Source organism: Callorhinus ursinus, unplaced genomic scaffold (assembly GCF_003265705.2).
Source record: "Callorhinus ursinus isolate GAN/ISIS: 27379988/994484 unplaced genomic scaffold, GSC_fseal_2.0 scaffold36, whole genome shotgun sequence".
Taxonomy (NCBI): domain Eukaryota; kingdom Metazoa; phylum Chordata; class Mammalia; order Carnivora; family Otariidae; genus Callorhinus; species Callorhinus ursinus.
The window spans coordinates 15,452,435-15,596,613 of record NW_027397098.1 but is presented as its reverse complement, the minus strand read 5'-3'; the positions used below and the strand labels follow the sequence as shown (position 1 = coordinate 15,596,613).

Here is a 144,179-nt window from a genome sequence, read left to right as displayed (position 1 = left end):
TGGAAGAGGGACATCCAGCTCAACAGAGAGAGCGATTCTCCCTTCCTCTGCCTTTTTGTTCTATTTGAGCCTTCAAAGCATTGGATGATGCTCCCCATTGGCAATCTTTACTCAGCCCACCAATTCAGAGGCCAGAAAGGCACGCATAGGCACATCCAGAAGTAACGTTTCACTACCCGTCTGGGAGCCCTGGGCCCTGCCAAAGTGACACATCACATTAACCTTCACACTTGACAAGGATAAGTTCTCTCCCGGACCCCCCCTCGGCCATCATTGCCCGACCCTTCCCGGAGTCCGGCCGCCGCACACAGTGGGTCCAGGGGCCGCCCTACACCCGCACCGCTGTCTCGGCAGCTGCCGGCTCACGCCCTGCGGGCACGCTCCTGGAGCGCAGCTCGCGTGGGTCGCGCGCGTCCTCTGGCTCCTGGTGCAGAGCGCACACGTGGGAGAGCTGTAGAGGTCACGTTGTGACCCCTGACAGCAGTTTCCTGTTCCTTCTGTCCTGGGGCTGGGGAGAAACCTGTTGTCCTAAAGGGTGCATGGGCGGCAGGGGGAAGGGCACATGGCGGAGAAAGGGGCGGAGGAGGGGGAAGGGGAGGCCGAGGAAAGGCCCCGCCCAGACCCCAAGTGGAGGGACAGCTCGGTACTCCCGGGGGCAACCACGTGGAAAGGCAAGGGGCCCAAAGCAAAGGTGGTGAAACCATCAGGGAGATGAGGCTGGTCATGTGGGGCCGGCAGGGTTCCCACACCGCCCAGCGCACACCGCCGTGAAGAAAGCCATGGCGCTGTCACGGTTACCGAGCGGACCCAGGGGATTCCCTCAACGCTGCGTTCCGGTTCCACACGTTTGGAGAGCACCCAGGAGAAGAGAGAGCACACAGCATTCTCTTGTGAAGGACGCAGTAGGCGTCATTTCCACAAGCAACCCTGTCCGGGCGCCCCTCTGGCCTGTCCCGGCGCCCCACCAGTGCTGAGAGGTGCACAGCCCTCTGTGAATCACTGGCCTTCTGTCCACACTGCTCTTGAGCCCCTGGCGACAGACACCGACGGAGGATGGATGTCGCCGCTCCTCACCGGGCTACAGGGCAGAGCTTCCAAGACTGATATATCAAGTCAATTATGAAATACCAGACTTTAAACCCACATGGGAAAAACTTAATCACTTTTAAAAGAAAGAGCAGATGTTTGTCCTGGGGCAGAGTCATAAGTAAATAATTGATACTGGAGTCTAAGTTTGCTGGGCGGTATTCAGAGCAAGGCCGTGCACAGCTCAGAGGTGCTGGCGTTTAATAACTGAAATAGGAGCACATTAAAAGCCCTGCAGTGCCGAGGGCGGACACCGGGCACGTGGACTGAACCCGAGATACCTGCTACGGCTTCTCAACAGGAAACACTTTTGAGGCTTTTGTCTGTTGCTTCAGGACGGGCCCCTGATCCTGAACGGTCAGAGCTGGGAAGAAGCAGCAGTGTAGACCAAAGGCCATTCCTTCACACAGGCAAAGTGGGGCAGGTACTAAGGCAGAAAGCCATCTTTTGGATCTGCCACCAGCTTGCCCCAAAGGCCCCCAAGAAGTTGGCTGGAGCGCACATCTGCTCACTGAAGCCACGTCATAAACGGGCCGTAGGTTAGGGGCCCAGCACAGAGACCCATCGTCCGCACCACACATTCTGCTATGTGGCCAAGGTGTAGACTGCACGTTGCTCAGCGAGCCTCCCGCAGCCCGCCCAGGAGGCCCACCTAGCCACGGCTGGCCGCAGGGGCCCTGGTGCCCTGTTCAGCTCCCCCTCCCCAGTCCCGCTTCCCTCGCCCCGAGAGCGCTCTCCAGCACACATCCCTCCCGAGCACATCTCAGGGTCAGCCGCACACTCCACAGGTGGTGGCTGCCACGGTGTCATGTGAGCAGTGTTAAGAACGAGACCAAGGAAGAGTGAAACCCAGCGGCGGGCAGGGCAGCAATTTCGGGGAACCTGAGCCATCGTGGTCCCTGCAGAGGCAAGAGGAAGAAGAGAGAGAAGCAAAGAGAGAGAGTGAAGGCCTCCTGCCGGCTCCTGGCCCACTGGATCTCCTGCCGTCTCCCCCGGGGCTGCCGAGCGAAGCCAGCAGCCAGGCGGTGAAGGGGCGGGTCGGCCCGTGCGCTGCCCAGAGGCATGGCTTCTGCATGGCGTGGGTGGACAATGACCAGCGCGGCGATGTGTGCCCTGATTCTGAAAGGGGTGAAAATAATCTGGGAAGCACAACCTTACCCGTGACAAATCTGGACACCTGAGAACACTTGAAGAAGGCTCCGGGGGATCCTCCTGGGGGCCCTGTTGCTGTCAATTGCCTGGAAAGGGGGAGGCAGAGGGAGAGAGGAGGACCTCGGTGTGGGGAGGAGGGAAGACAACGCCCCAGGTGTGCCAGGACCAGGGCTTCCCGGTCTTCACAGGTGCGTAGGGGACGTTCCCCACTGCACGGCAGCTTCTACATCATCCCAGGACCTCAGAGCCCTTCAGAAGGAATTGATACCATCCACCGTTAATAGAGAAAGAGGAGAAAAATGGAAACATAGCCATTTCCCCAAAGGTGAAAACCTCATCACTGCCCAGACCTAGGACAGGATGAGGGCCCAGATTTTAGGTCACAGGTATCACTTCTCTCTTACTATCCACAGATCAACAAAAGGAGACCTTCAGGGGTACCTAAGGGAAATAGCACAGCGAAGCCTTACAAATCAGATATGAACTTTACCTCCACAACCTAAATGTGGTGGAGGTGAGCCATGCATTTTAAGGGAATACTTTTACATTAAGCTCTTTAGAAAAGTTTTTTAAAAAGTAACTGAAATACATCAGGGTTTTAATCTTGACCCCAGGATACATTTGGCATTACAGTTTGGATTGTGTGATTTGTAAATAATAATTAACATAGAGGTATTTTGAAGCACTTATCATCATCAACATTTTGTTTATTCATTCAGCTTCCCATGCTGTCTGCTGTATGCCAGGCACCATTCTAGGCTCTTAGAAGGTGTTTACAAGTTGGTGGCACTTTGTGATGGAAACCTTATGAGAGACTTGTTGAAGAAATACTTGTAAATGACAGCTAGGCTGAGACAGAAATACCTGTCGTATGTTATGTAAAAATAAATTGGTAGAATAATAGGTAATGAAATTTCATTTTTGTAAAACAGAAAGGTTACTGTCTTTTTATTTTATTTTATAAGAATTTATTTATTTATTTGACAGACAGAGAGCACAAGCAGGGGGAGCTGCAGAGGGAGAGGGAGAAGCAGACTCCCCGCTGAGCAGGGAGCCCAATGCGGGGCTTGATCACAGGACCCTGAGATCATGACCTGAGCCGAAGGCAGAAGCTTCACCCACTGAGCCACCCAGGTACCCCTACTGTGGCTTTTTTAAATAATAGCCATCCACTTGAGTGTATGATATCTATTACTTTTAAATTATTAAATTTATTATAATTTTAAAAGTCTACACATCAAGTAACTAGAAAAAGAACAAACTAAGCCCAAAGTTAGCAGAAGGAAGGAAATAATAAAGATTAGAGAAGACGTAAATAAAATAGAGAACAGGAAACAATTGGAAAGATGAACAAAACCAAAAGTTGGTTCTTTGAAAAGATATACATAATTGACAAACATTTAGCTAGACTAATCATTAAAAGAAAAGAACCAAATCAACTAAATTATGAATGAAAGAGGAGACAACTGATACCACAGAAATACAAAGGATGAAAAGAGACTACCCAGAACAGTTATATGTCAAGTAATTGGGCATCCTAGAGAAAAATGGATAAATTCCAGAAACATACAACCTACCAAAACTGAATCAAGAAGAAGTAGAGAGTCTGAACAAATTATGGGCAAGAACATTGAATTAGTAATCAGAAACATCCCAAGAAACAAAAGTCCAGGACCAGATGGCTTCACTGGTGAATTCTACCACACATTTAACAAAGAATTAATACCAATCCCTCTCACACTTTCCCAAAAGTTAGAATAGGAGGAAACACTCCCAAACTCACTTTATAAAGCCAGCATTACCCTGATACCAAAGTCAGATAAGGGCAGTTCAAGAAAAAAACAACAGGCCACTATCCCTGTTTATAGATGCAAAAACATCTCAACGAAATGGTAGTAAACCAAATTCAATAGTGCATCGTAAAAATCATATACCAGGGGTATCTGGCTGGCTCAGTCAGTAGAGCATGCAATTCTTGATCTTGTTGTCATAAGTTTGAGCCCCATGTTGGGTGCAGAAATTACTTTTTAAAAATATTTTTTAAAAAATAGTTCAGCATTATTAAAAAAAAAAAAAAGAATCATGCACCGTGATCAAGTGGTATTTATCCCTGGGATGCAAGGATGGTTCCATGTATGCAAATCAATAACAATACACCACATTAACACAACAAAGGATAAAAATCATATGAACATCTCAATAGATGCAAAAAAAGCATTTGACAAAATTTAACATCTGTTCATGATAAAAACTGTTAACAAATTAGCTATAGAAGGAACATACCTCCACATAATAAAGGCAACATATGACAAGCCCACCAGTGACATCATCCTCTGTGGGGAAAGGCTGAAAGCTCTTCCTCTGAGTTCAGGAAGAAGACAAGGGCTCCCACTCTCACCACTCCTATTCAACAGGGTACTGGAAGTCCTAGACAGAATGATCAGACAAGGAAAAGAAATAAAAGGCATCCAAATAGGAAAGGAAGAAGTAAAACTGTCTCAATTTGAAGATGACATGATATTATGTATAGAAAATCCTAAAGTCTTCACACACACACACACAAATGTTAAATCCAATCAACAAATTCAGTAAAGTTACAGAATATAAAATCAGCATACAAAAATCAGTTGTATCTCTATACATTGAAATATCTGAAAAATAAAGAAAGAAAATGATCCCATTTGCAATAGCATGAGAAACAATAAAATACTTAGGAATAAATTTAGCCAAGTTGGTGAAAGATGTATACACTAAAAACTATAAGACATTGATGAAAGAAACTGAAGAAGACACAAATAAATGGAAAGACATACCATGATCATGGGTTGGAAGAATGAATATGGCTAAAATGTTTATCCTATCTAAAACCATCTATAGATTCAATGAAATCCCTATAAAGGGGTGCCTGAGTGGCTCAGTTGGTCGAGCATCTGTCTGCTCTTGGCTCGGGTCATGATCCCAGTGTTCTGGGATCGAGCCTTGAGTCAGGCTCCCCGCTCAGTGAGGAACCCGCTTCTCCCTCTCCCTCTGCTGCTCCCCCTGCTTGTGCTCTCTAGCTCTCTCTCTCTCAAATAAATAAATAAAATCTTTTTTAAAAAATCCCTATAAGATTCCAATGGCATTTTTTAAAAGATGAAAATAAATCCTAAAATTCATATGGAACCACAAAAGACCTTGAATAGTCAAAGCAATCCTGGGAAAGAAGAACAAAGCAGGAGACATCATACTTTCTGATTACAAACTGTATTACAAAGCTAAGTAATCAAAACAGTATGGCATTAGCACAACAACAGACAAATAGGTAAATAGGACTGACTGAAGAGCCCAGAAAGAAACCCAAGCATATACTGTCCACTACTATTGGACAAGAAAGTCAAGAATACTCAATTGAAGAAAACATAGTCTCTTCAATAAATGATGCTGAGAAAACTGGATATTCACATACAAAGGGATGAAACTAGACTCCTATCTTACAACACTCACAAAAAGTAACTTGAAATGGATTAAAGGCTTAAAGGTAAGGCCTGAAACCATAAAAGTCCTAGAAAAACTCACTGGAAAAAAAAACTCCTTGACAGGATCTTGAGTAATGATTTTTTGGAAATGACACCTAAAAAAACAAGCAATAAAAAAAAAAAAAGGGGGACTACATCAAACTAAAAGCTTCTGCACAGAAAAAAGAAACCATCAACAAAGTGAAAAGGTAACATTGGGAGAAAATATTTGTAGACCATATGTGATAAGGGGTTAATATCCAAAATGTGTAAAGAACTCATACAACTCAATAGCAAAAAAAAATCAGTAATCCAACTAAAAATGGGCAAACAACCTGAAAAGACATTTTTCCAAAGAAGATATTCAAGTGGTCAACAGGTACATGAAAAGATGCTCATTGTCACTAATCATCAGGGAAATAGAAATCAAAACCACAATAAGATATCACCTCATATCTGTTAAAATGGCTAATATCAAAAAGATAAGAAATAACAAGTGTCGATGAGGATGTGGAGGAAAGGGAATGCGCTGCTGGTGGGAATGTAAATTAGTGCAGCCACTGTGGAAGACAAGGTGGAGGTTCCTCAAAAAATTAAAATCATAAATCCCATATGATCCAGCAATCCCACTACTGGGCATATATCCAAAGGAAATAAAATCAGTATCTCAAAGAGATGTCTGCACCCCCATATTCATTGCAGTATTATTCACAGTAGCCAAGACATGGACAGAACCTCAGTATCCATGGATGGATGAATAGAGAAAATGTGATATATATATATCACACTATATATTATATATATAATATTTGAATACCATTCAGCCATAAAAAGAAGGAAATCCTGTCGTTTTGAGAATATGGATGGACATTGAGGGCATAATAATAAGTCAGATAGAGAAAGACAAATACTATATTGTGTCATTTGTATGTGGAAGTAAAAATAAAGACAAGTAAATTCACAGAAACAGAGATCAGATGTGTGGTTACCAGAGGTGGAGGGTGGGGGTGGGGGTGTTGGATAAGGTGATGAAAAAACACCAACTTCCAGTTATAAGGTAAGTAAGCACCAAGGGTCTAACGTACTATATGAGGGGTATAGTTAACACTGCTGTGGGTATAGGGAAAAGTTGTTTAGAGAGAAGATTCTAAAAGTTCCCATCACAAGGGGAAAAAAAAAAACTCTTTTGTAACTATACAAGATGGATGTTAACTAAATTTATTGTGAAAATCATTTCATGATATATATAGGTCAGGTCTTTCTGCCGTACACCTTAACTTATACATGTTGTATGTCAACTGTATCTCAGGAGGACTGAAAAACAGAATAAGATAAAAAATAAAAACCAACTGAGAAAAATCCAATAGTTATTTCTCTCATGTGTTTTGAATTACAATAGTAATTCATGGTCATTATAAAGACACTAACTGTACACACAGTTAAAGTCACTCCCCTAAATGTGATTTCTCAGGAGTTACAAATGGTGGGGTTTTTTTTTTTTTCTGTCCAGATCTTTTTCTATGCTTTTACATAAGTAATTTTTAAAAACAAAATGCTATTGTATTATGCCTACTGCTTGATAACATTTTTATTTAAGATATTATAAACACTTCTCCATATCAGTTTAATATAAATCTACTTTATTCTTTTGAATCATTATATAATATTCTCTTATTCAGTTATATCCTAATTTATTTAATTCTTCTCTAGTGATAGAAATTTAAAAATATTTTAACAATTTTTCTATAATAAGTAATGCTTCCATGGGCATCTTGCAAGCCTGTCAGTTCATCTACATTTCTGCCTTTCCCTGGAAATATGATTGCCAGGGTTATGCACTTAAAAAATCGTGCTGGAGTAGCATATTGCCTTCTGATTCAGTTACCTTCTTCCCAAGTAATGCCATGTAACAAATTACCACAAAGCTGGCTTCTCCTGCTCATGTGTCTGGGTGCCTGGCTTGCCTGTGTGTCGCAGATAGACTGGGTGGGTGATCTTGGCTGGCCCGGGCTGGGAGGTCTGGGTCACTCTGCTTACATGTATATAGCCCTCCAGCAGGGCGGCCCTGGCACCTTCTCCACGTAAAGGGAGAGGTGCACAGGGAGAAGGCAACTTCAATCGCATACCCCTCAAGTTCCTGTTTGCACTTTGCCAACATCCCACGGACTGCCATAAATCACACGCTTGAGCCTACACTTACATGTACCACCAAGTCATGAGGTATGGGGCACTGATTTAGGGAAGAATATGGAATTAAGGACATTTGTGCTACATTCCATACCCTCCAGATAGTGTGAGGAAATTTACAGTCCCCCAGTATCAAACAATAATGATCATGTATTCCACCACAGGCTTATTAACTTGGGATATTGTCAACTTTTAAAATTTTTGCTAGTCTAGTAGGCAAAGAAAATCATACTAATTGTTACTTTAATTTTTATTTCCCACATTACTAGTAAGGTATATTTTATTTCTATATGCATACTGGCTATTTATATTTCTTCCGTGAATTGTCTCTTCATATACTTTTTCTATTTATTGTTTTTTTATGATTTTTTTCAGAAAAGCAAGGACCCAATTTTCCTTCCCTAGACCACAGTTTTATTTATAAAGGTGAAATGGAGAATAAAACAACTTTTCAGGTAATTCAAGCAAATAATATCTGCACAATGCACTCAATTATCTTGATATTCCAAGGACAAATTTTGAAATGAATTACCTCTGTAATTTCTTTAGTTCTCTGCTTTACTTTGCAGTTTTATCCAAGAGAAGTTAGGTTATTTCCATCATACTTAGACCAAAGAATGTAAAAATAAAACATTGCTCCATTTTGTCCTTAATAAAACCAAAATCTAACACTAGAAATTAATTCCACCTCTTCTATTTTCAGTATGTGTGTCTAACAAAGCCTTTACTAATTTTACCTAAAATCTTCCAAGACTTTGTATTTGGACATGTACTTTTTGGCTATTTTGACTGAACTAATGAGTCAAGTTGGAAAGAAAAATAGGTCTCAAATCACCTGTGTCCTGGATAGCGTCCTCGAAACTATCGTCTCTTCCTTTGGCAGGTCAGGCATGACCCTCCGAGAGAAATATGTGGCCAGGAGTGGAGGCACGGCCCAGATGTCAGAGAAGGGTAAAAAGCAAAAAGATAGGCTATTCCAATAAGGGGGGAAATAAAAATAATAGAAGATGCAATCATTTACAGAGGTTATCTTCCCCTCTAGAAATGAAAAAAAAAATCAAATTGAAATAATTAAAATAAATTTAGGGGGAGGGTGAATGAATGTAAATCAACTTTTAAAATTCAATAGCATGCCTATATACTAGCAACAATGACCAAGTAGAAAATATGGAAAGAGAGAAAAGAGAGAGAGCATGCATTAGTGTGCTACACTTCTTGACAGGATCTAAAAATATAGAACATCTTTAGAAGTTTTACAGGAAAAGGTGAATAGCTTATGTGACAAAAACTCCAAGGCATCTTTATGAGATTAGGAAGTCCTTCTGTTTCTAAGAATGACTAATAAGATCCAACATGCTCACAGGAACAACTACAGCATTCAGAGATCTACAAAAGCGCCTGCCTGAGGGACCGGAGATAAGAAGCATGCAGTGTGGGGAAGTCCACACCAGAGGACACTGTGTTAGTCAGTGCCTGTTTCTGCAAGCTTTACGGAGGGCCAGTGTGATGAACAGGGTGCACAGCCCCCAATGATGTGGGTGGGAAAACCCCACTTTTATGGCTTGGAGTACTAGGCAAGAATCCAGTGAAACCATGAGAGAGAGAGAAAGAGAATCTCAGAAGGGGAATCCAGAGAGGGGATCCTCAAATCTTGTCTGTCTGTCTCTGAACTACACATGTGTGGGGAGACTCTAAGAATCTTTGCTAAAGAGAGGAAGTCTGAATAAAGACTGGTTTGCAGCCTAACAAGATGATTGCCTGTCAAAACCAAGAAACAGCACTCCCCAGAGAAAATGAACAGAATCTTAAGGCAGCACATCTTCATATTTTGAATTTCCAGAATTTCCAAAATCACCTTACAAACAAACCCCCAGGGGAATGGAATCCATCCTCCAGAGAAGAGAAAATTAACTGATATAAAACCCAAGATAACGCAGGTGCTGGAACTAACAGACCAAGATTTTAAAATGACTTTTATAACTATCCTCAGTAAAGTAGAATACGTTCACAGAAAAATAGGAATAAAAAAAGAAAATTTCTAGAACTGAAAAAACCTAATGTCTAAAATAAAAACATCAGTAGACAGACTTCATGGCCAAATGGAGATGACAGAAGAAAGAATAAGTAACCCTGAAAATCAATAAATACAAATGGCATAGTAAGGAAAACAAAGCCTAAGAATTGATTAAAAAAAAAAAAAAAGATTGTGGCCCAAAGGACCTAGTAGGTGGCATCAAACGATCTTATGCATGCATAAGTGAATAATGGGACAGACCAAGTATTTCAAGAAATAATGGCCGAAATTTTCCATCTTATAAAAGACATAAGTTTACGGATTCAAGATGCTCAATAAGCACCTAGCCGGATACATAGAAACAAGGCTGTGCTGAGACACAGTCAAATGGTTGAAGCCAAATATGAAGACTAGATCTTGAAATAACAAGAGAAATGCAACATGTTAAATATAGGGGAACCACAATTCAATTAGTGGTTGACGTTTCATGGATATGAATGGGGCCAGGAAAAGTGCCGAAAGGAAAAAGCTGTCATCCCAGAGTTCTCTCTAGTGAAAATATCTTTGAAGGCAAAATTGGGTCTATTTTTGCAAAAAGGCAGCTGGGAAATTCCAGTTTCCAGTTCCACTTCCAATTCACCACTCTGTCCTAACATCAAGTAAAAAGCTGAGCAAGCTGAAAATTCAACAACTCATCTTGGATCCTTTGGGGTAGGAGGAACAGGACAAACCACTGTCCCCAAGATTGGAGAGACAGACATACAACACAGAGAATAACAACTTATCAGGGCAGAGGCACACAAGCAGAAACCACCTTGGAACCCGCACCAGGCTAGGAAACCTGAACTGCGATTAAGTGCATGCAGCTCAGTGTGGACAACCCTGAGAACTAAAGACTCCAGAGCGACCCAGTCATGGGTGGGGGAAGGGCAGGGGGAGACACAATATTGTGAGTTTTACCTCCAGGAGCTCGACCATGTCCTTACAGTAAATATTAGAGAAAAATCCACTCATGCTTCCAGTAGGAGGAGGGAAAAAGGGAGCCTGAGTACTCTGTTCTGAACAAGGTTTTCCTCAGGAAACTAGTTAAACTGCCAGGGTTTTATCAGAGCCTAAATGACCTAAGAAAGGGAAATAGCCAAGTCCAGCCACTCTAGCCATCCTGAGAAAAAATCTGAGAAGCACTGTGTAGGTCACAGTCCAGGGGCACAATGTCACTGAAAGACTGAGCTCTAGTCATGGGACTGTGGAACACTTTTCCTCCCACACATGATGTATTTACCCAGTACATCATGTCCAGCTTTCAATAAAAAATTACAAGGCACATCAAAAGACAAAAAACAAAACAAAATAAAAAACACACAGAGACAGGGCAAACATCAGAACCCAACATGTCAGGGATGTTGGAACTATCAGGAAGGGAATTTAAAACAACTATGATTAAGGTGCTAAGCATTCTAATGGATAAAGTAGACAGCATGCAAGAACAGATGGGCAATGTAAATAGAGAGGTGGAAATCCTAAAACCAAAAAAGAAATGCTAGAGATTAAAAAAAAAAAAACACTATAATAGATAGGAAGACTACATTTGATGGGCTTATTGATATATATTATGATATATAGATCATGTAAAAATTCTCAACAAAATGTTAGAAAATTGAATTTTAAAAATATGCAAAAAGAAATATATATCATAACCATGTGGGATTTATCCCAGGTATGCAAGGCTGGCTCAACATCCAAAAATTAAATGTTATAATCCATCACATAATCAGACTGAAAAAGAAAACTCACATGAGCCTATCACTAAAAGCTAGAAAAGAATTTGCAAAATCCAATACCTATTCCTGATAAAAATTCTCAGTAAACTAAGAACAAAAGGGGACTTTCTCAATCTGATAAAGACTATCTACAAGAAATCTAGAACAAACATCATACAATATGGTGATAAAATCAAAGCTTTTTCCACTAAGACCAGGAACAAGGCAAGGAAGTTCCCTCACCATTCTTTTTCAACATCATACTGGATGTCCTAGCTAATGCAATAAGGCAAGAAAATGAAATAAAACATGTCTGGTTATAAAATTGTCTTTGTTTGCAGATGACATGATTATCTATGTAGAAAATCGGAAAGAATCAACAACAAAAAACCTGAAACTAATAAGGGATGATAGCAAGGTTGCAGGATACATGATTAATAGACAAAAGTCAATTGCCTTCCTGTATGAACAAGTAGAAATTGAAATTAAAAATGCAACACCATTTACATTAGCACTCCCCAAAATGAAATACTGAAATATATATCAAAATACATACAAGATCTATATGAGGAAAACTACAAAACTCTGATGAACGAAATTAAAGAAGAACTAAATAAATGGAGACATATTCCGTGTTCATGGACAGGAAAACCCAATATTGCCAAGATGTCAGTTTTTCCCAACTGGATCTATAGATTCGATGCAATACCAATGAAAACACCAGCAAGTTATTTTGTGGATATCTACACACTAATTCTAAAGCTTGTATGGAGAGACAAAAGATCCAGAATAGCCAACACAGTATGAAAGGAGAACAAAATTCTTCTAATGCAACCTGATTTCAAGACTTACTATAAAGCTACAGTAATCAAGACAGGGTGGTATTGATGGAAGAATAGACAAATAGATCAGGGGAACAAAACAGAGAACCAGGAATAGACCACATAAATATAGTCAACTGATTTTTGACAATGGAGCAAAAACAATACAATGGAGCAAAGATAGTCTTTTCAACAAGTGATGCTGGAACAACTGGAAATACACAAGCCAAAAAATGAATCTATACACAGATCGTACATTCTTCACTACAAATGACAACGTGGATCATAGACCTAAATGTAAAACACAAACTATAAAATTCCTGGAAGGTAACAGGGAAGAAAACCTATATGATCCTCGGTATTGGTCTTGCCTTTTTAGACACAACACCAAAGACATGATCCATCAAAGAAATAATTGAAAAACTGGACTTCATTAAAATTTAAAATTTCTGCTCTGCAAAAGACAATATCAAGAGAGTTAGAAGACAATCCACAACTGGGAGAAAATATTTGCAAAAGATACATTTGATAAAGTACTATTATCAAAAATATATACCAAAAGAACTCTTAAAACTCAACAGTAAGACCCAATTAAAAATCAAAGACCTGAACAAAAACGTCACCAAAGAAGATATGCAGATGGCAAATAAGGGTATGAAAATATGCTCCACATCTTATGTCATCAAGGACATGGAAATTAAAACAGCAATGAGATAGAACTATGTGCCTATTAGAATAACCAAAATCTGGAATACTTGACAACACCAAATGCTAGCAAGGATGTGGAGCAATAGAAACTCTCATACATTGGTAATGGTAATACAAAGTGGCCCAGCCACTTTGGGACGGTTTGGCAGTTTCTTATAAAACGAAACATATACCCTTACTATACAATCCAGCAATCATGCTCCTTTATACTTAGCCAAAGAACACGAAAACTTATGTCCACACAGAAACCTGTACTCAGGCATTAATTGCAGCTTTATTTATAATTGCCAAAACTTGGAAGCAACCGAGATGTCCTCTAATAGGTGAATGCATAAATAAACTATGGTGCATCCAGACATTGAAATATTTTTCAGCACACACAAAAAAAAAGGGCTACTAAGCTATGACAAGACCTGGAGAAATCTTTAAATGCATATTACTAAGTGAAAGAAGTGTATCTGAGAAGGTTACATACTGTATGATTTGAATTATATGATGTTTTGGAAAAGGTAAAACTATGAGGACAACGAAAAGATCACTGGGTGCCGGGGGTGGAAGTGGGGGGGATAATTATCCAAAGTAGAGAGGATTTTTAAGGCAGTGAAACTCCTCTGTATGACATAATGAAAGATTTGTCATATCTTTGCCCAAACCCACTGGACTGACAGCACCAAGAGCGGGCCCTTGGGTAAACTATGGACTCTGGATGGTTATGATGTGTCAATGTAGGTTTGTCTCTGGTAAAAAATGTACCATCCCGGCAGTGATGTTGATAGTAATGGAGTCTGTGCATGTGTGGAGACACGGAGTGTATGGGAAATCTCTCTACCTCCCTCTCAATTTTATTGTAAACCTAAAACTACTCTAAAAAAAAATTAGGTCTAAAAAAAAAGAATCTAGGCAAAATACCTTCTCATATAACAGAAATGAATTTACCACCAGAAAACTAACACTACAGGAAATGAGAAAGTCAGTTCTCCACAATAAAAGGAGTTGGCATCAGATGTGCATTGTCAGAAGTAAAGAGCATAAGAAAGGGTAAATATCTGGCTAAATATAAGTCTTTTTTTGCTCTATTTGCCTCTAATTTCTATATACTACAAGTGACTATTTAAAGCAAATACCATAAACAGTACCTTTGGAGTTCATAATATATTGGATAAAATATATCTAACAGCTATAACATAAAGGATGTGGGGTGGAAGAAATACAGACTAATTACAAGGCTTGTGCATTTTATGTGATATATTAAAATACTGAGTGTAATTGGAGCATGAAAAGTTAAGGACATGGTATACAGGTTCTTGTTCTAATGGAACGTGCTCCACCTTGTCTTTCCCACTAAATGCAGCTATTTAAAACAACAACCAACAATACCATGCATGGAGCAGCGAATTGAAGTCCTTGTAAACAGTAGCAGGCAGACTGAGAAGAGCGGGATTTGAATTATCCCCAAACTAGCAGTGACTTTACCAGTTTTCTTTCAGTATTGCCCAGCCTGGACTCTGTGTAGCCTACAATTCAGAGGAGAGAGTGCAGATAGAGAAGTCTCCAGAAGAAGCTGTCTTACTCTGGCTTGAGGAATGAAAAGGGAGTGTCCTAGTGCTCAGAAATCTATTTTTTATTTTATCTATTTACTCATATCTCAATCTCTAAGCAATTCTGGGGTGGCAGCAGTGGCAACAGCAGCAGTAAGGCCCCGCCCGCAGGAGCTTAACTGAGCTTAACCTCTCCATTTGGAGATGGTGTGATAGACAAAAGCAAACATTATTGCTTTTTCTTGTTCTTCTCTGGATGATCAGCGCTGGACACATGATTAGTTGCATGAATGTACAGCAGAGGAAGGCAATTAAAGCCCCCATTTTCTGGTTGGAAGATTGAAATGGGGAGTTCTGGGAAATTTAAAAGGTACCAGGGAAATTGTGGAGAAGGAGAATCTCAGGAAAGTGGATCCATGCAGTTCTTTAAGAACATCTGGATTCACCTCTGAAGTATGCATGCATATGACCTTAAATATATATACAATTTCCATAGGATTTAAACAAGACCTAGAGTCCCATGATAGAATATTCAAATTGTCCAGGACGCAATCCAAAATTGCTGGACATAAGAAGAACCAGTATTTACCCCAAGGACACAGATGTAGTGAAAAGAAGGGCCATATGCACCCCAATGTTCATAGCAGCCATGTCTGCAATAGCCAAACTGTGGAAAGAGCCGAGATGTCCAACGACAGATGAATGGATAAAGAAGATGTGGTCCATATATACAAGGGAAGATGACTCAGCCATCAGAAAGGATGAACACCCAGCTTTTACATCAACATGGATGGGACTGGAGGAGATGATGCTACGTGGAATAAGTCAAGGAGAGAAAGTCAATTATCATATGGTTTCACTTATCTGTGGAACATAAGGAACAGCATGGAGGACATTAGGAGAAGGAAGGGAAAAATGAAGGGGGGAAATTGGAGGGGGAGACGAACCATGAGAGACTCTGGACTCTGGGAAACAAACTGAGGGTTTTAGAGGGGAGAAGCGTGGAGGAATGGGTTAGCCCGGCGATGGGTATTAAGGAGGGCACGTACTGCATGGAGCACTGGGTGTTATACGCAAACAATGGATCGTGGATCGCTACATCAAAAACTAATGATGTAATGTATGGTGACTAACATAACATAATAAAAATAAATAAATAAAGTTATATTCTAAAGTACGGAGGGGGTGAAGAAGAACCAGTAAAATCTCAAATTGCATGGGAAAAGACAATCCATAGATAATAATGCCAAAATGACACAGATGTCAGAATTACCTGAGATTTTTAAGTCAGCTATTATAAAAATGCTCCAAGAAGTGAAGGTGAAAAAATTTGAAAACAGGTGTTCAAATAAAAACTTGTACATAAATATTCATAGTAAAACTATTCATAATAGCCAAAATGTAGAAACAATCCAAATTTCTGTCAATGAAAAAATGAATAAACAAAACATGACATAATCATACAATGGTATATTTATTCAGCCATAAAATGGAATGAAGTCTTTATACTTGCTATAACATGAATGAACCTTGAAAACATTATGCCAAGTGAAAGAAGTTAGACAAAAGAGGCCATATATTGCATGATCTATTTTTACAAAATGTCCAAAATAGGCAAATCCACAGAAACAGAAAGTAGATTAGTGGTTGACAGGGACTAGAAGTATGGGAAATGAGTACTAATAGTATGGATTTATTTTGTGTTTAACTATCTGAGGAACTTCCAAAGGATTTTCCAAGGTGGCTACACCATTTTATATTTTCATCAACAGTGTAGGAGGGTTCTAATTTCTCCACATCTTTGTTAACAACTGTTACTGTCTTTTTTATTACAGCCACCTTAGTGGGTGTGAGGGGGTATCTCATGGTTTTGATCTGCATTTTCCTGAGGTAGAATGGTGTTGTGCATCTTTTCATGTGCTTATTGTCCATTTGCATGTCTTCCAGGAAGAAAAGTCTATTCAAATCCTTTGGCCATATTTTTAAAAAAAAAAAGAAGAAGAAGTGAAGTTGAATGCCCTTGAAATGAATGGAAAGATAGAAAGTCACAGCAAAGAAATAGAAATCATAAATAAAAACTAAATGGAAAATTTATAAATTAAAAATACAGTCATGGAAAAATTTAAAACTCAGTGGACATTCAGACATTCTCAATAGTAGAATGGAGTAAGAGAGGAAAGAGACAGTGAACTTAAACAAGCATTAGTAGAAATTTTCCAACCTGAACAATAGAAAGATTTAAAAAAAAAGAGAGAGACAGCTTCAGGGACTGTAGGATAACATCAGACTGTCTAACATTCATGCCACCAGAGTCCCAGAAGGAGAGAAGAAAGAATATGGTCCAGAAAAAAAAGCATTTAAAGAATAATGGCTGGAAAATTCCCACATTTGACAAAAGATATAAACCCCAGTGTTTTCAGTTTTATGAAACTCAGAAAATCACAAATATGATAAACCTAAAGAAATGTACACTCAAACACATCATAATTACACAGATGAAAACTAACGACAAAGAAAAAACTTTGAAAGCAATGAGAATAAAATGACAGGTTATTTATGGGGAACAAGGATTCACGACTGCAGATTTCACATCAGAAAAGGCAGAGGCCAGAATGAAGTGACACACTTTTTAAGTGCTGGAAAGAAAGGGCTGTCAACCCGGAACCATATATCCAGTGAAAAATATCCTTCAAGAATTAAGATGAAATAAAGACATTCCCAGATGAAGCAAACCAAAGAGAATCCTTTGCCAACAGGCCTGCTACAAAAGAAATGCTAACGGGATTCTTTGGACAGAAGGGAATGATACCAGAGAGAAACTTAAAACATCTGGGTAAATATAATAGACCTTTTTTTCCAGATCTTGAAAATATGTTTGGCAGTTGAAAGCAAAAATTACAACACTGATCGGTTTTCTAGTGTATGTAGATGTAATATATATATATATATATATATATACCCACACATATATATATACATACATATGCATATATATATATGACAAATGAAACATAAAGTGGGGGTGGTGAGGAGACCTATGTGGTGATGAGGCTTCTGTGTCCCATTTGAAGCAGCAAAGTGGACTGTGAAAACTTATCTTTATTCTATTCCCTATAACATTCCATTAAAAAACTATACAGAGATGTGGTATGGTGAGCGCTGTGAATTGTGTAAGACTGTTGAATCACAGATCTGTACTTCTGAAACAAATAACGCAACATATTTTAAGAAAAAAGAAAAAGAAGAAGATAGCAGGAGAGGAAGAATGAAGGGGAGTAAGTCAGAGGGGGAGACAAACCATGAGAGACGATGGACTCTGAAAAACAAACTGAGGTTTCTAGAGGGGAGGAGGGTAGGGGGATGGGTTAGCCTGGTGATGGGTATTAAAGTGGGCACATTCTGCATGGAGCACTGGGTGTTATGCACAAACAATGAATCATGGAACACTACACCAAAACAAATGATGTAATATATGGTGATTAACATAACAATAAAAAAGTGCTCAATTAAAAAAAAAACTATACAGAGAGATAGAATAAAAAACCAGAATAGATAAGTTAAATATTTAAAATATTCAAATAACAAAAAATAAAGCAAAAAAGGGGAAACTGGAATAAAAACCAGAGGGAACAAGAAAACAACTACTAAAATCATGGATCTCAATCTAAGCACATCAATAATTACATTAAATATAAGTCATCTAAACACACCAATTAAAAGACAGAGACTTCAGAATATAGGGGGGAAATATATGTAGGTATATATGCTGTAGACAAGAAATTAACTTCAAATATAGTGATATAGACAGTTCAAGGTAAATGGATGCAAAAAGTATGCTATGAAAATTCTCATCAAAATAAAGTTTGAAAGTGACATCAGAAAGTGGTGAAGTAGGCAGCTCTAAGTGCTCATCCCCCTAAAGAAACATTGAGAAACCAGCAGAAACTGTAAGAATCATTTTTCTGAGAACCCTGGAAAACAGTGAAAGTTGACAGCAGCTAAGTGAGCACTGTACCAAGAAAGAGACACTTCAAATGGCAGGAAAGTTCTGTGGAGATTTCCTTGTCCTGGTCCCACCCTGCCTGGCATGGTGGCCATGTTCCCGTTGTGCAGTCACTTCCCTGGTCCTGGAGGGAGCAGAGCAGACCTTATTAGCAAATTATGTAGGTCTATTGTCACTGGTCTGGGGTCTACCTGAAGGATCAATTCAAGGCGCTCAAGTCAGTTGCACCTAACTTGGAACACAGGCTAGAAAAGTGATGAGAATTGCATGAAAATACCACAAGCCAAACCAACAGCCCTCAGACTCTTGGAGCAAAATTTGCAGTATAAAGTATATGATAACCTGCCTAAGGCATAAGCTGGGAGAGTTTCTTAGGGAAACTAGGACATGCAAAATAAACTGTATATACTGGGAAATTTAGAAAGCAAAACATAGGCCCAGGCACAATACATGCTCAGAAAAAGCCTGAGAAGACCCTAAAATTTCACCTGGGACTTATTGAGTGCAAGTCTGGCTAACAGTTAAAGGATGTTCCTGGCACAGCACCAGCGTGCAAAGATTGGGAGAGGTCATGCTCGCTCGCACCGTAGCTCTGTGTCTCTCCTCCCTCTATCTCTCTTGCTCTCTGCCTCTCTGTCTCCCTCTGTATCTCTCTAACATTCTATCTCTCGGTCTCGGTCTCCCTCTCTCTGTTTCCTCTGTCTCTGTCTCTCCCTCTATCTCTTTGTCTCTGTCACTCTTTTTCTCTGTTTTTTGTTTGTTTGTTTGTTTGTTTCTTGTCTTAATTCCCAGCATTCTAGAAAATCTCAACAAGACACTAGCTGAACATGATGCTGAGGATCAAAGACTTCAGGGAGCATATCAACAGGGAATACAATGCCTCTGAAATACCAGTTTGGGAAAGTCTCAAATCAATTAGTATAATCTTCAATAACCCAAACAACAGCAAGCAGAGAGTCTCATTTCCAGAGGTACCACTTTATACTATTCAAATGTCATCCTTAGCAGAAGCAACAATAAAAGGCATACAAAGAAACAGGAGAGCATGGCCCATTCAAAGGAACAAAATAACGGACAGAAATCATTTTGTGGAAGTCCAGACTTCAGACTTATTAAACATTAAAATAACAGTTTTAAACATTCTCAATGACCTAAAGGAAAACATAGACAAAGAACCATAGCAAATCAGGAGAATGATGTACAAACAAGACAAGAATATCAACAAAGAGGTAGAAACAATAAAAAAGGAACCAAAAAGAAATTCTGGAGCAGAATACAACAAACAAAATAAAAATTCACCAGAGAGTTTCAACAGCAGGTTTGAGCAGGCAGAAGAATCAGCAAACCTAAAATAGGACAATGAAAAAATTATTGAGTCTGAAGAAGCAGAAAAAAGAATGGGGGAGCACCTGGGTGGCTCAGATGATTAAGTGTCTGCCTTCGGCTCAAGTTATGATCCCAGGGTCCTGGGATCGAGCCCCACATCGGGCTCCCAGATCAGTGGGGAGTCTGCTTCTCCCTCTCCCTCTGCCTCTCTCCCTGCTCATGCTCTCTCTCTGTATCAAATGAATAAATTTAAAAAAATTTTTTCAATTAAAAAAATGGAAAAAAGTGAAAAAGAACAGATCCCAAGGGACTTGGTGGAACACCAATATATGTATATTCTATATGTATATGAACCAACATATACATATAGAAGTCCCAGAAAGAGAGAAATACAGAGAGGGGCAGGAAGAATATTTGAAGAAATAATAATCAAAATGTCCCCAAGTTTGATTTCAAAAAAAACCCTATAAACCTACAAATCCAGGACGTTCAATAAACTCCATGTAGGTTGAACTCAAAGAGACCTACATGAAATTCATTATAATTAAACCATGGAAAGACAAAGACAAAGAGAGAATGTTGACAGCAAGAGAATGTTGACAGAGGAGTGACTCATCATGTGTAAGGGATCCTCATAAGATTAATGGCCAGTTTCTCACCAGGAACCTTGGCAGCCAAAAGACAGTGGGTTGACATATGTAAAGAGCTGAAAGAAACTGTCAAAAGAGAATCCTATATCTGGCAAAACTGTCTATTAAAAATGAAGGAGAAATAAATTTAAAAAATATTTTTCAATTAAAAAAAATGGAAAAAAGTGAAAAATGAAGGAGAAATAAGAAAGTCCCAGAACAACAAAATCTGAGGGAGTCTACTACCACTAGAATTGTCCTAGAAATGGAAGGACAGAAGACAGCAACTCATAGCTGTCTAAAGAAGTGACGACTTTCAGCAAAGGTAAATACATGTACAAATATAGAAGTGAGTATACTGTATTCTGGTTTGTATTTCCACTTTTTATGTCCTATAGGATTTTAAAAAATTTATGAACCTGTATTATTGGGCACATCTGTATAAAGATATATCTTGTGACAACAACATAAACAGGAGAGGGCAGAATTGTACAGGAGTAGTTTTGTGTGCTTTTGAATATGAATTGGTAACAACTCAAAAAATGTTTTAAATTTAGGATGTTAAACATAGTCTCTATGGTAACCAAAAGAAAATATCTTTAAATACATATACACAAAAGGAAATGAAACGACAATCAAATGATTCACTATTTTTAAAAAAAAAAAGATCAACTAAACACAAAAGAAGGCAGTAATTGAGGAAATAAGGAACACAAAAGGATGTAAGACACAAAGAAAAGAGCAAAATGGCAGAAGTTATTTCTTATCAGTACCTTAAACTCCCTAATCAAAAGGCAGAGATAGGTAGAATGGATTAAAATTAAGAAAAAAAAAAAAACATGATCCAACTATATGTTCACAAGAGACTCACCTGAGATTCAAAGACAATCTTTTCAATCTTGAAAAGATTGAAAAGATATTCCATAGAAATAGTAGCCAGAAGGGACCTGGGTGGGTATACTAATATCTGACAAAATAGACTTTAAATTAAAAAACTATTGGGGTGCCTGGCTGGTTCAGTTGGTGGAGCATGTGACTCTTGATCTCTGGGTCATGAGTTTAAGCCCCATGTTGGGTATAGAGATTACTTAATAAATAAAAGTTAAAAAAATAAAAATGTTTCCATATTAAGAATTGTTTTAAATAAATTTAAAAACTATTAAAAGAGATAAAGACATTATATATTAATATATGCACCAAACAACAGAGATCCAAAATATACAAAGCAAGCACTGAGAGAAAGGAGAGAGAAATGGTTACACAGTAAAATGCAATCATGGATAGACAATGCAGACAGTCCACTGAAGAGAGAGAGGTCTTGAACAACATGTTAACTGTATGCAACAGACATCTGCAGAACACTCCACACAACAACGACAGAGTGCACACATTTCTCGAGCACACACAGAACATGCTCCAGGATAAAGCATACATTAGGCCACAAAACAATTCTCAATAAATAGAACAATTGAAATCATGCAAAGTATCTTTTTTGATGACAACAAAATGAAGCTAGAAAAAATAATGAAAGGAAAACTGGAAAATTCACAAATATGTGGTAGACAACACAATCTTAAACACCAATGGGCCAAAGAAGAAATCAAAGAGGAAATGAAGAAATACTTGAGATAAAAAACAACACAACATACCAAAACTTACAGGTGTAAGTTGTAAATGCCTAAATTTTAAAAGAAGACCTCAGAGACATAACATATCAAAACCACTGATAAAGGGTTAGTATCCGAAATATATAAAGAACTTATACAACTCAACACCCAAAAAACAAATAATCCAATTAAAAAAATGGGCCAAAGACATGAATAGACATTTTTCCAAAGAAGATATCCAGATGGCTAACAGACACATGAAAAGATGCTCAGCATCACTCGTCATCAGGGAAATACAAATCAAAACCACAGGGAGATACCACCTCACACCTGTCAGAATGGCTAAAATCAACAACACAAGAAACAACAGGTGTTGGTGGGGATGTGGAGAAAGGGGAACCCTCGTGCACTGTCAGTGGGAATGCAAGCTGGTGCAACCACTCTGGAAAACAGTATGGATGTTCCTCAAGAAGTTAAAAATAGAACTACCCTACAATCCAGCAATCACACTACTGGGTATTTACCCAAAGAATCCAAAAATACTAATTCAAAGGGATACATGCACCCCGATGTTTATAGCAGCATTATAAACAATAGCCAAACTAGGGAAACAGCCCAGGTGTCCATCGGCTGATGAATGGATAAAAAAGATGTGGTGTACACACACATTGGAATATTATTCAAACACAAAAAAGGAATAAAATCTTGCCACTTGTGATAACATGGATGGACCTAGAGGGTATTATGCTGAATGAAATAAGTCAGACAGAGACAGACAAATATCATATGATTTCACTTAGATGTGGAATCTAAAAGAACAAAACAAAACAGACTAATAAATATAGAAAACAAACTAGTGGTTGCCAGAGGGGAGACTGGTGTTGGGAGGGACAACATTGGTGAAGGGGACTAAAAGCTACAATCTTCCAGACATAAAATAAATACAGCATAGGGATGAACAGGACAACGTAGGAAATAGTCAATAACATTGTAATAACTTTGTACGGTCACAGATGGTAACTACACTTATTGTACTGAGCATTTTGTAATGTATATAAATGTCAAATCACTGTGTTGTGTGCCTGAAACTAATATAATATTGTATGTCAATTACACCTCAATTTAAATATTAACAAATTAATAAATTGAAAAGAAGAATGATCTCACATCAATAACCTAACTTTACACTGTGAGGAACCAGAAAAGGAAAAGTAAACCCAAAGCTAGCAGAAGAAAGGAAATAATAAAATTAGAGAGGAGATAAGTAAACTGGAGAAGAGAAAAACAATGAAATCAACAAAACAAAACCAAAAAGCTTCTTTGAAAAGATCAACAAAATTGACAAACCTAGATTGAAAAAGACAAAAGAAAGAAGGTGCAAATAACCAAAATCAGAAAGGAAAGTGGGACACCATTAACTTTACAGAAATGAAAAGGATTACAAGGAAACACTATAAACAGTTTTTTGCTAACAAACTGCATTACCTAAATGAAATGGACAAATTCCTAGAAACATATAAATCACCTAAACAGACTCAAGATGAGATAAAAAATCTTAACAGACATGTAATGAGTAGAGATTGAATCAGTAATCAGGTATCACCCAACAAAGAAAAGTCCAGGACCAGATGGCTTCACTGGAAAATTCTACCAAATATTTCAAGAAACACTGGCACCAATTCTTCTCAAACTCTTCCAGAAAATAAACAAGGAAGGAACACTTGCTAACTTATTCAATGAACTAGCACTAAACTTTGATGCCAAAGCCAGATGAAGACATCACAAGAAAAGAACTGGAGACCAATACCCTTTATGAATATTGATTAAAAAATCCTCAGTAAAAGACTAGCAAAACAAATCCAAGGGCAAGTTAAAAGGATTATACACCATCACCAAGAAGGATTTATTCCAGAAATGCCAGTGTGGTTCACCATAATAAAATCAGTTAATACAATACACCACATCACTAGAACAAAGAGAAGAAGCCAAATGATCATCTAAATTAATGCAAAAGGGCATTTGAAAAAATCCAACTCTTTTATGACAAAAACTTTCAGAAAACTAGGGATAGAAGGGAACTTTCTCAATGTGATAAACATCATTCATGAGAAACCTGTACTAATATTATACTTAGTGGTGAAAGATCAAAACCTTTACCCTTGAGATTAGGAACAAGACAAAGATGCTCACTTCCAATCTTGCTATTCAACATTGTACTGGAAGGTCTAGCCGAAGCAATTAGAACAGAAGAGGAAATAAAAGGCATCCCAACTTGAAAGGAAGAAGTTAAACTATCCCTATTTGCAGATGGCATAATCCTATACATAGAAAATCCCAAAGAAACCACAAGGTAGCTACTAAAGCTAATAAAGGAATTTAGCAATGCTGCAGGTTATAAGACCAGCATATAAAAATCAGCTGCAATTCTGTATATGTGCAATGAACCAGCTGAAAATGAAATTAAGGAAGTACCTGCATTTGCAGTAGCATCTTAAAGAATAAAACGCCTAGCCATAAACTTAACCAAGGTTGTGAACAGTTTGTATGCTGAAAACTACAAAGCATTGCTGAAATAAAGTAAATCTAAATAAAGACATCCCTTGTTCATAAGAAGGAAGACATACTATTGCTAATATCAACATTACTCAAATGCAATCCCTATTAAAACTCTAACAGTCTTTTTTGCTGAAATGAAGGTCCTCACATTTGTGTGCTTATTCAATAGATCCTAAAAGGCCAAAACAACCTTGAAAAAGAACAAAGTTGGAGGACTCTTGACTTCAAAAGTCATCACAAAGCTGCAGTAATCGAATGAGTGTGGCATTGCATAAGACTAGTGGAGTATGAGAACTAAGGGAACAGAATTGAGTCCAGATAGAGACCTGTGTATGCATCCACAGCTCATCGATTTCTGACAAGGGAGCCAAGTCTGTTCAATGAGGAAAGAGTAGTCTCTTCAACAGATGGTGCTGGGACAACTGGATTTCCACATTGAACAGAATGGATTTGGTCCCTACCTCACACCAGATATAAATATTAACTCAAAGGGCGCCTGGGTGGCTCAGTCATTGAGCGTCTGCCTTTGGCTCAGGTCATGATCCCAGGGTCCTGGGATCGAGCCCCACATCGGGCTCCTTGCTCAGCGGGGAGCCTGCTTCTCCCTCTGCCACTCCCCCTGCTTGTGTTCCCTCTCTCGTTGTCTCTCTCTCTCTCTCTCCATCAAAATAAATAAATAAAATGTTTAAAAAAAATATTAACTCAAAATGGATCCTGAATATAGGGACTAAAACTTATAGAAACACAGTGGGGTAGATCATCATGGCCTTGAATTTGACAATGGATCCTCAGAGATGGCAATAAAAGAATGATCAGCAAAAGAACAGAGAGACACATTGTACTTCATCAAAATTAAAAACTTTTTATATATCAGAGGACATTAAGAAATAAAAAGACAACCTATAGAATGGGAGAAAATGTTTGCAAATCATATATCTGATGAGGGTTTAATATCCAGAATATATAAATAACTCCTATGACTCAACACCAACAAGACAAAGAACTCAATTGAAATTTGGGCAAAAGACATACATGAACATTTCTCCAAAAAATAGGTACAAATGGCCAATAAGCACGTGAGAAGATGCTCAACCTCCGTAGTCATTAGGTAAATGCAAGTCGAAAACACAGAGAGACACAGCTTCACACCGACTAGGACGACTATAATACAAACAGTAAGCAAGTGTTGGCGAGGATATGGGGAAAACAGAACACTTGCACACTGTTGGCAGCAAAGGAAGATGTCGCATCCACCGCGGAAAACAATCTTGGAAAGGGAAATCATTTAAAATGTGCTCTCTGACAATGGAATTAAGTCTCAAAGGAAACTAGAAGATATTTCGAACTAAATGAAAATACAACCATATCAAAATTTGTAGCATGCCACAGAAGCAGTGCTTTCGGGGGAAAATTAAAGCACTCCATGGTTATATTAGAGAAAAAAATTTTCTCAAATGAATAATCAACATTTACACCTTAAGAAATGAGAAAAAGAAGAGCAAAATTAAACCCAAGGGAAGTAGAAGGAAGAAAATATAGACATTAAGAGCAGAAATCAAAGAAACTGAAAATAGAAAGTCACCATAAAATGTCAAAAAAATCAAGAGCTGGTTCTTCAAAAAGATCAATAAAATTCATAAACCTCTAGCAGGTAGACAAAGATAGCAGAGAGAAAGCACATATTATGTCCAAACAACTTATTTGCCTTTTGGGAAAAAGTACACATATGCACATACTCTGAAAAAAAAAAAGTAATTTCTCAACCACAGCTGCTCAGTATTGGGAAGCAGGTGCCCCCTGGATCCTGCACAGCTTCTCAGACTGTGGACTCAGATTGAGCACTGACCTCCATCACCGAAAACCAGTTCCACGAAGATACGTCATCAATAAGAACATAGTGTGATCCGATGTGGAAACCATCAACTACCTTGAGTTACAGTGTATGCAGTGTCCAACAGGTGTCAGATGACAATGTATTTCCCTCTAAAATTGAAAAATCTGCACCCTGTGACTTCGGGCCGCACACTGGGAAGCCCTGGGGCTCAGCTTGAGAACCACAAGTTTAATCAACCAATGAATAGAACCAATGGTTAAAAAAAGTCTTCCCACAAAGTAAGTATCAGAGCCAGGAAGTTTTATAGTGAAGTTCTACTAAACCTACAGGGAACAGTTAATTCCAACATTACATAAACTCTTCCAGGAAATAGGAAAAAAAGGGGGGGGTGGATATTCCCAACTCATTTTATGAAGCTGATTTAATTTTAATACAAAAACCAAACAAAAACTGTTTCAGCGGTATATTTGATGCATAACAAACCACTCCTTAATTTGGTGACGTACAAAGCAAACATTTACTCTCCAACTGGCAGGACTCACGTGGTGGCTCTTGTCTGCACATAAGGTTCCTGGGGCTGTAGTGGTCTCAGGCTGAACTGGGCTGTCCAAGATGGCTTTATCATCCGTGTGCTGCCGGGGTGGGGACGCTGGAATGTTGGGCTCAGCTAGCATGCGATGATGATGGGACCTCCCCCTCTCCACAGGGTCTCAGAACTTGTACTTGACCATGTGGCCCCCCCTTGTGGATTCTCCAACAAGTTAGCGAGGTTTGTTGCATGGCATCTGACGGTTCTCAATGGTGAGATCGCCAAACCTACATGACCTTTCTAAGACTTGTGTCCAGAAGCAGCACAGCGTTAATTCCGCCACACTAGTGTTTAAACTGGGCTGCAGCACCAGTCCAGGTTCGAAGGGGAAGGGGCCTGCCCACACAGTGCATGAATTCCGGGAGACATGGGGTCATCTGTGAAGACTAGCCACCTCATCACTTATGAACACAGAGGCCAAATCCTAAACAAAACTTTAGCAACAGAACTCAGGATTATAAAAGAAAGGTAATGTATCATGAACAAGTTAGACTTACCCTGAGTTTGCAACGTGGTTTTGCATAGAAAATCAATTAATGCAATTTACCACCTTTATAAGTTAAAGGAGAGAAATCTCATATGACTCTCTCAGTAAATACCAAAAAAAGTATTTGATAAAACTCAACACCCATTTATGATAAAGTCTTTCAGCAACCTTGGGAAGGGTGGGAGCTTCCTTTATGTGATAAGGAGTATAAACAGAAATTTGTCACATGTGGTTTTAAGAACTGACTCAGAAAGGGTTACCAGTTTGCTGCAGTCGAGCTTGAACTGAGAAATCCACACAAAGGTCTTGAAGATTTCTCGTTACTGACAGTCTACAAATCTCCTTGCAGACAAGTGAGGTGACAGAAAATTCAGTTTCCCGAGATAAGCAATTGGTATGTGTAGCCTCAAGATTGTTATATTCCACAGGAGATTATTTGAAAGTTAGTACCTGAATTCTAGATGACACAAAAAGGAGCTTCTAAGATAGAACTTCTCCAAGTTACTAGTGTAAGATCTAGAACAGCTATAAATGTCAACATAAAAGGATCTTGACCCAGGGCGCCTGGGTGGTTCAGTTGGTGAAGCATCTGCCTTCAGCTCAGGTCATGATCCCAGGGTCCTGGGATCGAGCCCCGCATCGGGCTCCCTGCTCAGCGGGGAGCCTGGCTCTCCCTCTGCCTGCCACTCCCCCTGCCACTTGTGCTCTCTCTCTCTCAAATAAATAAATAAAATCTTTTAAAAAAGAAAAGAACCTTGACCCAACTTGGGTCAAGTTTTACATTCTCTTACAGATTCAATGCATTATCAAAACCCAATGACACTTTTTGCAGAAATAGAAAAACCCATCCTAAAATTTATATGGAATGTCAAGGGACCCCAGCAGCCAAAACAATCTTGAAAAAGAACAAAGCTGGAGGGCTCAAACTTGCAGATCTCAAAACTTACTACAAAGCTGCAGTTATTAAAACAGTGTGGCACTGACAAACCGCCAGACAGCTTAAAACAGCGGAATGGAGAGCCCAGAAGTAAATCCTCGCATTCATAGTCAAGTGATTGTCAACGAGGGTGCCAAGACCACTAAATCGGGAAAGAACCATCTTTTCAACAAATGGTGTTGGGAAAACGGACTATCCACAAACCAAAGAAGAAAGCTGCACCCTAACATATGCCATATACAAAAATCAACCCAAAATGGACCAAAAATCTAAATGCAAGAATTAAAACTGTAAAACTCTTAGAAGAAAATACAGGGGAAATGTTCGTGATTTTGGCTTTGGCAATGATTTCTGGGATATGACACCAAAAACACAGGCAGCAAAACTAAAAGTAGATGAACAGGGTTGCATCAAAATTTAAGACTCCTGTGTATTGAAATACACAATCAGCAGAGTGAAAAGGCAACCTAAGGAATGGAAGAAAATACTTGGAAATTATATATCTGATAAGGAGGTAATATCCAGAATATATAAAGAGCTCCTACAACAAAAAACAACCCAACTAAAAAATAGGCAAAGACTTGAATAGACATTTCTCAAAAGAATATATACAAATGACCACTAAGCCCATGAAAATATTCTGCATCACTAATTATTAGGTGAATGCAAATCAAAGCCACAACGAGATACCACCTCACACCCACTAGGATGGCAACTGACAAAAACAGAGAATAGCACGCATTGGCAAAAATCCTGGTGCATGGTTGATGGGAATGTAAAATGTGTGGTGCGGCTGCTTTGGAAAACAGTATGGCAATTCCTCACAAAAATAAAAAATTTAGAATTAGCGTATGATCCAGCAATTCCATTTCTCAGTGGAAATGAAAGCAGGGACTCACACCGGTATCTGTGCACTCATGTTGACAGCAGCCGAAAGCAACCCTGGTGTCCATCAATGGATGAGTGGATAAAGAAAATGTGGTGTTATATATAAAATGGAGTATCATTCAGTCTTAAAAAGCAATGAAATTCTGAGCTGTGCTGCAACATGGATGGACCTTGAGGACATTACACTGAGTGAAATAAGTCAGTCACGAAAGGGCAGACACCTCATGGTTCCACTTAATGAGGTAGCTAGAATAGTCAAATTCACAGAGACAGGAAGTAGATGGCAGGCACCACAGCCCGAGGGCCAGGGAGAGTGGAAACTCATTGCTCAACAGGGACAGTTTCAGCTTTGCAAAATGACCAGGGTTCTGGAGGTGGACAATGTGGTGATGGATAATGTGTATTTAATGTCAATAAGCTGTAGTTAAAGATAGTTAAGACAGTAAATTTTGACATGATGTATATTTTGCTGCAATTTTTTAAAAAGAGAAAACAGAGGGGTGCCTGGGTGGTTCCGTCAGTTAAGCGTCTGACTCTTGGTCTTGGCTCAGGTCATGATCTCAGGGTTGTGGGATAGAGCCCAGGGTCTATTTCCCAGCTCAGGGGGGTCTGCTTGAGAGTCTCTCTGCCCCTCCCCCTGCTTGCATGCTCTCCCTCTCTCTCTAAAATGGATAAGTCTTAAAAAAAAATAGAAAACAGATTCTTGGCATCTTCAAGTGTCTTACAAATATCTGCAGACTTTGTCCTTGATTTCTCCTCCTGCGTGAGTCAATAGCCTTCATCTTCCCAAGGTTCTTGGTAATAAACGTTTATAATGAGCCCCCCAATCTCTGGCATATGATTGAATTATTTGAGCCACACTTAATCTAAGTACTTGGGACTCATCGAATGTGTGACTTGTTGAATCAAAGAATATGGGGTTGCAGTTTTGTTTCCATAGTATCCCTGAAAAACTCGGCAAGCTTCATAACGAATGAAGTAATGTTCAAAGTGTTCTGTTTAGCATCAGAAACAAGATGGAGGCCTATGAACTCTGCTTGTGTTCAACACTGTGAGGCCTGTGCACTGAAGAAAAAGCAATAGAAGAATGCCATTGCAAAAGAAAAGACAGTTTGTCATTATTCACAGCTACTATACAGTGGTCTTCGAAATGACCCCCAAGAGACATAGACAAAATAGTAAAACTAAGGAGAAAATTTGGCAAATTTGCTAGATACAAATATAAAATCAATGTGCAAAGCTCACCTGCATTTCTATATGCTAACATATATAGAAAATGTGATTTATTAAAAATGCGATTTATAATTGCAATGAAGAGAAAGTTACCCACCACCTGTCACCTCTGTTTCTGGCCCAAATCTGCTCTTTGGCTTTGGCTTTGACTATGGGAATGTCTGATGGCGGCTTTAATATCATTTCTTGCGTCCCGGAGCCTGTGTGTCATCATAGCATTGTGCAGGTTACCGTTAGCAATGCAAACAAAGCATGCATTAGATTTTATTGCTAATATGTAAATATTTACTTTACAAGCATAGGTAAACATTCTACATGTACGCTGAAGGAAAAATCTCAGTTTCTCTCCACAGTGAGACATTAGTTGTAGTATAACTGTGTGCTTATCATTGCTGGAGTAAAAAAAATTTCTGCAATAATTAATGGTAGTTGTGAAAGCAATTAATTTTGTGCAGGAAAACAACAATGAAGAGCTTCCGAATAGCTAAATAAATAAAGGAAAACACTACACGTTAATGTGAGTTTTCGGAAAAGGCATTAGCTAGATAAATTTAGAGAGAACGTTGTCATTTTTGAACCAAGATATGTTCACAAAACTTTATGTAATTATACAAGCACAGTACTAAGAATTAGATTTTGTAATTATTCTAGCTGTCCTAGAATTGTTTGGCATACTAGCACTCATTACATTAAAAGATAATCTTTAAAATTTATACTTAATTTTCAATTACTTAATTTTATTTTAAACCAAGAGATCTTTGAGAAAAATTATTGTTTGGGAATCCTCCGCATCTGATCCAGATAAATTAAAAGCATACTGTTGCTTGCCACTTCAAAATTTCTCTAGAAAAGACCCTATTCAATAAATACATAAAAATACAAAAATGAAAGCTTTATAGAAGGGAGACACCTCCAACATAGCTTGTCTTTCCCTGCGCCTCGTTGAGAGTGAGAGCAAGCAAGCACCTGCAGGAGACACCTACCCACCATCAGTTCCACATCAAAACATCACACTTAAAATTCTGATACCAACATTTTAATAAAAATGGAAATATTTCTTCATAAAATAAGTTTTCTGATAAAATTTTATATTTATCCATGTGTTTACTTAGTTTTCTGATATTCAGCTTTAGCCATGGGCTTTGATCAAGGACCTTCTCTGACACTTGGCTATTTGTTATTTGGCAAAAAATGTGTTTGATGCATGTCTAGTCATTCCAAATATACCTATAAAAATTTGCAAGACCATGATGGAGAAAATTTTGAAACTTATTTGAAAACCATTACAGAATACCTTTAGATAGAGAAATATAGTAATAACTAGGAAGACTCAAGATCATTAAGATGTTATTTTTCCCCCAAATTGTTCTATAGATTCAATACGACTTTAATCAAAATTCCAAGAGGGATTTTTGGGTAATTTGAGGAGTTCATTCCAAAATTTCTATGGAAGGGCAAAGAGCCAAGAACAGCTAGGACACTCCTGAAGACCTGCCCAATAGAGACGTGCCCAATATCAAGACTTATCAAGTTATAGGACATAACCCAATGTGTTGGTATTGGTTCACGGATGGACCAGTGGGACAGAAAAAAGAGCTCAGAAATAGACCTGTACATATTTGTGAATTGAATTTTTGTAATTTTAAAATATGAAAATTTATTGATGAGCGTGATGAAAATATGAAATTATCAAAGCCATTAAAAATACAGAAATTTAATTTAATTAGTATAGCAAACAATATACCACAAGGAAAGAAAAGCCTTCTAAATATTAGCCCTTCACCTTGCTTTACCTCCCACATACGTGAGAGGTTGATTTTTATTATAGTTAACTTACCCCTGTGATTAACATCCCACAAGTAAAATTCTCACATTCACACTTTTAGGGGTCCTAATAATCATGTTATCAAAATACTATATTGCACTGTCTTCTGCCTTGCGTTTTAAGTGAACAAATTAGTAAGATTATGAATTTTTTTTACTACTTTAGCAACAGGATTATGGCAGATTTTGAGCACCAGCAAGGCAAAACCATCTTTCCTATGAAGAGAGAAAAACTTTCCAAAGTCAAAAGCTTTAGATCAGTCAAAGCTTTAAAAATCCCACAATACTGGTTCCATCACTGCAGTACCATAAATTCTCTACAGAGGGGAATTTTGTGAGATCACTGGGACTCTATTTTTTCAACAATCTTTCCCATTTTTGCATCCACTCTACACTGACACATCCAGCTCCACTGTGTGAAGCTTGTCTACACTCCGCATTCCTGGTGTGCTGCAGATGGGCAGAGACCATGACCTCCATTCCCTTTCTGTGTGCTGCAATGTCTAGGTGATATTAGGGATGGATAGATGCTGCAGAGAAGTTTTGAGGAAGAATTAGAGGAAGAGGAAGGGCAGAAGCCAGGAAGGAAGGTAGATGGAGGAGATTTGTAAGACGTGGGGCAAATGGTCTCAAGACTTTAATGACTTAGAAACTTATTTATGATATAACATTAAGTGAAAAAATTCAGATTATAAAACAGTATGTGCAATGGCATCCTATTTTTGTAAAAAAACATATAAATATATATACATATATACACATATATATATACACAGTCATACACATACACATATATTCATAGGGACCCCATCAGAAAAATATATACCACAATGTTAGTGGCTAATTTTTGTGGTGCATGTAATTTTTATTTTATTTTTGTGTATCTACTTGTAATTTCTAAATTTTCTAAAGTGAACATGTGTTATTTTTGTAATTAATAAAAAAAATTTTTTAATAAAACTGAGTTTTCCACTTCTGGCTGTAAGGGAGTAACAGTGTCCAGACTTGTCTTTCTGCTGTAACAGCTAAAAAATTAGATATAATGTGTTAAACAAATCATCTGCAAATAGCCACAGTACATAAAATTGGTTTTAGATGTTAAACAACAGATCATATAGGACTGTAATCCCTAGGAGAAAGGAAACAAGGGAGATGAGCCCTTCAGACAACCTAGATTTCTCCCTGAAGACAAGGTATGATCTCGGCACAGGTAGGGAAAACAGGGCAGGGGTTGCATTGAGTTGGGGAGGCAGAGATTGGGACTCAGGTGAAATGTGGGAGGCACAATACTGTGGAAGAGGAGAAGACCACGCAGGCCAAGAGCTTAGAAATCTGCATGGAGTTCTCTGAGTCTTCTGTTGGAAACCACTTGTTTGTGATCAAGGTAAAACTACTTCATACACAGCAAATCCCAGGGAAAGAAAGGGTATTGGGAGGCCACAGCAGAGCAGTTTCGAGAGCTCACACAGGGCTGGGAATTGTTCATATTCCCTGTGGTCAGAGTGAACAGACCTTGCTGAATACGTGGGCAACCGGTAGATTGGCTTAGTAACGAGGTTAAACTAATCCTATTATAGGAAAGACTAACTAATTTAGACCTGCCTTAAAATAGCTTCAAAACAAGCCGTGAAGGAATCCAGCAGGACTGAATATAGCTTCAACACTTTTTAAAGAAATACAACAAAATCTATAATTGAGAATCTAAACTCACAATGGCTGGTATCCAACAGAAGCATTACTACGTAGGCACTAAAGCAAGAAAATGTGAGACACGCTCAGAAGAAAAGTTAGCCGATAGAAACAGACCCAGAAATGACAGTGATGGAGGAATTATCACACACAAACAGAAAAGTTATAAAAATGTCCACTCTGCTCAAGAATATAACGGAGCATATGAACCTAATGAGGAAAGAAGTAGAAGGTGTGAAAGATATAAAAAAAAAAAAAGAACCAAATGGAAATTCTAGAGATGAAAAACTCAAGAACTGAAATAAAAGTGGTATTAAATGGTATTAACACCAGATGAGACATGAAGAAGGAAAGCTCAGTGAACTGAAGATACAGCTAAAGAAGGTATCCAAAATAAAGCACAGACCAAAAAAACAGTGAGCAGAGGCCTAGCGCAGCAACAGGCAACATCCAGTGGTCACCATATGCGTGGTTGGCAGCCCAGTTGGAAAGTGGGTGGGGTGCAGAAAATAGTAATGATGAAATTTTCCAAATTGGTAAGGTGTATAAGCCTGTATCCCAGAAACTCAACAAAACCCCAACAAGTATAAACACAAAACCACAAGACATATCATAATGAAAGTATTTAAAACCAGAGACAAGAAACAAAACCTTAAAAGTAACCAAAGAAAATTGATGCAGAAAGCACAATTAAAAGAAAAAAAAAGCATAAATTGGACTTAAGGTGAAAACTTCCGGGGGTGCCTGGCCAGCTCAGTTGGTGGAGCACATGACTCTTGATCTTGGGGACATAAGTTTAAGCCCCATGTTGGGTGTAGAGCCTACTTAAAAAAATTTTTGATAAATCTATAGAAAACTGGCAAAAAAAAAAAAGGCGGGGGGGGGGATGAGAAGTTCTCCATGAAGAAGTGAGAAAGCAAGTCTCAGACTAGGAGAAAGTACCTAACTCACTTATCTGACAATGAACTTGCACTTAGAATGTATGAACAACTCTTACAATTCAGTAAGAAGACAACTCAACTTTTTTTTAACGGAAAAAATATTTGGACAGTTTGTAAAATAAAGTATGCAAACGTCCAGTAAATACCAGAAATTATGCTTAACACGGTGCAAATCAAAACCACAAGGAGATTCTACTAAGTACCTACTAGGTGGCTGAAGTTTGAAGGTTGACAACATCAAGTGCTGATGGGATGTGAGGTAATGGGAAGCTCGCTTATTGCTGGTGGGGAAATCCAGTGGCAGAGATGCTTTTCACATCAGTCAGGCAGTTTCTTATGAAGGTAAACTGCGGGGCCAGGGCAGGAGTAGCTGGGCTGCACTCTCCTCCTGTTCTCTGTAACGTCAGAGTCCTCCCCATGCTTCCAAAGGGAAGGGCTTATAACATCGCCTTGGGGGAAGCTGGAAGCTGGAGTCAGGTCTCTCCCAGGCCCTCTGGGAACTGGGATGAGAAGCCCAGTTTAAAGCAATGCCTGTCTTTAAACACCAGGAATTGTGTAAGGTGTTCCTCAACAGTGACTCGGCCACGTTGTGGAGGACTCTCCCTCCAGGGATGGCTCACCCACAGCCCTCGCCACCCTGCCTAGGATCCGGAGCCCAGGGAAGGCTAATGGGTCTTTGTCCCGTGGGGTCCAGGGCCCTGATGGGCTCAGGGGAACCTGGTGAGCCAGACCTGGCACTTGCATGGGCCCTTCCTGCCTGTCTTTCCACCCGCAGCTCCTGCTACAGCGTCCACTTCTCACTTGTACAAGGCATATGTGTGGCTGGTTTTTACAGGGGTAAAATACACATGCCAGAAAATGTGCGGTCCTAACCATTTTAAATGCATGGTTCAGAGGCATTCAGCACATTAACCGTTATGCATCCGTCACTGCCATCCATCCACAGATCAACTTCCCAAATAAACCCTGTCCCCGTTAAACACTAACTGCCCACTCACCCCGACCCCTGGCACCCACCATTCCACTCCCCATCCCTGTGAATCTGACTGCCCTAGACAACTTACAGCAGCAGAATCACACCGCTGGCTTATTTCACGGGACATAATGTCCTCCACGCTCAACCACGATGCAGCCTCTTTAAGGCAGAATAATATTCTATCATGTGAATGGATCACATTTTGTGTATCCATCTGTCTGTCCGTCCATCCATCCGTCCATCCATCCATCCGTCCATCCATTTATCCATCCGTCCATCTGTCCATCCATCCGTCCGTCCGTCCAACCGTCCATCCATCCATCTGTCCATCCAACCTCTCAGAGGTTCCTGTGGCTTCCACCATGGTTCAGGTCGAGCAGGGAACTCTGCTGTGCTTTCAGTTCTTGGGTTGGTGCAGGGGAAGTTTGGGACGACTGCTGAGAGCTTTCTGTCTAAATCTGCGCTTATGAATGTGCAGGTCTGGAAGAGTGGTCTCTGCCCTTCCGCACATGTGTGTGTGCAGTGGGCACGTGGCCGTCGGTGGTGCGGAGGCCAGAGTTCCATGGCATGGCATCCTTGACCACATGCAGGCCCCTCGTACACGGGCAGGGAGTGCCGTGAAGCCTGCATTCAGGCTTTGTCTTTCTTCTGCCGTCACCCTCTCTCGACCTGTGTTATTTTTATTTGCTCTTTGTCATTGTTCTAAGAAAATCCATTACCGCTCATCTTTACATTGTGCAATGCAGTTTTAAATGCAGACATCGGGCCCTGTAACTTGTATGCAGAATCACTGAAATGACACGATTCTGTTTGCTGGCTCGACCCGGATGATGCCTCCCACGGCAGCGAGACAAAATGAGCCAGACTGTGGAGGGCTGGGAGGGGGACAGGAAGAGGCCATCCCTTGTTCTGAGCAGTAAGGGCCACTGGCCCTGGCCCATGGCTCAGACGCCTGGGGGGAGGGCAGGGAGGGTAGGGAGGAGACAGAGGGGTGGGCGGCTGAGGACCAGAGGCTCCACTGTCCCGTGGACAGTGGCATTACTGAGAGCGTGGACACGGACATGCCCAGCCCAGGCCATGCAGCTGGGGCTCAAGCTCAGTGACACTGCGGCCGTGCCCAGGCCTCGAGCAGATGGCTCCGACCAGGAGCTGAATGCCCTCCCGCCTGGCGGCCTCTGCCAGCCGCAGGGGTCATGCCCTGGGCCCTCTCACTAACACCTCCCCCAGGCCCTATTTGGGGCTCAGCCAGGGGCCAGGTGGGGCTCACGGACTGGGTGAGAAGCTGAGGGAGCAGCCTGGGTGGATGGCACCTGAGGCCTCTCCCCAAGGTTCTGCGCTCCGGCCCCACACGCAAGGTCCCAACACCCGCCAGTACGGCTCCTCCCTGTGCCGAGTGATGGACCAAAGGGAGTCCAGTGAGTCTCTGCTGTGATCGGAGCAGAAATGCAGGTGTCGAGTGGAAGCTTCCACTGGCTGAGCCCTGGCTTCCCTCCCAACCGTGCTTTCGAGGCAGCGGCTGACCCTATGCATCTGGCACCACCCAGAACCATCTTCTTACTGAAAGTGGTTACCTCTCTAAAAAATTTTGCAGAAGGGGAATAGCTTTCTGTACAATGTTGATGCTGGTAAAATCTCTCTGATTGCATCACTAGCCTTAAAATCCGCAGCTAACAGCAAGGTAGACTCGGCAGCAAAATTAACTTGGCGGCCCGGGGGCCCATCAGCCCACCTCTGACATTTCCCCCACCTTTACACCCAGAAGTTCACTTTCACTTTGCGTCAGTCTCTTGAGTGAAACACTGACCCGAGTGATCCCAGCACCGCCGTCCCCAGCGATGCAGAGCATCTCCTCTTGGCAATCATGGGGCAGCAACAGGTGGGCTTCGCCCTCAGATAAACAGAAATCTCTTACTGCTTTGCCACCCAGAGAAGACAGGGGGCTGTCACCTCCCTTCCCCCCACCGAGTCAAGTGCCGCGGGACCTCACGGGTCACACGGCGGAGAGGGGGTGGGGGGAGCGCGGGCTGGATATTCTCTACAGACCCCGGGCCACACTGACCTCTGTTCTAAAGTCCTGCCTCATTCTGCTATGGAATTTAGGAGATGGCAGTGGGAAATTCGATTGTTTAAAAAGCATATTCACTTCAGAATGGGATGAAAGGGCAGAGTAAAGACGGGGGGAAAGCAGGGCCGACCGGCAATTTCCACAGCCGGGCAGTGGCAGTCCCTCAGGGCACCTGGGGCGGTGAGGCCGGCAGGGGACTTTGGTGGGATGACACGGAGGTGGGCGGCGGGGGGGGGGCTGCATTTTTTAAACAGTTACTAGTCATGAGAATAAACACAGTCACTTCCAAATGAAATCTTTTCCAAGAACTGTACTATGAAACTTGCTTTAGAAAACACGAGAGCTCTGCTTATCAGGATTTATCCTTGAGATGACCACATGAAATCCCTTGTCAAGACTCTCTACTGAAGGACACCCAAGCTGCTGGTGGAAAGGGCACAGAGAAGGGGCCAAAAACTTGGACCCCTCTGCAACCATTTAAAAGTTAAACGTTGGAATCTGACGTTTTTGTACCTGCCTCTCCTTCCCTGTCACGTGGGTATTTTCGCCAGCATTTTTTTTAAACTGCGTTGTGGTGAGAACACCTAAGGCAGGGTCTCCCCTCTCACCGGACTCAGGCGACTATGACACCACATTGTCTCCTACATGCTGCACAGCGTGTGGGGAAACTGGAGCCCGTGAACTCAATCAGTGGAAATCCACACTGCTGGCATTTCTTAGGATAATATGAGTGGATGTGGAAACTAAACTTGTTTTCGGGGTGGAAGCCATCATTTGTAAGGTGCTTGTGTATTTTTAAGCAGTCACATGGCTGCAGGCTGAGGGTACTGGAAGGAGGGAAGGTGCAGAGGTGCAGGCGGGGCTGCCCCGGGCCCTGCGGGCCTCCTGCCCCTCCTACAGCTCCCTGGGCACCCAGGACAACGCCGGCCTCCTGGCAGCTCGTCCACACCGGGCAGGCATGCCATGCCGGCTGCCAGGTGACCCAGAGCCCTCGGCTGTGCTGTGCAGGACCGACAGAGCCCGCTGTCACTCGGCGGACCCCACCTCTCCGGGACAGGGGAAGTGTGTGAGGCGCCCACCTGGGCTCTGCTGGCCCTCACCTGGCACCTGTGCACACACGGGAGGGCCCGGGAGACCCGCTACAAAACCGCTCTGGTGCGGACGGCAGGGTCGAGGCCCTGAGAGCAGACCTCAGGCCTGGCCGTGCAGGGCGGGCGGGTGGGAACTTGGGGGTCAGGGCTGGGGAGGCGCGCCAAGACTGCAGGTGTGCTGGACGGACATGCACACGGTTGGGCACAAATACAGCGATCAGAAGGGACATGGGCTGTTGGTGTAAACCACACACAGCGTTGATTCCCTGCTGAAATGATATTATGGATATGGTGTGTAAATCAGATATTTCAAGTTAATTTTACCTCCCTTTTCTGTCCTCGGTGTGTCCACTAGGAAATCTAACAGGACGGCAGGGGCTCACATTCTGTGTGTTGCGTAGCAGGTGGCCGGTGATTGAAGGCTGGTGGTGCGTCCCGGATGGCCCCAGGCCTGCGCCTGGTGCGCTCGGGTGGTGCTGACCCGCCGAGGGACAGAGAACACCCGCCCTCCCTGCCCCCGCCCCAGACCTTTGCGGGCGCAGTCTGAGGGGAGGTCACACTGCTCCGGTGACAAATCTCTGAAAGGATCCCGCTGAGCTGAAGATGCCCGATCCTGGGGATCGACTGCAGACACAGGTGAGCTTGTTGCCGATGCGGAAGGGTCAGCGGGGAGACCCAGCTTGCTTACTCCGGCGGGAGGTCGCTGGGAATCCTGCAGTAACTGAGTATGTCTGCTGCCCACTGACTGAGTGACCCGCGCCCACCCCATGCCCAGGGTTGGGAGCCTGGCGTGCTGGCGGCACATGTGGGGGCCACAGCCCTTTTCCAGGGGGTGATATCTGAAGCTTTCTGGGTCCGTGCTGGGACCAAAGCTCCCCGAAATGTCGGTTTGGGCCGGAGGCTGGCAGGCGTGGAGCCGTGGCGGGGGAGGCGGCCACATACCCAGCATATGCGGAGGGAGGATGTCTAGGAGGGGCTCGGCCTCTCGCCATCGAGCGAGACTCCCCGTCACAGACCCGGATCTGTGGGTAGGAATCAAGAGAGCCCAGTCACAAGCATCACCGCGGAAGGATGCAGGGTCAGGCCCTGGGATCAGAGACCAGAGACCCGTGTCAGGACAGCCACCGTGGCCCCAGCTCGGCTGTGCGCGGGGGGCTCCACCGTCCATGAAATTCTACACAAAAGCATCAGTCTTCACACGAGGGGCCTGGCTTTTTAAACACCTGTGCAAACCCGCTCTACAATCCACATGCACTTAAGGATCTCGGTAAAAACAGCTGGAAGTTCTGTCAAGACAGATCATCAGGGGGACAGTTGAAAGGGTGTGGTCAAGGCACTGGTGTTTCTAGAGGCTTCTGCAATCCCAGGTCCCCTTTTCAGGACTGGTCCCCACCACGCTCTGCCCATCAGGTGGCGGGCATTCCTGATTTCTGGTTTGTCCTCAAAACTCACTTCCTCGGGAAAGGGGAACCCTCCTACACTGTTGGTGGGAATGCAAGCTGGTGCAACCCCTCTGGAGAACAGTATGGAGGTTCCTCAAACAGTTGAAAATAGAGCTACCCTACGATCCAGCAATTGCACTACTGGGTATTTACCACAAAGATCCAAATGTAGGGACCCGAAGGGGTACATGCACCCCAACGTTTATAGCAGCAATGTCCACAATAGCCAAACTGTGGAAAGAGCCAAGATGTCCATCGACAGATGAATGGATAAAGAAGAAGTGGTATATATACACAATGGAATATTATGCAGCCATCAAAAGGAATGAGAGCTTGCCATTTGCAACTACGTGGATGGAACTGGAGGGTGTTATGCTGAGTGAAAAAAGTCAATCAGAGAAAGACATGTATCATATGACCTCACTGATATGAGGAATTCTTAATCTCAGGAACAAACTGAGGGTTGCTGGAGTGGTGGGGGGTGGGAGGGATGGGGTGGCTGGGTGACAGACATTGGAGAGGGTATGTGCTATGGTGAGCGCTGTGAATTGTGCAAGACTGTTGAATCAGAGATCTGTACCTCTGAAACAAATAATGCAACATATGTTAAGAAAAAAAAAAGATAGCAGGAGGGGAAGAATGAAGGGGGGCAAATCGGAGGGAGAGATGAACCATGAGAGAAGATGGACTCTGAAAAACAAACTGAGGGTTCTAGAGGGGAGGAGGCTGGGGGCATGGGTTAGCCTGGTGATGGGTATTAAAGAGGGTACGTTCTGCGTGGAGCACTGGGTGTTATGGACAAACAATAAATCATGGAACACTACATCAAAAACTAATGATGTAATGTATGGTGATTAACATAACAATAAAAAATTAAAAAACAAAACAAAACACCTCACTTCCTCCGTATCGCGATGGCCCGGGGGGGCTGGGTGCTGCCCCAGCCTCGGCCGGGAAGGCCTGGGGAGTGGAAGTCCACTCGGAAAGCGAGAGTCGGGTCCCTGGGAACCCTCCGAGCTGGGCAGAGCGTGCCTGTATGGCTGCCACCGGCAGGAAACGTCTGTTTTCCTTGCTGTCCAAGAATAGTCCCCCAGACCTCAGCCTCATGTTCTCGTGCGTCTACTCCTTCACTCGGCCCGTGTCTCCAGCGCCTTCCATGTGGCAGACGTGGCCTCTGTTCTCAGCCTGGCTTTCAGGGCTGTGGTGCCCTGTCTCCAGGGCCACCCCCTGGTGACCCCACCTGCTGTGTCGGCCCCTGTGTGGTCCCTCCCCTTGGACCCGGGCGGGCCTGTGGCAGCAGAACAGAATAGAAGCTTCCAGAAGGAGGGGAGGCCCTACAGCCGCCGATCTGCTCTCAAGGGGGTCTCACCGTGGGGAGGGCGGCGACCACCCCAGCACCGGGCCTCTGCCCTGAGGGAAGACGCTGTCGGCACGTTCCCGCCCTCGCAGAGACCGTGTGCTCAAGATGGAGGCCAGCCCTGGAGCCCCCGCCACCCCACCCGAGACGGCTCTGCCGAGCCCGAACTCTGGCCCACAGAATCGGTAAAGCAGTCGTTAGTTCATGCCGCTGGGTTTTGGAGGAGGATGTTATGCGGTAACAGCGCAGCAAGTCTGACGGCGGAGGGTCCGACGGCGGAGGGAAGCAAAGTCAACTAGTCTGTACGCAAACGTAAAAGGTGATCATGCTAATTACGAGAGGAGCAGAAGAGGTGCCCCTGGTGAGAGCAGTCAGGGAAGCCTTCCTGAAAGGGGGTATGTTTGAGTACCGGTTTCACAGAACCCTCGTGACGGTTCAACGAGACAGCGTCTGGAAAAGAGGCTAGAGGTGCCTTCCTCGCTCGGGGGCAGCTCAGGGTCAATGTCAGGCCAGTCATGGGCCCCAGAAAGGGTGGCAGCTGGGGAGGAGCCAGGAGGGCTGGGAGCCGCAGTCAGCATGGCCAGGCCGGCCCCGGGCACTGCGCTGACCTGCTCTGCCCACACGTGCCTTGGTGAGGCCCTTCTGGTCCCCAGGCCTCCCCGTCCAGGGGGAGCTGGCCACAGCAGAGACTCTGGCTGGCCCGGGGACGTCCGGGGCTCCAGCGCAGGGCGGTGCACCTATGATCCCCAGCCCGGTGGCCTATGGTAGCTAAGACGGTGCTGCAGGTGCAGGCCCAGCAGAGGCCCCCCCCCCCCTGCCCCCCTGGAGAGCCCCCCCCCCCCCACCAAGAGCAGGGCCTGGGGCACTGGGGCAGCTTTTCAGCTCTGACCAGGAGCCCTAACTTCTAAATGTGAAGCCTGATTTTGATTTTCGGCTCCTTCCTGACACAGCTTATCTGTTTCAGAGGGGGTTGCTCGTCCTTTGCTTCTCAGGCCTTCCCGAAGCAGCCCAGGACCTGCATTTCAGGGAGTCTCCAGGGCATTCTAACAGAGCATCAGCGAGAACCCCTGGCCCAGCATCATCGTTCTGCCGTCACCTTCATTCCAAGGCAGCAGCTCTCAACCCAGGGCCAGGAGATCCTCCGGGTGCCCTCAAAGCCAGAAGGGTCTGCCCTATTCTCTGAGAAATCAAAGCACACAGCTCCGCGGGGTGCGGCTCGCCCAGTCCCGCCCGGGGAGAGCCGGCTCCCTGCCCTGGATTATTTATAAGTTAGGTCCATCTGAGTAATTGTTCTCACGGCCCTGGCGGGCAGCCGGAGAGGCACTCAGAGACCGTCCGTCCACCCACCCACAGCTCCGGGGACGCTGGAAGCAGAAAACCCTTTCTCACTGGAGAAGGTGGTTGTCAGGCTGTGCACGCCGCACCCATCCGAGCTGGGCCAGCCAGCCTCCGCTCGCAGACCTGGGGTGTGTGCGGTTTCGTTCCTACACTCTTCCTCCCGCTCATTGCTACTTTTATTTATCCTCAGCGTTGGCCCCTGGCGTCGCTCAAGCCATAGCTCCGTGTGCACCATGGACCCGCAGTCAGCACACACCTTCTTGTTGCCCCGTGGGAAAGAAGGACTGTCTGACCAGAGGGCTGTGGAGGTGGCCCAAGGGCATAGGCTGGACGCCTGAGTCTCACCTGGCAGCCACCATCTCCCTCTGATCACCCAAGACCTGGCCTGGGCCTTTCCTTCTGCGCGGGTCGTGGGTAACTCCCTGGATCTGCCCAGACTGTCCCACACTGGACAAGGCTCCTGGTGTCCGCTGTCCCCTCCCTGGCTCTCCAGCCGGCTCTTCCAGGACCTGTGCCCACAAACGCCAACTTCAGCTCTTCTTATGAGCTCCTGACAAAGGCGAGAAATTTCAGCGCCCTCCTGGCTCCCCGGCACCGCCAGGCCTGGCCGGAGGGCCGGGCCACCAGCAGGAGGACAGGTGCAGCTGACCAACATGTGGGCTGAGGCACGGGGGCGCTAGACCTTTCTGGGGAGACGTGGGGCCCTTGTCCTGAGAGCGCAGCAGAATAAAGGAGAGTGGGACCAGCACCGTAGAAAGCCCAAGCGTGTTTTATGCTGCGCCCAGGACTTGTCCCTGACCTCTGGTCAAAGGTGGTACCCTCTCTGTGACTCAGATCAAGAGGCCCCCATGCAGGGAGGGGCAGGGAGGATCAGGCAGGTGTGCCACGTGCCTCACGGCTCACGGCTCATGGGGCGGGTGGGCTCCTACGTCTTACCTGGGGGAGGCACAGTGAGTCCATCCCTCCTGGGAGGCAGGCTGACACGTCCTCTCCCTGGGGCTGCCCAGCTCAGGCCCGGCCTGGACCTGGACTCCAACTCCCGAGTTAGGTCAAGGGCCTCTCCAGCTCCGTGTGGGAGGGTGAGTCATTCCTTCCTCTGCTGCAGGGACGAACCTACCAAATGCTTCTTAACCACTGAGTCAGTGCTCAGAAAAGCCATTTTTAGAGCCTCACTGAGGGCTCAGTACCAGTGAATCAGAAATTCCACTATCGAAATAGAATTTGCAGAGCGCTACTTCCCAGTGGGCAGAACCGGAAGGGAAGGTGCCCCCACACCAAGAGATGAGGCTGCCCACAGGGACCCTGCCAGCCCCAGGCCCCTCTGACCGAGGATCAGGTCCTGCCCCACACCTGGGGCCCAGCAGACAAAAGAGCGTCTATAATGGGGGGTCTGCAGTGGACAGGACCCGGCTCTAAACTGGGCCTGAGCCTGGTTCGAGCTGCGTCTGGGTGCCCACAGTTGGGATGCATGCTATCCCCAACAGTGAAGCCAGTCAGGCCTGAGGCCAGGTCATACCTGGGAACCAGGCCCTGTATCCTGGGCAGCCAGCTGGACAGCACTGCGTCACTAACTTGGTGATGTCCTGGCTTAGAGGTGTGCCCTGCCATGATCATGATGTAAGGCCCTGTTTCCCCCCAAACAGTGGCCAGGGTCTCAGGTGGGAACCCCCCTCAGGACAGGCATGGGATGGGTCCGTGAACAAACCAGCACGTCCTGAGTTGGCATGGTTGTGTGCCGACTCCGAGACGGTCTTGGGAGAAAAGCTGGGGCTCCCTCAGCGGGCCATAGAAGCACTCACAACTTCCTCAGGGACAAGCCCCATTGTTGGGGGGACTGCAGACGCCCCCCCCGCATGCCCCTCTCCCCGCGTAGGGAAACCCGGATGGCGGTTTAACTGGCATGATCGCCGTGAACGCGGCAGACATGGCTTGCGCCAGGTCAGTGCCCAGGGACCGTCTAACACCCAGGGCTGCTCGGAGAAGCAGAGAGAGGGAGACGGCCTAGACGGCTTTCAGACTCGCCGGTCGCTGCCAGGATCCCCATCATGGGCGAGCGCGTGGGTGCCAGGCCGCCACAGCTGGGGCGCACCCCTGTCCTGGGGACCATTCCTGAACATTCCACCTGGCTACTTTGCAGGGGCGTGGCTGGGGCTGAGCAGGCAGAGTCCCGGCCCCAAAGCCCTGTTGTCTCTGCTATCTGCGTGTCTGCTCAGGAATCCGGGCTTAGCCAGACGCCTGGGAGGCTCCGGCAGCAGCCGGCCTCCCCCGGACGGCAGGGTGGGCCCTGTGTGACCTGATCTTGGACATGCTATCCCAGCTCATCTGCGGCACCGGTTCCTCCTCAGGATGCGGCAGAGGCGCCGGGTCCAGCCCACACCAGGTTGGAGGCCACAGCACCCGCCACTTCCCTCTGGCCCTACGCACGCTGCTCGGGACACCAAGAGGCCTCACGTCCCTGTTTGGCAGATGTTCAGCAGAGTTCAGCCGAAGTTCGGAAGACGGGGAGGGAGGCTTGGTTAGTGTCCTGGCTGCCCCGTCACAGGGGAGCACGGGACGGAGGGGGGCCTGCCAGAGCCTTCTGCTGCAGACAGACAGGTGTGCGGAGCCTAGACAGGAGGACAGGCTGACCAGACTCAGGGCAGCCAGGCTCTGGCTCCCACCAGGCAGGGTAGGTGGTCCCAGGGGGAGTCCCTGGGGGGCAGGCAGGGGCCCAGGGCGCTGGGTGGAGGCGGGAGGCCCAGCTCCCTGTCATACCAGCAGCAAGACTGTGGGTCCCGGCTGTAGGGCAGCGGTGGGTCCCTGAGCCGGCCCCCAGCACCATGGCCAGCGCAGCTCAGGGCCCCATCAGGCAGGGGTCTCGAGAGGGCTTCCATGAGGGATGGCACCTTGGGCTGTGTCCCCCTCATACCTGAGCTGGTCCAGTCCCAGGGCTCTTCGGGGACGTGGAAACCACTCGCAACCCGCTTCAGCGGAGTCTGTAAGATGGCAGGAGCGTCTCAGCAATGCAAGGGCGGGAGTACCGCCAGGTCTCCCAAGGGGCTAGGCCAAGGAAGACCATCCAGAACCCAGGCCAGACCCCTTGTCCAGTCTTTCCCAAGCCTCTCTGCCACTGTGTCTCCCTGCCTCTCTCTCTCTCTCTCTCTGCCTCAGGTGACACGGAACCAGAGGTAGCCTCTAGGGTACAGCCTGAGACGTAGAAAGGACAATTCTCAGAGAAGAGGGGCTGTGTTCGGTGGACCTTCAGGATTGGGCGCTTGACAGACCCTTGGGGACCGGCTGAGGCTGATGGGGCATGGGGCAGGGGGTGGGTGGCTGGGCTTAAAGCTGGGTGGTCCTGGGGGGACAGGTCAGCCCCTCGTGGTACTGAGCTCCCCGAGCTGCAGCAAAGGAGCCTTGCTGTCGCCCCACACAAGGTCTTCGGAGGTCCTGGTCTTAGCATTTTCATGCATGATTTCCTTCATTTCAAAAGACCCAACAGGTGGGTTTTACTTCCCCCATTTGTCATCTGAGTTAACTGAGGCTCAGAGAGGTCAGGGGACATGCCCAAACTCACACAGCTGTTAAATGGCAAAGCAGAACTCAAACTTGCATCCCCTCGGCCCTGGTGGGAGCTGGGACAAGACACCTGTGCCCCAGAGCCGGCCACTGTCCAAAGTCTCTCCCCTGTAGGAGGTGGGCTGGTGTTGCTCAGGCCTTGCGCTTTGCTGTCCCTGTGCTGGGGGAGAAGACTTGGCTCAGGACGCCCACTGAGGGGTGGACTGGGAGCCCCTCGGAGCCCCGGGCTGTTCTGGCCAGGAGCCGTCCCTCTCCCCCTGAGCGCCTCGTGGTGGGTGTGCAGCATCATGCGGCATTGATCATTTTTGACATTCATTATCTACTGAACTAGCAATATATGCGTTGAGTAAATTAAAAATACTAAAATTAACTTAGTCTGTGTTGTGTGTTTTTTTAACGTGGCTACTAGGAAATTTAAAATTGCTTCTGTGCCTGGCATTATATTTCTACTGGTCTAGACTCTGGGGAACCGTGAACTGCTCCCTCCCCAGACTGGGGACTCCCGCAGGAGGGTGGTGTTTGTTGGCGGAGGACTTGCTTCGGGCCAGTTTGGGGGCATCTGCAGGAAGCAGGGGGCGGGCAGGAGCCGCCCCTGCAGAATCCCCCGGTGGGCAGCAGACGTTCCCGCCCCTCCGGGGGAGCCAGGCAGCCCTGTTCCAGGTCTTGGAACTCACGGAATCCACCCTCGACGTGGGAAGGCGCTTGGAGATGCCGGGGCGGGCGGGGCGGGGCGCCCCACCCCCGTTTGTGCAGAAGCGGTGGCACACAGGCCGGGAGCACCTGCCTCAGGGCAGACGCCCCGCCCACCTCTGCACGCAGCCCGGAAGCCGCCTGCGCCCCCAGGCCCACAGAGCCCGCCTGCAGGGGTGTGTGTCACCGAGGGCGGGCTCCCAGGCCCGCAGCAGGAGGGGGAGCTGAGCCTCGTCCTGCAGGCGCTGTTGCAGGGAAAGGGCTCTCCGGCTGTGGAGGGAGCCGAGCCCCCTGCACAGCAGCCAGAGCCCGCGGGCCCCCTCCCGCCCCGCGTGAACTCGCGTGCGCGGGGCTTCCGCCCTTCCTCACGGCGCCCTCCGCCTCCCCACTCGCCGCGGAGCGCGGTGTATACGGAGTGTTCCTTTTAATTGTTTGGAAATCAATCCTGAATCATTTCAGGTCTGCAGTTAATTGTTTGACTTACGGAACTAGGATGTTTTCTTCCCCCGGAGCTGATGTGCATACTTGAAACACAGAGAACGCCGCGATGATCGCAGCACCAAAGAGCTTTTCTTTTTTACGTTCCATTCCTGACCTTTTCTCCTCGTTCTGTCGTATTTACTCAGCTGTTAGCTGTGCGCACCCAGCGAGTCACGGGCGTAGCACGGAGGAGTCTGCACCCGTAAGCGGGAGGAGGCATCGCAGCCGGGGCTTCCGGAGTCGCACCTGAGCACAGGGAGCACAGGGAGCCCAAGGAGCACGGGGGGCCCGGGTGAGTCCCCAACCCCACAGCTCTCCAGGCCCCAGCCGCACCCCTGCTGCAGCCATCTCCGGCACGGGAACGGGTGCTGGCTCTCTCCCAGCCCGGCTCTCTCCTTCCCTGCAGGAGCATCACTGGTGAGTAAGGAGGCAGGAGGGGGCCAGGCCTCAGGGACATCTCAGGGCAGAAAGCGTCTGCGTGCCCTCAGGACAACCGGTTACATAACACATGCCGGTGAACGCAGAGGCCCCTCTCCTGCCTGTGGACACCCAGGGAGGGGCTTTCTTTTTTCCCATCGAGCTCAGTGAGTCTTGTCTCATGTAGGATTTGTTCACACCCACTTGTCTCTCCAGCCCATCACCTGCACCCAGCCGGGCTGCTCTTGGGTCAGCTTCTGTCTCTTTGGACACTGGCCCACGACCAAGAGGTCAGGGGACACAGGGCTCCCCTCCCTGGGGCAGCCCCCCATGTCCCTTTCTCTCCATTGCCACCAAGACCCAACCTTCCCCTGCACTGTCTTCGTGACTGCCACCCCTTCTCCCAAGCTCTTCCCTTCCCAGTCCATCCATTTGTAACTTAAAATGAACTTCCTAAGCGTGAACCTAATAACGTCCCTGCTGCCCTTGCCCCCCCCCCCCCAAACGGGACAGAGTCACATCCTTCCTTCTTCATTTGGCCTCACCAGCCTGCACTGCTCTTGGCTCTCCGTTTCTCCTGGGACGTCTTCCCTCCTCTAGCCCGACCTCACGAGGAGTGCTCCATCCCACCTGAGCTCCTGCATCTCACGCCCACAGCACCTGTGCCCTCCTGGTTCCATCTGTGTTGATTACAGTCCCCCCAGTCTGGGTGCTGGAGCCCCCACCCTGGCGTGGCTGCACTGCAGATGGGGTCTCTGCAGAGGGAAGTTGGGGTGAGCCATGGGGGGGCCCTGACTCCCCAGGGCCAGCATCCGCATGAGAAGAGAGGGGGAAGGCCTCGTGAGGACAGCACGCAGGAGCCGTCCCAGGCCAGACAGAGTCCTCACCTGCAGGCACCAGCCCGGCCAGCACCCTGACCGTGAGAAAGCCCTGCTGCAGCTCTGCTAGGCCCCGAGAGACCAAGATTCCAGTGCGGAGGAGCAGGGTGCCGCCATCCCGAACACCGTTCGGGTACCGGGGCGGCTGGGTGATGGCGGGGCCAGCACGTTGAGAAGCTTCTGGAAAACCATACTTCTGTCTGCAGGAGCGCAGATGTTCGAGGGGTTCGGGTGAGGGCAGGAGAGAAACCCCCACATTACAGAGTGTCTGGTGGGAATGAGGCCTCTGTGGCGCCGAGGGCAGGAGCCCGGGGCTCGGGGCGCTCGGGAACGCCAGGTAGGAGGCTGGATCTGTGCACCCGGGAGGCTTCTCCTGACTGTTCACAGTAAGACGGGGGGGGAGACACAAATTGCAGGAATTGTTAAGGGAAAAGGAACCAGAACCTACAGATGTGGGACATCTGGGAAGAATTTGGAAGCAGCGGGCAAACGTGTTTGGGTGAGGAGGCTGAGGGTGTGTCTGGGCCATTGTTCCAAAGGACACCGTGGGGCTCAGCAGCTGCCTGTGTGGGGCCCGGAGCAGACACGGGGTTAACCACGGGGGCCCACAGGGTGACACGGGGAAGGCCACCAGATCCTCAGACCCTCCGGCACCAGACAACGGGCTACCCAGCCCAAACGTGCCCCCCCTCCAAGAAAACACTGATCCTGACCCTGGCATCTTCCCGCTCTTCCCGGAAAGGGGGGCACTCCCACCTGAGGCTCCATCTACCTCCCTGGGCTGCAGGCCCACAACAGCACCCACGGCTCCCTAGGTCCCACTGTGCCGGAAGGTGGAGGACCCCGGAGACGGAGCCCCAGGGCCTGGGCAGGAAGCCAGTGAGCAGCCTTGGATGCGGGCGAGGGGACCGGGAGGCCTGCCGGTCTGTGGCCGATCTGACCCTTCCTGCTTCTGGGGACAGAGGACAGCACGTGTTTCTAGCACTCTGGGCAGACCCCGTGTGTGCAAGCACCTCCTGGGTGTCCCAGGCCAGGCCTGCGCTGCCCACGGCAGCCGGCCCCGGGGCGGGGGGCGGGGGGTTCCCCAGGCCCAGCCAGAATCCACATACCCCAAAGCTGGTGTTGAAACAAGCACAGAGCGGCCCAATCAGGCTACAGCCCTGGGCACAAAAGCACTGAGGGGCTGGCCAGGCCCAGGGTCCCACAGGAATCAAGCTGAGACTTGATTTTGCCCCCAGGAGAACAGAGCTTGCAGCCTTCACGTCTTCCCACCGCCTCTGGTGACAGAGCACGGGCGCCCACTTGAGGCCAAACACCTTCCTTTGTTGTTTGGGCGGACTGCCCGGGCTCGGTGTGGCCTGGCAGGTGCTGACAGCACTGCGGGGTTGGGGCGCACAGGACAGAGCCCTGGGAGGGGGAGTGTGGGTGTCACCCAGCATTCAGGCCGGAACAGGAGCAAATCCCGATGAGTGCCTGTGCTTGGAGGTGAACGTGAGCTGAGGCCCCTGTGCAGGCAGTGAGCCTGACTGGCCTTCCTTGACGGAACTTTCCCTCCCTCTGACGCTCCCCTTCCCTTTGCAGATGTTCAAACAGGGCTGCCGGCCCACCCGGCCCACCGTCTCCAGCAGACGGCTCAGTGCCTGGAGGAGACTCCATCCGCCTCCAACCCTCCTTCCAACAGCTGCAGACCTAACAGCCACAGGGACCTGACCTAGAAGCCTGTGGAGCAGTTCAAGCCCCTGGCTTTACAGAATCCAGATAACCTTAGAAGCCTGTCCGTGTGCGTGCACCTAGAAAATCACTTAGAACACTGAGCTGTGAAGAAATAGACAATCCAAATCCTGATTACTACTAAGGAGATTGACTCAGTGATAGAAAACCTCCAACAAACAAAAGTCCAGATCCAGACAGCCTCACTGGTGAATTCTACCGAACATTTAGAGAAAAAATTAACAGCAAACCTTCTCAAACTCTTCCAAAACGCAGAAGAGGGGGAAACACTTAAAAATTCATTTTACGAGGCCAGCATTACCCTGATACCAGAGCCAGACAAGGACACAACAAGAAAAGAGAACTACAGGCCAGTATCTCTAATGAACATAGATAAAAAAAAAAAATCCTCAATGGGTTATTAGCAAACCAAATCCAACAATACTGTGAAAGGATCATATGCCATGATCAAGTGGGATTATCTCTGGGATGCACGGATGGTTCAACATCTGCAAATCAACATGGTACAGCACATTAACAAAATAAGAGATAAAAGTCACATCATCATCTCAATAGATGATGCAGAAAAATGGATGCAGAAAAAGCATTTGACAAAACCCAACATCCATTCATGATAATAACTTCCAACAAAGTGAGAACATAGGGAACACACCTCCACATGATAAAGGCCACGTATGACAAGCCCACGGCTGATATCATCCTCAACAGTGAGATGATGAAAGCTCTTCCCCTAAGGTCAGGAACAGGACCAGGATGTCTGCTCTCAACACGCCTTTTCAACGCAGTACTGGACATCCTAGCCACAGGGACCAGGCCAGACAAAAAACACAAGGCATCCACATTGGAAAGGAAGAAGTAGAACTGTCACTCTTTGCAGATGACATCTTTATATAGAAAACCCTAAAGACTCCACCCCAAAAACTATTAGATCTAATCGATGAATTCAGTATTGATTACTGATTGCAAGATATAAAATCAATACCCACAAATCTGTTGTGTTTCTAAGAACAATGATCAGAAGAGAAATTAATAATGCCACTTACAATTGCGTCAAAAACAATAAAATACTTAGGAATAAATTCAATCACGGAGGTGAGATATCTGTACATGAAAATCTAAAAAACACTGATGAAAGAAATTGAAGAAGACACAAATGGAAAGATATACCACATTCATGGACTGGAAGAATTAACATGGTTAAAATGTCCATATTATCCAAAGCAATCTACAGATTCATTGCAGTCCCTATCAAAATTCCAATGGCATTTTTCACAGAAATAAAACAAACAATTCTAAAATTTGTACAGAACCACTAATGGCCCCAGATAGCCAAAGTCATCTTGAGAAAGAAGAGGACAGCGGCAGGCATTGCATTCGCCAATTTCAATCTATGTTACAAGCTACAGTAATGAAAGCAGTTTGGTATTGGCATAAAAACAGACACACAGGTCAATGGAATAGAGACCCCAGAAACAAACCCACATGTGTATGGTCAGTTAATTCACGACAAAGGAGGCAGGAATATGCAATGGGACAAGGACAGTCTCTTCAGTAAATGGTGCTGGGAAACTGAACGGCCACATGCAGCAGAATGAAACTGGACCCCTATCGTACTCCACTTGAAATGGATCAAAGACTTGAAAGTAAGACCGGAAACCATAAAACTCCTAAAAGACAACATAGGCAGTAAACTCCTTGATGCTGTTTTCCTGGATTTTCTGGATTTGACACCAACAGCAAAGGCAACAAAAACAACAAACAAATGGGACGACATCAAACCAAAAGCTTCTGCCAGCAAAGGAAACCATCAGCAGCACAATGAAAAGCCGCCTACGGAAAGGGAGAAAGTACTTGCAAATCATATCCAATAAGGGGTTGACATCCAAAATATGTGAAGAACTTACAAAACCTAAGAGTAAGAAAACAAAAAAATTCAATTGAAAAATGGGCAGAGGAAATAGACATTTTCCAAAGAAAATGGTCAACAGACTCATGAAAAGATGCTCAACACCACTTGTCATCAGGGAAATACAAGTAAATACAAATTAAAACCACAATGAGATACCACCACCTCACACTGGTCAGAATGGTTAAAATCAACAACACAAGAAACAGATGTTGGTGGGGATGTGGAGAAATTAGAAACTCTTACACTGTTTGTGGGAATGCAAACTGGTGGAGCCGCTCTGGAAAACAGTATGGAGTTCCCTCAAGACGTTAAAAATAGAACTGTACTATGACCCAGTAATTGCACCGCTGGGTATTTATCTGAAGAAAACAAAAACGCTAACTCAAACAGATATCTGCACCCCCTGTTCACTGCAGGATTATTTACAACAGCCAAGATATGGACGCAACCCAAGTGTCCATCGATGGATGAGTGGATAGAGAAGATGTGGTGTATATACAAATATTACTCAGCCATAAAAAAGAATAAGACCTTGCCATTTGCAACAATAGTGAGGGACCTCGATGGCATTATGCTGAGTGAAATAACTCAGAGAAAGGCAAATACTGCACGATCTCACTTATCTGTGGAATCTAAAAAAATAAAATGAAATAAACTCACAGATAGCGAGAACAGATCGGTGGTTACCAGAGGCAGGGGGTGGTAGGCAACATGGGTGAAGGGGGTCAAATGGTACAAAACTTCCAGTTATAGCATAAAGCGGTCCTGGGGATGTCATGGCAACCCTAGCTGATAACACCGTGTTGTGGCTTTAGAGCTGAGAACAGAGTAGACCGTGGATGTTCTCATCGCAAACAGGAACTGTAACTTGCACGGCGGTGGATGGCAACTAGACTCAGCGGGTGATTATTTCACGGTATATATGTATTTCAAATCTTTACGTTGCACACCTTAGCCAGTGCAATGCTAGATGTCACTTATATCTCAAGCTAAAAACAGTCACTTAGCTCCACTGTGGGGAACACAAAGGCTCCGGGACACATGTCCGGCACGGCGGCCGCGCCTCAGTGAAGAGCCCCTGAGGCAGCGTCTGGGTGCCTCTCCTTACCGTGGTCTCTGCAGCAGCCCAGAGCCTGTCCCCGCCGTCCACGCGGCAGGCTCCCACAGGAGGCCAGCTCCCTTCACTTCGCTCTGGAACTTTCTCTTTTCCTGGCTGACTCCCCAGGGCCCTTCCTGCTGGCGAGACGTGACGCTGGGGCCTGGGCTGGCCTTCCTGCGGCTGCCCCGGCATGGGCACGGGCATGCGTGTGCGTGCAGGTCTGCGGGTTGCCGTGCTAAACGACAACGCGCCTGGAACCCCGTTTTTCCTGGAGCCGTGGCTCTTGGCGCTCCCGGTGAGTCCCGTGAGGCTGACGTGGCAGAGTCCTGGCTAGAAACCCCGAACGCCGCCGCCCAGCGCCGCCCACCAAGTTTAGAAAGCGAGGCCATGTGCAGTCTTCGGGCTGGGCGGGTGGCCCTTGGATGGCGGCCGCGCTTGGGCCTGAGTGGGGCAAGCCCACCCACCGCCTGACTCGTACGGAAAAACAGAAGTGTGTTCTAGATGTACAATTAAATTAAACGTTTGAAAACCTCTCTTGCGGTTCTTTCCCCATTGACGGTTGAGGGCAGCCGGCCCGGAGGCACCAGCCCCACGTTGTTCGGTCAGGCTAACTCGGGCACCTGCACAACAGCCACGTGTGCGTCTCAGAACATGCAGAGAAACAGGCCCGCAGGGTAGATGGGAAACACGAGTTTCCACCCAGCGCCCCGGCATGGCCCCACGCTCCGTGGCACTCCCTGAAACTGAGAGTCTGGTGGGGGACAGCCATGCCATCTGGGGTTCCCAGGCCTCCAACCGTGTTTTTGAATATTGTTAATCTTCAAAGGAGAAGGCCCATGGCGGCTGGGTCAAAGAGGCGGGCGGCGTCCGCGGCGGTCTGTGCGGGCAGTTTACTACATCGGTCTCCAGAGAGTGCTTCCATTTTTCATGGGGTTTATTTAATCCTAGGAAATGTTTGGTTTAAAGACACATTCCCAAGGGCTCGGTGGGACCGGACTCGTGGCGGGGCTGAGGTCTGAACCAGCAGGGATGAGCAGAGAGACACAGTCCCCTACACAAAAGCCTATTTGTCAGGTTCCCCCATGCCTGCAACGGACGGTAAGAAAGTGGGGGGATGCCATTTACGACAGCGCCAGAATACAAAATATGTAGAGATTAATTTAACAAAAGATGCCCAGGACTGCGCGTTAAGGTACAAAACTCATCGGAGGGAAATCAGGAGGGCCTCAGAAAGGGTCAAGGGCTCTGTAGCCTCCCCACACAGGTCTACAGATCCAGTGAGATTCCCATCACAATCCCAGCAGGACATTTTGGTAAAAACCAACAAGCTGGCTCTAAACCCTAGAGTAGCCACATGACCTTGCAAATGAAGGACACGCTGGAGGACTGGTGCTTCCGGTTTCCAGTCAGCTATGAAGCTATGTCAGCATGAGGGCGAAATGTTAGCAGAAAGACAGGCCAGAGCATGGGGGCGGCGCCCTGTGGGGGAGCGAGCCCCCTGGAAGTCCCTGCATGACGGCTGCCCACCAGTGGTTGAGGAGGGGTCCACGAGGGTGGAAGGAGGGGACCGGTGTGGTTCCCCTGTCTACGTGGGAGGGGTCGTCCACCTCAGCCCACTACCCCTTCTTCCTCCGCTGGTGCCCGGGCACTCCGAGTGCCACGGCCTTGCAAAGTTCAGGTGTGCAAGCGCAACTCTGGGTCCACCCTGGGCTCCCCACCTGCACCCCAGTGCTCAAGCCGCGGTCCTCCCCCTGAGCCGGCCAGGAGGATCTCCCAGCCTCGCTGCGGCCACGCCCCCTCTCCACCCCTTTCTCAGGAGGCAGCACAGACGGCTTTCTTCACTGAGCATCTCGCAGAGCACGCCACCAAACACCTTCCCAACAGTTCCAGGTACCGGGCAAACGGCATTAAACAAAACACACCCCCCAAATCAGCCGTGCCCCAGTAGAGGCCAGCCAACAGCTAAGCAGCACATGTGGCCACACCCTGTCTGATGGCCACTGGGCCCTCCAGGTCAGCAGGGCACGGAGGCCACAGGGGACTCCCACGGGTGGTGGCAGGCACATGGGCAGGGTTGGCGGCCGTGCGGGAAGAGGCAGAGGAGAACCCGGCATGTCAGCAGCGGTCCCTGCGTGAATCCGGGGGAGGCAGGCCCGAGTCCTGGAGAAGGACATCAGTGATGGTGGGGGTGACCAGACGTCCCCCACGGGCCGGGAGCGGACAGCCACTAGAGGATCGGGAGGCATGAGCGCCCGTGACACCTCGGGAAGGTCAGGCTGCCCCAGCACGTGTCCGCGGTGGCCGCGAGCCAGCAGGTTCAGGGAGGGGACAGGGCACATGGGGTCCAAGGGGTTGGGATACACGGTGTCAACAGCGGCGTCTCCCGAGGAGCGTCCCTCTGTGTCCAGGACCACCCCTCGTGGGCCCTCTCCCCCTGCCCCAGGGGTGGACCCGCGGGTCACTGGTCAAGAACTGAAATGGCTCCCAAGTCCGCCCGGTGAGGTGAGACATTCCCCGACAGCTCTGACGTTGCTAAACCCCCCCGGGCGCGTGAGGACGACGCGGGCCTGCAAGAGGGGGGCGGGACGCCGAGGGGACACCTTGAGCTCTGACCGCCTGCTCAGTGACCAGCTGGGTCCCTCCGTTGCCGCCCCGAGGACAGGCTCGGCTTCAGCGTGCAGGTCTCTGTGCATCGATGACAAGTGCCGAGGAAGCCCCACAGTGAGGCCCGGCAGGGAAAGCGGGGGACACGGCAGAACTGAAAGGTGGAAGCTCTCAGAATGCAGAGGTCCCTGTGGCCGGTGAACCCCGAGAAGTGACCTGACCCAGCGTTCCTTGCACGCTCACTGCATGACCCCTGAACACTGGGAAAGCCACCAAATGTCCCTGCTTTGGGTGGCACCTACACACGGGCAGCCTGAGGGCAGAGGGCAGCCGAGGCTTCAGGGAGAGCTGCCCCGAGACGCTGCCGAGGCTCCCACACAGCATGGCTGGACCCTGCTCCCAGGACAGGTGAGGACACCAAGCCAGGGATGTCCAGGAAGGGACCCCAGGTGGTCCCTACCGACCAGCGGCCCTCACCTCTGGGGGGTTTCAGGTCACCCTCAATCGCTCTCAGATACCCAGCTGGTCACTCGTCCACACTGCCCGCCCCCAGTCAGCCGGACGGTCGCTCGTCCACACTGGCCACGCTGTCCGCCACATCTAACGCACTCCCTGCACCTACTGCACACGTGTGCGGCCCCCACAGCCTGGTGCAGGCGTACGGGAGAACGCCAGGCTGGGTCCCTGACGTCGCCAGGCTGTGTGGCGTTCTCCCGGCTCTGCCCGTGTTTGGGTACCATCTTCCGGACGGCTCCCTCGGGCAGCTGGCTCCACCTCACATGCTCTCCCAAAACCACCCCAGCAGGCCGCTGTCCCCGGTTCCTCGCTCACCTGTGCCTGTCACACGGGTGTGGCCGGAGTACTGGGCGCCAACCCCGTCACACATAGTGGCTGACTTGTCTCTAAAACCACCTGTGACCTGGGCCCTAAGGAATCGGCAAATGATGACTAACCCCCCCACCCCCGGAAGGCAAGGAGCAACGAGACAGGAGCAGGTGGAAGACACACGGCGCAGCACACAGATGGTCCCTTCGCGCGTACACGGCCCGTGGGCCCCCGGTCAAGGATGGGAGGGACGGCCGCAAGCTGAGACAAAGGGTCGGAGAAGGTGCACCTCACGGGCACGACGGGAAACGAGGAGCGGGAACGGGTCTAATGACGTCCAATAAAGTGAAACCTCAGAGCGAGGGGATCAAGAGGTGCAGGTGCAGGCACCCACCAGCAGAGCGCCCCAATACCCCGCCAAACGCCAGTGGGGCTGGGGGCCGGAGTGGGGCCCCTCGACGCGGCAAGTGCGCTGGGACAGCCGGCGACGCGGGAGCGAGCCCCGCGCAGAGCACAGGCCTGGAGCGCCACACGCCGTCTCCGGCCTCCCGACCCGCGGGCGCCCACCCGCGTCACAAAGCCCACCCTGACGCACCTGGAAGAAGACAGGATCACACGGCCTGCTCTGCCCACGGTGCGACCACACTAGGAACCAGTAACAGGAGGACAACAGGAAAATCTCCCAACACCTGGAAGGAAAACAACCGCCTTCTACACAGTCCACAGATCAAAGAAGAAATCTCAAAAAAAAAATTAAAAATACAAAGAACTGGGATTCAGCTGACAGGGAAATTGATAGCATGGAACGCTCACCTCAGGAAAGATCATAAATCGGTCATCTTAAAGTTCTGAGAAACTAGGAAAAGAGCAAAATAAACCCAACTCAATCTCAAGGACTGGTGAGCTCGGGTTTGCCCACCTGAGCCAGCCCTGGTCCTGGGGTTTCTGCGGGGCTTTTCCCCCCGGGACTCGACCTATTAACCACAAGTACCTCTCGACCGTTAGTTCGCGACAACGGCTGGTGTGCTGGGCGACCCTCCTGTGTCCTTACCAGCCAACGGGGGTCAGCACACCACCCCCCACCCCGAACCCCAAGTTCATGGCAGGGGAGTCAGCAAATCTTCTCAGTTTGGCTTTGCCAATTAGGCTCAAGCTCATTCGGAAACTCGTCCCAAGATGAAGGGTCTCCTGGTGTGGTTTTCGGAGGCAGCCTCGTTCCTGGTTCGAACGGCTACGTGCTGGGACGTGCCGGGATGCGGCCTTTGCCTCGAGGCTGCCTGGGGCCCCTGGGAGCCAGACGCAGCAGGGAGCCGAGCTGGCCGCCTGCCTCGAGGCCTGGGGCGGGCGCTCCCCTGGGGGCAGGCCCGGCGCCAGCTCTAACATCCCCCATTTCCTGCAAGGATTCACTCCCGGTCACTCAAACAAAAGGGCTTATTCTAGGGCTGTGTGTGGACCAGGGACTGCTGCCCTGACACGTGGGCCCCTGCCTGGTCCCCTCTCCCATCCCTTCCCACACTCAGACATGGCCACTGAGCCTTCCTGTGTCGGATGCTCTGCAGGCCACGGGGAGGCCGGGACAGGCACGGCCCGCTCTCCCTCCCAAACTGTGATCACAGTCGTCGGGGCCTCACCGCTGGACCGGTTCAGAAGGGCCTGCTGGTATGGGCCCAGCGTGTGTCCTTCGCACGCGTCCTCTGTGCTGCGGCCAGGCGAGGAGGTGCTATGCGGGAGGACCGGCCGCCCCCACAAGCACCCGCCTTGGCTTCTCAGTTCTGGAGGCCCTCGCGCACCACGCACCTACCGACGGAGCACGCGGGCACACGACCGTTCGTAAACAAGTCGTGACTTTCAGGGAGGCGAGGGGCCACCGTGGCTCAAAGGAAAACCCGGGCGAGTGTGAACCCAGGCCCTGGGGGCCGCTACCACGCCGGGGACACCCACCAATGGCTGCAGCTGCATCTCGCAGACACGCAATCGCCAGCAGTGCAGCCGACCCACCTCGCCGGGCGGCTCTCTTGCCCGCTTCAGCTCAGAGGAGGACCACCCGACCACCCAGCCTCCCGGGACGGGAGCGCAGGGCCCACACGTCTGGTGGGCACCCATGCTAGTGGCGCTCCACGGTGTTTCTGGTTCCACACACACAGAGAGCCCCCGTGGGGAGGTGCTGGTGAAAAGTCACCCATTGTTCTTATTTCCGGCCTCACCGCCGGCCCGCCTCCGCACGGCAGGCCAGGAACAGTGTGTCCCAGGGAATCCCAGACACGCCCGTCTAAGACGACCGTCAGTCCCCTGGGCTCAGATGGGGCTCACTGCTCATCACACCCGGCAATGAGGCCACCTGCCGGTGGTGTTTCTTCAACCATGGCTTTTAGTCCATGACTCAGAAAAACAGGATTTTAATGTTAGCGAAACATGTAGGTATACCAAGGAGTGGAACGCAATGATTTCAACTTCTTGGGGGAAGGGAGGCTTAAACGCCAGGGTTCAGCTCTTGCACCCTCCCACGGCTATCAAAAAGCAGGCCCAGATGAGCAGCACACGGTGGCGAGGAGGCAGCACCCGTGCATCTGTGAGCAAGTGGGGCCGAGGGTCAGCAGAGCTGCCACACCAAGCCTTCATCAGCCAATCCTGATGTGTGATTGTCACATCAAGCCAGTGAGTTTTGGATGGTTACATGGAAACAGCAGAGCATGACCCTAGTTCTTCCAAATTTTCTAGGCCAGTGCTGTGCTAAAAAGCATACTCAAATATTTCATCAATTTAACAAACATTTATTGAGCATCTACCATGTTGCAGAGTGTCCTAAGTACGGGGGATACAAAGTGACTGGGATGGGCTCACTTCCGGCCTTCGTAGAGCACACTGAATTACAACTGTGAGGAGTTCCATGAAAGAAGTTCCTGGCCACGCAGAATGATGGCTGAATGAAAGCCTATGGGGTCAGCAAAGAAACAGAACTACAGACAGGAAGGAAGGGAGCACCTAGACAACATGCATGCATCTGTGGGGACTCTGCAAGGAACAAGTGTGGCATCACGCACCATGGAGAATTAACAAACCAGAGACCCTCCGTATGGCAAGAGTAGAGTTAGGCCATGACCCAGACCACACATGCACATCCAGGCCAACAATTCCAGATGGACTGCACACACACACACGCACGCACACACACACACACACACACACACACACAGATTATCTTCATGCCTACAGAGCAGGGAAATACTTCAGAAACAAGACCAAGACGCTAGAACCACAAAGGAGAAGAAGGATAAATTTTACTACATGTTAATCAAAAACTGTAAGATAAAAACATACTCTAAAAACGTTAAGACAACCGGTAGGGATTGAGGGGAAGTATTTGTAACATACGTAACAGACAGAGTTAGTAGCCCAAACAGATCAGGAACACCACATCAGTATGAAAAAGATAATCCCGTAGAAAAAAAGGGGAAAGGAAACGAACAGGCAGTTCACAGACGAGGAAAATTAGTCAATTGTCATTGAAGCAGACCATTCGTGCCCCAAATCAATAATCTACTAAGCTGTTCATCCACCTGCAGCCTTGAGCAGCGCTGGCATCACCAGTATTTAAGGGTGAGTCAATTACTTCGTTTCTGTGGCTCACGTCTGATCTGAAAACCACAAGGACCCATCATCAAGTGACTCTACGGGAACATCGCACAAGAGACAGGCCATTTAACACAAGCAACGGAAGATCCCGACATTGGGATATTTAGCTCCGTGGTAAATCCTGGATTTAGTGCACTGCTCCCCCGAACGTCTTAGACCACTATGCCGACTGGGGGCCCCTTACGCTGCAGGCGCTCGGGGCCTCGACAATCCAAACACCAGTTGGAGGCAACCACATTCCATTCTCATGTACGCTGATGGGAAGAGACAAGAATTATTTTTTAAAAAGATGTATTCTTGAAGGAATTTTTAATTAAAAAAAAATCAAAGAAAAATTGCAACAGTGCCTAAATCTTTATTTTTCATAACCTACATTTTTTTTCAAATTAGACAGTTTTACACTGAATGACACAAAAGGAAACTTAAATTATCAATAGTTTACACGTAAGCTTGATTCCAGTCTTAATGAAAAGAAGTAGAACAAAAACAAAGGCCCTCAAGAAAGCTTCCGTAGCACGTCCCGCTCGGCAGACTGGCGGCTGCTGGCTCTGCTTCTGACTTGGATTGTCTGGGGCGCCTGGGGGTGACAGGCCACGAAGCGCACGAGCCCCCAAATGCAGCTCGCTGGTGGCGGGCACAGACACGCACCTTCCTCACCCGCTGCCCCTGTAACAAACTGAACTGGCTTTGAAATGTAAACTGCGTGATCCTGGCTAACAGAGCCGCCGGAAGCGCCTTCTGCCACCCACCAGTGACAATCAGTGATGCGAGGACAGGCGGGCCGGGCCAGGAACATCAGGACACCAACTCCTAAAAAGCAACTACTCTACTGGAAATTCATGTCTGGTGAAACGGGGCCAGATTCTCATCTCGCTATTTCCAAATTATAAGTATCCTCACATAATTTTACAAGTTAAAATGTCATTTGTGATTGCTGTATCTCTGATTCTACATCCTGAACTACTGCTGGGGGAAGGAAAGACTTCGGTTTCTAAAACTGGACAAAAGCCCCCAACCAGCTGTGGCTGCTCGTGCCAGAGCCGTCTCTGTGCCACGTCCCAGGCTCCCTTCTCTTCTGTGAGGGGAAAATCTCACAGTGATCTCAGAAAGCTGGGGTTTGGGACGTTATATAGCTGTTTGGTGTATCACTGTTGCTTAATTAAAAAGGATGCTATAAAAATCCCACCAGAGCGAGGTTGCAACTCTGGGTGCAACCGACGTGGGCTGCAAGGACAGGGGCCGCAGTGCGGCGAGCGGGCACGGAGGGTACAGGACCGCCAGGCCACGCCCCTCCCACGCACCAGCTGCCCCCGTGCCTGGCTGTGCCCCGTTGCTGTCACGAGTGACCCCCTTCGTCCTGCCGGCCGTGGACGGCTACGGCTGGCTCTAGCACACAGCCTGCCGCCAGGGCAAGGATCTGTCATTGCTGAAAACCAGTGTGTCAGCTCCACACAGGGTTTGCGGCCCCTGGGTGGGGCGGGGGGGCGGGTGACCAAGGCTGACCACATCCGCTCCCTCCTCCAGCAAAGATCGCCACAGTGAGCACTTCCTGGGGCTTGCCTTTCCAGCTTTTCTTACAGTACTCATGAGATGGGGCGTCAGAGGTCAACTAATTCCTGATTTTTTAAGTCAGCAATCCCTCACCTACAAAAAAAGAAATCCTCCTGTTCCTTTTACACTAGCACTGTGTACTCCTAGATAGTGAGTCCTGGCGGCTTCTCTGAAGGAGACGGTCAAGCGCACCAGGGCTGGCTCTCCTCTGGCAGTTAGGATTCTAAGTAGATTATCTTTTGCTTTCTCCTGAAGCTCCTGCCAGTTTCTGCTTCCTACATTATGATTTCACATTAGCTATGATTAGTACATATTTACAGACTTGTGAGAAGAGCATGAAAACGTCGGAAGGCTCTGCTAGGACTTTCCATTTCCCTTCTGCAGCAGCAAAGAGGCAGAATCAGCCCAACACACCAGCATCAGAGAAAAAGAAAAACACCTCAACAAATTAAAATAATATTCAAACCACAACATTTAGTTTATCTACATCCAGCTCAATAGCAACATTTATAATATATCAATAATTTTTATCAGATTTTTCTCTTTAGGGTACCTTTTTAATATGTTCTGATTATTTACAACTGTACAAGCAAAGCACACACTCCCAAGTGCACATATTTAATACAGTATCGACTATTTGCATTTACAGGGTTTCTCAACAATCTGAAGAAGGTCAACTGTTGGAGATCTTCGGGGTGTACTGCAGACCTGTGCTACAGAATGCTCGCTCGGGGACACCCGTGGCGGCAGCCCCACCAGACTGAGCAGCTCTGTACCCCTCGTGCCAACCCGGGGGCCAGTCTCCACCAACTCTAAGCTGTCTTATACAAAAGTTAAGGCAAAGTCATTTTCAAGTTTAAATAAAATTCAAGTCTTTAAATATTGGATGGAAATAATGTTTTAAAAAGAACCCTCAGTCTTGTTAAATAACCTTCTGTGGAATAAACTGTATGGTTACATTTAGCAGGAAATGTTTTAATGTCTGCTTAGAATACTTCAAGAAAAAATTTAGGCATTTTAAAACAAAATAATTTATATTTAACTTTATTATGAACCGCTAGCGTTAGTGCATGCGCGTTCTTCAGAGTGCAGCACTTCCGGAAGGGGATCAGTGAGACCCTCGTCCGGGAGGGACTGTCAGCCTCACCACCGAGCCCCCCCGAGACTCCACTCCCTCACAACTTAAGCAACGCTTCCACTGCGGGCCGACGCGGAGCCACGGGAAGGTGCCCACGCAGCGGCTAATGCGGGGGAGCCGCGGGGGCCACGGGGGTGCCCACGCCCTCCCGCCAGCTCTCGGGAGCAAGACAACATCAGGGTACATTTTTGCGGGGACACGTGAGTGGGCAACCAGGTTTATGTTTTCATTTAAGTTCTATTCACAATGTGCTTTGACTCTGTCTTACACAACAACCACTTGAGACAGGAGTGAGAGGCTGGTTACTTGCTTGCAGCACATCAAAACTCAAGGTTTCAGGGCTCTCTGGGGTGCATCTCGCCCAGTAGGTCAATAACGGGCTGTGTTTTTTTAAAAAAACAAAAACAAAAACAAAACCACTAGCGTCACTTGCTAAGATTCTGAATGAAGTACAACTCCCAAGCCAGCGAGGGCATGACCTGACCCCTTTTTCTTCTCCGGGCCACACTGACCGTGTCGCCTCCAACCTCGATCCCAGCGGTCTTCAGCCCACCCATCGGTCTGGACATCTCAAAGGAATGCACTTGCTAACCAGTTATTTTAAAAAATGAAGTAGCATAGTTCCGCTTAATTTAGAAAAACTCACTATATATAGCTTGCATTCATAGCCACATGGAGGCTTAATAAAAATATCAATTTGTTAGGATAAATGCATTTTCTATCCTGAAAAAAATCAGACTTATGCATCACCTCCAGTTAAGCACCAACCTAAAATAAGGTTTATATTAATTAAATCCTGAAAAATAGATTTTTTTCAAGAGGGGGAAAATCCGACTCATGGAAGAAAAACCACTTGCAGGCACCTCACCGGCCTTGTCTACGCTGCAAGCCCCTAACCAGCGGCTCATCCTTGGCCCCGAGTGGGACAGTGCTTAGTTGTGGCGACCCCAGCTCCTCACAGCCCTCCCAGACCTCGGCGCTCACTGAGGGGACTTGGGGGGGGTGCTCTGTTCTCTGTGTGGACGCTTCCCGGCAGCGGGGGGCGAGGGCCGGCGGCCCGGTGGCCTCCTCTGGTCTTTGGGTGGCCCCGGGTTGGACTTGGGGGCAGGGGGCTCTCTCTCGGCGAGCTTCTTTTCTTCCTTCCCACAACTGATGGCGTTGGGCTTTTGTTCTTTTGGGGGCTGCGACGGGGAAGACGGAGGCTCTCTACTCGTCCTCTGACAAATCTCCGCATAGCTGGGTTTTCGCAATTCCTGGGGAAGGGACACAATGCTGCGGTTACGTGCACAAAAGGCCACCTCCAAACCTGTGCAGCTCACTTCGGGAACGTGAGCGATGTTTTCAGCGGATGCTCAATTCCACACCCAAAAGTGCTGTCACTTGTAAAAGCTCACAGATTTCAACCAGTTGTGCTTCCCCTGCAGCACAAAGCTCCCTCCAAGACACTCTAGGAACGTCTTATAAAAACGGATAAAACCAGAAAAGGTCCTGGCATATGCAGTGCCGGCCTCTGCACTCTCGAGTCACAAGGAAGCCCTGAAAAAAGGTGTGAGAAAAGCTGCCCCTGGAAAGAGCCGGGAGCAGCATCTGCCTCCTCCGCCCACACGGCCTTGCAAACACCCTCACATCGCACGGCATGGGCTTCCCGGAACACCTGAACCATGCAGCCCATCACTTACCAAGGAGCTTCAAATAATGTCTGTGCCCATTTCAAACCACCACAGGCTGGTGGTGTAGATCCAGGGAAGGTGAAGACAGAGTTAAAAACTTTTTTTAAAAAGTTAATTTTTCAGGTAAGTGGAAGCTGGAAGGCTAAATATCAGAAGAGAAACTTAAAACTATTTCACCTCCATAAGCCATTACTAACTTAAAAGTAACTGTAATCTATAAAAATGTTTCCTTTAAAGATGCAACCTTATAGACAGGGTTTAACTCCCAAATCTAAACGACAAAAATTCACTGAATCAGAATAAACCAGGCTGGCTGCACCAAGGGGGAAGGAGGCAGGCAGAGGAGGCGGAGGGAGGCCTGCAGCCAGGACGGAGCCGCCCAGGGGTGGGAGCAGGTGGGCAGGGGTGGCGTGGCTTCTTCCCGGTGTCCACTGGGACAAGTGATCGGAATCCATGGAGAACACTGGGCTGCAGTCTTGAGACTTCAAAAGACAACCTGGCTCAACCAACAGTGAAGTAAGAAGCCCCCAGGGTGGCGGCAATGAGAAATAACCAGGACACTCAGTGGAAAGTCAGCAGCCAATACTCAAGGAATTAGGTGGGGAAAGCACAGCACCTACACACGTAAAAAACCCAGCAAACCAGACTTCCACTGAAAATAAGCTGACACAGAAAAGGAACACCACGCCCCTCCTCCCCGGGGTGGGAAGGGCGGCCAGGACACGTACCGTGGCAGCGCCGTTCACCTGCACTGATTTACTTGCCGTTGTCGTCAGGGCAGAAGGAAGTCTGTCCACACTCGAGGCTTCTCTCTGCTTCTCCACCACCTTGGGATCCCTGTAAAAATGCCACCCAAGGGCTGAATCTCCCACTCACGACAGGCAAGGGCAGTCCGACAACACGGAGGCGCGGCAGAAGGCCGTACTTACTCGGGCAGACAGGCCGGGGAGGGAGCGCGCCCATAGGCTGCGGACACAGCACTGGAAGCCGGCACCAAGGGCTCTCTGGGGCTCACCGCGGGGAGCGTGTTCGTGCTTGCATCCGTATTTAGGCTCTGAAAACCAGGGGAAGGACAGTTCAATGCGGGGAGAGACACAGCCCTCAGATTTCTGTCCTAATGACCTTAGACACACCAAAAAAGGTCCCAGTCTGAACGACAAGGAGGCTTCCTGCCTTCCTCCTGGGGGCCCCAGGGTCACTCTGCTGGGGCTGGAAGCATGGCCTCTACCAAGGGGAGCAACCAGCAGTGAGAGGAAACAGAGCCCTGCCTGTCCTCCAGAGTGCTCCCCCAGTGCCCGCAAACACCTCACCCCTTGTGTGACTCGGGCCCCCCTCTGGGCCTCCACTTTCGTTGTCCACAAGCCTGTTTTCTCCACAGAATAAATACCAAAGGCATCTTATTCCTGACACCCCAATGCCTAGCACAGCCTGGCACATAATGAACCCTCAAATTTATGTTAAATGTGGAGTTCCCAATCTAATTCCGTGTGGCTCCTTCTTGTAACTAAAATCAAAAAGATCGACACTTCCCTACAGACATAAATGTGGGTGCCTCAAGGTGGGTGGCCGGTGTTGGCAGTTCCCAGCCCTAGAAGCAGGTGTAATTATTCCCAGTTTAACAGCCGAGAAAATGAAAGCTTGGAACACGGACATTAAATCTGTCCGCGGTCATGGGACAAAGACGTGAGTACCACCAGCTGCTCTTACTCCAGACAGCGCCCCCCACACGGCGGCAGCTCACCAGGGCAGTGTCCCTCATGCCGGGTGACGGATACATCACTGAAGTCAGCACGGGCACTGAGAACGCATTCTTACAATTCTACTTTCAGAGCAGGTCAAAGGTTCAGCTGTAGACTGAACCGAGAACATCTCGAGGGAGCAAGGTGGGTGGGATGGCACCGTCTATGCCCTGTGCCCCCAGTGCTGTGGCCCTGCCACAGAACCAGACTCTTCACAAGTGCATGCTCAGCGGAAGGAAGCCGGGCTGGTGGGAAGGTGCGAGTGGGAAATGCCTCCTTTCTGTAAAGGTTCACTTGCTCCAGGGTATGGTCTTGTCTTGCTGTGCCGGAGTGCAGACGGCAGCCAGCGTGACCCAGCTCCCTTCTGGGGACGAGCTGCCAAGCACCCCCCCCCCCCAAGCAGCTCCCACATTCAAGCGCCAAGGCAACAGAAAACGCTGTTGCAGGGGCCCCACCAAGAAGCTGTGACTCCCCGGGCTGTGGAATCCAGCTCAGACTTCTTCAAAGTAGGCATTCATGGAGACTCGAAATGTAAAAAATAGTAGTTGCTGCTTTTAGAGCGGGGTGGAGGCTAGCCTGTTTGCCCCCTGTGTGCCTGACACCAAGGGTTACGAGCAAGGCCAGGGGGTCACTGGAAGTCAAGGCCCCTTACCCGCACCAACTCTAACATCACTGGAGAGAGGCAGCTATAGCCCAGAGACTAGTGTCCGAAAGTTTAAGACTTAAAATAATGCACAAGACATGCCAGATGTACGTAGCATGTGACTGTTACCGTAACGTACAGTCCTGCAGTCCGCCCCACTGCAAAGGTTAACAACAGGAGCAGGAAGCATGCAGCAGGAGGACGAGGGCTGGACATGGGGCTTTGTAAATCCCTCCCTGAGCCCTCTACTACGTTAGGATGTCTCCGGGCTCCTTGTTGTGGCATGGATCACTAAAAATTCTCATCACTTCTGCTGTAACTCAGATTTCTGTTTTATTTTGCAGACTTGTAAAATAAAGGTAGGTCCTGAATAACAACAATAAAAGTGCAATCTGAGCCTCGGGGTGACAGAGAGCATCTGTATGGCACATGATGCCAGTTTCCACCCCTGACCTTGGCAGACAGTAAGGGAATTAACAGAGAAGGTCTAGTCCCAGGTTCAAGTCTGACCCCACCACTCCAAATCCACGTGGCCTCCGGATCACTCACCCTCTCTGAAGCTCTTCCACATATGAAGACTGCCTGTATGAAGAGCGTGGCAGAGAGCCTGGCGCAAACTTGGCACTAGGCAAACATTCACGGTATGTGTCTTACCCTTTCTTTTGAGGACCCTATTAACAAGCTGGACAGCCTGTTTTCAAAGAGGTCCTCTGTCTTCAGGTGGCCTGCTGCCCCAGGCAACGGAGGGAAGTTGGACAGTCCTAATTCGAAGCTCGGGGATGGGGGCTTTGGTGGCGTTGGAGACTGAGTTTGACTCCTCTGAAAGAGAACAACACTGTCATGCTGCAGAAGCACACACCGTCCGACACTAAGACACAGAGCCGAAGAGTAAGGCAAACAATCCGTTCCAGCTTCTGATCTCCGTCTCCGTCTGAAAACAGAGAGGTCTCCCAATGACTGCAACACGTCGTCATTTAAACAAAGGTCATTTATCAGGCAACTGTAACCATCAGGAGCACAGTTATAAAGCCGAACCCCTGAGGCTGCCACCAGCTGTATGGAGCTACCTGTCTGCCATGCCAAGACTGTCCGGTTCCCAGTCCACAGTCGGCCAACACAAACCAGGGGTACACAGGCATGTGGCCAAGCATAGCACAGAGGCATCGGATGGACGAGTGAGGGAGGCAAACTCAACCCCACCGGTCGAACATCAGGACAGCCTGAGTACAGCCGCTGACCGTACTCCTCTCCAGACAGGAACTGTGTTATCACCAGAGAGCCTGCCATCCAACTTACAAAGGAGGTAGTGAAAGAAATAAACAAAAAAATGCCACTCTGAACTCCCTGAAACTTATGTAAGAAATTTTACAAAGATTTCCATTAAAAAATAGTTTAAGAAGGGGGAAGGGACTTCAGTTATCTGAAACCTCACTTTATATTTTAAAATCACTGTGTAAAAACATGGTTATTTCACGACAGATTTTTATCAGGTTCCTTGAGTTTGTTTTCTTCATAATAATATTCTTCATAATAACATCCAAGAGTAATTTATAAACCCAAGATCCCAGAAGAAAGGCAATGATGGGGGCAGAAAGTTTATTTGAGGAAGTGACAACTGAAAACTTCCCTAATCTGGGATCCAGGAGGCAAAAAGAACTCCCATCAAAATCAACAAAAGCAGCACAACACCAAGACATACTGTAATGAAATTTGCAAAATACAATAATAAAGAAAAAGTCTTAAAAGCACTTAAGACAAAAGAAGTCATTAACTTACAAAGGAAGAGCTGTAAGATTTTAGCTGGAGATTTCTCAACAGAAACCTGGCAAAAGGCAGAAGAGAGTGGAATGACATATTCAACGTGCTGAATGGGAAAAATCTGCATCTAAGAACAGTATATCCAGTAAGGCTATCTATCATTCAGGAAAGGAGAGACAAAGGGTTTCCCAGACCTACAAAACCTAAAGAAGTTCACGACCACTAAACCAACCTGGCAAGAAATATTAAGGGGACTCTTTGAGGGGCAAAGAGAGAACAAAAATGACAAAGACAGGAAGGATCAGAGAAAATCTCCAGAAACAAAACAAGTAATAAAATGGCACTAAATATATATCTATCAACAATCACTCTGAATGTAAATGGATTAAATGCTCCAATCAAAAGACAAAGGGCATAAAAACAGATTTTAAAATAAAGCAAGATCCATAACATGTGCTGCCTACGAACTATTTTAGACGCAAAGACCCTCCAGATTGAAAGTGAGGGGGTGGAGAACCACTTATCAAGCAAATGGATATCAAAGAAAGCCAGAGTAGCAATCCTTGTATCAGACAATCTAGATTGTAACCAAAGACTGTAACAAGAGATCAAGAAGGGCACTATATCATAGTAAAGAGGACAATCCAACAAGATCTAAAAATTGTATTTATGCACCCAACATGGGAGCACCCAATATATAAACCAATTAATAACAAACATAAACTTACTGGTGATAACACATAATAATAGTAGGGGACTTTCACACCCCACTCACAGCAATGGACAGATCATCTAATCAGCAAATCAACAAGGAAACAATGGCTTTGAATGATACAATGGAGCAGAAGGACTTAACAGATATATTCAGAACATTTCTAATACAGCAGAATACACATTCTTTTCAAGTGCACATGGGATATTGTCCAGAATAGATCACATATTAGGTCACAAAGCAGGCCTCAACAAGTACAAAAAGACTAGATCACACTATGCATATTTTCAGACCACAAGGCTACGAAACTTAAAGTCAACCACAAGAAAAAAATCTGGAAAGACCACAAATACATGGAGGTTAAACAACACGCTACTGAACAATGAATGAATGGGTCAACCAGAAAATCAAGTAAGAAATAAACACACTGAAACAAATGAAAATGAAAACACAATGCTCCAAAACCTTTGAGATGCAGCACAAGCTGTTCTAAGAACGAAGTATAGAGCAATACAGGCCTACCTCAGGAAGCAAGAAAAATCTCAAATAAACAACCTAACCTTACACCTTTTGAAAGAGCTAGAAAAAGAAAAACGCCTAAAGCCAGCAGAAGGAAGGAAATAATAAAGATAGAGCAGAAATAAGTGATATAGAAACTAAAGAAAACAACAGAACAGATCAATGAAACCAGGAGCTGGTTCTTTGAAAAAACTAATAAAATTGATAAACCTCTAGCCAGACCTATCAAAAAGAAAAGAGAAAGGACCCTAAATAAATAAAATCACAAATGAGGAGATATAACAACCAACACCGCAGAAATACAAACAATAGTAAGAGGATATCATAAAAAAACTATATGCCAAAAAAATGGACAACCTGGAAAAAACAGATAAATTCCTAGAAACATATAATCCACCAAAAGTGAAACAGGGAGAAAAAGAAAATTTGAATAGACTGATAACCAGCAAAGAAACTGAATCAGTAATCAAAAACTCCCAACAAACAGAAGTCCAGGGCCTAATGGCTTCCCAGGGGAATTCTACCAGCATTATCCTAATTCCAAAATCAGATAAAAGACTCCACTGAAGAAAGAGAACTTCAGGCCAAAAGCCCTGATGAACACGGATGCAAAAATTCTCAATAAAATACTAGCAAACCAAATCCAATAATACATTAAAAAAAATCATTCACTATAATCAAGTGGGATTTATTCCTGGGTTGCAAGTGTGGTTCAATATTCACAAATCAATCAACATGACTTACCACATTAATAAAAGAAAGGATAAAAACCATATGATCATTTCAGTAGATGCAGACAAAGCACAACATCCATTCATGATAAAAACCCTCAACAAAGCAGGTATAGAGGGAACATACCTCAATATATAATAAAGGCCATCTATGAAAAACCCACAGCATCTTCAATGGGGAAAAAATGAGAGCTTTTCCTGTATGGTCAGGAACACGACAGGGATGTCTGCTCTCACCACTGTTACTTAACATAAGCACTGGAAGTCCTGGCCTTAGCAATCAGACAACAGAAAGAAGTAAATGTCATCCAAATCGGCAAGGAAGAAGTCAACACTTCCACTATTTGCAGATGACATGATAGCCTATATGGAAAACTGGAAAGATCCTAGCAAAAAACTGCTAGAACTGATACACAAATTCAGTAAAGTCACAGGTTACAAAATCAATGTATAGAAATCTGTTGCATATCTATACACCAATAATGAAGTAGCAGAAAGAGAAATTAAGGAATCAATCCCATTTATAATTGCACCAAAAACAGTTAAGATACCTAGGAATAAGCCTGACCAAACAGGTGAAAGACCTGTACACTCTGAAAACTATAAAACACTGATGAAAGAAATTGAAGCTGACACAAAGAAATGAAAAGGCATTCCATGTTCATGGATTGGAAGAAAAAATATTGTGAAAATGTCTATACAAGCCAAAGCAATCTACACATTTAATGCAATCCCTATCAAAATACCCACAGAATTTTTCACAGAGCTAGAACAAACGATCCTACAATGTGTATGGAACCACAAAAGACCCTGAATAGGCAAGGCAGTCTTGAGAAAGAAAAAAAAGCTGGAAGCATAACAATTCCAGACTTCAAGCTCTATTACGAAGCTGTAATCAAGACAGTATGGTACTGGCACAAAAACAGACACATAGATCAATGGAACAGAGTAGAGAGCCCAGAAATGGACCCTCAACTCTATGGTCAACTCATCTTCGACAAAGCAGGAAAGAATGTCCAATGGCAAAAAGACAGTCTCTTCAACAAATGGTGTTGGGAAAACTGGACAGACACATGCAGAAGAATGAAACTAGACCACTTTCTTACACCATATACAAAAATAAATTCAAAATGGATCAGACACCTAAATGTGACACCTGAAACCATAAAAATCCTAAAGAGAACACAGGCAGTAATTTCTCTGACAGTGGCAGTAGCAACTTCTTTCTTGGTATGTCTTCAGAAGCAAGGGAAACAAAAGCAAAAATGAACTATTGGGACTTCACTGAGATAAAAAGGTTCTGCACAGCAAAGGAAACAATCAACAAGACTAAAAGGCAACTTTTGGAACAGGAGAAGATATATGCAAATGATGTATCTAATAAAGGGTTAGTATTCAAAATATATAAAGAAGTTACAAAACTCAACACCCCACAAATGAATAGTCAGTCCTATTAAAAAATAGGCAGAAAATGTGAACAGACATTTCTCCAAAGATATCTGGAGAGCGAACAGACACATGAAAAGATGCTCAACATCATCCGTCATCAAGGAAATGCAAATCAAAACCACAATGAGATAAAATGTCACACCTGTCAGAATGACTAAAATTAACAAGACAGGAAACAACAGGATCTGGAGAAAGGGGAACCGTCATGCACTGTTGGTGGGAATGCAAACTGGTGCAGCCACTCTGGAAAACAGTATGGAGGTTCCTCAAGAAGTTAAAAACAGAAGTACCCTGTGATCCAGCAATCAAACTACTGGGTATTTACCCAAAGCATACAAGAACACTAGTTCAAAGGGATACATGCACCCCAATGTTTATTTACAATAGCCAAACTATGAAAGCAGCCCAACTGTCCATCAACTGATAAATGGATGAAGAAGATATGGTATATACATAACAATGGAATATTACTCAGCCATCAAAAAGAATGAAATCTTGCCATCTGCAATGACATGGATGGAGCTAAAGAGTATTACGCTAAGTGAAATAAGTCAGAGAAAGACAGATACCATACGATTTCACTCATATGCAGAACTGAAGAAAACAAAACAGATGGCAAGGGGAAAAGAGAGAGAGAGAGAACCCAAGAAACAGACTCTTCACTCCAGAGAACACACTGCTGGTCACCAGAGGGGAGGGGGCCGGGGGGTGGGTGAACAGGTGATCAGTATAGAGGAGGGCACCTGCTGTGATGAGCACCGGTGACATACAGAAGCGCTGAATCACTACACTGTACACTAATGTTACACTGTGTTGAATAACTGGAATTGAAAACTTTTAAAAATAAATAAAACGCAACAGGAAGTTAAAAATATCAATCCCACTGTGTCCTTCTGGCATCCCTGCCTGTTTCTCACCTTTATCATGGTGCAGATACCTCAAGTTCAGCTCAGTTTCGGGAGTGACGTGCCCTCAGGAGTAAGCTCCCTTTTACTACACTCAGCCTCTCCACGCTTCAGTAACTCAGCAAGGCTCTGTCATGCACAGACCGATAGTCTCAAAGTAGTTTTCTGGGGCTTTACACATCTGCATTTTTCTGAGGTGAACCCAGGTTTTCAGAAGACCATATTTCCAGGCATTAAAACTTCACAAAAATTTATTAAATCTTGAGTTTTTAGGAACGAAAGAGGCAGGCAACTGCCTAGATGCAGGAGTTACAGAACGGCAGTGCCTACCTAGGAGGTTTGATCTTGAATGCAGTGTTTAACATTTTTTAGGATTTGCATGGCCTGAGGTGAGGTACGAACTGGCCCTGGTCCCACAGCCTTGCTGGGCCAAGTGAGCACACGCTATTATCCGTCTCCAAGTTCCAGAAGTCACCACAATGTCCCAATGCAGCCACAGATGCACTCCCCTTAAGAAATGTACCTGCATCACATGCCTGGGCTTCCAAGCGGCCACAGGTAAGACCACGTTGAGTCAGGAACACAAAATGTAACAGAGATGGCAATGGGAAGAAATGTCACCTCTACAGGTAATTTAGTAACCAAGGGGAATAATTCATTTAAGGTAACTAGTTAAGTGACGACCTCCTCTCTTGTTAGTCCAAATGTTACAGGAATTCATTAATTCCAACTGTAATCAACCAATATAAACGACCTCACCAAAGGGTTCACCAAAAACCAGACTAAACTGACCAACAAGGTAGAACTATGGATGTTTTAGTAACTACTAATTCGTACTTTCAAGACAGAGAAAACAGATCTTTTGTAACGGGAGAGCACATACCCACCGGCTCAGGGGGCTGGATCAAGAATTTACTCAAGGTCTTTCCAGTCCTCCAAGTGTCAATGTCTACATCCTTCTTCTCACATGTCCACACACGCTACTAACTGGGCATACTTCGTGTGGAAACACACTGGATCCATCCCCACACCAGAGCTTGGTAGAAGCATTATCCATAGGAGGAACTTTTATGTAACCCCAAGAAATGTGGCCATGCCTCAGGTACTCAGCACTCACATGAGCCCACCCCTTATTCTTGGGTTTGTTCCAACCTTAAGTTACCACTTTTTTTTTTTTTTTTTTTTAAAGTGAGACAGACAGCACAGGCAGGGGAAAGGCAGAGGGAGAGGGAGAAGCAGGCTCTACGCTGAGCTGGGAGCCCGACATGGGGCTCGATCCCAGGACCTGGAGGTCATGACCTGAGCCGAAGGCAGACGCTTAACCATCTGAGCCACCCAGGCGCCCCGGCAGTAATGCTTTCTACATAGGAGATACAAGTTAAACGTTTTGAATAAAAAATACCAATGAATTAATTCCTACTGTTCAGTGCAGTTAATTTCACTTGTACTGTACAGTTACCCACACAGACAGAACTCATCTCCAAGTGTGCATAGACCACTGTGTGTGCACACTAGGTTCTCAGCCGTGCCCACCGCACAGAGTGTGCACATGGAGACACCAGGTGTCGACACGCCGGAGACTTGTCAGCAACCAGCACTTCTACAGAACCGCCTCTAGCTTCTCCTCTTCAGGCTGCCACGTCAGTTACCACCTGATGCTCACCACATTAAGAGAAAACCTCTTCTGAAAAGCTCCACCTTCATTCTTAACCTTCATTCATGTAGTTAAATCTCACGTTTGTTTAGTACAAATTAAGTTTAAAAGTCTTTTAATAGTGTCAAGGGCTGAATGTACTCACTGTCAGCTTCTCCTCCCGTTTCTTCCGGTAGCCAAAGGAATTCTTCCTAGACAAGAGGAAAGCAAAAGACTGTGAATTTTTTCCCACTTGGAAGGTTTTTCATTGAGCACAGGTATGTGCACACATAGTCTTTCTTACTTTGTAATCTGTTACAGTTAACTTTTGATTGCAAAATCCCAACCTTAGGAAGTATAAGCAAAACAAGAATTTTATAGTAAAAGACTAAAAGTAATGTCTAGATTTGAAAAAGAAAAAAGAAAGAAAAACATTTACTGACAGAATTTTCCTAGTGGTCATTTAGAATTTTTGTTACATAAACACCTGAATGTCCATTCAGTTGCAATGATGAGATATATAAAATGAGACAATGAGCCAACAGGTGAACTAGTAAACACTGCTAATGAAAATATATCAGGTTAATCATCAAAGTAGAAAGACCCAGAAGCAGGCTAGTGTGCTCTCACTCCCTCCCTCAGCCCTGACATGACTTCATCAGCCCCCTCCCGCTACCCACCGGCTGGCAGCAGGGTTTCCAAGCCCCAGGAACCAGCAATACCCCGCTTCTGGCTGCGTGCACAGGGCTCTAGATTTCTGGGGGCCAGCACCCTTGCCCGGCACTGAAGCAACAAACACCAACTGAGTGGCCAAGGCCCAGGAGGCCCTGAGGCCATATGCCTCAGACAGGCATGCTCCGGACAGGCTTCCGTGGCCTAAGAGCCCACAAGCTAATTCTACTCCATAATATTTGTTTTAATTTACTTATCCCTTTGTTATTTCAACTGAATACACTGGTACTGTGTAAGCTGGAAAGGAGTTCAAAGAAATAATCTTGACTAATTCGTTTACTTTACAGAAAACCTACAAGCAGTCTTGCCCAAGATGGCCTAACGAGCTTAGAGCTTAGGGCCCTCGACTGTGATGTATTTGAAAATAACAATTATAAAACATGCCGAACTGATGGAATTTGAAAACACTAATAACTTATTAGGACAGGTAGGTCACAGCTGTCTGACAGCAGCTCTGAAGGACTCACCTCCCTCTCCCTAAGCCAGGAGGCGACTCCGCACTGCTCTGCTCCACTCGACCAGACCCAACCTCCCTCTTGGTGTAGGTTGGAGGATTCTGTATCCGTGTTCTAGGCTGACCTGTCTGCCGTGTTTGTGGGCTTCGAACACCATTAATTAGGCGGTCTGCAGTGAAGTTAAATATTGAAGGGCTTTCTAATAGCCCAGCTCCTCTCTCTGCACTGGGAATGGTGTGGCGTAGATGAGATTTACTAGGATTCCTGTAAACAAAAGGTTTGCATACATTCGGTTATAATGCGATCGTGGCGTCCTAAAATGAGATTGCTAATATGTGAATGTCTCAGCTAAAATAAAAACACTGCTGAAGAAATAGTTCATGCACACTGCGTCCGATAGTGCGAATCTATAAAGTATCAATGTCCTGCTTAGTGGCAGTGCAAGCCCACATTAAAGGCAGACACATGCAGATACAAGCTGCAGACAATCTGTAGGCACTCCGACACACATTTCAGGGGTTCCTCTCACAGCATGTTATTCTATGCCTCGAGCAGTTTGATCTGCACTGGTCAAACAAATCCCAACAGATCATCAGAAGCAGCTTCTTCACTTAGTAAAAGTGACTCGTGCACGTGGTGAGGATTTCCAGGTTTAACACCATCTGTCCTGCTTTGCTGTTCGAGTACACACCATGGCAGTGACCCGTTACCACAAACCCCAGACAACCACGTTTTTGGCATTTCGTTTCAACCACTCATGGAACTTGCCTGCTTCTTGGAGGGTACTGTCTGAGCGAAGTCAGAGGAGATGCTGCAGGTTTGAAGGTTGGAGACGTAAACCCATTTATAAATCCAGTATTTGGAAACGGAGTTACCTAGATTCATTAAAAACAAACACGTCAACAAGCCATAGACAGACCTGGAATTGGCTAACACTGTACGCACCTTGTGGTTGCCTGGGTTGTTTCTTGACACTGTCTTCCATTTTATACCGAAAATATTCCCAGGCTGAAAAGAACATGGTGTTAGATCATTGCCAATGACCAGTATTTCCTGAGCCAGGCTGGGGGCTAAGACCTTTTTCTGGGCCGACTCGGGTGATCTTCCCACAGCAGCCTGCCGAGGAAGCTAACTGACACCTGTGCAGAGGCTACAGCTGAGAGCGAGCTGTGACAGAAAACGGATGTTAGGGACAGTGTGGGACCAAAAATTGCTAATTTAAAAAAAAAAAAAAAGCAACAGAGGGTAAACTTTGGGGCAGAAAGATACCCTTGGGACTTCGTGAGAATCCTCAACGTATGTTTGAGAACAGCTCCCAGAGTCAGACTGTTTAAAAATGGATCAGCCGGGCGCCTGGGTGGCTCAGTTGGTTAAGCGACTGCCTTCAACTCAGGTCATGATCCCAGGCTCCCTGCTCAGCGGGGAGTCTGCTTCTCCCTCTGACCCTACCCCCTCTCATGGTCTAGCTCATTCTCTCTCTCAAATAAATAAATAAAATCTTAAAAAAAAAAAAAAAAATGGATCAACCATCCCAGAACCAGATTCTGAGGATCGTAAACTATGCTAAGATCACTCATGACAAATCATTTCCTTTTACATACGCAACTCTGGTATTTGCAAAATTGTGCTCAAGAGTTTAAAAAATAAATCAGTTCCTAACCCAATAATTTAACACGACTTGCTGAGAATTCACAGGCACTGTATCTTCACATCTGCTCAAAATGACACAGTATGCTTTAAAGCAAGCAAAAATGTGCCCACCCCCCCAAACTAGGATCAAAGGAACCCTCCTCGATGGCCAGACAACTGACCTCAGGTGCCAACAGCCCGGCCCCTGCTCCAGGACGGATACGGGGCCGATTAGAGAAATGAGAGAAGCGACTCAAGAGGAACTAAACAGCACAAGCGTGGCGGCTAGCCTCCTTGGGGAGAAATTCTTCAACACAAGAATTTAAGGACTCTCTCTCCCTTGAAGGTTCTCTCATCATATATCAGGCTACATGGCTGTGGGCACACTTACAGAAAGTAGCAGAGATTTCAAAAAAGTAGTGCATTATCAGGATTCCCTCTGAAGAGAGAAGCAACTCTGAAGGCCAGCACCTGTCTGCTAACTGCCCCTCCCCCGCACTGTGGTGGTTCTAGACCCTGGGGCTCTGCCGGCGCCCGAGAGGACCTCTCCTCACCCTTCCCCGTCTGCCCTTCGCGCGTCCCATCAGCCACGGGCCCAAACCACATGCCCCAGGGCCCATTTAAGAAGCTGTACAGCTGTCTCCCAGTTCCCCGCCTCAGCCTCGGGGTCAGCTCAGAGATACCCACAATGCCACCCCCCACCTAGCGCCTCGGGACATGCTGCCCACTCTCCTGCAGCCCCTCTCCCTCCCACCCCTTCTGATAAGCTCAACAGAAAAGGACATAACACCCGATAACCCCCTAATTATAAGTTCCAGAGTATTCGGTCCCATTTCTTCAATTACTGCCTGTTTGATGGACATCGTTGTCTCTTCCAGGCCACCTTCTTTCACGGACATGTCTTTACACGTTGTTATGAAACAGGCACCAACCGTCCCAGCTGAGGCGATGCTCTTCTCCCCAGCTCACCCCCTTCAGTCAACATCCTCTTTCTACCATGAGCGGTAACGAGAGCCCCAGATAACATCCCCACATCCCCCACCTGACCCGAGCCCCACACAACTGGCCCTGACTCGGTCCACAGCCGTATCCTCAAAGTCATTAAAACTCAACTCCTGCTTTCTGACCATGACCTTCCACACCCTCCACCTTCCCTCTCTCTGGTTCCAAAGAAAGCTGCCCTGCAACCTCGGGTGCACCTGTCCATCAGTCCATCCCCACTGTCTCAGGTGGGAGGCCAGCAGCCGGGACTGAGCAGACCAGTCCTGACTTTCACATCCCACACTCCACCGAGCTCATGCCAGTGCCCAGGCAGGGTGCACCTGACCTCTCTAACCCCTCCAGCAGCACAACTGGAGAAAAGCGGACTGGATCCACTACACAGGCCAGCCAACTCTGGGGCTGGTGTGAGAAAAAAAGCTTGTAGGTCTTCTACTTGTCCTCAACTGTTAACGTCTATTAAAACACCTCTGTCTCCTTAAAAGCATCTCTCCTTGCAAGCCCCCCGTGCTCAGGCATAACCCAGGGATCCCAGACTTCAGATCACATTTTGTGTTTTACTGGGGATTACACAGCTTAGGAAGGTACTGCTATACAGGAGGGCAGGGGGACTGGGCCAAGGGTCAATATGATAGCCTATGAAGGTTTTTTTTTTTTTAATGTACACAGCTGCATATTGATCTCCCAATTAAATTTAAATCCACAAAGGAACGGGAAGGTCTGTTCTACCATGGCAAACTGTCTGTGTACCTGGGTCCCCCACTACAACCTCATCTCTACCCTTCCAAGCACCTCGTGCAGTGTCCACGACGTCCTGCCGCACGAGCTCCACGTAAGGTCAGGACTCACCAGGGGTGGGTCGAGATAGCTGTGTGCTGCCGACCACGTGTGGGGGGCGATCAGGCTGTACAGGGGGAGCTGCTGCTGGGGGCTGTAGACAGGAGGTAAGTAAAAGGAGGCGGTGTAGCGCTGCTGCGCGTAAAGGCTCATGTCCAGAGGTCTAAATCCATTCTTTGGCAAAAATGTGTTTATAGCTATTGCCTTTGCTTTTATCCGTGCCTGTTTGGGAATACAGAAATTTCTATCAGAATACTCAAGAACTGATTGGCAAGTAAAGAAAAGTATAACCCATGGTCTTGCTTACCTTAATTGGTTTTCCTTGAAAAGTTTTCACTTCTTCTCGCAGATACTTGTAAGCCTGAGGGCAAAATCACCCAAAATACCACTGTGTTAATCTTATAAATAAGATGAACTGACAGTTAACGCAGGACCTCGAATAAGGAATGGTATAGTTTAAATATAAGGGAAAACACCCAGAACCTACACTGGGTCACAGATCCCTTAAAAAAGAACCTCTAGGAGCTAAGGAGCCTCTAGCAAAAAAATCTCATGAACAACATTTGCATACAATTCTTTTAGTATTAACAGATACCACAAAAGCCTCCCACAACCACAGGCTAAGGATCCTGACCTGGGGAAAATAATGGACACCACACCCCTAACATTAAACCCCAGTTTGAAAATGGAATTGCACAGTTCAAGAAAGGGAAACATTCAGATTGCAGTTATTTCTGCAGCTCCTTATTCTTCTCCAAAGTGCCCTCCCTAACTGGGAAGGCTCTGTGCCACGTGCCCTGACCTTGGCCTACCACCCCTCTGTCCTGGTGAGGAGCACTGGCACCTGCCCCACTGACAGGACTCTGCTCGTTCCCCACCGCCCTGCCCTCCTGTGCCCTTTCCCTCCATCCCACTCAAACCCGTCCTTCAAATGGCCGTTTCTCTCATCTCAACTTCCCAGCATCCACATCACCTACCACTCATCACCGTACAGCTGACCCTTGAACAACACGGGTTTGAACTGCAAGGGTCCACTTACATGCAGACTTCTTTCAATAAACACAGGACCAGTACTATGAACGTATTTTCTCCTGATTTTCTTCACAGTATTTTCTTTTCTCTAGCTTACTTTATCGTAAGAACACAGCACATAATAAAAACAACATACAAAACGTGTTGATTGTTGCTGTTATCAGTAAGGCTTCAGATAGGTGAGCGGTAGACCATTAGTAGTTCAGATGTGGGGAGTCCATAGTTCTACGTGGACTCCTCCCTGCATGGGGTCAGCATCCCCAACTCCCTTGCCGCTCAGGGGTCAACTGTACTGGCACTCCTGGAAGCACGTTAATGTTTCCCCCAAATAAGATTCCACCCTTTAGGCCAGGGAGACCCCATCTTCACTCCTTGCATCTCCTCACAGAGCTTCCCCAGGGACTTTTCAACTATCTGACATACACACAATGATGACTTGTGAAACTTAAAATTACGTTCAAATTTCCCAGAACACTTTCCAAATATTAACTTTCTCTACCCAGATGAAACAACAGAATTCATTTTCATGGGCTGCTTGTCTCACATGTCCTTAGAAAATAATGTCATATGCTTTAACTGCTACAAAACTGTCTTCACCAACACCTATTTCAGTTTCTATAACCTGATTTCCTCTGCATTTTATAATCAAACTTAAGACCACCATGCAGTAGTAATCTCCAGGCCCCAATTTAGTGCCCCCCCACGTACTACTTGTGAAGTATGGGTAACGCTGAGCTCCACGGGGTTGGGAACAGCTTACCTGCTGTGCATCAGCTTCGGTTTCAAATGTAATAAACCAATTATCATTATAGGCAAATTCACAGTTTATAAATTTCGGTAAATTGTCTCCTTTAAATAGTGCTTCTACTTCCTACAGGAAACAGAGATGTAGAAATTAATTCTTGACTACGCCACGTTTGTCCTTACCAAGTAGAAATGACGCATACACTCAAGGACAGATCCTTAGACAGAGTCCAACATATGGACAGCTAGTAAGCCTCTTTCAGAAGAGCTGAGGAGCTGACTGGCACAGAAAATAAGTCCACAACTTATTGATAGCTTTTCTTCGTACACCAAGGTACCATGAAGCTAAATTAATGTGAAAATATCGTTATCACTCTACCAGAAAGCTGGTAAACTTACACAACTGGGGAATGAGGTGGTGGTGAGAGAAATTTAAACATTAGCTGAACTTTTGTTTTTGCCCAAGATGGACCAGATTTACCTTCCCATTGAAACAAATTATATGAAAGAACAGTTTTAGACAGCAGAGCTCAGGCCATGCAGGGCATGTGAGCCTGGGGTGCCCATGGGGGCCCCACAGGCCCCCAGTGCCAGGGAGGTGAGCATGACCCGGCCGCACAAATGTAGGGCTCTCACGGGGTCTCCCAGGGCACAGCATGCATAACAGCCCCTGCAATGATTAGAGGGAACAGCTGCAGCACTCACAGAGACAGGGGGTGTGTCTGCCCCCACCGAGCCGAGCAGAAAACACTCCCAATGCACAGGGGCTCAGGCACAGTGTGCAGAAGGGCACTGCTCTGGCATGGGCAAGAACAGGCCCTGCAGTCATGTGGCCCTACTTCCGCCTGACAACACTCCTAAAGGGTCACACTGAACCTCAAACAAAGCTCAACATCAGTTCCGGGAAGTAATACAAAAACATTTAGTACTCCATAAAGTAAAATCCAAAATGCCTGGCATCCATTCAAAATTTACCGGGCGCACAAAGAAACAGAAAAGACCTGAAGGGGAAAAAAAAAATCAACCAAATTAGGCCCAGAAAGGATATAGATGATAGAATAAAAAGGCAAGAATATTAAAACAGTTCTTAGATATGTCTCCTATATTCAAAAAGGTAAGACTGAGCATGTTCAATAGAGACACGGAAGAGGAAAGAAACAAAGACCCAAAAAGAACTTCTGGAATGAAAAATGCACTACGTTGCATTAGCAGTTAGTTAGGAACTTTGAAAGGAAGAGAAGGGAGAAGAGAAAAAGTGCATGACGAAGTAACAGCTCAGGACACTTCCAAGTTCAAGAAACTCACAAGCTACATCAAGGGGCATCACCATCAAATGGCTTAGGATCTTCAAAGCACTGAGAAAAAGGGAGCGGTGCCGACATGCAGAGGAACGAAGAGCAGAGTGACAGAGCAGCCCCAGAAACAGCGCGCACCAGAACACAGGCACACAGCATCTTTAGATACAGGAAGGGAACACGAGCCTGTAATCCTGGGTTCTACACCCAGAGAGAATGGCTTCCATAAATGAAGGCAAAATAAAGACTTTCTCAAAAAGAATGAATAAATAAAAAGAAAAAAGAAAAAACATTTCTCAAACACACAAAAGCTGAAAAACCTCCCTGCCAGGAGAGCCGCACCACAAGAAATAAAGGATGAAAGAGGCAGAAAGGAGGCCAGAAGGAAGTGTGGACCTGAACACGGGCATGGCAAGCACTGTAAATGGTAAATGCTGGATAAATAGGAAACACATTTTTCTTACTTTAATCTCTTGAAAAGAAAACTCGCTTGTTGGAAGCAAACATAACCAAGTACTGTGTGGTTTCGGGCTACACAGCGTGCCCGCCGGGCGCAGGAAGTGGAGCGAGCCTCGGAAGGGGGAGCAGTGGGGCACTATTAACTACAGGCAGATGCGGACCAGCTGGACATGTCACTGCAAACCCTAAAAGCAGCCACTGAAGCAAAGAGTTACATCTAGTAAGCCAAAAATGGAGACAAAAATAATGAATTTAACCCAAGTAGAAAGGGAGGCACGGAAAGAAAGGAAAATGAGGAACGGGACGAAGAGAAAACGGGCAGCAAGGTGGCCAGCTTACACCCAAGCCCACTCCTGATCACTCACAGGGGAGCGACCCAAGCTCCCCACTCAGAAGGCAGGGGGAGCTGCAGCCTGGCTCAGAAGAGCAGGCCCCAACTCCAGGCAGCCCACAGGAAGTCCACTCAAAACCCTGGGGCGGCGCCACTCACCCCACAGTCGATTCAAAGCATCACCAGGGGACCGGGGCCATTTTATGAAAGAAAGACTATTAATCAACCAAATGAACTACAATTGAAAGAGTTTTCCAACCACTGACAAGCACAGGGCTGCACTGAAACAGGAAGAGTGCTCTGAAGCCCCTGGGGCAGGGGGCGCCAGCCCGAGCAGAGGGGCTCTGTGTGCTCAGTGCTCCGCAGGCTTCCTGTCTTCTCGTTCAGCTTGCACCGCCTCCCCCACCCCATTCTGCGCAACTCTTACTTTACTAAAAAGACTAAAAAACTTCCACGGTTCAAGTTTTACAACAGACACAGGGTGTGCCGTTTGGAATAATATAAATATACCAAGATCAATGTCTGCAGCTAAAAGTAGAAAATTCTTTTTGGTTAGTCCTTACAAATATTTCAAAGGACCTACGTGTTAAATATTATTGTTAGTTAATAAAGACATCCAGATTGGTAGAAAGAAGTAAGATACTTCATATTTAGAAACTTAAAAAAAAAAGGACAAAAAATTCATTCCTAATTTCTTTTTCTTCACATATAATATAGAACTAGTAAAAATAGCCTCAGCTGAACAGAAAGTAAAACTTGCTAGAACAATGCCATACTCGAGAAGGATGTAATTTCTTGTCCTAGGCTTGTTAGAACCTGAGCTCACCTCTGGTACACTACACCAAGAAGTGTCCTTCGTACACCCGCACACACACACTAATCGATTTCCTCTGCAGAGACGGCTCTGAGAATGTACGCGGCCTGAGTCCCTCGGGCCTACACCTCAGGGAAGACGCCGTGACTGACAAAGCAAACTTCCTGGGGTCTCGAAGAAGAGTCCCCACAGCAGTGAACCACCACGCTCTACACAGGTCAAGAGCTGACTCCATCGGAGCCTCGCACAAAGGCTCTTGTACAACCGCCAGGTTTTCAATACACAACGCACCTCAGTTTAAGCGTCTGGACAGTTAACAGACTGTACAGCAAAGCAGGAACTGTAGAGGACTTTTCATGACTCCGACACTATCAAATACTGTGGTTTCCTAAAATTACTGCCTAAGTTGGTACTTTTCTTTTTTATTTTATTTATTTGAGATAGAGAGAGAGCGAGCGAGCACAAGCGGGCAGAAGGAGAGGGAGAAGCAGACATTCCCCCCCGCCCCCCGAGCAGGGAGTCCAATTTGGGGCTCGATCCCAGGACCCTGAGATCATGACCTGAGCCAAAGGCAGACGCTTCACCGACTGAGCCCCCCAGGCTTCCCTGCCTCTTCAGTATTTTTTAATGTGAAGTATATAATGGGAGTTCTGAGACCAAAAAGTTTGAGTACCACTCTTACAAATGAATCACACTGTAACTAACAGTGTGTAAATCCTGGGAAGAAAGTGTTACTATCAGTATTCTTTACAATACACCCTCTAAAAAACAAGTAAGTAAACAGAAATAAACAAAAACCTACAAAAAACGTCCAACCGCCCTTCCAAGGAGACTTACTTCTACAGGAGTGGACTCAGGTATTTCACGCAGGATCACAATGCAACGACTCTGATTTGGCCTTACTTTTTCTCCCTTCTCATCCACTTGGACTAAAGGTAAAGCTACAAAGAGAAGAAAAATGAATGGTAAAATACAAATATTAAAATAAATCATTTGCATTCTAGTTATGACATAATACAGACACTCCAGTGTGATGTGCTACATTATATTTACTTAACACAATGAAGACACCTGTATACAGTGGGATACCGTAACACAAACCATCAGAAGGTTTTACACCCATCCCTCAGGTTAATTTCTCAAAACTAAGGAGCACAGGAATTTTAAAAAGTCCTTTAAGAGCTAAAATAAATTTAACACCATGAAACAAGGATTCTCAACAGCCCAACCAACATGTAGATCACAACTCAAGAGCTACTGGCTTGTTCTTTTCTATGAGCCCCTAACGTAAAATAATTTTCTGTCCTATTACGACTTCTGACTTTGAACTCACAACAAGGTGCCACGTGCGCCCCACACAGCTCTTCCCAGCGGTGACATCCTCCACCAATCGCAGCCCACGGTCTACGTAAGGAGGGTGGTGCTGGGACAACAGTGCTAACACAGGGACAGGCGGAATTCAGCCCTCACAAGCTTTTACACACACTCCTTTTTGTGATGTTCTGTTCTGGTGTCAGGTCTGTGAAACCATATCATGTATAGATTCCAGTCACACACAACCATGACCACAATCAGGGCTCAGAGCTGTCCACCCCCACAAAGACATGTTACCAACATCAGGAATGAAGACTGACTTCACTACAGGTTCTACTAGTATTGAAAGGACCCTAAGGGAATATCATGAAAAAGTTCCTGCTAACAGAACATTAAGTTAGACAACTTACACGAAACAGAAACATCCTTAAAGACACACGCTACCAGAGCTCGCTCTAAGACGACAGTCACCAACAGAGACCCAGATCTAGGACAGAAGGGAAGACTCAAGGCTACATGGTGTCCCTAGAGAACCCTAACACTTGAGGAAAACCCAGTTCTACAGCACGAACTCTTCCAAAGTACTTGAGAGTACACTCCAATTCCACCTATGAAGCCAGCAGCTCTCTGATATCCAAACTAAACAAAAACAACACAAAGCGAGAAAACTACAGACCAATATCCCTGTGAACACAGATCAACAATTCTTACCAAATTTTGCCAAATCGAATCCCACAATATATAAAATAGTAACAAATCATGACAAGTGGGGTTTGTCTCAGTAATGAAAGGTTGGTTTACCAACAGAAAATTAAGCAATGTAATTCACATTAATGGACTAAAAAACAAAAAAAAACATACCATTACCTCACAGATGCAGACAAAGTATTTGGCAAAATCCAACATTCCTGAAAAAAATTCTCAGCAAATTAGGAATGGAAGGGAAAACCTCCTTACTTAGGAAAAGTCAGCATCTAGCATCACACTTATTGAAGACAGGACAAAGCAAAAACACCGACTCTCTCCACTTCCGGTCAACACTGTACTGGAGGTTTAAGCCAAGGCAATAATGCAAGAAACAGAAACTGAATGCACCCAGACTGGGTATAAAGAGGTAAAACTTTCCATTCACAGGCAATAAGCTTATTTCTATGTAGAAAATCTGAAAAAATTTCCCAAAAAATTAGAATTGAGGAGTTTAACAAAGTTTTAGTACACAAGATGAACATACAAAAGAGAATTGTATTTTTACATACTAGCACTGATGGAAAATTGAAATAAAAACATTTAAAATTGTGTCAAAAACAGGAAATAGTTATAAATCTGTTAAGATACGGATGACCTGTACATTGAAAACTGCAGAACATTACCAAGAGAAAATTATAAAAGATGTAAATAAACGGAGAGATACTGTGTTCACTACTGTTATGTCAATTCTCCCCAAACTGATTTACAGATTCAATGCAATCCCAATAAAAATGTTTCTGAAAAACTGAAACGCTGATTCTAAAATTCATATGGAAACACAAAGCACTTAGAAGAGCCAAAACAAAGTTGGGAAACTCTGCACCTACTTGAAGACTTCTTACAAAGCCAGAGTGATCAAGACACTGAAGTGCAGGTGTCAAAACAGAGAAGCAGATCAAGGACACAAAGCCCAGAGATAAACCCGCAGTGTGGGGACAGATGATCCCGACAACAGCACCAAGTCCAACTCAGTGGAGAAGGGAGAGTCTTTCCAGCTAACGGTGCTGGAACGGTTGCATACCCACGTGTCAGGGGGCAGAGAACTTAGATCCATACCTCAAACCGCATACAAAGATTAGCTTAAAATGGACCACAGACCTAAATATATAAACCCTAAAACTATAAAACTTCTGGGAGAAAACCTCCATGACTCTGGATTAAGAACAGATTTCTTAGATACAACACCAAAAGCAAGATCCATAAAAGAAAAAAATTAATGAATTGGACTATACAAAAAATTCAGAACTGTGTTGTTCAAAAACTACTATTACTAGCAGAATAAAAAAAGAGAAGCTAGAGACCAGAAGAATGCAAATCATATACCTGATTAACAGCTTATATCCAGGACATAGATAATACAGTATTTCAAATCACACACACCCCCCCTCAAACCGCAACTGTAAGGAAACTAATAAAAACGTGGAGTGGAAGGCACACGAACAGACATTTCATCAAAGATAAAAGGAGAGCACACAAGCACATGAAAAGATTGTTCAGTGTCACCAGGCATTAGGCAAACAGAAATTAAAACAGCAATGAGATAAAACTAGAAAATCTGCAAGTAAAATGCCTGTGCACAGCGAGTGCTTGCAAGGGTGTGGAGCAATGGGGGCCGCAAGAGCCCGCTCTGGAGACCGGCAGGCAATTTCACAAGTTAAAATACACCTACCATACCATCCCAGCTACTGACCCTGAGAGAAACGGAAGCCTCTGTGCACACTCAGACTTTCACACCAATGCTCATGGCACCTTATGTGTAGTCAAAACCTGGCAATAACCAAGTCTATCAACTGCAGGGTGAATAAACCAAATGTGGTCTATCTACTGAATGGACTAGGACTCAGCCATAAAAGGCTGTAAGCTACTGATACACTCAACAATAATTTTAAGAAACCAGACCCTCTTGCCTCCCAAAAAGCCTACTACATGATTGATTCCATTTACATAAAGTTTTCAGAAAATGCAGACTAAGGTACAGCGACACAAAGCAGATGAGCAGTCGCCTGACGCAGGAGCAAAAACTCTCAGGGGTGACAGTATGTTCATTATCTTCATTACAGTAATTCCGCGGGTGTAAAGATGTCATCATTTAACAAATGTACATGTAAACCACATGTAATTTAAGGTGTGTAAATTCTACCTCAAGAAAGCTGTAAAAAACAGAACAACAAACAGGGATTGGTGAAACTCCCCGTGCCTCTCATCCCCGGGTTTTGTCCCCAGTTTGTGTGCCCCTGTAACGTTCACCTTTAGTCAGGAGAGTCAGACCCACTCAGGTCTTTGTATTCTTACCCCTGGACCTCTGAGCCCATGAAAAGCAGAGTTCTATCTATTTTACTCATATCTAAACTCTATACAGACGTTATCATTTTGTACATATGTAAAATAGGCTTTTGTATTCAGCATTACGATTTTAAAATGAATTCTTGTTGAAAATGTAGGCTCGTTCGTTTTATCTGTTCTAGTATATTCTCTGTGAGGCTCCATCACAGTGTATTTATATCTGAGTCTATTTTTAAATTAGCAATTTCAACTATATTTAAAGTGTAAAAACAAAGCATTTGAATCAGACATTCTGTACCATGCACTACGTACCACGTGTATTATGACACAAAAACATAATTTATGCAATTCAATCAACACTAGAGTTTTGGTGTTGTACTAGGGAATATTCAAATTAAAATAAAATGTTACCAAGTGTCTACTGTGTATCTAACGTTCTATGTGAGGCATTTTTGGGGATGGGAATAAGATTTAAACAGGAAATCACTGCTCACAGAAGCTTATTTATGTCACCCTCCCCAGAACTACAACTAATATGCTAACCACATTCTGTTCATTAGGTTATTACATATGCACATATATTTCTGTCTACAACTGGAGTGAAAAGAAGCAATCAGACACTCAAGAGCTGAAGGCAGATGGATAGGAGTTACCACTACAACTGTAGACCGACCGCCCACCGAGACGGTGCTGGCAGGGAAGGCAGAAGAAGGGTGGGGAGGGTGGCAGGGCTGTGGGTCCACGGGGAGAAGCGGCTCCCTGTAGCAACCACACAGGACACAGGGCAATTCAACATCCTCGTGCTCTGCATGAAGACTCCTAGCCAGCAAGCATCAACCGAGAAATCATCCACGGGGCAGCCAAGTTTCCAAGGAATGGAAGAAATAACTACATCTGGGATTCCTAGCAATAACGAAAGAATGTTAACTGGATGGTGTTGTTTACGTTCAGAAAGCCACTGGCCCTCATAAGTGGATCAGACAGAACCAAACTCAACCGATCCATCAAACAGATTTCTGTTTTGGAGTGTCAAAAAACAAAGCAATGCTGGAAAGCATAAAGCTATCTTATCTCGGGACAGGGGTTATAATTTTCAGAATTCAAACTTCATAGATTACGTTTGCTCATTCTCTTCAATATCTGCTACAGTAATTTAATGACCTTAAAAAATCTGCCTTGGAACAGAAAGTAGAGAACTTTTATTTGCGAACAGAAATCCAACTAAGTTTTAAGATAGGACGTTCACCTATTCTTCTACGAGGTCGAATGCACACAAGCAAAAAATCATCACTACCCGTCAGCCATGCCAGGGAGAGTGCGGAAGCACTGCTGTCTAAGTGTCAGTGACAGAAAGTCACAGTGCTGACATGGGGAAATGGGGTTTTAATTCTGGCGTGACGGATGTCCCCTCACTTAGAAATATTTGGGGCGGGGGGACACAATGTATGCTGTGTTCTTTGTGAAGGACTCAGCGCAGCCCTGAGAAGGGAGAGTACAGAAATAATCCACCTGGTACTTGCAGTCCTATTACCGAAAATGACTTTTAATAATTAAAACAATCCCATTTAAAAAGATATCCAATATACTGTACACTGAATTTCAAAAACATCCCCAGGGAAGCCATCGTGGGTGGCAGGGAGGACTGGAAGCAGTACAAAGGCTCTCAGAAACTGTGGGCAGTGATGGTCTCCCAGACGTCCACCGAGGTCCACGCTGACCCAGCCGTGCACTGCACACACACGCAGCGCAGCCCCCTGGATGTCAGTTATAACCTCGGTCAAATGGTGTCTTCAAAAACACACAACAAAGTGGTTAGGTTGCAGGCGCTTCACCCTTAAAGGCCCACAGTCCCTGAACCCCTGCAGGTCTGATGTAATGTTGAAAACTTCCTCTGACACTGCCAAATGTCCAAGAAACAACTTTGCTCACAATACCCTTTTAAAGAAAACCAGTCCTATTTCACCTTTCAAACTTTAGCAGGAAGTTGAAATTTAAAGAAGCCCTTTTTGTTGCTGGAATGCTAATGAAAATGCATTGTACTTTCCATCAAAGACGGTCATTTCCTTTCACCAACACCCCAGCAGTCGTCTCTGGGGCAGCTTTTCTTAGGCCCACTCCCTGTGACCTGGGATACGCGGGGTCTGAGTTACGGAGCCCATCGACGCCCCTCACCAGACACGGGGGCCAGCCAGAGAGGCAGGAGGGTGAAGGAAGACCCCACCTGCCTTCAAGTACCTGACTGGCTATGGACCTGAAGGGCCACACGGCTGCGAGACCACGTATGCGCCCGCCCAGGCCGCCGTTTACTTACACCTCAGCACTTCCACGATCAAGTTCATGTCAGTACTGAGCTTCTTGATGTGCTCCAGGTTAGCTACCGTGGTGATTGGCACATACTGATCACTGTCCATCTGCGATATAAGGTACATGTCACTAGCAAGGTTCTCCCTGCAGAAAGAAGACAAGAGCTTTTAGTGACTCCTTCTTTAAAAGGACACTTCCAAAGAGGGTGAGCAAGGCATGGCACTGCTTCAGAGTTACATCAGACTTCCAACCCCATCTGTTTCTTGTCAGCTCTCTGACCTCAGGGGAAGTTTTGGGAGAGCAAAAGCATAGTGCACCTTTTACAGTCACAATGAATGAGTGGGTAATCCCTTAAAAATGTTATTTATAGCTTATCTTTGTTCTAAAAAGTGCTTGAGTAACTTATTAAAAATACAAACACAGTTTTTTAGGTTAAGACAACCCAGCTGAAAGAACACAACGCTAAGAAAGCTATGGAAAGGCCAGGAAATGCTGGTGCCCACGTGCCTGCTGCGCTTTCCCGTGCCGCCTGGAACACGTGCGGCCAGAATGACAGAGGAGGACACGTGACCAGTAACACAGCTGCAGGGTCACGGCAGGTAAGCTGCAGGCACCAGCAGCTCGGTGGGAGGTGAGCCACTTGCTAGGGTTCTGGCCTATGGTGATGCTCCTAGTAAGAAGCCTCCACAAACAGGACAATGTGCTCAGAACATCTCAACACAGACAGTGGTCCCAAGGAAGGCCAAGGACAGTCTCCAAGATCCGCAGAGGGCAATGCTGCTCTGTCCCCACCTGTCAGGTAGCACAAGAGGGACAGAGCGAGCTTGTGTGAGGTGCAGACTCCCTTCTTCCACCTCACAGCCTCAGGGCAGCAGCTCTCCCTTTCAGGGCATGCCCTGAGGCCGTGTGCCGGGGCCTAACTGGGGAGGTGTGGGCCAGGAAGGCAAGCTGGAGTACCCGCCCCTCCCCACCCCACCCCTCCCCTCCCCTCCATGCAGCCCCACAGTCTCTACAGCGGCCCTCCTCAGACACTCTGTGAAAGTCTGAAGGCAGGCCCAAAGAAACACCTGAAAAATCTCCATCGCTAAGAGAAAATCTTCCACATGGCCCATCAGTTATCATCACACTCAAAGAAAATTACATTTAACCCAATCCCATCTTCCTGTATGTATCGTTCTGCCATTTTGAACTTTAAAGGTTCTACTCCATTTGTCAAGAAAAAAGGTACTACTCAGGATAAAGGAACAACTAAACATACGAGTGGTACATACACAGAACAATTTGCTACTGTAGGGTTTGGCATACTGGGAGAACTAGAATGGGAAATGTGTTCTCAAACTTCACTGTACTCAAGAATGTCTCTGCGAGGGGCGCCTGGGGGGCTCACTCGGTGAAGCGTCTGCCTTCGGCTCAGGTCCTGATCCCGGGGTCCTGGGATGGAGCCCTGCATTGGGCTCCCTGCTCAGCGGGGAGTCTGCTTCTCCCTCTGCCTGCCACTACCCCTCTGCTTGCGCTCGCTCTGACAAATAAATAAAATCTTTTTAAAAAATAAAATAAAATAAAATAAAAAATGTGGGGGGACCTGTGTGGCTCAGTCGGTCAAAGCGTCCCGAGTCTTGGTTTCAGCTCAGGTCAGGGTCTCATGGGTCCTGGGATCGAGCCCCATATCGGGCTCCCTGCTCAGCGGGGAGCCTGCTTCTCCCTCTGCCTCTCCCCGTCTTGTGCTCATTCTCTCTCTCACTCTCCCTCTCTCTCAAAATAAATAAAATCTTAAAAAAAAAAAAAAAAAAAGTCTGTCAGACTGATGACCTAAGGCCCCACCCTCAGAGTCTGATTCCGTGGTATTGGGGGTGGGGGGAGGGGGTCACGGCCAGGACTCTGAATTTCAAAAAGCAACCCGGGTAATGACCATAATGATGAATTTGTGGAGAACCGTGGGGAACACTGGCCTAGCTGATTCGGTTTGGTTCTCCACCATGTCAAAAAGGCTACTGCTGGAAATAAGTCAATCAGAGAAAGACATGTATCATATGACCTCACTGATATGAGGCATTCTTAATCTCAGGAAACAAACTGAGTGTTACTGGAGTGGTTGGGGGTGGGAGGGATGGGGTGGCTGGGTGATAGACATTGGGGACGGTATGTGCTATGGTGAGCGCTGTGAATTGTGCAAGACTGTTGAATCACAGATCTGTACCTCTGAAACAAATAATGCAACATATGTTAAGAAAAAAGAAAAAGAAGAAGATAGCAGGAGGGGAAGAATGAAGGGGAGTAAGTCGGAGGGGGAGACGAACCATGAGAGACGATGGACTCTGAAAAACAAACTGAGGGTTCTAGAGGGGAGGGGGGTGGGGGGATGGGTTAGCCTGGCGATGGGTATTAGGGAGGGCACGTTCTGCGTGGAGCACTGGGTGTTATGCACAAACAATGAATCATGGAACACTACATCAAGAACTAATGATGTAATGTATGGTGATTAACATAACAATAAAAAATTAAAAAAAAATTTTAGCCATGGGCGGGGAAAAAAAAAAAAAAGGCTACTGCTGCTCCATATTCTCCACGTCTATGAAGATATCAACAGACCTCTACCCCTTCTCCACAGTATTACATCTGTACATAATAGTTGGTGCAGAACACCTGAGACAGCAGGTACCAGAAAAACCATTGGCATCCTTACCTAGATAAGCAGAATTCCAATGTCTTTTTAAGTACTTCTCGGGGATCCTCCTGGCTTTCCGGCTGAGACTCATTACCTCCTACATAAAAGAAATGATCAACTCAGGAAAAATGGCTTAAAATTTACCGAGCAGATGACTCAGCACGGTGATTCTCATGTTTTCAATATACATATTAATTCATCTACACTGTGCACAGACAGTAAGAAAATCACTATTTTACCTACTAAGAAAAGGAAATCAGAGGCAAAAAACTTAAAATTCCCTCTCCCTTAAACAAAAACAGTAGTTTCAAAAATAATCTGAGGAGTAAGATTTATTACCAATGTTTAGAGGTCCTTCTTTCCCTCCCAGAAAAAAAGTTAAGTTTATTTAATACCTTGTCTCAATTCAAAAAGGACTTTCAGGTAGCCTACAAGAACACAGAATACTAAATAAGGAAAAAGATAAATAAAGGCCAGAAAGATAAAGGCTGGGGATTCTGAGCACACAGGCCATAAGGACTACGCAGTCTCTACACTGGAGCCTTATGAACTTGCTTTTAAATGTCCAGGCAGTCAAAGCTACAGGTGGAAAGTGCTGTGCCTCAGAGACCCTACGGGAGAATACCAAGTAAGCAGATAGAGGCTGGCACCAGCTTCTAGCAGAGACGTCTCCTAAGATGCCAGAGAGCACCGTGGGTGACATCTGAGCATGTGTCCCACGAGGCACTGGTCACAGACCAGACAGTGAGCTGGAGCTCAGGGTTAAGGCCCTGGCACCCCCAACACCCATACACCGTGAGAGCAGGATTTTCATACTGGAGTTTGGGGTGAGGCCCCTGCTCCCCACCCCTGGACTCTGCACACCAGGTTGAGGACCCTATTTTTAGGCAGCCAGGCTATCAAAGGCACCAAAACACGAAGAACTAACAGTTTTTCATACACTTCTACATAAATATATGCATAATCCTATATGTGGAATTTTCTAAGAAACACTTAAATTTTAAAAAGTCAAAGACCGTCAAAAAGTAAGGACAAAGTAGGGCATTTATTAACAAATAAGGACAGAGAGCGTGTGCCTGTTTCATATAGAGCTTTAACAAAATCCACCGCCAACCAGCAAAAGCAAGCAAACAATAAAACAAAGCAAAAAAAAACGCCCAACCAACCCAAAACAACAAAATAAAACCAATGGACTTCATGAGGCTAGAAATTACAAATGGCCCTTGAAACACAATCTAATGTCATTCCTTTACCCAGAAAGGCCTCTCCTGAGCACTCATTTAAATTCACATTCCACCACAGATCTCAGACGTGTACTGTCTCCTCTATGCCAGGCACTCTCGCAACACTGTTTATTCAGCCTAAAGAAGGCAAACTCTCTGCTCACAGTGAGAGAGGCAATCGACAGTTGAACAAACATTCAACATAAAGTCAGGTAGAATCAGACACAAAGGAGAATACCACAAGGCATGGGGAGAGCATGCCAGAGCTGCTCCAGACATGCCAGCCAGAGGGGTGCTGCTCCAGAGGAGGCACGGAACAGAGCCCGATGGAGGAGACAGCAGGCCTGTCAGGGATCTGGGGGGGCACACTGTCTAGCAGGGGGTGCAAGTGCACAGGGGAACACACGCAGAATGAGGCCACACTGGCAGGGAGGGTGGCTGTCACATCCAGCAGGCTGGATACAATGAGGACATGAGAATTCTAACCTAAATGTGACACGAAGCCAATTTACATCTTGGAATGATTGCTCTGCTCTGTGCTGAACAAAGACAGCGAAGGCACAAGAGGGAAGCAAAGAGCCTAGTTAGGTGCCAGTGCAACAACCAAGGATACACTAGTATTTACGACTATTCTCGGTGAAGGGTGAGACTTGAGCCAAGAACAGAGCCCAGGTCTAAGACTGACCCCTGGGCAGGCCAATCTCCGAAGGAAAACCGAGAAGACAGGGCGAGGGAGACAGGGCACCGAGTCAGCGGGAAACAGAGGGCACGGCAAGGTCAGCTGAGGGAAGACATGGGTCCCCCGCTCGGTCTGGCAGCGCCACGTCACTGGAAGCCCGGATAGAGGCAGTGCTGGCGATGAGGCGGGGGAAACAGTCCACCTGGACGGGGCTTAAGGGCGCAGGGGAGGTGAGCACAAAGAGGCAGCTGGTCCAGACGCTGCTTCTGGAGAGTTCTGGTGGGGGAAGACAGGATGTCCAAGGCAGTCTCATGTAACATGAGAGAGGACAGAACTATGTGGAAGACCCCTCACACAGCTGAGGAGGGGTCCCTGTGAACACAGGAGTAGAGGGTTCACAGACAGAGGGTGTGAGACATGCAGGTGTCAGGGTGTACTCTTCGGACAGCTGCGGTCCTCACAATTAAGACACAGGCATGAGGTCATCTGCTTCTAGGCAAGACAGAGAACAGCCAGCAGAACAGCTGGGAACGGAGGGGGAGTGCCATGAGCAAGATGGTGGAACAGGAGGTCCCCACTCATGTGCCTCGGCAACAATCCGGCATCCATCCTCAGACAAAAATGCCCAATGGGAGCTCTGGCACCCAGGGAGGAGACTGAAACCTGGCTGCAGTCCAAGGCTAAGCCAGGCCCTGCATCCAGGCAGCTGGCTGGCCAGAGGCCGCAGCTACAGACCCAGAAACGCTCTGCCCCCTAAGGACTCAGCTACAGTGCTGTGTGGCTTGGTCTGGTCCCCAGCATCATCTGCCAAGGAGGAGCCTTGCCTGCTTGAGCCCCGGGTCATAAGCGCAGACTTCAGTCCTGCCTGTGTACCCCACAGTGGCCCACGACCCAGCCCCAGCCCCTCTGGGCTGCAGTCCAGTCGACTGCATGGCCCTGGAAGTGGGCTGCCGCCACCCTCCAGCCAGTCTCTGAGCAGGTCTGCTGGCCCAGGGTCCCAATGGAAAATGCCCACAATCAGTGCCCCTAGAGACAGGCCAGCCAACCTCAGGCGGAGAGCGGGTCCTGAAGCGCACCTGTGACTTGGCCTCAGCCCCTCCCAGCTGCACCACAGTCCACAAGCAATTCTGCCCACCCGGAGACACATCCATCATCCCTGCTCCGAGTGCCCAGGTGAGATCCCCAGCCCGCTAACAAGCCCACTAAATGCAGACTCCATTGCAGACCCAGCAGCAGCCTTGTGACCCAGCTCCAACCCATTACCACTGCAAATGCAGAGGGCACGCCATCAGCCCAAACCCACAGGAGAACGTCCTTGCCTGACAAAACCGGTCTGTAAAGACAGGAAGAGGCGTTTGCTCCTTCAAATGCACAGACCTCAAAACGCAGCTACAAGAATCAAGGCATATATGACACCACCAATGGAAACTAACAAGGCTCTAGTCACTGATTCCACTGAAACCACAGATGGACAAATAACCTGACAAAGGGTTCAAAATAATCACCTTAAAGAAACTCAGTGAAATCCAAGAGAACACACAAACAACTAAATGAAATCAGGAAAACGATGCAGAAACAAAGAAAGAAGTTTAATAATGAAACAGAAACCACAGAAAACAACCAAATAGAAACCTTGGAGCTGAAGAACGCAAGGATAAACCTGAGAACTCAACACCACACTTCCACAGCAGGGTCAAACGTGCGGAGGGAAGACTCTGCAAATGCAAAGATGGGTCATGTGACAACAGCCAGCTAGAGGGACGACAAGAACCAAGAATGAAGACCAGTGGGGAAGTCTATGTGAGTAACGGGCACCATGTGCCAGTCTGCACATGAACACCAAAAATCTGAAAAAGAGATTGAGAGAACAAACCCATTCACAACTGCACTGGAAAGAACAAAATACCTACAAACGAATTCAACCAGTAAAGGGAAAGACCTGTACCCTGGGAACTATAGACACGATGAAAGAAACGGAATAAGTCACAAGTAAGTGGAAAGATAGTCCATGCTTATGGATTGCAACAGTATCATTAGAATGTCTATACTCCCAAAGCAATCTACAGATTCAATGCAATCCAACCCAAAATTCCAATGGCATTTTTCACAGAAACAGAGCAAACAATCCTAGAATTCATGAAACCACAAAGACCCCGAACAGCCAAAGCAATCTCAAGAATGAACAAAGGGGGCATAAATGCTCCCTGACTTCAAATTATATTACAAAGTAATCAAAACAGGTTGGTATGAGAATAAAAACAGACACAGATCAGTGAACAGCGTCCAGAAATAAACCCACACATAGTCAACCGATTTTCAACAAGGCTGACAAGAACACTCAATGGGGGAAAAGTGTCTTCAATGAATGGTGTTGGGAAAACTGAACGGCCACATGCAAAAGAATGAAACTGAACCTTTATCTCACATCACATACAAAAATCAACTCAAAATGGATTAAAGATGCACGTAAGACCTAAAACTGTAGAACTCCTAAAAGAAAATGTTGGGAAAAAGCTCCTCAACATTGGTCTTGGCAACAACTCTTTGGACCTGCACCAACAGCACAGGCAACAGAAGCAAAAAGCAAACCAGTGGGACGACATCGAACTGAAATCCTCTGCACAGCAAAGGAAACCAGCACCAAAATGAAAAGGCCGCCCACGGAGTGGGAGAAGATATTTACAGTTATCTATATTTATCTGGTAAGAGGGTATATCCGAAACATGTAAGAAATTCATTCACACTTAACAGCAAAACAAAACAAAACCTGATTTAAAAATGGGCAAAGGGGGTGCCTGGGTGGCCCAGTCGTTAAGCGTCTGGTCATGATCCCGGGGTCCTGGGATCGAGTCCCGCATCGGGCTCCCTGCTCCGTGGGGAGTCTGCTCCTTCCTCTCCCTTTACTCCCCCCCGACCCGCTCATACTTGCTAATAAATACATAAAATCCTCAAAAAAAAAAAAAAAAAAACTGGGCAAAGGACCTAAACACTTTTCCAAAGAAGATTTACAAATGGCTAACAGGTACATGAAAAGGTGCTCAACATCACTAACCGCTAGAGAAATGCAAATCAAAACCACAGTGAGATACCACCTCATACCCGTTAGGATGCTTATCATCAAAAAACCAAGATAACAAGTGTTGGCAAGGATGTGAAGGAAAAGGAACTGTTGGTGGGAATGCAAACTGGGGATGCCACTGTGGAAACCAGAATGGAAGGAAGTTCCTCAAAAAGTTAAAAACAGAGCTACCCTACGACCCAGCAATCCCACTCTTGGGCATATATCCCAAGGCAATAATCAGTGTCTTGAAGAGCGACGTGCGCTCCCGTGTTCACTGCAGCACGACTCACAGTAGCCAAGACAAAGGAGCCACCTAAGCGGCTGTCCACAGACGAAAGGACAGAGAAGATGTGGTGTGTACACACAGTGGGGTGTTAGCCATAAATCCTGCCGTGAGACAACGTGAGCACTGAGGCACCATGCTGACATAAGTCCGACAGAGAAAAACTACATGCTCTTACCTGTGTGTGGAACCTAAAAAGTCAAAATCATACAACCAGAGGGTAGACCCGCGGCTGGAGAGTGGGGACAAGAGAGAGATGGTGGTCACGGGGTACAAAGTTTCGGCTATCAGGTGGATGAGGTTCCGGGGATCTCCGGCACGGCAGGGGGGCCACAGGTACCAGTGCTGTGCTGGGCACCTGCAGCTCGGGCAGCAGATCGCAGTGTTCTCGGCACGGCAACGCCAGAAAAACGAGAACACTCTGTGAGGTAGTGGATGTGTCAGTTAGCTTGATGTGACTGCAGTATCACATGATCAACGTGGGATACCTTAAATATATTCAATTTTTACTTGTCAATTACACCTCAATAAAGCTAGAAAAAATTGTCATCTTACCCCATTTTCCATTTTCCTCACGCTTCTGTCTTTTCCACTGTAGTCACCATCCTCTTACCTTATCCATCACAAACTTACTTATCACGTGTATCAGGACCTGCCCGTCTGCCAAACAGACGCAAGCGCTCGTAAAGGAGGGGCTCTCATCAGTTATGCTCACTGACGTACCCCAAGTGAATGGGGCACAGGGTGCATTCTGAGTAAATAGCTTTTGAATGGAAAAACAAAACAGAGTAAATGAAACCAGTTTTCCAGATACAGGAACATCAGTCCCACACAACGTCCCCAAGCCCGGGCCCAGAAAGTGGGATGGGAAGCCAGGAGGAAGTCAGCGGGCACGCTGGACTGAGGCAGAGAGGGTGCCAGGACAGGAGGCACCGGGGGGGGGGGGGGCTCGACAGAGCTGCCGGGGCCTCTCAAGCAGGCACAAATGTCACCGCCTCCGTGTGACGCAATCCCTGAGCGGGGAAGAACCGCCCAGAGGATGAGAAACAGCACGCATCCCTCCCTCACACAGGGCTGCAAGGAGCGCCTGTTCCCACCAACTGGACCAGAACACCACAGGTGCACAGAGCATGGGGTCTTGCCTTGGGGGTGGGAAGTAACCGGCCCCTGAGGAAGCACCATTCCACTCCTGCCTAACAACTCTTAAAACAAGATGTAAAAGGATCAAACTGTTTCCAAGTCAGTTAGATGCATCCTGGAACAATACTCAAAAACTATTTAAAGAAAGAAATACAAAAACATTACACACCCAACCAAAAATTACTATGAACATGGTCAAGCAGGAAAACTGACCCATTAACTAACAGCGACCTACCCAGAACAGTCGACACAATGTTAACACTAACTGACTGAGACATTATAATGGCAACTGTCCACATGCTTCAAAAGTTAGGTAGAAACATGAAAAATATTTAAAAGACCCAAATGGGATTTCTACAGATGAAAACTACAATGTCTGATATTAAAAATATACTTGATGGAATTAACAACAGATTAGACATTGCAGAAGACTAACGAACTTGAAGATATACCAGAAACTTTCCAAAATGAAACAAGAAATAAAAATTTTTAAAAAAGACAGAGGATGGGGCACCCGGGTGGCTCAGTAGGTTAAGCGTCTGCCTTCGGCTCAGGTCATGATCTCAGGGTCCTGGGATCGAGCCCCACATCGGGCTCCCTGTTCTGTGGGGAGTCTGCTTCTCCCTCTCCCTCTGCCCCCCCCGCCCCCCACTTGTGCTATTGCTCTCTGTCAGATAAATAAATAAAATCTTTAAAATATATATATTTAAAAAAAGGGAGAGAGATAGGAGAGAGGAGAGAGAGAGGATCAGGGAGCTCTGGGACAACTTCAACAGTATTAATAGAGAAATAACCAGAGATTAAGAAAGAAAAGAAATGGCCCAGGGGGGCATTGGGGCTGGAGCAACATCTGAAGAAATTATGCCCCAATTTTTCCAAGTCTGGTGAAAACATTTATAAATCACAGACTGAAGAAGCTCAATGAACACCTACCACAGAAACATAAAGACTGCTTTTAAGTTGCATCATAATCAAAATGCCCAAAACCACTGATAAAGAAAAAGGGCTTGACAAAAAAAATCTGACAACAGAGAATTCTATACGAAGCAAAAATGAATGTAAAATAAAGATGGTCTTGGATACACAAAAGCTGAAACAATCCATCACAGCAGATCTGCACTACAAGAAAAATTCAAGTCTTTTAGATGGAAGCAAAAGGGTACCAGGAGGAAGTCTGGATTTACACAAATGAACGAAGACCACCAGAAGTGGTAACTACAGAGCATCCCCCTAACAAGAGCGAAATACACATTCTTCTCAAGGGCAAAGGGAACATGTACTAAGATGGCCCAGATTCTGGGCCACAGTACAAATCTTAATAAATTTAAAGGGATTCAAGTCATACGAATTATGTCCCATGACTATGAGGAGATTAAAATAGAAACCAATAAAAGAAAGCTCCCTGGAAAATCCCCAAATATTTGGAAACTAAATACCAGACTTCTAAATTACCCATGGATCAAAGAAAAAAAAAATCAGAAAAGAAATCAGAGATAATTCTGAACTGAATTTTTTTTTAAAACCACACCCAAAATATATCAGAATTTGTGAGACTGTGCTAACAGAGTACTTTGGAGATTTATGGAAGTAAACAGCTACCTCAGAAAAGAAGAAATGCCTCCCATCAATGAGCTCAGTTTCCACTGCAAGACACTAGGAAAAAAAAAATTAAACCCCAAGTAATGAAGAGAAAGCAGGTTACACCAATCAGAAGAAAACCAAGGAAACAGGAAAGAGAAAAACAATGAAACCAACTACTGGTTCTTTCAGACATCAACAAAATTGACAAACCTCTACACAGATCCATTACGGGGGGGTGGGGTGGACACGAATTACCAATAACAATAATGAATTATGTGACATAGCTACAGATCCTACAGCGGGTGAATAAACACAGTATTATGAGCAATTCTAAGCAACCAAGTTGACACTTTAGATGAAGTGGACTGAATCTTTGTTAAGACCAAAGTAACAAACTCCCTCAGGAAGAAACAGACAACCTGAGTAGCCCTACATAACAAAACAACTGTAGAGCCACCTGGGTGGCTCAGACGGTTGAGTGTCCAGCTTCCAGCCTCGGCTCAGGTCTTGGTGTCATGGTTGTGGGTTCCAGCCTCGTGCTGGGCTCCGCGCTGGTGTAGAGCCTACTTACAAACAAAAACTGTAGCTGAAAACCTTCCCTCACACAAAACCCTAGGCCCAGATGGCTCCACCTCTTCATCTAAAAGAGAAATGATAACCTCTTCCAAAAAAATCGCATTGGAGAGAATACATTGACAACTACAGACCAACATCCCTCATGAACACAGGTATGAAAATTTTATGCAAAATTCTGGCCAACCTAAATCCAACAACTAATCAAAAGCGTATTACATCATGACCCAGTGAAGCTTATCCCAGGAATGTAAGGTGCACTGAATACATGAAAAATCATCCTAACACTAAAAGAAAAGTATGATCATTGCCACAGATGGAGAAAAAACCATGACAAATTCCACCAACCACTCCTTAATAAAAACTCTTGGTAAACATAACAGAAGGGCACCTCATGAACCTGATAAAGGTCATGAAACCAAACATAAAACCAAAACTAACATTACACTTAATGGTAAAATGGAATGTTTCTCCCCTATGATCAGTCAGATGTCTGCTCTCATGATCTGTTCACCTTTGTTTTTAAAATTTTTTTTCAAGATTTTATTTTTAAGTAATCCCTACACTCATCATGGGGCTTGAACTCACAACCCTGTACCAAGAGCCACACACTCCACTGACTGAGCCAGCCAGGTACCCCTCTGTTCACCTTTGTAATGATGGCTCTATCCAGGGCAATCAGGCAAGACAAAGAAGAGGCAAAGAGACGGAAAGACAGACAGACAGACAGACAGAGGTACCAGATTGGATAGAAAATAAAGCTGAATGTATTTACAAATAACATGACTGTCTATGTAGAAGATACGATGGATTCCACAAAAAGTTCCTACAACTAGTGAGCTTAACATGTTTCCAGAGAGTATCAATTTACAAAAATTATATTTCTATATACTGTAATAATTCCAAATCAAATTTTTTAAAAAATCACAACAGCACCAAAAAAATATAAACTACTTAAGGATAATTATTTAAATACAAAAGATGTGGAAGACCAGTACACTGAAAAGTAAAAAATACAGCCAAGAAAAATTAAGGAAGACCTTACCAAGCAAGTGGAGACAATACAACAGCTCTTGCGGACCACATTAAAATGTCGTTTTCCCCCAACAAATCTATAGATTCAATGCAATCCCAATAAAAATCTCACCATTTTGGAGACACTGACTAGGTCATTATAATTGTATGGAAATGAAAAGGAACTAGAATAGCCAAAATAATTCTGATAAAGAACAAAACTGGAAAGCTACCACCACCTGCTTTTAAGAATTACTTACAGTAATCACAAGTGTGGCACTGTTGTGTACACAGATTTAACAGATGGGTGGAAAAGAAAGATACAGTCCCAGAGATAAATTGACACATGTAGGGACAAATGATCCGGATGACCACACAAAGACAGCTTAGTGGAAAAGGGGGAGTCTTTCCAGCAAATGGTGATATAACAGTTGCATACCTACACAAGTAAAAAAAAACAAAAACAAAAACAAAAACAAACAAACAAAACTCTGCAGCTGTACCTCACACTATATACAATTAACTTGAAATGAGCCACAGACCTTAAAAATGTAAAATTTAAAATAATACAACCTCTGGGAAGAACACCTTTGTGAGTCTGGATTAAGCACAGATTTCTTAGGGACAAAACCAAGAGCAAGATCCATAAAAGAAAAAAATACCTGATAAAACTAGACTATCTACCAAAATTTAAAACTACTACTTTTCAAAAGATACTGTTAGAACAAAAGACAAGCCACAGACTGAGAGAATGTATTTGCGATTATAAATCTGATAAGGACTTACATCCCAAAATTCAGTAATGAAACAACCCAACACAAAAATGGGCAAACACCTGAACAGACCCTTCACCAAAATGGCAAATGCATATGGTAAGATGTTTGACACTATTAGTCATTAGGAAATACAAATTAAAACTACAATAAGATTCAACTACCTTCCTTTTGAATGGCTAAATTAAAGGACCGATCACATCAAGTGTTGATGAGGACATGGAGCTGCTGGGGCTTCAATCCCCAGCGACACGCTTACAGAGGGCGCCATGACGGACCACAGCTCTACTCTTTTTTTTTTTTTTTAAAGATTTTATTTATTTATTTGACAGAGAGAGAGAGACGGCGAGAGAGGGAACACGAGCAGGGGGAGTGGGAGAGGGAGAAGCAGGCTTCCCGCTGAGCAGGGAGCCCGATCCCAGGACCCTGGGATCATGACCTGAGCCGAAGGCAGACGCTTAACGACTGAGCCACCCAGGCACCCAGCTCTACTGTTTCTTAAGAAGATAATCTGACCGGATGATCCATCTATTCCATTCTTATGTACTTCCCCAAGAGAAACGAAAACATACTTCTATACAAAGTCTTGCCTTATAAATGTTCACAGAAACTTTATTGGTAATAGCCCCAACCGGAAATACCCAAATATTCCTCACCAGGTGAATGGAAAAATAAACTGTGGCATAGGATGGGATGGAATACGGCTCAGAAATAGAGAAATGACCTATGAATGTTATGACATCAGTGAATCTCAAAATTAGTAAGCCAAGTAAAAGAAGCCTGACAGAAAGAGCACATGCCATAAAAATCTATTTATATAAAAGTCTAGAAAATGCAAACTAACCTAGAGTGACAGAAAGCACATCAGTGGTTGCCTGGGGCAAGGACAGGGCACGGGAAGCTTTTAGTGGTGACAGGTATGTTCATGATCTTGATGGTATTACAGGTATATACACATCTTACCAAATTTGGTAGAGAAATCAGTGTGGGAGTGGAGGAGTGAGCAAATCAGCTCTACCACGCATTCAACACTGCTCCAAACCAGGGAAAATAAAACTTAAGAGAAAAGGTGGGATGCCCTTCCAATACGTGATGATTATTGTACATCAATGTACTGCTCTATACCCTCAAAAATGAAGAGGAGGAGAGTGCTCGGGTCTGAGAGAAAACAGAAGGCGCCATAGGGCTGCCCAGGAGCTCAGCCGCACCGGGCCCCATGGCAGCACTGTGGGGCTGTGCCGAGGGCCAGCTGCGAGTTTGTAATCCCAAACTCAAAACGACAGCGTTCCACACACTAGTTTGTTCAGCCACCGTCGATCCGTTCAGGAACAGGCAGGCACATGGGAGGCAGAGAACTGATGGAAGGAGGTAACCGAGAAGAGGCTGTGGGTGACACAGGCAGAGGCGGGAAGGAGGGCGGGAGGGACGAGTGCCAGCAGGCACCGCGAAGGCAAGGTCGTCACCGGGCTTGTCCTTTCAGGGAAAAACCAACATGGACACGCTGCTGTCCTATGGAAGTCTGTGGGCAACAGGTGCGAGAACGTGTGTTAACAGACTGTCTCCTGGTAAGACCAGCGCAGCAACACAGCGGGAAGTTGGGCCTTCCCTAACTCAAGTGTAGCTCCACATGCACCTGGTCTGCTCGATTAGCCAACTTCGGGCAGTTATTTCTCCCACTCAAGCTGCCCCATCCAGTCACTGATGATGCGAGTGTAGCCCACCCCACAGTCTGCTGGGGCTTTACACTATGGCTGGTCGTTTAGATGCAGGGGAACCAAACTCGAGGTAAGCCATCCGCGCCCATCACTCTGAGGTACTTCTATATCGGCCCAGAGCCTGGTCGCAAAGAGAACTGTTGCTTTCCCCCTGCTCTTTTTTTTCTTCTGAAAACAGCCTTAACTACTCCCTCCCTTTTTATGAAGAAGGACTTCAACACTAATGTTCCGTCTCTGCACTTTCAGAGACGACTCGCCCTCCAGTCCACCTTCCACTTCTCCCAATTAACCCAGACCCGCCTTTCAGGAACCGCTTGGATCTTCCACTCCCTGTGGCACCTTCCCGATCAGAACTCCTCATCTTCATGTCCACTTAAGAGGGAATTGCAAGTAGAATCAAAGGAAGCAATCAAAGGCACAGTGTTTAGCAAAAGACAACCCAGATTTTAAAAAGCAAAATGAAAAAGCTCACACTCTACACAAAAATGAATTCATAAAATAGCTTTACCAGTCTCACTATTTTCAGGTGAAGATTCATGTTCTGAGCGATCCAGAGCCAAAGTGCTCCCAGCGGTTTGGTTTGACTCCTGCAAATCTGATAGTGCCACATTCTCATGACTTTTGTCATCATCGCCATTGGCATCCAATCCTGTAATTAGGAATTTTATCCCAAAAGGCAGAATTAGAATAACTTTCTCTTAAAACAAAACAAAATAAAAGCTTACAGTTGCAGTTACTTCAATTTTTTAACTTGACTGTGACAGACCTCCTTGGCTCTTCAATACTGCAACAAACCACGACACAAATTTTAGTTAATAATCTTTTTTTCATTCTTTTTTTTTTTTTTTTAATTTTAAGTAGACTCCATGCCCATGGTGGGCCTTGAGCTCACAACCCTGAAATCAAGAGTTGCATGCTCTACTTACTGAACCAGCCAGGTGCCCCAATTAGCAATTTCTTAAAGATGGGTTAAATGGGAACAAAGACAAAGCCTTGAGAGCAAAGGTGCTCCTCATCACAATCATGCTCGTGACTCACCCTCCTGGCCGCAGTCTGTGCAAGGGCCCGACGACTCCTCCCAGTCTGCACTCACACCGCCATCCGCTGAGCTACCCGCTTCCAAATGCAGCACGGGAGTCCCCCACACTTTAGCATTAGGGTTTAGCTCCGAAACCTTGGCTGTCGGTACCTAGGGGAAAATGTGACAAACATTTGTATCCCAACTCCAATCAAACACAATTTTACTTATGAATTCATACATGAAACACATCTGTGTGACAGAATTAGGCCAGAAAGGTGGAGTTTTATTTACGTGTATGCTGGGGATAAAATGTGGTGCAAAGTAACAAAAGTTGGTATACCAAGCTCAGCTTCATTCACCATCAGGCTCCTTAGTTCCTACTAAGTGGAAGGCTCTCCAGAAACTGCACGTGAAAGATGAGCTCCCTGCCTTCATGGACATTCAGTAAGTAACTGGGGATCCAACTGTCATCTCTGTTCTAGACACAATTCACAGATTTACAAATCTGAATAGAATGTAGATGGATAAAATTCTTAAACAAATCTCAAACACTCATATAAGCAAAGGCTACAGACAACACAAGACCCTCGGAAGAACAAAGGTCTTCTAACGGGTCTGTCAGGCAGGGGCTTGGTGCTGCTTCTGCTTTGACCCTGCTCATGTCCAAGGCTCCTTTCCGCTCCAACATGCTTGGCACTTTTGCTCCCGATGCTGTTTGTCCACAACACCCTCCCAGGGTCCACACACTCACACCTTCATTTCCTTTGGGGATAGGTGAGCTCTTTTCTGGTGCACCTAACTACCCTGAATTTTCTTCTCTTGCTCACAAACCTCAAGTAGATCCCTGAGTCTAAAGAAAAATCAAAGTCTCTGGGGCAGCTGCTCCCCCAACTAACTCCAGTTCATTGTCACAATTCTGTCAGCAAACCTAGCCAAATAATTTTCCTTCGCCTTGATACCACCATGCAGAGGTCAGAGCTTCCTAGGAGAGGGACAAGAGTCCTGGTCCCAGGAGCTCTCAGGGAATGCCAGGCAGGAGCTCTGAACTGGGAGCAGCCTCCCTGCATGACCCCCAAGGGCAGATGTTACCCAATACTGTCTCCAGGTGTGAAAAGGGTCAGGAAATATCATGATGAGCCATCGAGGACATGTGTGGATTCATCACCTTTACAAGACAGAATAAATTCATTCTGGCTAGGGTGATTAAGGCTTTGCAGTGAGAAACAAAACTCCGACACTGACAGGAGAGGCCCATGAGGTTAAACGAAGCATGCACCTTGTTCACACCTAAGAGGTGAGGTAGCCGAACAGGGCACCTACAGACCCAGATGCCTAGGTGAGGCCTCTGTGGGATTCTTTATGAAGCAGGGTTCCCCTTCTTTGGGAGCATCACACTCCGGAAGCACGGCTCTTCAGTCTCCCTTCTTATGGGACATCGAAACTGCCAGTTCGTTTCCAGCACACTTTTTTGGCCTCTCTCCTCCCCACATCTGTCCAGTAAATACTCCCTACATGCTCACTAAGCGCCAGTCCCAGTGCTCAGCAGTCAGGATAGAATGGTGAAGCAGACACAACCCCTGCCCTCCTGAGCAAAGAGAGCGATACAGGAGACACCCCGTATTTCAAAGACATCACTACCCTCCCTCAGCATCTACACGACTTCCATCTGTTTTCTGTTTTTTATTTTGTTTTGAACTCATGCCCTTTCCTCTTTCTTAGTCCAATGCTGATATCAAGGCCTTTTTCTGATTGGGCTCTCCACCATGCAACAACACACATCAAGCTTTCCCACACTAGGGTATTCAACCCACTGCCATGGCCCCCTGACCTCAGGTACACACGACACATCCTCTAAGCTACCACCCACTAACACAGGTCCTTCCCACTGTGAGCACCTTCTGCAGCTACCTGCACTGGAGCATTCCCAACACGGACTGCTCGTCATACCAGGAGCACAATGCCCGAAAGCAACCTCTTCAGAGCCACCGCAGGACTAGCCCTGCTACAGCACATCTGTCCTTCCCACTAGTCCATCAACTCTTGCATGGCCCTTTTGTTCACCACTGTATCGCTAGTACCTAGCAGCTCTGACCTCAGTCCAGTCATGCCTGAGAAATACGCTCAAGGAATGAATGTTTCATAAAGCAACAATGTAAAAAAACTGTATTTTCCACTATTGGACAAATGGTGCAAAAGTTTTATGCCACAACTGGATAGAAACCTATCCTTATGGGGGCGCCTGGGTGGCTCAGTCGTTAAGCGTCTGCCTTCAGCTCAGGTCATGATCCCAGGGTCCTGGGATCAAGCCCTGCATTGGGCTCCCTGCTCTGTGGGAAGCCTGCTTCTCCCTCTGCCACTCCCCCTGCTTGTGTTCCCTCTCTCGCTGTGTCTCTGTCAAATAAATAAATAGTATCTTTGAGAAAACAAAACAAAAAAAGAAACCTATCCTTATGTAATCTATTACTTCTTAAGTGGTAAATACTCAAATCCAAGTCAAATATTTGGGACTTCACACAATTTTAAGCAGTTAACCAGTATTCAAGTAATACTCTTAAGTGACAAGGGATGAAAGAATGGAGACACATACTTAGGAGCTGATGACACGACAACTACCTCGAGTCCGCAAGGTAGCAGGCATATTCCATGTGCCTTCTTGAGCTTAATCAAGACAACCCTATGAGGGTTTCACAGAGAAGAAAACCAAGGCAGAGAGAGGTTCAGTAACATGCCCACAAAGACAGTAATTAGAAACTGTTCTAACATCAGCAAAAACAAAACATTACGGAGAGTTCATTACCTTCTTGTAATTCACATGAAAAATAACCTGTCTTGGTTGTATTTCTTTAAGGTGTGGGTCTTCTCTTGCAGTCATGTGGAACTCTAAGCGTCCATCAACAACTCAAGTTTCACCTGCTTGACTATGTGTCTTATTTTTCCACTTTTGAAAATTCATGGCTAAGCAGTGGTTGTTATTAAAACCAAAAGTGAGCTGACCTTAACAGCGATGCCCTAGAGCAATTTTATATAAATGACCAACACCACTCACTCTTTCGAAGTACAGCATCCATAAATTCTGACACTCCTAGGAAACTCTACCCCCCAACACTAGGCTCCATTGAAAAAAAAAACAAAAAACCAAAAACCTAACAATTCATAAATCTGTGTTTTCTGGACATGAGAAAGAATGGTCCCGTTGACAAGTTACTGAGTAGGAATCAGAGTAACTAGTATCAGAGAAGGGGACAAGGGAGCTGGGGAATATAAAGTAGGTGAGACATTGAGGGAAGGGAACTTTCAAACTTTTTATTTCAAGTTAACACGGACTATTCCTAGAATTGCCACCAAAGAAGATTAATCATTCAGAGCAGTCCACTGGCTCTTTATCTGCAAAATGGAGTAACAGCCACTACCTAAGACTAGTATGAAAAAAACGTCCGGACAAGCACTTTGAGAAACGAAGTTGTGAAGAGAAAGCACCTGCATTAAATGTACTCAAATCAGACCACCACCCAGGCATATGTCACAATCGAAAAGGACACGTGTATCTCACGTAAAGGGCAGCACCAGGGCCCGTGTGCGCACTACATGGCTGAACCAAGCGTAGACAAGGGCAGCTGACTGGTAATCACACCTGCTTATGTAAACAATTATGTGCGTATTACTTAAAGGCCTAATTTTGTAGTGTTTTGCCTCCACAACTACTTAAGAAACAAAAGCAATTAACTTGAATGTAACTCCTTTTGGCAAAAGTCCCAAATGTGGGAATGGAAAGGAGGTTAATGAGTAATTCCCTAAGTTATAGGGTTATGTTTATACTTATGTTCATATAATTCGCGTTAACATTTGAATCACGTCTATCTCCTTACTACCATCAATCATTTTTCTTGCTTAATACAACAAAAATCACTAATAATAAACTATCATGGGCCACCTGGGTAGCCCAGTTGATTAAGCAGCTGCCTTCACCTCGCATCATGATCCCAGGGTCCTGGGATTGAGCCCCGCTGTCAGGCTCCCTACTCAGGGGTAGTCTGCTTGTCTCTCTTTCCCTGCCTCTGCCGCCCCCCGACTTGTGTGTGCATGTGCACGCACTCTCTCTTCTCTCAAATAAAATCTTTAAGAAAAAATTTAAAAAAACTATTATCAAAAAGATAAGAAACAGTAAGTGTTGGTGAGGATGCCGACAAGAACAGTAGTACACTGTTGGCGGGAATGTAAACTGGTGCAGCCACTCTAGAAAACAGTATGGAGGGTCCTCAAAAAACTGAAAATAGAAACCCATATGATCCAGTATTCCTACTTCTGGATATTTACCTGAAGAAAACAAAAAAAATACTAATTTGAAAAAAAATATCTGCACTCCATGTTCACTGCAGCATTATTTACAAGAGCCAAGATATGGAAACAACCTAAGTTGTCTGTTGATGGATAAAGAAGATGTGGTATATATGCAATGGAATATTACTGTCATAAAAAAAAGAATGAAATCTTGCCATTTCCAACAACATGGATGGAACTACAGTGTATTTTGCTAAGTGAAATAAGTCAGACAAATCCCTATGATCTCACTTATATGTAGAATTTAAAAACAAACAAATAAACCAAGCTCATAGAACAAACTGGTGGCTACCAGAGGTGGGGATGGGGGTTGGGAAAATGTGTTTTTGTTTTTCGTTTTTTGTGGTGTGTTTTTTTTTTTTTTTTTTTAAGATTTTTAATTTATTTGTTAGAGAGAGAGAGAGCAGAAGCAGGGGGAGCTGCAGGCAGAGGGTGAAGCAGACTCCCTGCTGAGCAAGGAGCCCAATGTGGGACTCGATCCCAGGACCAGTCCTGGGATCATGACCTGAGCCAAAGGCAGATGCTTCACCAACTGAGCCACCCAGGCGCCCCTGTTTTTAGTTAAAATAAACGGAATTTATAAACTACTGGTTGAGTCAATGAGATTCTGCTGTTAGAAGTATGCCTTTCAATTATACATGTCCAAAAGGACTACTTTAAGGGCAAGACTAACTTCATGTTTGTTGAATGTCTGTGCTTATCACAGACTATCTAGAAAGATGCTCCACTTAGCTGCCTGCTGCAGAAGCATCTGTGAAGCTTTCTCCAAATGAGCAGGGCCTGAGCACCATGGTTGGCAAGTTCTGCAGGTGCTTCTGGCTGACAGGAGACAGACTTCAGAGCCAGTTAAAAAGCAGCAAATTTGTAGCAGAAAGCACAGATTTTGAGTCCTCTTGTGGCCTTTGTGAAAGGACTTTAAAATTCAATGGACAAATGCTTGCTCTGCTCCAACAAGGGGATCGTGAGGAAGGACCCGGGCTGGGCAGGGCAGCCCTCAGGAACACACAACGTCCACACACAGAAGAGGTCTGCACCAAGCTGTGTCTGATGGCCAGCAGTGCTAACAAGACCTGGCACACAAACTGGCCTAAATACACCAAACAGTAAATTGAGTCACACTCCCCAGGTTGGAAATGGTTAAGCTGATGCTACAGTAACTCACAGCCTGACATAAACATTCAAATGACTGCCCATTATTTAGAACAAAACTTTGTGGAAGTTAAAAGCAATCAAAGTGAAACACTAGCATTTCACAGCACAATAATAAAAACTGATAAAACATACTTACTAACTGTCCACCTCTATTTTGCCATCCCCAAATAACAGCATCTTCTGCCACTGGTAGCTGATAAGGGGGCTTCTCCATCCAGAACAGAGCGACCTCTAGGTCTGGTGGCTTCCTGTGCAGACACTCATTAGGTACCTGCTCCTCTTCTAAGGCATCTTTCCCAACTGTATGAGCCCACAGACAGCCCTCTTGAAACCCACCACAGCCATCGGCCAGTCCTTCAGAAAACGTCTGACTTGCAAACCCTCCCACTGGGTAATAGGCAAGTTCATTAAAAAACTGAGAATACAATTCCTCTGGGAAGCTCTGCAAACCCCCTCTTGCCAGATTTTCAGGTATATTTACAGCATCTTCTGTGAGTGAGAAGATACGGTCCCCACAATGTGGTACTGCTATTTCTGCACTGTCCCCTGGGATGACAGGAACAACCTGCAGCACCTCGTGAGGAGGGTCTGTGTAGCTGTCCACTTGGGCCACACAGGAATATCCCTCAAGAGTCTCACCTAATTCCATTTCTCTAAAAGTCACCTGTGGACTTCCCACAAAATCCACTCCACTGTTTAATGCAGGTCCATTCAGCGCGGGTTTGGCATGTCTTTGCCTGACATGGTGTGCATGTGTGCTCATCCCACGCACGTCGATGTTGTCTCTCTCCCCTCCCTTACCTGTTGGTGCTGGCTTGCTTGCCCCCGACGTGCCACCCCCTAAGGCATCAGCATCAGAACTCTCCTCAGCTGACTCTGAGAAAACCTGCTCCAGTCCCGCGTTTTCACCGCTGTTAACAGAGTCTTTCTCCTCTACTTGTGACCTCTGCTCACCTGGATTCGGACGTTGGTTTAGAGGTGGTGCAAGATCAAGATCCTCATGTCTGTAGTCAATCACTGCACAGGTTTCATCATTCTCTTCTATGTGACTGGTTCTGCAACCGGGCTGTTCTGTGCTGTCCGACCTACCGCGAGCCTGTACACCCCGACTGGGCGCTGCCCCGCGGGGTGCTGTGCTTGTTTCCCCGTTAAAGGTGGTTTCAGCGTCTGACTTCACATCTCCTCTGTCATTCTTACTGATCTCTCTGTGACTGGCTTTCAGTGACTCTTTTCCGGCACTTTCTAATCTTCGCTGGTCACTCTCTGCATTCTTCACACACATTTCATCTTCTGTTTTAAAATTTAGGCCAGTTTCACTTTCTTCTTCAGGGCAGGTGAAGGCAAATGCAGAGGAGATAAAGTTACCCTGAAAACAACTGAAGCCATCAAGAGACTTGCCATCTGGGGGCACTTCCTGGGAGCTTCTGAGTTCCAGGGTGCCCGTTCTTTGGAACACTCCCTCCGTGTCTGTCTTGCACAGCGTGCCAGTTAAATCACAGATCTTTGCCTGGGCCCTGCTGGTCCCAGTATCTGCACACAGGTCTACATGATGTGAAGATCTCCATTCAAGAGCCCTCTGTCCATGACTCTCTTCTTCAAAAATGCTCATTTTATCCTTATCTTGATAAGATGAACTATTTTCAGATTGCGAAGACAACTGTGCTTTGTTTGCAGGCTGGATGCTTCCAGGTTTCAGGCTGCAGACACCCTGCTGCTGCCCCTCGGCCATCGCTGGCTCTAGGAGGCAGTCCAGTCCAGGAACCCCAGGTCCCTTGGGGGCTACTTCTTGGAAACCGGCATGAATGGGAAGACGCTCATTTCTGAAGCTCAGGGAAGTGACACACCTTTCCGAACTTAAATGAATCCTATCTAGACTCCGGGGATGGAGACTACTTTCTGGTCTAACATCGAAACTGAAAGAACCATTGTTTTTCAGCGGTCTGACAGAATTATCTTCTCTTTCCTTTTCAGAGTTTAAACTCTGACCTACACTAGCTGCTACAGCCCCAGATTCACCATTTCTTTCAACTTCGGAAGGGTTGGTAAGTAAATCAACAAGTGAATCACCCATCGGACCTACCTGTTCTAGACTACAGTTCTCACTTTCTTCAGGGACGGCGCACACACGTTCCGGTGAGCCAGTGTCTACGTTACTGTTAAATTCAGGGAGTACGCCCACATTAGGTAACGCACTGCCTTCTGTGTAATCTTTATGGAACCCGGTGTAAGTGTGAGCCCTTAAAGACACAGTCGTTAGTTCAAAACCAGGTTTAGTATTTTCCTTAAAAACTTCCTTCATTTCAGTTGGACGGGGCACGCCCCGTGGAGACAGCTCTTCCCACGGGGCGGCTGACTGTCCTGGGCCTTGTGCAGCCTTCCCCGGCGGCCAGGCCCCTCGGCGAACTCCCTCAGAGATGACAGCTGACCGACTGTCCGCCACAGCAGCTGCTCCACACGCGGGGGCACACAGCTCCTCGGCCACGTCCAGGCAGTCAGGATCTACAACACAAATACTGTAAAACTCGCTCTCTCTCCAAGCCCTTTGTGCTTTGTGCTCAACATTCATCTCCCTACCAGACCTACCTGAAGAGTTACTACCACTACTGATTTGAACACCTACAGCCACTTCTTTCTCTGTGACGGAGTTTATACAAGTGGCTGGGAAAGGGCCAAGATGGCTCTGTACAAGGGCCCCTCCCTGCACGCCCTGGCCAGAAGGCACCAGGACGCATGAAAGAGACTCATCACCTCTGGAACAAACATCTTCAGAAAAACCCCGTTTACTGACAGGGCTCACACAACGAGTGACCGAGACACTGTCACAACCCTGCTCGAGAGCAACCGTTTCTGAACTCTTATCACTCTCATCTGAACTTTCATACCTAGTTAGGAACTGAGACACTGGAGAGGGAACAGAGTCCGACGACGGCCTCAGCCCCAGACCCTGCGGGTGCCCTGGCCTCACAAAAGCCCTCGTCCACAGATTAGCGGCCCTGCTGCCTCCATGTCCAACACTGTGAAGCTCCTCACCTTCAAGGGTATCAAATAATGAAGACAAAGCTTTACTTATCTTGTTCTTGTTCTCCGACTCGGCCTCCTCCACAGACTCCGGCAACAGGCCAGCTTTTTCACTGTCACTGTCACTACTTAATTCTTTGCTGAAGCAACAACCCATGTTCGAAAGTTCAAAAAGCTCAAAGAACCATGCCTGGCGTTTTCTGAGCCTCCACAAGTGCATCTCACGCTAACTTGCTATGATTTCGGACGAGAAGCCGACACCCAGATACCAAAAATAACCCCTCGCACAGCAATCACATGTCCCTGCCACTCAAATCCAAAACCCAAACTACAACAGGCCCTGCCGAACAGCCACCCTCCTCCACACACTAAAACCAAAAGCACGTGGAACCCCAAGAGGCAGAAGAACAAAACATAACTTTCATAGTATCTTCCTATTCTCATAAACTCAATTAAAAAAAGAAGCCCCCACAATTGTTATCCCGGCCAGAACAAGACATTTCAGACTCCTGTGTTTTCCACAGTTTCAGCATTCTCTGAATTACCATATCACGGGATGCGGGCAACCCAAGAAGTTGACACGTATATTCCCCAAGGAGAAACAACAATAAAGATGTGTTCTTGAGACTGTATAGGCAGTTACAGCTGCAGCTCATTTTCTGCTTTGAGAACGAAGTCCACGGGGTTATGGAGGAATAACTATGAGGCATGACGGAACGGTGTCCATGAGGGATGCACACTGGAGTGTTTATGGTGAATGGCACATCGTCTGGGATTTCTTCTAAAACACCCCAGCAAGTCAGGAAGTAAATACATACATATCATTTTTTTTTTTAAATTGTGTGTGGAGAGGGAAGGAAGAGATAAAATAAAAAGTAGCAAAATGAGGGGGGTAACTCTTCAAGGTCACAATGGGCACAGAGGGTTTACTTTATTATTCTAATTTGCACAGATGTCTACAAATTCTCACTAAGACAAAGGAAAGAGCAAGAGAGAAAAAAAGAAAATCTAACACCCACCAGGCCAATAGCAGTAAGTCCCTCGAAAGTTCCCCAAAGCCCTCCTGGTCCAGGTTGTCTGTTCAGGTATGAGGCTCAGTTCTACAGGCATAAGCTTTGGCAAATCATCTGATCTCTGCATCAGTATTCTCACTGGTAAACTGGGGCCAACGACAGCTATTTTAAAGAGCTGTCATGAAGACATTAAGTAAAATATTCAGATCAGAACCTTAACACCCGTCCAAAGTCCTCCCACTCTGGCCCCAGCCCACCTCTGGCGTCACCTCGTACTCTAGAATGCCATTCTCCTTACGTTCTCTATTTTATCCAAAGAACCCAACCAAACAACCCCAGCATTCATCTGCCACGTCTCCTAGCCATGCTTTCCCAATCTCACCAGCCTTTGTGAGGCCATCCCTCCCAACTGTGTAAGACGACCATTTCCCATCCCCACTGGTCACTCTTTATGCCTCTAGGAAAGCATGCTAACAGCGAGTCTTAGTGCCTGTACCATCAACCACCTCAGACCGGAGTCTGTAGTGGCCTCAGAATCTGCAGGTGCTCTAAAAGGATTAAAAGATGCAAACACAGGGACATGTGGGTGGCTCAGTCGGTTAAGCAATCAACTTTTGATTTCAGCTCATTATCTCAAGATCATGGGATCAAGCCTGTGTCAGGCTCCACGCTCAGTGTGGAGTCTGCTTGTCCCTCTCCCTCTGCTCCTCCCTGCACTTGTGCATACTCTCTCTCAAATAAATAAAATTAAAAAAAGAAATTCCCATCCAGGGGCGCCTGGGTGGCTCAGTCGTTAAGCGTCTGCCTTCAGTTCAGGTCACGATCCCAAGGTCCTGGGATCCACTGGGCTCCCTGCTCTGCGGGAAGCCTGCTTCTCCCTCTCCCACTCCCCCTGCTTGTGTTCCCTCTCTCGCTGTGTCTCTGTCAAGTAAATAAATAAAGTCTTAAAAAAAAAAGAAACAAACCGGCAAAAGTCGTGGGCAAGTTGTTCACATGGCGTTGAGCAGCTCAGGCTGTGGTAAACTCAAACAAACCGTGGGTAACTAGTACCACAAGTACCTGGCGATGTAGCTTTAGTTCCAGCAAAACATCAACTGCCAGACTAAATGAATTTTCAATTTGCATTTTATTGGTTTAGGCAATGAAGTTTTACATTTGTGTAAAAATTACATGCATGAAGAGTTTATCAGTAGTTCCCTATTATTAGAAAAACAATTTAGTAACAACTTAGAAATTCTAAGTTCTCATTTAAAAGGTTACAAAAGGTTGAGCAAAATCATGAACTAATAAGCAGCTCCAAGCTTTCATTCCCCTTAGAAATATCAAGAGAACAACCAAAAGCGATGCCCAGATGGCTCAGTCCGTTAAGCATCTGCCTTCAGCTCAGGTCATGATACCAGGGTCCTGAACTGAGTCGGGCTCCCTGCTCAGCAGGGAGTCTGCTTCTCCCTCTCCCTCCACCTCTCCCCCCTGCTCATGCTTGCACTCTCGCTTGAGCGCTCTCTCTCTCACATAAATAAAATCTTTAAAAATAAAAAAAATTAAAAGTTTAAAATAAAAAAAGAACCATCTGAAGCCCACAAAAGCTAGGGTGAAACTCTTTGGGAAATCAGGGCAATCAAAAGCAGCCATGTATATGGGAAATTCCAAAAGCCACATCCAGGCAAGACAGATGCTCAAAACAGTCCTAAGAAGGCCTTAGGCTTTCACCTTGGGGTGATCCTCTAGTCTCTAAGCAAGCTGAGCTAATCAGGGAGTGACTGTCTCAGAACAGAGCCAGTCTATGAAGACTGGGAAAGGTAGCTGCATTCTCTCTCCTGTTTTCTTCGGGGAGGAGGGGGTCTGGACTGTCTGTTTCAGTTCATGGCATTACCAGAAATCTCTGTCAAAATATTAGCTGAACACAAGCTAAAGGAACAGAGGCTTCAATGAACACATATGACGAGGAACAGTCTTTACAAAAATAACTTGGCAAAGTCTCAAAAACAGTAAGACATACACATTACAAATAAAATCAAATGCCCAGTTCTTAGCAATAACAACAACAACAGCAAAAATCACAAGGTATACAAAGAAACAGAAAAACATGACTCATTCAAAGGAACAAAATTCACTATCCCCGAGAAAGCGCAGACATGGGACTTACTCCACAAACACTTTAAAACGTTTTTAAATATGCTCAAAGGGCAAAGGAAAAACATGGACAAGGAACTAACGTTAATCAGTTAGTTCATATATCATACGATATATGAACAAAATGAGAATACCAACAAAGAGATGGGTATTTATAAAAAGAACCAAAAAGAAATATTCTGGAGCTGAACAACAGTAGTTACTGAATTGAAAAATTCACTAGAGGGGTTCAACAGCAGACCTGGATAGGCAGAAGAACCAGGAAATTTGAACAGGGGACAAATGAAATTATCTAGAGGAGTAAAAAAATAAACAGAAAAGTGAGTGGAGCCTAAAGTGAGTGGACACCACCTATGTCCCATATGGACCAACACACTCATCGTGGGAGTCCCAGCAGAGAATATTTGAAGAAATAGTGGCCAAAAACTTCCCAATCATGACGAATATATAAATTTACAAATCCACAATCTCAATAAACTTCACCCAGGATAAACACAGAGACCCACCCAAGACACATTCCAATCAAACTGCTAAAAAACAATCTTGAAAGCAGCAAGAAAAAAGCTATTTGTCAGTTACAAGAGCTCTTCAGTAAGAGTATCAGCCAGTTCATCATCAGAAACATTCCAGGCTAAGAAGGCAGGACTGATATATTTAAAGCATTGAAAGAAAAAACCGTCCAGTGAGAATTCCTTACCTAGCAAAACTGTCCTTCAAAACTGAAGAAGAAATTAAAACATTCCCAAATAAAAGTTGAAATAGTTTTTTAACACCAGGTCTGCCCTGAAAGAAACGCTAAAGGAGTCCTTCAGGCTGAAATGAAAAAACATGACACAGTAATTCGCAGCTGTATGAAGACATAAAGCTCTCTGATAAAGGTGAATACATGGACAATTACAAAAACTATTATTGCTATTTTGATTTACTGCTCCACTTTTTATTTTCTACAAATTTAAAAGGCAAATGCCTAAAAATAATTATAAATCTATGTAATTGGGCATATAGTAATGAAGATGTAAATTTGTGACTCCAGTAACACAAAGGAGGGGGAGAATTTTACAGGGAGTACAGTTTTTGTGTGCTATTAAGGTTAAGTAGGACAATTTAAATTAGGCAGTTATAATTTTTGGATGTTATATGTAATTCCTATGGTAACCAGATACATGATTAGATAAAGATAAGTTTTTAGAATAAACAACTATCAATTATGCCATGCTGATAATGAAATTTTTCAACTTAGATAAAGTATGCCTTGCAAAGAAGTATCAATGAAGTACATTACACGGTTTCCTGCCCTTATGGGTCTTAAAACTCCTGAGAGAAAACTAAGACATTTGAAACATTTTTAAAAAACAATATAGAACATAATTTCTTAAATAAATTTTAATCAAATATCTAAGAAGTAATACAGGTGATTAGAAAAGGATGAACCAATGAAGAGAAAAGTTATAGCCAAAAATGCCCTTGCAGGACATAAAACCTGTCCAAGATAAGCAAAAAATTATAGAGGGAAAAAAAAGGATTAGAGTTGATTTTATTCCAAGCAATAACTCAATTACTTTTCAATTATATACCCCTAATCCATATTTATAATAGTTTTAATGGTCTTTTCCATATAATAAATTTATATAATAAGTAATAAAAGTTCAAACTTCAAACATCTCAGGCTCCAACCACTCCACTAAGGTCCAACTGGCCCCACCTGCCCACTTCACTGCTTGCTTGAATTTCTACCAGGTGGATTTCCCCTCCACAAACCTTTACCTCTCCAATTTTTTCCATCTCAATAAATGAAACCACTATCCATCAAGTTGTTCAACTATCCCTGATTTATCTTTCCCTCACCCCAACCTCTATATCCAATCCACAACTTGGTGTGGTTAAACCCACCTCCAAAATAATTTGAAATCCATTCATTCCTACTCTGACTCACCATCATCATTTCTAACCTTCATTCCTTAATAGTTTTCTATTTGCTTTCTTTGCTCACTACAATCTATTATATGTAAAAACATACTGAGGCCAAAATAATCTTCCTAAAATGTAGTCATGCTATTCCCCACCTAAAATCCTCCAGCTTTATCCCAAATGAATTTCATCCACTCAGAGACAATTCAAATAGGTTTTTGTTTGGGGTATTATTTTCTACTTGTTTCTTTTTTTAAATGAAATAACAGATACCCAAGAGGCAGTATCTCATCTTGAGTTTGGACTCAGAAGCCAGGTTTGCCTGGGTTCAAATCATGGTTCTGCCACTCTGTAGTTAAGTAACCTTGGAGAAATTACTCAAGCCTCTCTGGGTCTTAGCCTCCTCTAGCTAAAGATCAATTTTTTGATGCTCACTGACTGGCTAGGGTTGTAAAGCACTGCTAGTCAGTAGGGTTTTTTTGGGGGGTGGGTGGGGGCAGAAGGATATTATTAATTATCCAGTGGTAATATTAATATTACCATTGGGTAAATGCAAGGCTGCTCCTGAATTCTTCAGACATTTATCTGGGCATCACTATGGTAATTCTACTCACACCATATCCAGCTCAGGGGGAAGACTGAACCTTCGAGAGATTGCTTCCTGAATCAGCCTGCTAGACAGGCTCACTCGGCCAGAGAACACCTGCAGCCGCTAAACCAACGACCACACCCACACGCTCAGGCGCACCATGAATGATGCCAGCAAGAAAGATATTCAGAGCAATGCCATTTATAGTAGCAGGAAAGAAAGAACAATATAAATGCCCCCAAACCAAATGACTAAAGAACGACAGCACTGCAACATAAACAAAATACCACAACGGCAAGGACAGGGAGATGCATAGATGAAACTACGCCGCGTGGGAAGATGGGGTGAGGTGTATGTCTGCTGATTACAGCTACACAGAAATGTGTGTATTCTTTCATTTTCTGTAAAGATGCTCAAGTTTGTTGTAAATAAAGCTTTGTTAAAGGACACACACACACTCTAAGCCCAGATGTCTCTCAGGGTACCTTCCAGCTCTAGTACGTAATGATCTTATGAAAACCTAAGTATGCAACACCCTGTTAACACTGGCAAACAGCAGATCCACATTTTACAAAACCTCACATCAGAGACGGGATGTGCCTGAGGGACACCAGGGGTGCTAAAGATCAAGGCCGAACCAAAAACTTGCCACACAGGGTCTATTATAGGACGTTAACTCTTAAAAATGACAGAGCATGTGTAGGCAGTACTAGTTGCAAATTATTTCTGTATAGAAGTCCTGAATTCTGGCTTGAGTGTTTCAATTCTTTTCTAGATAGGTCTTATCTCAATAGTTATAAATAAAGTAATACAGGCAAAAAAAAAAAAACAAAAAACAAAGAGGGGCGCCCGGGTGGCTCAGTTGGTTGGGCGACTGCCTTTGGCTCAGGTCATGATCCTGGAGTCCCAGGATCGAGTCCCGAATCGGGCTCCCTTCTCAGCGAGGAGCCTGCTTCTCCCTCTGACCCTCCCCCCTCTCATGTACTCTCTCATTCTCGCTCTCTCAAATAAATAAATAAATCTTTCAAAAAAAAAAAAACCCCAAAGAATCCAAAATCTAGTTTCTATCCCTGCAGTAAGTTTTAAAAAGATGTCTGAATATTATGTTGGACTGTAAATCAACCATGGGGAGGAAGAAGATTGGTCCTAAAAAAAAATTTTTTTTTAATGATTTCTATAATTTCCCTCTTAGATTACTAAAGGTCTTATATTTGGATCTTAAATTACTTTAAATATTATAAAATTCATTTTAAAAATCAATGTAAAATACAATATGCAAAAAAACCCATATATAGTAACAACAATGAAATAATAGTTTGGAGGGAAACCTTCATTTTTAAAAAATTCTACCTTATTAAAAGAGGGGCAGCAATCCAATCCCTCCTTCAATTTCTATATGAACTGCTTGCAATTTGGGGGAAATTTACTATAAATTTTGTTAACATTACTTTAGGAGTTTTTCTTTTATTTTTTAAATTGTGCCAGGTTTACAAGATCACTTAGGAGACTGCCAAGCTAAGTGTGGAGTGGCTCCAAATGCACCTGACATATGCATATGCACATAAGCTAAAGACAGAGTTAAAAACCAATGTATCTCCATTTCCTTTTTCTTTCATTAACCACAGCCAAAATGTGAAACCAATTTTCTTAGTAAAAGCTTACTATGACTTGCGTACTTTAAAGAACACAGGCTTTCAAAATGTAGAGCTAATCATATACAGTCAACAGATTACCAGTGGACCATTAAGAACACTGTGGTAAGTATCCGACACTGAACGAACACGTGGCACACCCCCTCCGTAGAACCATACATGCAGCACACAGGTCAGAGGAGAACACACAGTGCTGAACACTTACACCCCACATGGGGCTCTCCCCCCACCATCACCCCCCTTAGTTGGAAACATCAACATTTTCTAATTTTGTTACAATAAATATTTGTTGTAAGGCAGTGTGAGCCTCAGCTGTGACCATCTGCAAGTGAATTACCTGACTCAAAGCTGGGATGGAGCTTGTCTGAGAAGTGGTTTGCGATATGGGACCATTCATCTGTAAAATTGAAAACATCAAACACACCATCATTACAATGTAAAGCAGCATTTTCAAACCACAGTAATTTACCAAAAACAAAACCCACTGAGAAAAAAACATTTTTACATGACAAAAAATATTCAGAACAATGTAGGAGCCTTGAAACCTAAAATATTATAAAATTCTGACCACCATATGCAAAACTGCTTGTAGTTTCAATGGGGAAAATTAATAAAAATCTGCTTTGCTTGATAGGGTAAAAATCTTAAAAGCAGTCAAAAAATTTTACAATCCTAGTTAATTCTTTAAATTCATACCAGTACAACAGGTATAATGTTATTACAGGATTTATAAATCACTGCATTCTTCTTAGTGATCTAAACTCCAAAAGCTTTTAGGTGTCCAGAGATATGTGTTTGTTCTCTCCCCTACTACTGACAGCTTCCTCTACTACTAAGCTACCCATAAACTTATTCAGAATGTAACACCTATATTTAGGTTGTGAGATACGCCAGAGTTACTACTTTGATTTACTTATTAAATCCAACACAGCATCTGTGATCAGAAGAGGAGAGTGAGGCACCAGGCCAATTCTGGCCTCGACCCACACTCACCAGATGAGCGCTGTCTTTCCCTTCCTGGACTCGCTGGCCCTGCGGTTCAGCCACGACCTTAGTGTCCTGATCAGAAGTCATGAGCTGTTTACTTTGTGGCTGCACTGGGAGAAGCTGAATGGCAACTGTAGAATGCTGTAAAACAATAAAAGACAATACATCAGTAACCTGAAGTACAGAATACAATGGCTTCTTAAAATTAAGTTACTAGGAAGTCTTAAAATTCTCAGGTTTTCCAGGACATGTGTTTATCCCTCTGGAGTCTAAGTAGCTTATCTATTTATTTACTTATTTATTTTTAATTTGGGCTCCACTCCCAGCTGGAGCCCAACACAGGGCTTGAACTCATGAACCTGAGATCAAGAGCCCAGGAGACATCAAGAGCCAGCTGCCCAACTGACTGAGTCACCCAGGCACCCCTGCAGTCTTAGTTTAAAGAAATCTACCCATAGGGGCACCTGGGTGGCTCAGTTGGTTAAGCGTCTGCCTTCAGCTCAGGTCATGATCCCAGGGTCCTGGGAAGGAGTCCCATGTCGGGGGGGGGGGGGGGGGGGGCCCCTGCTCAGGGGGGAGCCTGCTTCTCCCCCTCCCCACTGCTCGTTCTCTCTCGGTCTTAATAAACAAACCTTAAAAAAAAAAAAAAGGAATCTGCCCATAATTTACACCTTTCTACTAACCCAAGAATATACTAAGACTAGAAATCATGTGCTAACACATACAGACCCACTCATGTCCAGAAAACAGATTATAAAATTAATAGAACTCCAATCTGTGATTCGATGAATCTCAAATTCATATATAACATTTTGACCGGACCCATTAATTTTGTCCCAAGACAGTAGTTTTAAAGAGAAATAAACAGTAATTAGTTAAAAAGGAATCCCTTCAAAATCCTGACCCACACAAACCGAAAACCACCTCAAGACGGCAGGACCAGTGCTGCAAAGCAGGCTTTCCAAAGCATTGGCTCAGCTCAAGAGTTAGAGACTGAACTTCAAAAAAGAGATCTCATTTGATTTTCCCAAACAGCCTAAGTAATAACTCTTGTTCATGAGAGACAACAATATTCATGATTTCGTATGATCAGCATGAGAACCAGGGTTCCCAGGCACCCGGGGCTGACCTCTGGTGTTTCCCTCTTTCTGCAGCAAGCCGAGCTGCCTCACAGCACCACTAGGACTGGCTTTAATCCAGGTACCTCTCAGGCTCTTCTGAAAACACAGCATCCACATGCCAGAGACAGAGATTTAAAAGCTAGCTATTTCTGTCTCACAAGGTAACCACTGCAGGTTTTTAGTTTCTACGATGTGCTCCCTACTCTCAGTAACCTGCTTATGATAAATTCCCAAAACCCTTGTTAATGAAATAATCTGATGATCAAAGGTAATCTCATCCAACAGTCAACTCTATCATCAGCCACAAAAGCACAAAATCACTTCCGTGCTATTTGACAGGTTTGGCAATATAAACTGCTAGAAGAGAAGAAACCCTTGAAAACAAAATCAGTTTCACAGAGGTCAATGTCTTCCAAAAGACAGGATGAGTATCAGGTGTTAAACTGTACAAGTTTGCAATATGTGAAACTATCACAGAAACAGACATCGAGGGGCCCCTGAGTGGCTCAGTCGCTGAAGTGTCTGCCTTCGGCTCAGATCATGATCCCGGGCTCCCTGCTTCTCCCTCTCCCTCCACTCCCCCCCCACTTGGTTCTCTCTCTCTCTCTCTCAAATAATAAATAAATAAAACAAAGAAAGGAAGGGAGGGAGGAAGGGAGGGCGAGAGAGAGACAGAGAGAAACAAACAACTGGACATCGACTCTCCCCAAAAACCAAATCCAGAAAGTGAAGTCATGGGATGCTAACTAGACCGACAAGTCACAGAAGGTGTTACAGACACTTGTACCACTATGAACTTCTAGATTTGTAAGATTCTCAAAGAAAAACAACGTTTGGTTAAAAACAAAGTAAGACAGCCAAAAGGGGGAAATTCAGCTGTAAGAACCCTTTGTTAGAGCTACTACCTGTATTTTTTCAGTGATTCTGTGCCTCCTGAGAGAACCAGCAGCAAGGCCAGGAAGTGGTCTTGCAAAACAAACAAACAAACAAACAATATCCACACACCCAGGATGTGGTCTTACTACAAACTCAGAGCAAACAGGAGCACTGCAGATCACAGGGTGCGGACCGTTTGGACAAGCAGCCTGGCTTCCTCAACACCGCAGGACATAAGATGCACATACTGGCCAAACCATGGCTGTACTCGGCTTGTATGGCTTTATTTGATTCAAACAAACAACAATCAGGGAAGCAGTACCAATGGGATTATTGATGGTATCAAAGAATTACTGTATTTTCTAAGATGTGAGAATGATGCTGTGGTTATATTTAATTATTAAAAAAAGGCCTTATAGAGTTGCATATTGAAATATTTACAGGGGCAATAACACGATGTCTGGAATTTTCCTCAAAATAGTATGTGGGGTAGAGACGTAGCAGTTCGTATCTGTTCCCCTTGGAAGATGGGTATGGGGGTTCAGGATTCAATCCAGTCTACTCATGCATGCTTGAAATGTTCCATGACAAAAGGTTAAAAAAAGGCAGCACGGCGGTGTCCTAGTACAACAGACGCAGCAGGCCCGGTCTGTCCCAGGCCTCCTATGCACAAACAAGTAACTCTGACGTCACGCCACACGACCTCTCAATGACTGACCTAACGTGCACTGTTTTTCAGAAGTCCTACACCTGGAAAGAGGGCTTACTGATCTCCACCTCGTTTAAGCAGCACAAAAGGTACAGAGCTTAAAATCAGACTTTATCAAATGTCTGAATCTAAAATAAGGACAGAGTAGGATGATGCAACAACTGACAATAGTTCAATAAATAACAAAACCACCTTTTCATTACTCACTCAAGAGACCAAAACCACCCTGAGACTTACACCATTTAAACTACTGCCCTCAGGACTGGCCAAAGAGCAGGTCTCTAGGTTTTAAAGAGAAATATGCAAGGGGGGAGGGGGAGGATGAGAGGAATTTATCACCAAAACAAAGCATTTGCCAGTGTAAGACCTAGAAGTTTGAAAACCTGATGGTGTTCAGAGGAGCCTTCACAAAGCCTTCCTGAGCTGAACAAAAGGACTTATTTCCCTGGTTTGATTTCATCTCTCGATGTGAAAAGGCAGAGAGATGAAATCAAAGGGCCCTCCCTCTTGTCCTGTGGTCTCTATGCTAGACGGACATTTTTTAATTTTACCAAAGCTACACCTAAAAGTTTAATCGATCTTAAACACTTGGGAGAGCATGGTTCTCTCAGAGCTGTTTGTACAGAATCCTTTTCCCATATACCAGAAATGTCTGTTTCATAATGAAACATTCATTAAGGTCTCGGGGGTCCCACCTAGGACCTCCCGTGGCATTCAGCGGTCACTTCTCCAAGCTGCGACAAGCCCTCAGTCTTTGCTCCTCTTTTCTGGGCACTTCCAAGAGTGCCGGCTACCGCTTCTGTCACACAAACCCGGGCCACCTTGCCATGAAGGCAAGGGAGTCAGTGAGCACACCTGCAGTGGCAGCACAGAAGCAACAGGAAAGAAGGGAAGGGCTCTCACGGCCACAGGTGAGCAACGCGCAAAGCTTCTAAAGAACGAACGGGTAACAAACTCGTTAGGATCCACACACCACGCTGGTCACCTTTGGGGGTTCTCAGGGTACCAACTCACTTTTCCAAAGATTTCTAAAGGCAAACAGTCATCACTCTGCCTTTCCTGTATGACTACTGCTGCATAACCAAGTAGCTGGTCAGGGCGGGTTGCCCTCTATACAGGAGCCACAATTAATAAACAGTGAAAGACCAAATTAGAAAATCAAACTACCTGCAACATCTAATGAAATAACAGAGCAATAACCCCTGATGTCTGCTAAAGCCCGGTGGAGAGCTGATGTAGAACTTCATAATGGTTGGATCAGATGGACACTAAAGTGACTTCTCAATCCCCAACAAAAAAGTGGAACTAGGTGTTATATTCTTCTTGATGGGAGGAAAGAGCACCGTTTATCAAGTATTCTTGCCAAAAAAAGAACCCGTAGTTAATCAAATCTCTAGATCGGGCTCCCAATTTAAAGGAAATTCTGGGGCAATACATGTTAAATCACACCAACACAAAGCCATTAGCTAAATCCAAAATGTGGGGCATTCGAGATAGCCAGATGACCTCATTTCTGCAGCAAACTTAAGACATGGAAAAATGGGAGAGATTTTTATTGCCACAAAATACAAAAGTTTTAAGCAAAATAACCTTATGTAATGTGAGAACTGTATCTGGATTGAAATAAATTAACTTTAGAATGACATTTTTGACAGGAAAAATTGACTGTTGCCTAGGTAATAAAGGATATTATAGAATGATTGTTAATTCCATTGGGCGCAATCCAGGTGCTGCGTCTGTTTAAAGGTCTTATCTGGGAGACATAAACTAAAAGACAGATGACATTACATACCCAGAATTTGCTTTAAAATATGCTAACAATTTTTTTTTTTGGTAAATTTAAGAGAAGAAACAAAAACACAAGAATGCAGCAAGTGGCTGGCAGCTGAAGCCAGATGACGGGCACACAGAGGGCTGCTCCACCACCCACCCTCTCTACTTCTGTGGTTAAAAACTCCTACAATAAAAAGTAAGAAGAAAAATCTGACGAGGACTGGTGCAGTTACAGAGAAGAATGGCCAAGGTTATATGAAAAGACTATTTAAACACTCCTCACTTTTCAAACTATGTATTTGTGTAAGGTCAGATTTCCTTCTCATCCTTCAACCAAAATAACGTATCACTAACAGATCAAATGCAGAAACAGAGAATCCACCTGAAAGTCTATTAGACATTGAAATGATTTATAAAAATATAAAACAATGCCATTCTCATTAAATTATTTTTTGTTTTGGAAAAGATTGTTACCTTTTCAAGATTTTTATTTTTTTTTTAAAGATTTTATTTATTTGAGAGAGAGAGAATGAGAGACAGAGAGCACGAGAGGGAAGAGGGTCAGAGGGAGAAGCAGACTCCCTGCTGAGCAGGGAGCCCAATGTGGGACTCGATCCCGGGACTCCAGGATCATGACCTGAGCCGAAGGCAGTCGCTTAACCAACTGAGCCACCCAGGTGCCCGTTACCTTTTCATAACCAATGTTATTTATGTTACATGTAATGGCTTTGTTATTACTGCCAAAGAAAAATATCTTTTTAAATTTGAGTAATTTTTAATACAAATACACAGATAAGCCCTATAAACTAAAGTTCTTAAAGATCCTCAATAATGTTTCAAAGTGCAAAGAGGTCCCAAGACCACAATGTTTGAGAACCACCAACAGGAGACAAAACTAGTCCTGATGTACAGATGCCTGGTGTTCACGGAGAGGAGACACCCTATGTTCACGGATGGGAAGACATGGTATTCTGATGGCAACACTCCCCACACATCTACAGAGTCAATGCAATCCCTATCAAAATCTCCCCTGCCTTTTCTGCAGAAATTGATGAGCTGATTCTAAAATTCCTATGGTAATGCAAGGGACCCAGAATAGCCAAGTAATCTTGCAAAGGATAAAGTTGGAAGACTCACACTTCCTAATTTCAAAACTTACTACAAAACTCTAACAATTAAGACAGTGTGGTACTGGCATAAGGAGAGACATACAGATCAACAGACAGAATTGAGAGCCCAGAAATAAACCCTCACATTCATGGCCAGTTAATTTTCAAATTGGTACCAAGACCATTTGATGGGGAAAGAAAACTCTTTTCAACAAATGGTGCTGGAAAAACTGGATATCTACATGCAAAAGTATGAAGGTGGACCTCTATATCGCTCTATTTATAAAAATTAATTCAAAATGGATCAAACACCTAAATATGTAGCACCTGCCCGGTTCAGTGGGTGGAGCACGTAACTCTTGATCGCAGGGTTGTGAGCCCCACGCTGGGTATAGAGATTACTAAAGAGTAAAATAAAAAAAATTTAAAAAACCCCACCTAAATATAAGAGCTAGAACAACAAAACTCAGAAGAAAACATAGGAGTAAATCGTGAGCCTGGATCAGGCAGTATCTTCTTAGACAGGACAACAAAACCACAAGCAACAGAAAAAAAAATAAATTGGTCTTCATCAAAATGAAAAACTTTTGGGCTTCAAAGCACACCACCAACAAAGTGAAAAGATAACCCAGAGAATGGAAAAAAATATTTGCAAATTACACACTTCATAAAGGATATGTGTATATATACAGAGAAAGAGAAGAGTGTGTTCCTAAAACTCAAGTATGAGAAAATAAGTAAAAAACTGGCAAAGAGTCTGAACTGACATTTTCCCAAAGACATACAAATGGCCAATAAGTACATGAAAAGATGCTCAACATCATTAGTCATTAGGGAAATGCAAATCAAAACATGAAATACCACTTCAAACTCACTGGAATGGATATAATCAAACACACAAATAACAAGTGTTGGCAAGGACTAAAGAACTGGACTCTTAATATACAGTGCTGGTGGGAATGTAAGCTGGCACAGCCACTCTGGTAAACAGCTGCAGATGTTGAACACAAAGTTATCATATGACCCAGCAATCCCACACCTAGGTACATACCCAAGAGGACAGAAAGCACAGATCATCACCAAAACTTGTCCGTGAATATTCACAGCAACATAATAGCCAAAAAGTGGAAATAACTCAAACAGTAAACTATTAGAGGTTAAGATCCTTATTTTCATACATGTGCTTGGCTTACTTCAGTGGACCTGAGAATAACAATGATAGAACCACAGTTTGAGAATTTGGTAATTTCTAAAACAATCAAAGATATCATTCTCCTGAACATGAATTTTTTTTCCTGCTTACAAGAGGGTGGTGTGTAAACACAGACGATTTGTTTGTGTATCAGAAATCCAAAAAGGGAAAGTATTAGCATTTGGATCTCTGTTATGCAATGATTACTCTAAGTGCTTTACAGGTTACTGAGTCAACTTCAATTCTCTTAGTGAGGTCTCCTGCCCACTTAGCAGACTGGGAAAATGAGTTCTGAGATGACTCAGTCAAGTTCACAGAGCTGGTTAAATCCAGTGAGCTAATCCGTATACACACGTATAATTTCTGCTCTTCAACTCTGTGCCCACAAAGGAATTCAGCAGTGCAGGCAGCTCACCCTATCAATCCACACCAATGGGCATGCCCACCATGACACGACCTCAAAGTACCTGCAGTTTCCTTAGCTGGTCTTCAATTCCTTCTTCCCTTCTATGGGGATAATTCATATTGTACCAGTGCACAGATTATGATTTTAGCATTTAAAAAAAGCACTTTTTAAAAAAACAACACGGTGCCTAAATATAAGCCAAATACTTCATCTTTTTATACAACAGTGACCTGATTCAATGCCAAAAGAAAAACTTGCTGTGTTGAGAGATGATCTGTTGCACCTTACTGGGGAATTTTCAAGGGTACAGATCATTTTTTGCTTTATCAGTTGACCTTGAAATGTAAACATTTCATATGAGATGAAATTCTACCATATGGGGGCAAATAAAAGACCTCTTTTCTCAGTCTAAAAACATTCTCCTGAAGTCAGGAAGTCTCCACTTCTACAGACCACCCTCCATTCTCTATATTCAATACTTCCCTGTCTCTCTTTGCACATTCTCTTCTCCTTGTCTGGAACATTCCTCCCTCCTTGAAGGCATTCAACATTCCTCTCTCACTCCTTCTCCATGTACTCACAGCCTTCTCCGCTCGTCAGGGCACTGACCACATCTGTTGCTTCTCCCCTACTATCCTCAGCCTCTTTAAGGAACCCCTGTGTTTCATTTCCTTACCTATAGGATACAACAGAAATATGTATCCCACCAATGATATGTTACAATTTACCCCCAAGAGAGTCCTTTTGTCAGTAACACTCATACACAGGTGGTTTAGCTGCAGTGTTGTCTAAACACTCTGCTTCTGTATTTGCATCCACAAAATGAGGGAAAAGTCAAGTCCGCTAAGGTATCTTCTAATTCCACTTGTTCGCAGTTGAGAGCAAGGAGTTCAGGGACAGAGCCTGAGCAAAGGAGCTGGACAGTACAAGATGCTACCACACAGACATGCCTTCTAAGAACTCCCACATTAACAGCTAGGACTGTTTTACAAAAAAAACAGTAAATGAATATTCACCTAGATAAGTAAACAGTTTTATCCAAATATGGAAAATGGGCGGTTAAGAACTTTAGAGACTGCCCTAATTAAGTACTATATGGGTTTGAGAATCAATTAGAAATCCCTTTGAGAATCAATTAGAAAAGCCAAAATCCGTTACTTGCAATGTCTACACATACTTCGTAGAAAGACAGTTCACCTGCCAGACCTCTGGAACTGAAATTCATTGGAAAAAACAGAAATGGGCAAAGAAGCTAAATCAAATCATTAAAGCACAATCACAGCATTTGCGGATTTGGAAGGGTATCTGTTAGTAACAGTAACTTTCTTCAAGGAACTCAATATGCACACCTCTAAATGAAAAGTGTAAGAAAATAAAATAACATGATAGGAATCACAGCTCCTCATTCACTCGCTCTACGCTGCAGCTTGCATTATATCGTTTATCTGCGGCTGAGCGGCTGCCTGCATCGCTTTGTAATATTTAAAATGCATATTCCTGTCTTCAGGGAGATTAGTCTATGTACCTTCCACAGCACCTTACAAAGATCATATATTCAACGGCATCTGTAGGCTTGAAGAGTGAGGACATTTATAGAGCAACAGCTGTTTCCAGGAGAGCAGTTACTCTGGCTCTTTGTTTTCTCAGATTCAGTATCTCCATGACAGCCCATTTCCTTCCAGAGCTTTCTCCCACTAACTGTGGCACTCAAAGACACAGACGAATGAAAGAAAGGAATCCAACCTTGGTAGAGTGGTTGTTCAATTACACATTTAAACTGGCACCCGGTAGGGAAATAGTCCTAAACAGATGCTGCCAGTAAGCTTCCAGATTAATTTTTTAAATGTCCTTTTACACGTGTACACCTGTTCTTCTACTGAAAGAGACGGCAGTGGGAAAAAGGAACTTATTTTTTACAGTTCCATCTGATTCTGCTCTTAGAGAGGGCATAAAATCAGACAAAAGACACACTTACTTCTCAGACAAACAGGACTGGAAAAATACCTACATGAGAAGTAAACCCCAAAAGTTACATTTAAAAATTTTCCCACTAATTGCTTTTTAAAATTTATTTAGAAATTCCACACACAATCAGAAAGGTCCCTTCCAGCTTTATGAATAAACTGGTTCGTGGCAGGACGCCTGGGTGGGTCAGCCAGTGAAGCGCCGACACTTGATTTCAGCTCAGATCATGATCTCAGGATTGTGAGATGGAGCCCTACACCGGGCTCCCCGCTGGGCATGGAGTCTGCTTAAGATTCTTCCTCTCCCTCTGCCTCTCCCACTACCGCAAAAAAAAAAAAAAAAAAAAAAAAAATGGTTCATGACATGTTATCTCACCCTGGAGAGGTCAATTATTTGAAAAGATCATTTTAGCTGGAATTCTTATTAAAATACAATACAAAACAAAGAGAGAGTTTAGGTCATCTCATTAACTCTGGTTACAAGCATTTCTGACAAAGTGCAAACTACCAGTCCAATACTTGGTTATAAAGAAGCCTAAATAAAATATTATTTGGAACAAGGGAAACAATATGAAGATCAAAAAAATCCTCTCTTACTTTGCATGTGACTGTGATGGTTATTTTGTAAAAGAGGGCACGAAGCTGAGGTGGGCAATCATATCCTTAGAGATAGGGCCCTTTCTGCCCTCAAAGGAGCATCTCTTCCTCTGACCATGAGTCGTTCCTTTCCAGTAGAAGACCATCCCCTAAAACAAGATACACACCTTTTCCCCCAAGGGAAGCAGATGGAAAGGGTAACCACGTTAGGCCTATCTATAGAGGGCGCAAGCTCAGCTAATCCACACACCTGCCTAGACACTGCCGGAAGTGCTACACCAAACCTGCGGCCTCCACACAGGACAAAATGCAGCCTGTCTACGTCATGTAACCTAAAATGGAAGAAGAACAATTTTTCACAAAGATGTCCAATTCCATAGATGAAAAGCTAACTGTCCTGAGTCCAGCCTGTTTAGAATGTATTCTGACCTCCATCTGTCTATCCACATTTTCCCATTAAGAACCACTTCCCACGTTGCAAACCGTAAGCCTGGGCCAGCCGGAGCTGCCACAGGAGCGGGCCAGGCTGACGGCCCACCGAACCGCCCTGGCCTTATTCAGGCCCCCTCAGTCCCGGGAGCAGTCGGCTCGTCGGCTGCACAGGCTCTTCCGGGTCGATGTGCTCCTCTACTTCTGCCATCCCTTTACCACACACAACCTCCTGATAGCAGGCCAAGTGTGTCTAGAGTCCAGAGGAGAAAAAAAACACCTTACTGCTGGCATTTCGTCTGCATTATCACCGTACGGACAAAGAGCAGAAATGCCTCATTCGGTCTCTTGCAGAATTTTTTTTACCCTGGGCAACTGCGTATGTGTAGCTCTCCCTTGTTTTTGTTAACTTCATTTTGAACATGGGATCATTCTCCTGGGATGATCCACACTCTTCCTAAGAATCCTCACTTTCTCTCATTTACATTTGAACACAAAAAATGCTGCCAGCCAAAAGTAGTATCAACGTATACCTGCACCAAGGAAAGGTCAGAATCAACACCACAAAAAAGTCTTTGAAGAGACCTGGAAGTCCTCTTCAGAAAAAAACCAACTCTGGAGAGGATGCGGCTTCAACTCTTTTCAAAAGAAGAGTCTCCATGCACCTCAGCGTTCTCGCCCATCTTTCATTTCTCTGAGGACTGCCCATCACGTTTTATCACCCTTTCCAATCTGCTGTCACATAACTACAACCTTTCGACTGGAAGTGGATGACAGGGCGGTGGTGAGCAACCTTAGAAGTGAGCGTGCTGGCCAAGGTCCGAGCGGGACAGCGGCTCAGAGCGCACTTAACCCTGTGCTGATCTGACCACACATGCTGATTACGCCCAGGAGGGCTCCAAAGAGTCAGAACTAGACGTGATAAAACTGTCTCAAGTCCAGAACTATACAGAAAGTGGTTTACTTTAAAAAAAAAAATTAAATTTAAGAAAAACCAACACAGCGGGGCACCTGGGGGGCTCAGTCGTCAAGCGTCTGCCTTCGGCTCAGGTCATGATCCCAGGGTCCTGGGATCGAGCCCCGCATCGGGCTCCCTGCTCCGCGGGGAGCCTGCTTCTCCCTCCCCCACTCCCCCTGCTTGTGTTCCCTCTCTCCCTGTGTCTCTGTCAAATAAATAAATAAATAAAATCTTTAAAAAATAAATTAATATAATTTTATACGTCAATTATATCTCAATAAAGGCAGACACTTAACCATCTGAGCCACCCAGGTGCCCAAGGATGTTAAATTTAAAAAAAAAGCTTTGGGAAAAGGTACTTCTGACCTACGTTAATCAATAACCAATTAGTCAAAACAAAGGAAGAACATCCTAAATGTGTAGTGTTTCTCCAAATGAAGGACAATGAAATTCAGCGAGTCGTGAAAACATTCCCAAGGGTGTGCAGGGCTCTAAGTCAAGAGCTGTTTGAGCCAACAGATGGTAGTGATAAAGGTGACAACAGGAACACCTGGGTGGCTCAGTCGGTCAACTGTCTGCCTTTGGCTCAGGTCATGATCTCAGGGTCCTGGGATCGAGCCCCACATCAGGCTCCCTGCTGATCGGGCTCCCTGCTCAGCAGGGAGTCTGCTTCCCCCTCTCCCTCTGCTGCTCCCCGTGCTTGTTGCTCTCTCTCACTCTGTCAAATAAAAATCTTAAAAAAAAAAAAAAAGGATGACACCTTACCTTCCCCAAGTCCTCACTACAGACTTACAGACATTCCCTAAAATCCTGTTATGTGAACAGGCAAATCATCTTCCTTAAAAATTAAAAGCCATGGGGTGCCTGGATGGCTCAGTTGGGTAAGCACCCGACTCTGTATTTTGGCTCAGGTCATGATCTCAGGCATCAGACTCTGACCTCAGCGGGGAGTCTGTTTGAAGATTCTCTCTCCCTCTCCCTCTGCCCCTCCACTGCTCACGCTGTCTTGCTGTCTTTTTCTCTCTCAAATAAGTCTTAAAAAAAAAAAATTAAAAGCCATTTAACAACTTTCTAAGTGGTGATAAAATATGCCTTACTTCAAGACCTACATTAATGTGCATCCCTCCTTTCTTGTAATTTAGTATTCCTAACAAATGTGTATTTCTTAGCACTTTGGTGAAAGAGAGGGAAATACTCAGTAACAACTATAATCCCACATAGCTCTTGAAAATCAGACCTCCTAAGTCAACGCTAGGGACCCAAATACAGCCTGAACATAAGACAACTTGAAAAAACTTCATGAAAATGACCAAGTTTTTCTCAGTTTCTACATCAAAGGTTTGGAGTGGGGCGCCTGAGTGGCTTAGTCAGTTAACCGTCTGCCTTTGGCTCAGGTCATAATCTCAGGGTCCTGGGATGGAGCACCACGTCAGGCGTCAGCTTCTCCCTCTCCCTCTGCCTCTGCCCCTCCCCTGGCTCATGCTCTCTCTCCCACTCACGCTCTCACTCACACTCTTGCTCTGCCTCTCTCAAATAAATAAATCTTAAAAAATAAAAAAGTATGGAGAAAAAACAACATATTAACTGAAGGAGCACTGGTTGTCTTTCTGTGGTCTGGATCCCATTTCCTCCTCTTTTCCTGTATCTTCACTTCTTCCTCCCATCACTGTTCAAACATGCCTCGCCTAGGCTGTCTCTAAAGACAGAATACACAAGGGAGATGAGTGGAAACCTCCGAGAAGCAGGGACAGGGAAGGAAAAAAGCGAGGGGCTGGGGACCTCCCAGGCAGGATGCAGCCTCTCCGAGGACGCCGCTCTGCCAGGATGGCCAACTGCCTGCTTGCTACTAAAGACGTACCCCGGGGCCTCTGCACACTCTCTTCCTCAGCCTTGGGCAACACTTAAACTCACACATGCCTGCTTCCCCCCCCCCCCCCCCGCCAACCCTCCCCTCGCTTCTCATCCGCCAAGGAGGCCCTTCCTCAGCACTAAGTGCAGTAAAAGCTCTCTTGCCCTATGTGATTGGAAGTAACTGTAAATTAAAGTAGGTAATTCTAAAAACCCATACATGAATACTTAACCGCTTTAACTTGTATATGCTCCTTCACGTGGGTTTTTTTCTTAGGCTGAGCCAGTCTATCAAAGCCTTCTTTTCTTCTCACATAAACCATAATGCATCACCTAAAACTTTCACTTAATCTCTTTAAAGTACAACTTATATTAAAAACGTGAGTGGTACAGTCCTTTAAAATAAGTATTCTCCAATTTTTTATAATTGTCTTACCCATAGACCTCAGTTGATAGTTTTCTTAGTGATTTGTTTTTACTGAGACACTCCAAAGTTTTCAAATTAGTTTTCCTATGAATGTTTTTGCACTATTTTTATCAATTTATGTTAGTTAAATCATGTAACTGCAGGAAGGAGTACAAATGCCCTGAACGAGTTCGGGCACGCACTGAACTGGCTCTTGTAAGCCGACAACCTAACTGGCAGGGAGACAAAGAGTGTGGCGGAGCGGACGGCGCCGCACCCGGCGCTCCCACCTCACCTGAGGCGCGCTCCCCTGCACTCCGTGTTCATGGCTTCAGCGAACACCACAAGCTGAGTATCAGTGCAACTAAGCAAATATCCGCTGACTGTTTTTTGACCTACAGACTCCTCAAAATCAATTGTTTAAAAAAATCCATTCCCACCAGCCTTCTAAGACAAATAAACAAAACCTGACAATCCCTCCATCTCGAGGGCACATCACCCATCCAGCTGCCCCAAACCAGAAACCTACAAATACATTTTTAACCTCTTCCTCGCAAATACGCCTGTATCTATCTCAGTCTCTATTCCTGATAAATTGCTCAGATAACCATCCTCTCCGAACCAAACTACTACCCCAACTCCTTACGTATCTCCAACCGCACCAACTCTTCGCAGATGACCTTCCTTAAACAGGACCCTGTCTTCCACCCTGCAGCTGACACCCCCATCTTCCCCACTGCCTGGGGTGCAAACCCTTGACACCCAGTGTCTCCAGTGCTGGGGTGGGCAGGAATGTCTACCTTCTCGGCCACTGTACTCCTGACACAGCACCTAACGAAGTAAAATCTCAGCAAATACGTGTTTTTTAGCCACCGTCTTTCATGCAATGAACACATGGGAATAAATACTTGGTATTTAAAATGATGATTCCAAGTAAAAGCCTCTGTTGCTGCATACTACAAATAATATGTTAACATGGGAAAAGGTAGTATTTTTAGGTTGGGGCAAAGTTACTGTGGGTTCATTTTCATTTCATTCCAGATACTCTCTTAGGCGCCTCTCTTAGGCGCTGTATGTATGTGTGCATATATGTGTACTTGGAATCTAACCATATAGAAGAGTTAAATACAAAGTGATGTTGACAATAAGAAATTACATTTAATTACCAAAATAACAACAAATCCTCGAAGTTCCCACGTGGCAAACACACTAAAACTATTACTTGTAATTGAAGGTAGAGGTTATTAAAGATCTTTTTGAAAATCTGCTAAAAGCTGAGTCCTTCCACTGGAAAAAGAGACGTGTACCAGAAATGCTACACACAGTCTCAGAAGTTCAAGGATCCCCCAATCCACCCTATGACCAACGAGCTGGGCATTTGAGGAGGAGGTCAAAAGGCAGGGGCTCGAGGTGCACCCAGCACCCGGACTCCACCACTAACCAGGTAGCGATGCTGGGCACACCCACCTTACCTGCTGTGAGCATGTTTAGGGCAGGTACAGCACAGAGCAGGATTAAACCAATGCAGTCATTACTAATTACTAGGCAGCCAGAGGCCCGACCCAGGGAGCCACCAAGCACCACAGTGACTCACAAAGTAGCAGCCAGAGCCCAAGACCAGGGCTCAAATGCCAGGTATGACAACTGAACATGCTTTCACATTTCCCAACATGACCATGCTAATCAGATAATACTGAAATACAATGAATACCACCTAACATGAAGTGTTCCTTATAAAAGTGACACTACTCTTAAAAAAGAATTTAAGTCCCACAGTTATGGGTTCAAAAATATATACTACTTTAGATCATCTTTCAGTCTGATATACAAAGGATATGTTTCCTAGACATAATACCATCTCCATTTTAGAAATAAGTGGATCACGACTCCTCAGTTACGAGTACAGTTCAACAGATGAACATAATAACACCATAAAAGTTCCAAGCAAACTATCAGAGTCAGCATCAGCTCCAGTAATTCTGCATGACTGTTCAGCAACATAAATGAACTTCTCTCAGTTTTGGGATGTGGGGAGCCCCTGACCCCAATGACACTCACTATAAAAAGTACTATTAAAACTTTCTGGTTAAAACCAGCATTTCTGAAGCTTAGCTGGGCTGAGCGGCATTAGCCACAGATATATCAGGTTACTTGGACCTAATGCATAGGTAGGACACCTAAACTGTCCCAAGAGTTGGCTCCTGTTTGCAATGGACTTAGAAGAAACTATATAGACCCCATTTTCTGCTCTTCATCATGTCATGTAAAGCAAACTGTCTCCAGGCCTCAGTTTTCCAAACAGCAAAACAGGTGTGCTGAAAAACAAAAACAAGCAAGGATTTTGGGTCCTCTGAATTCCAAGCCAAATACACTGCTGAGGGTGAGAACTGTGGCAATCTGCATTCATTTCTCACATTTTGTAGGCAAGCGAAAGGCTGTTAAAATCTGAAGTCATTGCACACAGCAGGAAGCAAGCAAAAACAGTTGTTGAGGATAGTAAACTAAAAGCCAGGAGAGGTGGTACAGTGCTCACCTAAGTAACCCTCTCTCAGGTCTGAGCTCCTCTTCACAAAAAGGTATGAACACAGGGGCTGACACTTCCAGAGCCTGAACATGAAGCCCTGCAGAGTAGCGTAGATACCAAGGTTTAAAACCGTCTCTGCGGTTTAGGAAGGAAACCACCAAATTTATAGGAACTTCCTCAAACTATTTCTCAAAGACAATATGTAAACTGCAGTCTTTAATATATGATGCAAATTGGAAGACCTATTAGTGCCTTCCAAAGTTGATTAAAGCCAGTAAGTTAAATTATCTAAAATGACAAATACCCTTACTTTTCTTAAAATAAATGTTATTTCAATGTTTTTTAAAACAGTTTAATAGCAGCTTTAAGATTCTGCTTTAAAAACGTAAAATGCCAACCTAAAATTCTGTAGCATACATAAAGTTAACGCTTTCACCAATTTCAGTTTTTCTTTTGAAATCCCAGTGTTAAGCATCTTACACTGAGTTCTGTAATTAAGAGTGCAATGCAGGACTGAGCTCAGAGAGGACACCAAAGGCACAAGGCCTCTGCCACCTGCTAACTAGCTGCAGTTTGCACTCACTTTACACTTCTGTGGGCTTCAGTATGAGTCCTTAAAGCTCCAAAATCCTATTTCCTGACAGTTATTTCAGAAACAAGTTATCAAATCTCAGTTAATAAAATAAAGTAGACCAAAACTCGGTCTCAGACAATGACTGTCCTACTCCAAAGTGTTACTACACTCACAGAACATTGTAGGAACAGTGTAAAAGAAGGCAACGCTTTCCCTCTCAGTCTTGTAACTCCACGGTGAACAATGGTGCTGAGGAAAACAAAATTCTCCCTACAACCGGATTAAGGCTGATTAAATGTACTATAATTATTAAACACTTGGTAAACACATTGTTTACAAGTTTTCGATAAACTTACCTAACCACACCAACACACCAAAATGTAAACTGGAAGTTAATGATCCACTTTTATTTGCTCTGCTCATAAACTCACCTAGTAATACAATCTGTGGCCATAAACAACCCCCAGAAAACATCTGACCCATGACTTTTTACCTTGAGCCGTAATCCTGCGTTTTCATGAAAAACTTAGAGTTAACAGATCAAAAACCTCCACAGTGACAAGCACACTCTCAATATTTTTTTTTAAAGATTTTATTTATTTATTTGAGAGAGAGAGAATGAGAGAGAGAGAGAGAGAGCACATGAGAGGGGGCAGGGTCAGAGGGAGAAGCAGACTCCCCGCTGAGCAGGGAGCCCGATGCGGGACTTGATCCCGGGACTCCGGGATCATGACCTGAGCCGAAGGCAGACGCCCAACCAACTGAGCCACCCAGGTGCAATATTCTTAACTTTGTTTTTTTGAAGATTTTATTTATTTATTTGACAGAGAGAGTTAGCAAGAGCAGAAACACAAACGGGGAGAGGGAGAAGCAGATGCGAGGCTCGATCCCAAGACCTGGGATCATGACCTGAGCCAAAGGCAGGCGCTTAACGACTGAGCCACCCAGGTGCCCCTCAATATTCTGAACTTCAGAGGCAAAGTGCCAAGAATGTCCCTGCGCCTGACTGAAACTACTAAAACTTATGGTCATTTAGGACCTCAAGGCATTCTTGTGCAGGAAGACACTTCACTCTGGAGTTTCACCAGGTCACAAAGACTTAAATTCTGCACGCCTGGCTGCTTCTGCAGTTTTGTGTGGTGAATGTATTTTCTTTCCCCCCTTTTTAAGTTTCTTGACAGAGAGAGCACAAATAGGCACAGTGGCAGGCAGAGGGAGAAGGAGAAGCAGACTCCCCGCTGAGCAGGGAGCCCAACACGGGGCTCAATCCCAGGACCCCAGGCTCATGACCTGAGCGGAAGGCAGACGCTTAACCAACTGAGCCACCCAGGTGCCCGCAAATGTTATTTTCTTCCCTCAGTCCATTCACCCTTAGGGTTAACTCTCCTGCACAGAGGCCTGAAAGGTAATCATTTCAGCAGAAGAAATGGAAACACATCAAAATATACAAAGAAGTGTGAACAGCTGCATGCACAAACAGCAACTACTGTGAACTACTATAGTCATTTCACCTTTGGTCTTCACTGATGGTCCCCACCCCCGTATTTAAGGTGTGAAGAAGAAAATACTGCTGATTCATCAGTTACTCATTTGTACAATGGTCTGTACTCAAGTGACCCCTTGAAGGGAAATCAGAAACAGCATTAGACTGGATATACAGATATTAATCAAAAAGGAACATGGGACTTCCAGTAGTCCCAAGGAAGGTTTCATCCAAAAAAGGTTTTCACACTAAACTTCTGCACTAAATGACAACCAACATACTATCAATTATTTGAATGTTTTTACCTCCTAGAAACACAAGAGAAAATGGTTTTGCATTCTAAATGCCTAGATTTCTAAAAGGTAACTTTCCACAGGGACTTCAAGTCTGCTTTCAAAGGTTCCAGCTATTCTATGACTGCAGAGTTGGGAAAAGCCAGGCAGCAATTCTACATTCTACGGGGATATATATATATATATATATATACACACATACACACACACACACACACACACACACATATATGGTAAGGCAGAAATTACACAGATGGTAAGATTTAAGAACGAAATAGAGGTAACGTAATCAACAAAGAGAGAAATGTTCAGAAAGTAGTCTTTAAAGAACAGGTTTTAAAGGACATATTTTCAGAAAAAAAATATCTGAAAAGGGGATGTTTAATATGTTCAGAGAGCTACAAGGCAACTTGTAAATCTGTATCACATTAATCACTATGTTTTTATCTTTATATTTTAAGCTTTGACCATAAAACAAAGCTTTCTGAAATCCGAAAACAGAATGTTCTCATTTTTCAGCGATGTTTCTAAAAAAGGAATCTGTCAATTAGTCTACCTTAATAAAAACTGGAATAACAAATATTACAACTGATAAATACTAGCAAATTTAAGGCATATTTTTAAACTATTGTTTTAAACATTCTATATAATACAAATGAAAGAGTTCCTAAGCAAACTATTCATTTAGGCCAGGGCTTGGCCTTTTCCCCCGTGATGAACACAAGCTTATAAACACCAGGGCCCTCCATCTCGGGTCAAGTAACACCTGTCCGTGTGTGCCCTTTCCTTCCTCTCCATGCCACTCTCCAATAAAGCAGAATAATCACTGAAAAAGACAATTCTGGTCATCTAATTCTCCTGCTGAAAACCCTCCAAGTGCTTTCAACTGTTCCTAGGATACACAGCAAAATTCTCATCTATACTGAGACGCTTTACACCCTGTATGATCCAGCTGCTACCTTGACTGGCCCTTCTTTACTGAGCCTCATTCAGATTATTCCTCCAAATCCCTCTGCTCAGAATCGTTGACACTCATCCTGTTTGCCTACCAGGCTGACTCTGCCCCACCACACTCTTCCTTAGGGAGCCTCCTGGCCCTTTAAGGCCTACAAGGCCAGCACAATGTATGGCTCTCATATGTGGTTATCTGGTCATCCACCTGCCTCTGTGGACCATGAGCTCCAAAAAGGAGGGCAATCCATCCCTTCTGTTCACCATTATAACCCCAGGATTTATTCATGAATTATTTAGTGAATACTCTGTACCACTGAAAGGTCTGGGCTCCTGTCAATGAACAAAATAGAAACCCTCAACCTCACAGAGTTAATTCAAGCCCCAGAAGACAGACTGTACATAAAATATGGAAATTACATGGTATGTTATAATGTAATAAGAGCTACAAAGAAAAATAAGGCAGGGAAGGGAGATGAGAGGGCCTGCCACAGGATGTGCTATAGTAATACAACTCTAAGAGCAAGACCACTCGAGGGAGTGTGGTGCTGAGAGCCATCAACAAGTTTTGTGGATGGAAGCTTCAAGAATCCAAATGCCTGTCTGCTTTACTTTAAATAAAACAATGCACT

General features: G+C 45.2%; 2 protein-coding genes across 3 annotated transcripts; both read right to left on the bottom strand.

Moving 5' to 3' along the window:
• Positions 1–61,728: 61,728 nt before the first annotated feature.
• Positions 61,729–124,475, bottom strand: LOC112810007 (La ribonucleoprotein 4B). Of its 2 annotated transcripts, none has more exons than XM_073879974.1 (17): positions 124,341–124,475; positions 123,685–123,744; positions 107,562–107,712; positions 107,032–107,172; positions 94,500–94,578; positions 91,824–91,960; positions 86,006–86,109; positions 82,286–82,396; positions 80,801–80,854; positions 80,449–80,715; positions 77,797–77,903; positions 77,041–77,292; positions 76,008–76,053; positions 68,789–68,953; positions 66,682–66,806; positions 66,481–66,589; positions 61,729–65,335 (listed from the first exon to the last, which is right to left on the bottom strand). In XM_073879974.1, exons 1-17 carry the CDS (start codon positions 124,419–124,421, stop codon positions 65,063–65,065), a joined length of 2,262 nt encoding a protein of 753 aa, XP_073736075.1. In that variant the 5' UTR covers positions 124,422–124,475; the 3' UTR covers positions 61,729–65,062. The 2 variants fall into 2 exon arrangements, with proteins under 2 accessions (XP_073736075.1, XP_025709229.1); XM_025853444.1 differs by having other exon boundaries at positions 80,506–80,715.
• Positions 112,611–116,618, bottom strand: LOC141370481 (uncharacterized). The gene is made up of 3 exons (XM_073879848.1): positions 116,065–116,618; positions 113,171–115,533; positions 112,611–112,697 (listed from the first exon to the last, which is right to left on the bottom strand). Exons 1-3 carry the CDS (start codon positions 116,270–116,272, stop codon positions 112,611–112,613), a joined length of 2,658 nt encoding a protein of 885 aa, XP_073735949.1. The 5' UTR covers positions 116,273–116,618.
• Positions 124,476–144,179: the final 19,704 nt, after the last annotated feature.

Excerpts from the sequence above, each read along its gene's own strand:
- LOC141370481 (XM_073879848.1), bottom strand. The coding sequence starts at position 116,272 with ATGCACTTGTGGAGGCTCAGAAAACGCCAGGCATGGTTCTTTGAGCTT. Across the intron at positions 115,534-116,064 it reads ATTATTTGATACCCTTGAAG|ATCCTGACTGCCTGGACGTG; the intron begins GTGAGGAGCTTC and ends TTTGTGTTGTAG. Across the intron at positions 112,698-113,170 it reads AAAATAGAGGTGGACAGTTA|AAGCACCTGCAGAACTTGCC; the intron begins GTAAGTATGTTT and ends CCTGTCAGCCAG.
- LOC112810007 (XM_073879974.1), bottom strand. The coding sequence starts at position 124,421 with ATGACTTCTGATCAGGACACTAAGGTCGTGGCTGAACCGCAGGGCCAG. Across the intron at positions 76,054-77,040 it reads CCTGGCTTAGGGAGAGGGAG|GAAGAATTCCTTTGGCTACC; the intron begins GTGAGTCCTTCA and ends CCTCTTGTCTAG. Across the intron at positions 68,954-76,007 it reads AACGGGAGGAGAAGCTGACA|AGGAGTCAAACTCAGTCTCC; the intron begins GTGAGTACATTC and ends GTTCTCTTTCAG.